The sequence below is a fragment of the Ovis aries genome, chromosome 6 (assembly GCF_016772045.2).
Source record: "Ovis aries strain OAR_USU_Benz2616 breed Rambouillet chromosome 6, ARS-UI_Ramb_v3.0, whole genome shotgun sequence".
Taxonomy (NCBI): Eukaryota; Metazoa; Chordata; class Mammalia; order Artiodactyla; family Bovidae; genus Ovis; species Ovis aries.
In genome coordinates this window covers 85,933,058-86,038,035 of record NC_056059.1, presented here as the reverse complement: position 1 = coordinate 86,038,035, position 104,978 = coordinate 85,933,058, and the positions used below count along the sequence as shown (strand labels likewise).

Sequence of the window (104,978 nt, the reverse complement as noted above, 5' to 3'; positions counted from 1 at the left end):
TTTATAACATTTCCCTGTTGGTTCAGTGATAAAAGATCCACCTGCCAAGTAGGAAAGGGAGGTTGGATCCCTGGGTTGAGAAAATCTCCTGGAGAAGGAAATGGCAACCCACTCCAGTATTCTTGCAGGGGAAATCCCATGGAGAGAGGAGCCTAGTGGGCTGCAATCCATGGGGTGGCAAAAGAACTGGACATGACTTGGTGAATAAACAACAGCAAAATATTACATTGCGGGTTTAGCTAACTACTATATTATAGAGTTCACTGGTTGCTCAATAGTAAAGAATCTGCCTGCCAATATGAGACACTGGTTCAATCCCTGGGTCAGGAAGATCCACTGGTGAAGGAAATGGCAACTCACTCCAGTATTCTTGCCTGGGAAATCCAGTGGACAAAAGAGCCTAGGGTGCTACAGTCTATGGGGTTGCAAAAGAGTTGGACATGACTTACAACAATGGACTTGTAACAACAACAATGGATTTTTTTCAAGCTACCTTTTTAATAAGCATTTTAATTCATGTAATGTTTAAAGTCAAAGTACATAAATGCTAAGGATATGGATTGATGAGTTTTCACAAAGTGAGCATACCCACGAAATTAGGCCCCACAACAAGAAATTGACCAAGAAATTGAATGAGGAATAGAGCCCAATAAAGCTCTGTTCCTGTGCACTTCCAGACAGGAACCCCCATTTGCAGAGATAATCACTATTTGTGAATGTTTTCATCGTAAGGTGATTTGCCTCTTTTTCCTGTAAAGTAATTCTCTTGAATGTTTAGCTTATTTCATTTAATGTAATATCTGTGGGATCAATTCTTACCATGCTTGCTATTTTGCTTTTGTCTGGGTTTCTTAATATAGACCTGTTTACGTCATAAAGTATGGCATTATGAGCAAAAGTAGCCCATTAGAGATGCAAATTCTCAGGCCCAAATCCAGCCTACTGAGTCAGAAATTATGGGCTTGGGGTCCAGCAATCTGAGTTTTAATAAGACCTTCAAGCATATTTGGTTCATATTAACATTTGAGAACCATTGATGTTAGGCATTCCAATACGTGCATGTGAATATTTCACAAATTACTTATTCATGGTATAATTGATGGACAGTTGGGTTAGTGTTTATTGTCAGTAATAAAAGTAGTTCTGCAGTGCACATTCTTATGCAAGTATTAAATAGCACATATATGTTTATATTTCCCTTGGTTACACATCTTGGGATAGAATTGCATCTTAAAGTGTGCATTTGTCCAGCTTTAGAAAAAATTTTCCAATTTCTTTTCAAAGCATATGCACTAGTGTACACTTTGATCAGTAGTATATGAATCAAAGTTCTCCATGTCCTCATAAATCCAAAATATAGCTAAAAATACTGGCACATGGTGGCAAATTGGTGGCATCTCATTGTGGTTTTACTTTATATTTTCCTAATGATTAATTGTTTCAAGCAAGTTTACATAGCTTGCTGCTGCTAAGTCGCTTCAGCTGTGTTCAACTCTGTGCGACCCCATAGACGGCAGCCCACCAGGCTCCCCCATCCCCGGGATTCTCCAGGCAAGAACACTAGAGTGGGTTGCCATTTCCTTCTCCAATGCATGAAAGTGAAAAGTGAAAGTGAAGTCGCTCAGTCGTATCCGACTGTCAGCGACCCCATGGACTACAGCCTACCAGACTCCTCCATCCATGGGATTTTCCAGGCAAGAGTACTGGAGTGGGCTGCCATTGCCTTAGATGGCACCTTTTATGAGGTATGTGTACAAATCCTTTGCCTTTTTCTATAGGGGCTTCTTTCTTTTTAATTATTAAGCTAGACGTTCTCCATATAGTCTTGATACAAGTCTTTTCATAAGATAATTTAATTTCTTTATATCTTACTCTGTTTTATTTTTTTTTTCTTTTTAACTTTCTCAGCAATATCTTTTAAAGAAGTTTTTAATTTTGGCGTTGGGGGATATATCAGTTTTTTTCTTTGTGATTGGAACTTTCTGTAATTGCTTAAAAGGCCATCCCCCAAATCATGAATATATTCTCCCTTCTGTTTGCCTCTAGAGGTTTTATTGCTTCAATTACCACTTTTATATCAAAATATCTGTTTAATACCTATAACCTAAGTAGTAATGTTCTTTTAAAAAAATTGATATAGTAATTTTCTTTCTCTATGACCGCATTATGCAAACGTTTAAAAAGTCGGGGACCTCTGCCCCATAAAGCATATAGTCTTATGCTGCTACTGCTAAGTCGCTTCAGTCGTGTCTGACTCTGTGCGACCCCATAGACAGCAGCCCACAAGGTTTCTCTGTCCCTGAGATTCTCCAGGTGGGTTGCCATTTCCTTCTCCAATGCACACATGCATGCTAAGTCACTTCAGTCATGTCCGACTACATTATACTCAAAAATAGAATAAAACATCCAGTTACTTAATGCATTATGAGCAGGTTTATATCCTTCTTATGGCTTTGCTAAACAGCAGGTAGGATGTACAGACATCAAGCAAAAATATTTACTGACTTCCTATTACTATCTAAATATATTTGCAATTATGTATTAATATATTTGTGGTATGTGCTATATTGTAATATATTTGCAATTATTTCTATTTCAATTTTTAAATAGGTCACAAATAATCTAATATTGCTAAAAGAATAAATACATACCGAAAAAAATGTTCTTCAATAACCAACATATATAGTCTTTTAGAATACATCAAATACTGTGGAGAAGACACATAAAATATTCATATATATATACATATATATGTATATATATGAAAAAATAATTACATCTCAGCAAAGTAAGTGTCAGTACATGAAGTAAAGATTCTCTGGGGCAAAGTAGTCTCTCTCTCTGGCTATGCTGCACAACTTGCAGCAACTTAGTTCCCAAACCAGGGATAGAACCCCATGTCCCCTGCAGTGGAAGCACAGGGTCCTAACCACTGGACTACAAGGGAAGTCCTGAAAGAAGTCTCATAAATGAAGGAAAATTTTGATCAACATCTTAAAGAAAAAGTAAGAGATTTTCAGATTAACAAGATCAGTTTAGAAAAAGAAAACTATATGTCCATAGCCTAACACATGAAACAGCAAGGCATGAGGCAGATTCCACAAATGGTTTAATGGGGTTGGAAAATGAATCTGGAAAGCGAGGCAGTCACCAGACCTGCAGATCTGAGAAAGGTGTTTAGAGCATGTCTTTATCACCGCATCTTTAATAGAATGAGCAAAGCAGCTGTTGTTTTTCAGCTGTAGTTTTTCTTTTGAAAAATTGATTGATTGTACTTTCACTTATATTATCCAAAATGTCTTTGTATGTGTGTTTGTGTCTACCTTTGTTTTTTAGTCAAAATCTAATTAAAACAAATGTGATAAGGAAGTAAGGATATAGTTTATCATCTTAAATCTAGAAGTAAAAACTCACAGAAGCTCCCAGAAATACCTTGGTGTTAGGAGAACTGGGGAATATCTCTGAGTGCCCTTTATCTACATTTCTATCTCACAGACTTCATTAAGGAAATAGACGTGGTGATGATAAGAAAGCAGTTGATTCATCACCGTGGTCTCTCAGTATTGAAACAAAAAGCAATTGAGAATGTTTGCAAAGTTTAGTATTTTCTCAAGAAATTATATCAGCAACAGAGTCCAAACTCTAAACTTTTGAAAAGTCCCTTTCCACTCATGTCACTTCTTTCCTCTTTCTAAGCCTGTCCAGAATATGAGAACTACCAGTGGTATGGGATTATAAAAGTTCTCATTTCCTTTCTCCATCAGTTGGAAAAGAAGAAGAAAGCTCAGATTCTATTTAGATGAAAGGAAATTTCTTCCTGAAATACATTTTTATTTAGAAATATATTTACTTCATAAGTGGCTAGGGCTTCATTGTTTTCAGGTGGGCTTTCAGGGGACAAGTAGTATTTACAAGTAGTATTTTCAGGGGATGAGTAGGCTTAATGGACTTCATAGGATTTGCCAGCAAGGCATAGCAATATCACTTTTAGTGGGAAATGTGTTCAAAATGTTCTGCCTTCAAACATAATTGACATCTTAATACATAAATTTTACTCCCATGTCAATCATTATAAACAGCAATGATCATTATGCACATTGATTAAATGTATCCAAATAATAGTTTCTTTTCAATAAAAGGTAAGGTGTTTTTTCAGCTTTATAAGTTTGCTTTTTCCTTTCATTATTAGTTTTAACAAGTTATACAGAGAAATAGTCTAAATTTAGGAGCAAGTTTAGTTCATTCTTAAAATTCAATATTTACTGTAATTCTTATTATACTTGGTTTTCCATGTGTTAAGAGATGTTCTTCTTTTGAAAGACTAAAGACAAATCAGGGATGTGAGATATGAGAAGTTTTTGTGTTATATATAGTCATGAATATACTATATCAGGATATAAATATAAAGCTTAGGTTATGATTAAAAAAAGGAAAATAAACATTCTGCCAGGGTAAGCAAAAAAAAATACAAACAATTAAAGAATATAATGAAATGATGATTTTCCCTATCTCTCCACAGATGGTCTATGTGGCATTTCTAAATCTTCAATTTCTAGTTCCTTTTTGCCTAATAACTACTTCTTCAGTTTGTTTCCAAAATCAGTTATAGTCCAAAGTACTAGTGATCAGGACTTCAACCTAAGAATTTTAGGGGACACAATTCATCATGTAACAGAAGTATTTCATCCTTTCTAAGATTGTAAGTTGGGTGAGAACAGGAGTTATTTGATACATTTCTCTTATCCTACCACCCCTCATCCCTGAACTAATACGTAATCATCCTGATGTGTGATGATGACTGGGAATAATGTTGAACAATTCTTTACTTCATGTAAATACTTTAATTATGTGATCATTTTATGTCTCAATTTAGTGGCTTTTGGTTCTTGGTATGTCCATGTTAAGGGCTGGTGGGAGAAGAAAAAAGATTATCGCATACTTTATCTGTTCTATGAAGACATGAAAGAGGTATGAGCAAGCTACAACTTCTTCATTTTTAAGGAAACCTAAGATTCATCTTTGTATCATGCTTTCTTTTCTTTTTGATCTATAAATATGAGTAATCTGTGCGTGCTAAGTCACTTCAGTCTTTTTGGACTCTTTGCGATGAACTAGACCACTCAGGTATGGCCTAAATCTAATCCCTTATGAGTATACAGTGGAAGTGACAAGCAGATTCAAAGGAATAGATCTGATAGACAGAGTGCCTGAAGAACTATGGACGGAGGTTCGTGACATTGTACAGGAGGCAGTGATCAAGACCATCCTCCAAAAAAGAAATGAAAAAAGGCAAAAGGGTTGTCTGAGGAGGTCTTACAAATAGCTGTGAAAAGAAGAGAAGTGAAAGGTAAAGGAGAAAAGGAAAGATATACCCATTTGAATACAGAGTTCCAAAGAATAGCAAGGAGAGATATTCTCATATTCACCTTCTTCAGAGATCAGTGCAAAGAAATAGAGGAAAACAATAGAATGGAAAAGACTAGAGATCTCTTCAAGAAAATTAGAGATACCAAGGGAATATTTCATGCAAAAATGGGCAAAATAAAGGACAGAAATGGTATGGACCTAACAGAAGCAGAAGATATTAAGAAGAGGTGGCAAGAATACACAGAAGAACTATACAAAAAAGATCTTCAGAACCAAGATAATCATGATAGTGTGATCACTCACCTAGAGCCAGACATCCTGGAATGTGAAGTCAAGTGGGCCTTAGAAAGCATCATTATGAACAAAGCTAGTGGAGGTGATGGAATTCCAGTTGAGCTATTTCAAATCCTGAAAGATGATGCTGTGAAAGTGCTGCACTCAATATGCCAGCACATTTGGAAAACTCAGCCGTGGCCATAGGACTGGAAAAGGTCAGTCTTCATCCTGATCCCAAAGAAAGGCAATGCAAAAGAATGCTCAAACTACAGCACAATTTCACTCATCTCACATGCCGGTAAAGTAATGCTCAAAATTCTCCAAGCCAGGTTTCAACAGTTCATGAACTGTGAACTTCCAGATGTTCAAGCTGGTTTTAGAAAAGGCAGAGGAACCAGAGATCAAATTGCCAATATCCTCTGGATCATTGAAAAAGCAACAGGGTTCCAGAAAAACATCGATTTCTGGTTTATTGACTATGCCAAACATTTGACTGTGTGGATCACAACAAACTGTGGAAAATTCTGAAAGAGATGGGAATACCAGACCACCAGACTTGCTTCCTGAGAAATCTGTGTGCAGGTTAAGAAGCAACAGTTAGAACTGGACATGGAACAACAGACTGGTTCCAAATAGGAAAAGGAGTACATCAAGGCTGTATATTGTCACCCTGCTTATTTAACTTATATGCAGAGTATGTCATGTGAAATGCCAGGCTGGATGAAGCACAGCTGGAATGAAGATTGCCGGGAGAAATATCAATAACCTCAGATATGCAGATGATACGAAACTTATGGAAGAAAGTGAAGAAGAACTAAAGAGCCTCTTGATGAAAGAGGAGAGTGAAATGTTAGCTTAAAACTCAACATTCAGAAAACTAAGATCATGGCATCTGGTACCATCACTACATGGCAAATAGATAGGGAAACAATGGACACAGTGAGAGACTATTTTCTTGGGCTCCAAAATCACTGCAGATGGTGACTGCAGCCACGAAATTAAAAGATTCTTGCTCCTTGGAAGAAAAGCTATGACCAATATAGACAGCATATAAAAAAGTAGAGACATTAGTTTGCCAACAAAGTTCCATCTAGTCACAGCTATAGTTTTTCCAGTAGTCATGTATGGATGTGAGAGTTGGATTATAAAGAAAGCTGAGCGCCAAAGATTTGATGCTTTTGAACTGTCATGTTGGAGAGACTCTTGAGCATCCCTTGCACAGCAAGGAGATCCAACCAGTCTATCCTAAAGAGAATCAATCTTGAATATTCATTGGAAAGACTGATACTGAAGCTGAAAGTCCAATACTTTGGCCGCCTGATGCAAAGAACTGACTCACTGGAAAAGGCCCAGATGCTGGGAAAGATTGAAGGCAGGAGAAGGGGGCGACAGGGAATGAGATGGTTGGATGGCATCACCAACTCAATGGACAGGAGTTTGAGTAGGCACTGGGAGCTGGTGATGGACAGGGAAGCCTGGCATGGTGCAGTCCATGGGGTTGCAAAGAGTCAGACATGACTGAGCGACTAAAATGAACTGAACTGGACCAGAACCCACCAAGTTCCTCTGTCCATGAGACTCTCCAGGCAAGGATGCTGAAGTGAGTTGCAATTTTCCTTCTCCAGGGGATCTTCACCAACCAGGGGTCCTCCTGCTTTGGGAGGTGATTTGTTTGTTTGTTTTTTTGTTTAATTCTAGCGCCATCCGGCAAGTCCTCATAACTAATCTACTGTTCTCTTAATTTATCCTTGAAACTTGATCTTTTACTTAATCTACTCCTTTCTGCTAATACTGTCTCCTAGTCTAGGTCAGCCAATTGTCTTGATATATTTGAACTAATTTTGCTCCTGTTATTCACTCAGAGAGAATAATCTTCTTAAAATTTAAATCAAAGTATGTCCACTCTCTTCTAATAATCTCTCAGTGACTTCTGTCTCTGCTGCTGTTATTTAGTCATTAAGTTTTATCCGACTCTCTATGACCCCATGGACTTTAGCCCATCAAGCACCTCTGTCCATTGCATATTCCAGGCAAGAATACTGGAGTGGGTTGTCATTTCCTTCTTCAGAGTATCTTCCTGACCCAGGGATGAAACCTATGTCTCCTGCATTGGCAAGTGGATTCTTTATTCTGGATGAGCCACCAGGGAAGCCCCAGAATATAAAACATTAAGAACATTTATAGATTTGCACATTATTTAGTCCCTGTCTGTCTCTCCAATCTCTTCTGATACCATTTTCCATTTCTCAAAAAATTGAGCTTACTTGACACATGTTTCCTACTCTTTCTAGATTAACCTCTTCTCATGCTTCATGTCTTAGGTGTTACCTCTCCACCGAGCTCTTTCATGTTCACAAGATCAGATAACTTGTCTTTTGTCTACTAAAGTCTCTTTTGCTGCTATTGTTATTTTCATAGTATCAACCACTTCTAATTATTTTATGTATATGTTTATTTATGGTTTTTTAGTCTCCTATAATATTATGGCAAGGATATTGAGGAAGCAATGTAATTTTTATTATGTAATCTCTAAAACATATAACTTTTATTTTTTATTCTTCAGTTTAATCATTAGCATTGAAAATCATTCATTCTACAGTTTGATTGAAAACTTATCCTGTCCTGATTATTTAAGCAATTCATTTCAAAAATATTTCTCATCTCTTAAACTGAATATCTCTCAGAGAACTTGTCCACACCTAAATTCCTCTGTATGGCTATGACTCATTCATCTCTTATTTGGGAAATCTATTCCACACACAGCCCCTAAAGAAACTACCTTACCCACCTAAGGAAACCCTCTCTGGCAGATTTTCTAGTCAAATTCTCAGCTTCCCATGCATCCTGTTCAAACCACTTTGCACTTGCCACTCTGGATTATGGGGTGATATATTACGCTAATTATGGGACAAGAAGCAACAAATAGAGATTGAAAAGGATCAGCATTATCTTGAAAGAGAAGTTCCCACATTAGGTCATAGTAAGGTCTTTGAGCTAAGGAAGTTTTGTTTTTGTTGGTTAGTCACTAAGTCATGTTTGACTCTTTGCAACACCATGGACTGAAGCCTGCTATGTTACTCCATCCAGGGGATGTCCCAGGCAAGAATACTGGAATGGGTTGCCATTTCCTATTCCAAGGAATTTGAATCTTCTCAAATATGGGAAGAGAATCTAAATCTTCTGTCAGAAAAAGCTCAAAATTAATCAAGGGTTCCAGTGTCTCGGTCATGAGCTCTACCCCAAATATTACCATTCCAGGTCTTTCCCTCCGTGTACCTTTCACATGGTAGACTAGTCACAACTGGGGATTCAACTTTCATAGTAATTCTTCCACTTGAAGAATTAGGGTGTGTATCTTATTGCTACCATGTTAAGTTCTGCAGTTATAAGAAATAGATTCTGCTAGAGCCACCACAGAAACACTCTGGTTCTGTTTCCATGAATTGAGATGGATGTCTTAGGAAAGCAAAAGCGCAGATTGCCTTTCTGGCTGATCTCCCCAGTTCGCTAAGATTATGGCTCTTTGTTCCAGTCTGGTTTAGAGCGTCAAGAACATTTCCCCAGTGGATAGCGGGGCCCAAGCTATTAGATCTGAATGCAACTCTTTCACTACATCTAACATGCTGGTCTAGGTCCAGTCCTGATGCACAGAGAAGGAAAGTCACAAGGAATACATTAAATGGATCTCTCCTCTTCATTATTGTCTCTTTCTCTTCCCTATCACTCCCTGGGCTGGAAAGTGCACAGGTTTTTATTTTACTGTCCTCATATACTCAGACTATCAAAATATCTATTTAAGTGTGAGAGGTAGAAAGAATATCTTTTTTCTACTATAAGAGATTTCTCTGAGAGGTATATCTATTCATTATTTTATCAAGATATAATTGACATATAATATTAGTTTCAGGTGTACAACAGAATGATTCAATATCTGTCTACAGTATAAAATAACCACCACAATAAGTTTAATTGACATCCATTACCACACAGAGTTATATATATTTTTTCTTGTGATGAGAATTTTTAGATATACTCTCTCTGTAACTTTAAAATTATAACGGAGTATTATTGACTATGGTTTTTTCCTAGCCTCAGAAAACTTTCAGCTTTTCACCACTGAGTATGTTAGCTCTGGACTTATATGTGGCCTTAATTTTACTGATGTATGTTCCTTCTCTATTCCCTTTGTTGAGAGCTCTTAATCAAAAATCGGTGTTAAATTTTGTCGAATGATTTACTCTGCATCTATTGAGATGATCATGTGATTATATTCTTGATGTTGTTAATGTGATGTACCACTTTGATTGATTTGCATATGTTGAAACATTTATGCATCCCCAGAATAAATTTCACTTGATTATAGCATATGATCCTTTTAATGTGCTGTTGAATTTAGTTTGCCAGTATTTTGTTCAGGATCTTTGCACTGATGTTCACCAGAAATATTGACTTGTAATTTTCATTTCTGATACTCTCCTTGTCTAGCTTTGTTGTCAGTATAAGGCAGGCTTCATAAAATGAGTTTGGAAGTATTCTCTTAGATTCTACTTTTTGGAAGAGTTTGAAAAATATTCATATTAATTCTTCTTTAAATGCTTGGTGGAAAATCTATTCTTAATATTAGATATGCTATAAAAAGAAGATAAAGGGGTTTTGAAAATCTCCTTTTATCATAATTATATCTTATCTTAATTATACCTTGCCATGAGATGGCTGGATGGCATCACTGACTCAATGGACATGAGTTGGCGTGAACTCCGGGAACTGGTGATGGACAGGGAGGCCTGGCGTGCTGAGATTCATGGGGTCACAAAGAGTCGGACATGACTGAGTGACTGAACTGATAGTATCATAGGGCTTCCCTGCTGGCTTAGTCTGTAAAAAATCCACCTGCAATGCAGGAGACCCAAGTTTGTTTTATCACCATCCATTATTCTACAAGATAATTCTACTTTTGAAAGTAAAAAATTGAATATTGACCTTTTTTTTTTCCATTTTTTGAAACAAATCTTACCTCTTCCTTTTAGCAGATGGTTGCCTGGTATAATCAAGAATAGGATTATACACTTGGGAAAGAAAAATGAAAAGGCCATATAAAACAATAAAAATATTTCCTCTGCCACATTGATATGTTTGGACCCTTATAAAATGCACTGCCTACTTCATGACTAAATCTACCTGAAATAATCCTGTTTCTTTATAACATTTTTTAGGATCCAAAGTGTGAAATTTGGAAGTTATTAAAATTTCTAGTTAGACCTTCCAGAAGAAACTGTGGGTAAAATCCTCTATCATAGCTCCTTTGATACGATGAAGCAAAATCCTAGTGCAAATTATACCATTATGCCAAAATTTAGTATGGACCATTCTGTGTCTCCCTTCATGAGAAAAGGTAGCTTTATATACATTATATATTAGCTTCTATACAATTGATAGTAATATTATGGACATTGTTTGTGGGCAGATAAGAATAGTATCAAAGTAAATGGGAAGAGATTAGGTATGTTGGGGAGAAAATTTTATGAAAAAAATTGTTAAAGGAAATAATTCATGGCAACAATATTTATTATTACTATAAGTCTAACATATAAGACAAGCTTTCTAATAAAAATATTTACTCAAGAGTCTATGTGTTGATAAGTATGGATTTTGGCACTCAATGATGTATCAGAAGAATAAATGTTATTTGTCTGAATTATCTAGATAGTTTTCATATTCCCTAAAATTTTTGCTGTGGCTAGTAACTAGCTTAAATGATGTTGGGAATACTAAATTAGTGAAAAGTGAAAATGAAGTCTCTCAGTCGTGTCTGACTCTTTGCGACCCCATGGACTGTAGCCTACCAGGCTCATCCATCCGTGAGATTTTCAAGACAAGAGTACTGGAGTGGGTTGCCATGAAAGAAAATCCAATTTCTTGAGATTGTTTCTATGATTATGATAAATCATTGCATACTCAATTATTGAACTCCCAGGGGATGTTTGACAACATTTGAAGTTATTGCTGGGGATCATGACTAGGGGTTCGCTGTTGGCTTCCAATGTGTAGGGGCTAAGGATGGTGCTTAAACCTCCCACAATGCACAGGACAACCCCCACATCCTCCCCAGCAAAGAACTGGCCGACCTGAAATATCAACAGTGGAGATATACATAAATAAAATGTCAAGGTTAAGAAGTCCTAGGCCAGATTGACAGTTGTTTTGGCATATTTTCTTCATTTTTTCTCTAAAACTGGGCTTCCAAATGTGTCTTCTTAATTGCCCTATGAAAATGACATTATTTTTTATCAGATATGCATTATAAATGCTACTTCCTATTTCTTCCTTTAAGGTTTTAGATGTGGTTAGTATCGGGAAGACTGAAAGAACAATACAATAATAATGAAATAGATTTAATTACATTGAATATCAGTTCAGTTCAGTTCAGTCGCTCAGTTGTGTCTGACTCTTTGTGACCCCATGAATTGCAGCACTCCAGGTCTCCCTGTCCATCATCAACTCCCGGAGTTCACTACGACTCACGTCCATTGAGTCAGTGATGCCATCTAGCCATCTCACCCTCTGTCGTCCCTTTCTCCTCCTGCCCCCAATCTCTCCCAGCATCAGAGTCTTTTCCAATGAGTCAATTCTTCACATGAGGTGGCCAAAGTACTGGAGTTTCCGCTTTAGCATCATTCCTTCCAAAGAAATCCCAGGACTGATCTCCTTCAGAATGGACTGGTTGGATCTCCTTGCAGTCCAAGGGACTCTCAAGAGTCTTCTCCAACACCACAGTTCAAAAGCATCAATTCTTCGGCGCTTAGCCTTCTTCACAGTCCAACTCTCACATCCATACATGACCACAGGAAAAACTGGAGCCTTGACTAGACGGACCTTAGTCGGCAAAGTAATGTCTCTGTTTTTGAATATACTATCTATAGTGTTTTATAATAGAATATTCAAAGAATTTCAGAGTTTTCATATGAAAGATCAACATTATTTTATTATTTTAACTGTCTTCTACAATGTTTTTATTATGCTTTATTATTCTTAAAGACTAAATAATAAAATTAAGTCTAAAAATTTATAATTTTATTTTATTTTTTACATTTAAGGCCTGTGTTGTTGGACTGGTAAGGAAGATATTTAACGAAATCTTCAAGATAGATGGATTAGACCCAAAATATCCTCTTAAGAAGGCATTATATTCTCTTTGTTGTATGCTTAGAATGGTATCAGCATAATAAAATATCAGTGACATTTTTGTGTATTTCCTTAGAGTGTCTACTGTAGATTCAATTTTGAATAGTTTATTAATCATGGTCTTCTACTCTTATAGTTTATACATTAATAATCTAAAACAATACCAAGCAACTAACAAACATGTATTACCAAAGTATGTAATAATAATAATTCATTATTTACTATCAGAGATAAATATCAATAGTGAGTCATCATAGTATCAAGCTCATTAATATTTATTAACTATTTCCTATGTATAAATAGGGCTTCCCTGGTGGCTTAGATGGTAAAGAATTCACCTGCAATGTGGGAGAGACCTGGGTTTGATCCCTGGGTTGGGAAGGTCCCTTGGAGGAGGGCATGGCAACCCACTCCAGTATTCTTGACTGGAGAATTCCCAAGGACAGAGAAGGCTGGTGGGCTATAGTTCATCGGGTCACAAAGAGTTGGACTCAACTGAGTGACTAAACATGTATAAATAACATATATATGTATAAATAAAGTAATTTACATGTAACAAAGAATTCAAAAAACTTTAATCCAGGCTTGGAATAAAAAGAAAATACAGATAACTAATTGTAAGAAAAGTTAACAAACATTTGGTCCTACTCAAAATGTTCATAAGACACTTGGTCCTGTTCAAAAGATCCACAGGCACTTTTGATCTATGCCAAATGATTTTGAATATGACCAAATATAAAGTTGGTTCAGTTGGTAAAGAATCCATCTGTAATGCAGGAGACCTGGGTTCTATCTCTGAGTTGGGAAAATCCCCTGGAGAAGGAAACAACAACCTACTCCAGTATTCTTGCCTGGGAAATCTAATGAACAGAGGACCCTGGTGGGCTATAGTCCATGGGGTCACAAGTGTTGGACATTATTTAGTAACTAAACCACCACTACCAAATATAAAGTAATTTTTAGCATGGTTCATGGACGTTTTGGAAAGGACCAAATATGCCCAAATTTAAAGGACCTTTTAGCATGGACCAGATGTCTAATAGATGTTTTTAGACAAGACCAAATGTCTTGCAAGGGTAAGAAAACAAAAACCAGCCACAATACTAATAGCTGATGTTTATTGAGAACTTACTCTGTACCAAGTACTATGCTATACAATTTACATGACTTCACTTCAATTGATCTTTGTTCAGTTCTTTAAAATAGGTATTCTTATTTTTCACAATTTTGCTAGTCAGTGGCAACCCACTCCAGTACTCTCGCCTGGAAAATCCCATGGACGGAGGAGCCTGGTGGGCTGCAGTCCATGGGGTCGCCAAGAGTCGGACACTGCTGAGCGACTAAACTAAACTAAACTTCAGAGAGAGTAATTATGCAGCCAACCATACATGCCAAATATGCCCTAAAAGCACTTAGAGGGGATAGCCTAATTTCTGTTAATCTTTTAAGTCTCAGTTGTTCACTCTTATCCTCATATTCTTTCATGAACTTATCCTATATTCACCTTCCTTCATGCTCTCCAATTTCTGCTGTTGCATGGGATTCATGCCTCATGACTATCAGATAATTTAGATAAGAATACAATTACAAACATAACTGAAAATCTTCTCTGATGTGGAAATAACAGATGCTCTCAAATTTCGTTCTTTCTGAACATCTGATATAAAATTTGGCAGTCTCCAAGTCTTTCTGAACAATCACCATTATGATAACATGCATTAGGCATACTCCAATAATATATACAAATCTATTTCTTTGTAAATCATATATTTTGTATAAATACATTATGTATGCTGTGAAATGAACATATATATTAATTAAAAAGAGATAAATATGGAATAAATAATCCAGAATATATTATTTACCAATTATCCAAAGTACATTTACTGTTACTAAAATAGTTCTAGAATAATTTAGAATGAGGAACAATGTGATTGAAATGGCTTTATGATTTTTAAAAATATTTTTGTATTTCTTTAAAAAATTTTTTTAATTGGTGGAAAATTGCTTTATAAGGTTGTATTGGTTTCCGCTGTACAACAATGTGAGTCAGTCATAATTATATATATGTTTTCTCCCTCTTGAGTCTCCCTTCCTCCCCACTCCCATCCCACCTTTCTAAGTCGTCAAAGAGAGCCAGGCTGGGCTCCCTCTGTTATATAGAAACTTCCCACTATCAGTTTTACACATGATATTGTATATATATCAATGCAACATTTTGATTTGAAAATATGGTTCTAAATTTAGATTATTTAAGTACTTTGCTTCAGTTATTGTAAAGGTGGAAAACATATGTTGAAATGTTAAAAAAAAAAAAGTAAATTTTTTCCTGTGCTTACCAAGTCTGGTACTCAGCTTTCAATCTTATCTAACATTTAGGACAGGGAAGCCTGGTGGGCTGCGGTCCATGGGCTCTCAGAGTCAGACATGACTGAGCGACTGAACAACAGTGATTATTTAGGAAAAGCGTTTGCTGGAATTTGGTAATAAATTTGTATCGTCATGAAATATGAGGTGTCATTTATGTTGTATTTTTATGGGTCTTATCAAAAAAATTCAAAAGCCATCAAAAGTCTTTGGAAAAATTTTAAATTAGTTAACCCAAATCATGTTTCCCATGTTTTTTTTTTTTTAAATCTATTCCTCTAATGATTTTATTTATTTATTATTTTTTTTTTAGTTTTTTATTTTTTAAATTTTAAAATCTTTAATTCTTACATGCGTTCCCAAACATGAACCCCCCTCCCATCTCCCTCCCCATAACATCTCTCTGGGTCATCCCCATGCACCAGCCCCAAGCATGCTGCACCCTGCGTCAGACATAGACTGGTGATTCAATTCTTACATGATAGCATACATGTTAGAATGCCATTCTCCCAAATCATCCCACCCTCTCCCTCTCCCTCTGAGTCCAAAAGTCCGTTATACACATCTGTGTCTCTTTCCCTGTCTTGCATACAGGGTCGTCATTGCCATCTTCCTAAATTCCATATATATGTGTTAGTATACTGTATTGGTGTTTTTCTTTCTGGCTTACTTCACTCTGTATAATCGGCTCCAGTTTCATCCATCTCATCAGAACTGATTCAAATGAATTCTTTTTAACGGCTGAGTAATACTCCATTGTGTATATGTACCACAGCTTTCTTATCCATTCATCTGCTGATGGACATCTAGGTTGTTTCCATGTCCTGGCTATTATAAACAGTGCTGCGATGAACATTGGGGTACATGTGTCTCTTTCAATTCTGGTTTCCTCGGTGTGTATGCCCAGTAGTGGGATTGCTGGGTCATAAGGTAGTTCTATTTGCAATTTTTTAAGGAATCTCCACACTGTTCTCCATAGTGGCTGTACTAGTTTGCATTCCCACCAACAGTGTAGGAGGTTTCCCTTTTCTCCACACCCTCTCCAGCATTTATTGCTTGCAGATTTTTGGATTGCAGACATTCTGACTGGTGTGAAGTGGTACCTCATTGTGGTTTTGATTTGCATTTCTCTAATAATGAGTGATATTGAGCATCTTTTCATGTGTTTGTTAGCCATCCGTATGTCTTCTTTGGAGAAATGTCTATTTAGTTCTTTGGCCCATTTTTTTGATTGGGTCGTTTATTTTTCTGGAATTGAGCTGCATAAGTTGCTTGTATATTTTTGAGATTAGTTGTTTGTCAGTTGCTTCATTTGCTATTATTTTCTCCCATTCCGAAGGCTGTCTTTTCACCTTGCTTATATTTTCCTTTGTTGTGCAGAAGCTTTTAATTTTAATTAGATCCCATTTGTTTATTTTTGCTTTCATTTCCAGCATTCTGGGAGGTGGATCATAGAGGATCCTGCTGTGATTTATGTCTGAGAGTGTTTTGCCTATGTTCTCCTCTAGGAGTTTCCCATGTTTTTAAGAGTGTTGATACGATTCCCCTAAATGATACATTTACATTATTTTCACTATTACAATCTTATAACTATAAAGTATTTTCAAAATGCCCTCTTGTTAGTTCACTTTTGATTTATATTTCAGAAAGCCCTTATTTTCTCACTCATTGTTAACATCAAATGTCTTTGAAATCACAATTGATGGTAACTTTTTGTCATAGAAAGTAAAAATATTGAAAAGATATCTTTAAAGAGAAAGGAAAGTGTAACATTTTTAAAGTTCTACATTCAGTTAAGTAGTTTTCCATGAGATGATGGGAAAAGTTTGGTGTATTTAAAGAATTTTTTTGTCTCCTTAGAAAGTAAAATTTGTTCCTATTTAAAGGCCTTGTCTTTATACAATTAATTATGTACAAGGCACCCTATTGTCTGCAAACTGGAATCCATTGCAGTGCACAGAGTAAAAAACAAAATAATTGTTACCTATAGCTTAAAATGCTATGTTGTATATTTAAAAGTTGATTAGAGAGATCTTAGACTTTCTTATAACAAAGTGTAACCATGTGGTGATGGATGTTGATTTATTAAGGTTATCATTTCACAATATTTACATATAGAATCCTTATATTATGCATCTGAAACTAACGTATTGTTATATGTCAATTATACCTAAATTTTCAAAAAATTGAAAGTGCCACTTAATTCTTTTGTCTTCCTAGAATTTCTCTGTTTCTTCATAATTTGTTCACAATATTAAGTCAGATTTGAATCTCTCTGTCAAGATGCCCAGGTATAATGAATCACCTTTCCATCAGACCTCTTTTCTTCATCTGCCTTCTAATTAATACCTGAGTACTCTGGTGATACAGAGCTAAAATATGCCCTCCTCTTAAAAGAGTAAAATGCTTAGTTGCTCAGTCATGTCCGGCTCTTTGTGACCCTATGAACTGTAGCCCGCCAGGCTCCTCTGTCCATAGGATTCTCCAGGCAAGAATACTGGAGTGGGTTGCCATGTCTTTCTCCAGGGGATCTTCCCAACCCCAGGGATCAAGCCCTTGAGTCCCTCATTGCAGGCAGATTCTTAACCCTTTGAGCTATCTTGTGATACAGACAAGTATGAAAAAAATACAAATTTGCTCAGACTTCTGTTATAACCTTAACTGAAGGAATATTTTTACCTTAATAGTTAGTGAAAGAAAGTGAAGTCTCTCAGTCGTGTCCCACTCTTTGCGATCCCATGGACTGTAGCCTGTCAGGCTCCTCCATCCATGGGATTTTCCAGGCAAGAATACTGGAGTGGGTTGCCATATTCTTCTCCAGGGGATTTTCCCCACCCAGGGATCAAACCTGGCATCTCCCACACTGCAGGCATACTCTTTAACATCTGAGCCACCAGGGAACCCTTTTCAGTTATTGATTATAGAACAACAAATAGAGGAAAATAACATCCTTTAACATTCCGGCAATCCTTTAATAATGGCCCCATATTATTCAATTATATAAGAAGTAATGACTGAATGATCTATCTATTAATCTCTTATCAGGAAGGTTATGTAATGTAAGCTGATTAAAGAGATTGTGTTAAAAAAAAAAAGTAAAATCTATACTCAGATTGTTCCAAAAAGAAAAGGAATATATTCATACCATAGAATTGAGACTGCCTTCTACGCCAGAAGTGGTAAATCTTTTCCTTGTTTCCTGGGCAAAGGAAAGTTATTTGTCTGTTGTTTTCAATTACCTATAACTTTCCACACAATAGACACATATCTCTTAGGTTCCCAAGGTATTCTCCTTTGTGGAATCAAATCCTTACCTGTTTCAAAAGTGCTATTTTGCACCAGATTTTAAAATAACATATTTTATGTATGAAATTTCAAAAATAATTTAGACTGGTTCCCTATTTACCTTAATAATATAACTATGTCCATTGCATTTTTCCTTGTCTTTGATTTGCTTAACTATTTTAAACTACTTAGATTATATATGCAAATAGAAAAAGTATTCTTCCAATATAGAGAAAGCAATATTTTGGGATAAAAAAGCTGTTCTTGTGTTTCAGAGCAATAAAGAAATTTCACAACCTATTAATGAGCAAATTTATATGCTTTATTGTATGTGATTTAATAAAATCTAAAATTTATTTAATTATTAATTGAAAATCTGCATTTAAAGATGTAAAATGTCAGCATACTACTTGGCTGAAAGACTTATATTTGTTATTGGGCCATAACTTGTGCCTTTGTTCTTAAGATATCACTGGTAATAAACCAGCACAAAACCCCATGTTTGTTCCCCCTGAAAGGTAAGGAAGATTATCCTTTATATTGCAGAAGTGTGTTACCAAGAAAATGTATTCTTTGTAGAACACATGTCTTTTTAATTAATGAGGACAAAAAAGTGCCTATGTCTTATGTCTTCAAGTCAGAATAAATAATAACCACTTTTGGATTTTGTTTTTGTTTTTCTTGACTATGGTAAGTGAGCATAGAAGACAGTTAATAATAAAGGAATTCACAGTGGATGCTATAAACTGAGTTTTCAAAAATGTTTAATCCATCTTTATTTCCTGTTTTGATTTACTTTTGTGAAGTATCCCTCACATTTCTTCACATTACAGGTATTCTTGATAATTATAAGCATTTTATAAACAAAGAAAATCCATTACTAATAACTTAAATGATTTCCCTAAAATCTTGAGATGTTATGGGGAGGGAGGTTCATGTTTGGGAACGCATGTAAGAATTAAAGATTTTAAAATTTAAAAAATAAAAAACTAAAAAAAAAAAGAAAGCAATCAGATTTGCTTTATAATACTAATAACTGACATTTGCTTTTCCAATGCATATCATTGAAATAAAGCAGTCATCATTCCAAATATTTAATGTCTTTTACTTTCTTCCTTCCTTTATTTAATAATGAGTTTTTCCCTTCAAATTTTATTGAGATACAATTGACAACTATCACTGTATAATAAAACATACAGCTTACTTATTTGACTTACATACATCATGAAATGACTATCACAATAGATTTAGTAAACATCTATCATTTTATATAGATGCAATTTTTAAAAATAGAAAAAATATTTTCCTTGTGATGCAAACTCTTAGGATTTACTTTTAACAGTTTTCATGTATGACATAGTGTTAATTATATTTAGCATGTTGTAACTTATGTCTCAAGTACTTATTTATCTTCTAAGCAGAAATTTGTAATATTTAAATGCCTTCATCCAAATCCACCTTCACCCCCATCCACTTCTGGTAACCATAGAACCGATCTCTTTTTTCTATGACTTTGTTTTCTAAGTAGAGTTGACCTAAACTTGTGTTAATTCATGCTAGACAACACAGCGTCAGTATTTCTCTAGATGTAAAATTATCACCATGAAGGTCTAGTTATGACAAGCACCATATGAAGATATTAGATAGCTATTGACTATATTCCCCACACTGTACATTTTATACCTGTTACTCATTTATCATGAAACTGGAAGTTCATGCCTCTTCAACCCCCTCGCCAATTTATCTCTCCTCATCTCTCCATCTCTCTACACTCTGGCAGCTGCCTGTTTCTCCTCTATATCTGTAACTCTGTTTCTCTTTTGTTATTTTTGTTCATTTTTTCTGTTTTTCTTTATATCCACAGATGAGAAATAATATAGCATTTGTTTGTCCCTGTCTGACTTATTTCACTTAATACCCTCCAGGTACATCAAATGGCAAAATTTCATTCTTGTTTATGGCTAAATATTATTCCTTTATATATATATATATATATATATATATATATATATATATATATATATAAAAAATTGAATACTATTATATATAGCAGTAATAGATAGTGGGATATATATATATACACACACACACTGACAGAGAAAAACCCACTGCAAAAAGAGAGATTAAATGATTTCCCCAAAATCTTACGTACAGAAAGTAGGGTGATTTGTATTACAATATGTGGCTTTCCCAATGTCCAACAGAACTGGGATTGGAATCTAGGCAATTCTGTTCTGCTTTAAAACCCTACCTCACCCTTGACCAAACTCAGCATTTCATTAATTAGAAAATCAACAGTGGACAAATTAAGAAATATTTCTTAGTCTTTGCTGAGAGAAAAGTGGCTGAGATCAGGTTAGAAAGTATCTTTAGGTCTGACCTTCAACCCTAAATCTCTAACATAATTGGTTATAAATGGTGGAGACTAGAAAGTGAAGGGTATTTAAAAATGAAATCACAACAAAACTAATCAGAATTAATTACATCTTGGGCAAAGAGTGTGGAGTAAGGGTATGAGTTGTAATACATTATTCTATACTTTCTATACCTTTATCTCCTATAGACTCACTATATTCAATCTGTCTGAGAAATTTTCAATTCTTTAGGAAAAGTTAAAAATGTTGCAAAGAATAGCATGAACCACCTATATTTATAGAAGTCTGAATCACCATTTTGTATTTATTTCTTAGTTAAAGTTCTTTTTTATTTTATGAGCACATTGAGATGTTCATAGGGTGTGTGTTCAGCCAACTATGTCAACTGAATTACTGTCTGGTGGGCTACAGTCTATGGGTTCATAAAAAGTCTGACATGGCTAAGTGACTAGCACATATAGTCAGATGACATAAATTTAATCCTAGACTCAGATTTTTATTTCTTTAAAAACATGCAATAACTTTAAAGATGTTACTCAAGTTAATATAAATTTTAGAAATTTCAGGAACTACAGTGTATAATATCAATTTAATTTTATTAAAGAAAAATGAAAATATCATTATTATACCTTGCAAAATAAAAAAATACATTTTATTTCATGCAAATAAAGTAAAAGCAGTAATTTGTTTTGTATTTCAAATAGTCATAAAATAACATTTAGACTAGTCTCTGTTGGGATTTCCCTGGAAATTCAGTGGTTAGGATTCTGGGCTTTCACTGATGGGGGCCCAGTTTCAGTCCCTGATCAGGAAATTAAGATCCTGCAAGTCACATGGCCCAGCCAAAAAAAAAAAAAAAAGACCAGTTACTCTTTGATATATGTTTGCCTCATCCATCTATGAAAGTAAAAATTCCCAAAAGTATTAACCATATAACTTATTTTAAAGAAACAAATAACAGTAATTTATTTAAAAACAATTTCTAGTAAAAAATCTAGATGATAAGAATTTAAAAGAAAGCAAAACTCTTCTAAGAACATAGCTATAAAATTATAATTTCTGAAGATTTTTTAATAAAAATTTATAGTATTTTGATCCATTGATATACACAAAGGTACTATTTAATCTAAGATACAAACAAGTAAATATTCATTTTTAAAAACTTATACCGAACAATATGCTCAATAGGTACTCCTGCCCAACCAACAAACTTTATCAGGCTGAGAATGGGTGATGTTCAGATATGAGGTGTGTATCTCCAGAGCCACAGAGGTTGGGGAGGGAGAAATAATGGGATAAATGTTGGGATATTAAAGTACAAATTATATGTTAATAGAAAATATCATTTTTACTTTTTGCTGAGGCAGCTTATGAGGACTTGGGCTAAAAGACACACTTCCCTAAGAGAGCTTTTGTTGTTTCTTTTTCAAGAAATGTAAATCACAGGAAAAAGTATGGGCAGTAGAGGTAGCTGCTCACTTACCTTTCCCAAGTGTATACTAAAGAAAAGACAGAACCAACGTGTGTCTCCAGTTGCTTCTTTCCCACCTTGTGATAAGAGGAGAAAGGTCTTCCACTCAAGTCCTTCTGATGTTATGGTGAACAAGGTTTACCCTTCATGTGTGTGTATGTGTGGTGTGTGTGTTGGGGATGGAGTGGGTTTGTACAAATGGAAGAAGAAAACTGGACATCAAGTAGTAGGCTTTATTATTTCCTTCTCCAGGGTCAAGATAAAGTCAGGATTATAAACAGAAACCACAGTGTCAAACAGGACTTTTCCCTTTGGCAGCAAAGATAGTTAGCACTCCTGTAGCACTCAAGATTATAACTTAGGTGCTGAGACATTCACTATGTATGAGTGAATGAGTTCTGAAAACTCATTTTTATTAACAATAAGAAGGAAGAAAAAAAATGCATGTCCATGTCTATAAACCCCAAATCCTTGCCTAACCAAATGAAGCTGTCTTTCATGAGGAAGAAGAGAATATATTTGACTGATGTCAGTTGAAAATTTAATGTTCATTTTGGTTTTAATAATTGTACCCAACAAGCATCAAGTGAGAAAATCTGTATTTGAACTCAAATTTATCTTGTAGACATTGAATTTCATTATCTTATCACTCTACTATGTTCTCACTTAAGGGTAATTACCAGATTTTGGGTCAAATTAAGGATTAAAGAAAGCAATTGTGAGATTAATTACATGCTGGCATTTACCAAGCACAATTGATTAAATAAAATTAATCTGGTTCCTATATCTAGGACTAAAAACTTTTAATATATTACATAACTTTATGAGTATTGACAAATCTAAAAGCCTTTAATTCATCAGAACATCTACCAAGTTCATTCTAAGGGTCAAGATCAGTGCTAGTCTATATCACTAACAAGTGAAGTTTTGAGTGTTATGCACTTTACAATTCTAGGTGGTACAATTCATATTGAAGTAAAAAAAAAAACCACACACACACACAAAGACTAATGTCCTTGAGACCTTAACAGACAATTGGTTTCTGAAGAAGAATAAGCTCCAGGTTTTGCCACCAAGACACTTGAAATTATGTCAAATGAGTGGATTTTTTTTTCTTTTGAAGACATCTAAGGAAAGAAGTCTAAATTATTTAAGCTCACTTTTGTATATTTTATTTCCCAATGCCAGTAATTTTTTGTATTTCTTGTTAATATTTCTTTATCCAACAATATTTCTTCACTGTTACCATCTTTTTTCCTCATCAAAGGTGACTGAGGTATATGAGGCTATTAATATTCAGATGAGGGATTTCTCCAGTTCTGAATAGGGAAGTGAGGAAAAACCCATTCTGGCAATGCCTGTCAGTGTAATCTGCCTTCAGAGAGGGAGGAAGAGAGATCTTCCACCTAAGCCCTGCTTTCTTAGGTAGATGAGCTATGATGACACCAAGAATTTCAAGGAAGTGACTCTTACCATTATTTCTATCACAGGAGGAAGAAGACAGCCTCATTCTCAGGAATTAAAGGCAAACAAGCAATTTCAAAAAAAGTTTACCTTTTCCTTTAGACTCATGCATTCTTAAGAAGGGTAAGTAGAAAACTATTATGTATGCAGACATTACTGGTATAAGAAAAATGAAACTTGGAGAAAGTAGATAAATATTAGGACATTAAATTTCATGCTCTTAGATCTGATCCTATCACTTCATAGCAAATAGAAAGGGGGAAGTAGAAACAGTGACAGATCTTAATTTCTTGGGCTCTAAAAAAGATGCAAACTCCTTTGGAAGGAAAATTATGACAAACCAAGACAACATATTAAAAAGCAGATCTTTGCTGACAAAGATCCATGCAGTCAAAGCTATGGTTTTTGCAGTAGCTATGTATGAATATGAGAGTTAGACCATAAAGAAGGAGGAGTGGCAAAGAACTGATGCTTTTTAATTGTGGTACTGGAGAAGATTTTTGAGAGTCCCTTGGACAGCAAGGCGATCCAATCAATCCTAAAGGAAATCAACCCTGAATACTCATTGGAAAAACTGTCCCTGAACCTGGAGCTCCAATATTTTGGCCACCTGATATGAAGAGCCAACTCATTGGAAAAGACCTTGATGCTGCGAAAGATCAAGAGCAAGAGGAGAAGGTGGAAGCAGAGGATGAGATGGTTAGATACATCACCAACTCCGTGGACACGAATTTGAGCAAACTCCAGAAGATAGTGGAGGACAGAGGAACCTGGCATGTTGTAGTCTATGGGGTCACAAAGAGTTGGACACGACTTAGCCACTGAAAAACAACAGCAAATACGGAAAAAAAAAGAAATGTTCTTAAAATATAAATAGAGAGCGAGGGAAAACATCATAATCTGAGAAAAGCGGTCATCACTTTTGCCTGGAGTTAAATATCATAAAGTAAAATGTCCAGTTTCAACGTTTCCTCTCAATATCACTTTTAAACTTGATCTTTAAAAAAAATTAGAACATTTATTCTGTATTACTAGGTTCAAAAATTGAGGATATTATTTTTATTAACATGTAGTGAAAAGTAAAGTTCATTGTGGACATAAGCATGCGTGGCTAAAATTTAGAAGCCCTTTTCCTCACAAATGCGCCTATAAAAATTACATGCATATTTATCATTTCTTTGTATTTACTTTGCATATGCATTTTTTAAAAACATAGTACACATTCCTTGTCTTCAAAGTACTTATCTTCTTATAAGATATATAATAAAAAACTAAAATTTATTGATAAATATCAGGCTATTGTATAAAGGAAAGTTGCATGATGTTGGTCATTAAGATTGATAAAATGTGCATTGATAGTCAAATCATGAAAGTTTAAATTGAATGAAGTACCTAGCTTTGATTTAGCAATTCTGTCTAACATTTTTTTTCAAAGTATGAAATATTTTTCTTAATAGCAAAATTCAGCTTAAAACTGGCATATATAGCATAATACCATTTGGGGGGGCACTTTGTGTAAAAATATTTAGAATATTCTTTAAATACCCAAATATTAATAGCAGTTGTTTCTGTCAGTGAAACTTAAAACAAATTTAAATTCACATTTTCTGTATCTTCTAGAATTATCTTGCAATGTAAATATATTACTTAAAAAATATTTTAAGATTTTGTGTGCCTCTAAAATTTTATCTTTCCCACTTGAAATAAAATAAAACCTTAATTTTTATTTAACTCTTCATAGAGTTTATTTATGTATTTATTTTATTAGACACAGTGACATTGGAAGAATTCAAACTTCTTAAACACTTCTGTTTAGATTGATTAACGTGTACACAGGGTTAATTTTAGGGAAAAAAGAGTACATGCACTGTGAATCTTTCTTAATCTAGCTCTTTTGTTTGTTAAGCCCACATGACTTAGAAATCACAAGTTGTTTTCTGAACCTGATACTTTACCTAATATTTATAAGATTTTAGATAAATCATTCAGAATTTCTGAATCTTAAAGGTAAAATATGAGCTGTCAATAGATTGAGGATGCCTTCAATCAATAATTATTTGCAAATCAGGAAGGCAAACACAATGTCTTTCTTTTTTTTTCCCAGTGTAGTATCTGGGACATTTTAGGTCTGGTGACTGAATGAATAAACAAATAAATGGACAGATAAATGAATGAATGAAATATAGAATATTGATACAATTTTAAAACAAAGGCGAATTTTTATTCATGGTTATCAAAATACGATCCTCAAACTAATAGCCTCAGTAATATCTCTGAGTTTGTTGAAATATTAATAGAACATTTTCAGACTCCATCTTAGACCAAATTTATCAGTAACACTGGGTATTGGGATCCAGTAATTTGTATTTTGTCATGGCCTCCAAAATGATTCTGAAACATGCTAAAACTCAAGAAGCTCTGATTTATGTTGTTTTTCAATTAGTATTAATACTAATCAAAGTCTGATGGTTTTGTTGCAGGAACGCGGACTCTTCCAGGGGCTGAGAGTGGGCTCTTGACTAGCAATCAGAAATAAGTTGTCTGAAGAGATACAAGTGCTGACAAAGCAAGATACTTTATTGGGAAGGGGATCCTGGAGAGCAGGAGGGTAGGGGACCCAGGAAAACTGCTCTGCCCTGTGGTTTATAGTCTTGGCTCTTATGGTAATGGGATTACTTGCCAAGTTGTCAGGGGTCAATCTTCTGACTCAGAGTCCCTTCTGGTGTCACACGCATTACCCAGCCAAGTTGGATTCCAGAAGGATTCTGGGAGGTTGATAGGACATGTGATGTTTTCTTTTGAGCTTTCCCAAATTTTTCCTGTTGATGGTGGCTGGTTAGTTACTTGTTCCTTATCAGGACCTCTTGTCATAAAATAACTCAGGCGAATGGTTGCTATGGTATCTGACCAGGATGGGGCCTTCAGTCAGTGTTTCCCTTAACAGTTTAATTGATAATGTGGTTGCCAGGCAACTTGTGCACAACTGAAGTAGGGTTTGCTTGAAATTAACACCTTGTAGCCAAAGTTTGCCAGTTGCATTCCTTGGCATGTCCTGCCATACAGAAATACTTGTATTGTTTCATGTATGTATTAATAGTTAGTTGCCAATATTTAAAAATTTAATATTTGGACATATCACAAAAAGAATCTAGATCTCTAAAAATGCTGCCCTCTTTTCTGCATGAAAAGGATGTGGCAGACCCTTGCCCTTCCAGCATCAGCATCATCAGCACATTATTCTTTCACTAAACTCCTTCTTTGTGTATATGTGACTTACAAAAAAAAAAAAAAAAAAAAAAAAGAGGTTGTGGAAATGATTAGAGTGACCAAAAACAAGTGTATTCTGAAACCATCAGCTGTACTCTATTTCTTCTGCCAAAGTGTATCTTTAGTGTATGTTTGTGTAGCTTTGTTTTTTTCTGTAATGTTGGAAACTCATGTTTCTTTCAGATGAAAACACACACACAATGACTTTTTATCATGATCAAAATTATTACAAGACACTTTAAAAATTGTAGAGAAACAACAAGATTCCACCTATTGACCCTTCAGCTTCTTTTCCTTTGCTTTTCTCTCTTTGAAGCCATGTAAACTTTTAAATCGAGGTAATCTCTGACTTTGCTTCCTTTTGGCTGCCACCCTGATTCATTTCCTTTCAAGGCTTCCTGCCTCTTCCAGCTGTTGAAGCAACAGGCCCTGCCTCTGTGTATGTAGTTCAAGTTTGTATATCTTAACTGCCCATGAAGTCAATGACCACAGCATTCAAATCATATCTTTAAACTTTTTTTTTTTTTAATCTCAGAGACTGAAAGGAGCCTCCCCCAGCTTGTCTTTCCCTCCCTTCAGGACTCCCACCAGGATCCAGGATTCCTTTCGGCAGCTGCACCACCAACTGAAAATGAAAACTGAAAAGAGGGATTAAATCCTGAGGTAAAGTTTTCTTTTTAAATCTCTTTTCTCTGAGTTTTTAATCATGTATCCACAGCACAAAGAGCTCCTTGAATAATTTCTGTTTTGAACATATGTTTACTGTTAGAATGTTTTTGCCTAATTGCCTCAGGAAATGCGGTGTTGTTTATATTGTGCAGACTCTCCTAGTCTTTCAGTGATCCCTTTCATTTTTCTAGGTTCAATGGGACTCTGCTGAAGCATGCCAGGATTGTGGGTCTTCCCATTAAACTGTAGCTCATAATGGAAAATGGAATCCACTCCAAGCTCTCATGTTTCTGCTCGCATCTGTACTTCACCCCATACACACCGTTTAGGGTACTTTCCAGAATACAGAACATGTTATTTAATTCATATATTTCATTAGCTGGAGTTTTAAGTAGAGCTGCAGTTTGTTAGGGTGAAACAAATGGAGCAAATATTCTTTTCCCATTAAAAGAATCTCAGTGTCAGATGATTCTGTTCATTTCTCCTAAGAGGGGCAATGGTTTCCATTTTCCTCTTCTATTCTATTGTGTGTTTGTGTGTGTCAGTCGTATCCAATTCTTTGTGACTCTATAGACTGTAGCCTGCCAGGCTCCTCTGTTCATGGATTTTCTATTAATGTTTCTTAAGTCAATTATAGACATTTAATTTTTAACTTATCACTCAACTAGGTAGATTTGTAGTATTGTGTAGACTGTACTATATAACACATTAAAAGTTTTTGTCATATTTTGTCATTTTAAGATTTAAGAGACTTCTAGGAACCAATTTTTTAAAATAAATATCCCTTATCAACCATCTGCCAAAATATCTTACTCAATAATGTTGGTGGTAGCTCAGCTGGTAAAGAATCTGCCTGCAATACAGGAGACTCCAGTTCAATTCTGGGTTGGGAAGATTCCCCTGGAGAAGGGATAGGCTACCCACCCTAGAATTCTTTGTCTTCCCTGCTAACTCAGATGGTAAAGTATCCACCTGCAATGTGGGAGACCTGTGTTTGATCCCTGGGTTGGGAAGACCCCCTAGAGGAGGACTTGGAAACTCACTCCAGAATTCTTGCCTGGAGAATCCCATGGACAGAGGAGTCTGGTGCGCTACGATCCATGGGATTGCAAAGAATAGGACATGACTAAGAGACTAAGAACAATCCTATATCTTTGGTCTCTCTCCCCTGAATCTATCTTCTCATATAGTTCTAAACTCATCATCATTCACTGATCATGATGAGGCAATGCTAATCCCAGACTGCTACTCCAAGGTTCTTGAACTGGTTACACCCATTTCCCAGATGTGACTATTATGTAGTCACTATCCTGTTGTTATTCATATCCCTTCTTCTCTGACAACATTTTTGCAGCATGAGGAGTTAAAGTTTTCTTGTCAGAGGGAAGTTTGCTTTGTCAAATAAACAATCAAACAAAAAATTCCCTACAAACTGTGAACACCCTTAACCAAATGAGATAAATCAGGAACACCTTAGACTCTGGTCAGGCCTACCCATGCAGTATGACCAAATGAGCAAAGCTGGGAAAACTGAACTCTATTTCTGAGACACACCTCACTTGCTATTTGTCTGAGCAGAATTCCTGCAACTCTGTTTCCTAATCTCAGTCTATAAAATGAAAGTAAGACTTATCATCAGGGAGATAATATACATGAAGCTCATTCAATATAATGTATTTTCTGGAAAACAATTCATTTTGATAAATCATTTATGTGCATGCTATATTGTTAAAAGAGTGCCTTAACAGTAGTTTAAAACCATGCGTCCCCAATTTTCTTCTAAATGTAACCTACTTGGGGATTTTATTAAAATATAAGTTCTGATTCTGGATTGGAGCCTCAGATTCTACATTTGTAATACAAGCTCTCAAGTGATGACAATAGTGCATGGGGCTTGCATATGTACCATGTTTAAATAGTTAATTATGAATCAATTATATAAATACAAGACAATAGTACAAGTTAAATTAAAATGAGTATGTAAAGAAACTAAAAATTTTAAGACATGAAATGGAACCAGGAATGATGTTATAAATGTATAACATAATGTTAAGCACATACTGTGTGAGAAACAGATTTGTCTGTGTGATTTGTTGCAGACCGTATGGAAAATAGATCTGTGTCCTCAAACCTACTTGCTTTCCCATGACAATCTGTGTGTTTAATAAGAGTTGGTAAGTGGAATTATATATTTATAAATGCTAAATTCCAGAGCCAAAAAATTTAAAAAAAGAGAGCCTCATTTAATTTTCTCAACTGATTCAGAAAATGCCAGTGTTCAAATGAGCCCTGGAATTGATATTTACCTTTACATAATCTGGAAAATTTAATTTGCTAAGGAATTAATAAAATAAAATGTTTCAAGGAAAACTATTTCATTTACTATATGAAGCTCAAATCTAATATCTGAATATACTATGTTTATTTCTGCTCTCACTCATTCCTTATATCCAAACTTCAAAGTAACACTATCCCTAAGATCTTAGAAGATTCTGAATGGGAAGTACATGTTGCATCATTCATTCATTCATTCATTCAGTTCATTTAACACCTACTTTATTCTAGGTACAATGTTTACCTACTCAGTTCCTCTTCCTTTCACTTCTTGCTCTGTTGAGTTTTTGACCAACCACATTATTTGTTCCATTCTTGAAGCTGCTGACATGTTCCAGAATTTTTTCTAGACCTAACAAGGGACTACAGATGCAAACATATAGGATAATTAAGAAATATCATGAAGGTAGCAATTTAATATGGAATATTTAATTTTCTAACTGCCCAGACCACACAGCTCTCACATGCATCCTTGTTTTAGGGTCTTGCTGGCTCCAAACCTATGTGTGTCTACTCTGTGCTGAGACTGCTCTTTCACTTAGATACTCTTTTCTAGGCTTCTCAGGTCCCCAAATCCTTTACTCTGGGAGCAGTAATGAAGACGCAAAATTCAAATTGTTTTTCCCATATTTCTAGTGTAAGATGCCATATATTTTTAGACAAATACATTATATAATAATAACTTTTATTGGGAAAACTAAAAAAATACACTATTGTGGGCATATCCACTAATTGTCAGACATAAAATGTATAATGCATATCTTATAGTGTAAAATGAAAAATATGTCCAGATTTCTCTCTTCTAGACTTTTTTAAACATTATTTATTATTTTGGCTGCACTGGTTGTTGATTGCTGTGTGCAGGCTTTCTCTACTGGCGGAGAGTGGGAGCTGCTTTTCATTGTGGTGTGCGGGCTTCTCATTGCAGTGGCTTTTCTCGTCGTGGAGCAGGGGCTCTAGAAAGTTGGAGCTTCCATAGCTGCTGTACTTGGGCTCAGTAGTTGTGGCACATGGACTTAATTGCTTCACTGCTTGTGGGATATTTCCAGACCAGGGATTGAACCTGTGTCCCCTGCATATTAACCACTAGATCATCAGGGACGCCCCTCTTCTAGACTTTTTTAAGAGCCTGGAGAATGAGGTCTAGCAGGACATGGAGAAGTTATCTCTAAAACACAAGGCTGTTACACTATGTATTTTTCTTAATCTAAAGCATTCCTTTTTCTATACAAAAGCATGTGAGTTTAAATAGCAGCTAACTTTTATGTTAGTGATTTTGTTTGTGGTTCCCATTACACAAATTGTTAGCTTAACAAGTTTCAACAATTTTCAAATCACCAAATTACTTTCAAAATATTTGCCTGGTAAAAATATTTATATCAATTTGACAATCAACGATCAGCAGTCTTTGATGTCTAGTTATAATTATTTGCTAGAGGCAATACAAGTTTATCTGAGATACATAATTTATGTTGTTAATTCAAACTCTATCCATCTGGTTGTAAACATTATCTATCATTATTGATTCACAAGTTCTCAGAAATAAATGGAATAGTAGATTATAATGGATCTTAAAGTTTCTACATTCTACCTTTCCTTCTATTGGAGAAGCTTATATTCTTTGAGGGCAGAGAGAAGGGTTTTAAAATCAGAAACACATTAGCAAGAGACGGGCTACAGTTTCATACGCAAAGTTCAGTGAAGATGAAGTGGAAAAAGTAAATAATGATGAGCTCTATGTGATGGTCAATTTTGTGTGTCAAAATGATTGACACGCAGGAAACCCAGATATTTGGTTAAACATTATTATCAGTGTGCCTGTTAGTGTATTTCCTAGATGAGATTAACATTTGAATTATTATATGAATAAAACAAACTACCCTCCCTAGTGTGGACAAGCCTTATCCAGTCCGTTGAAGGTCTGAATCACATAAAAAGGCAGACGTTCTTGGAGTGAGGCGGAATTCCTCTTGCCTGACTGTTTTTGAGCTGGGATATCATGCTTTCCTATCTTCACACTTAACCATGTATTCTCACTGGGTCTCAAGCCTGCAGGCCTTCAGAAGGGAACTACACCATTGACTGTCCTGGGTCTTCAGCTTGGGATAAGTTGATTCTATTTCTCTGGAGAATCCTGAGTAATATACTCTCAAAATGTTTTCAATAGGTTCAATTCAGTTCAGTTCAGTCGCTCAGTCGTGTCCGACTCTTTGCGACCCCGTGAATCACAGCACGCCAGGCCTCCCGGTTCATCACCATCTCCTGGAGTTCACTCAGACTCACGTCCATCCAGTCCGTGATGCCATCCAGCCATCTCATCCTCTGTCGTCTGCTTCTCCTTCTGTCCCCAATCCCTCCCAGCATCAGAGTCTTTTCCAATGAGTCAACTCTTAACATGAGGAGGCCAAAATACTGGAGTTTCAGCTTTAGCATCATTCCCTCCAAAGAAATCCCAGGGTTGATCTCCTTCAGAATGGACTGGTTGGATCTCCTTGCAGTCCAAGGGACTCTCAAGAGTCTTCTCCAACACCGCAGTTCAAACGCATCAATTCTTCGGTGCTCAGCTTTCTTCACAGTCCAACTCTCACATCCATACATGATCACTGGAAAACCAGAGCCTTGACTAGACCGACCTTAGTCGGCAAAGTAATGTCTCTGCTTTTGAATATGCTATCTAGGTTGGTCATAACTTTTCTTCCAAGGAGTAAGCATCTTTTAATTTCATGGCTGCAGTCAGCAGATCAATAAGATTCTAATTCAGGATTAGTATTATTTAGGATTATTATGATAAGAATAGTTACCACTCAAAAATATGCAAGACAATTTTTATTATATACAAATATTTATGTATATATATACGTAAAGAGATTTATCATATGTAATTGGCTTAGATAATTTTAGAGATGGGCCAGTCCCAAGATGTGCAAGATGATTTGCAAGCTGGAGACCCAGAATAGCTGATGATTTAATTTCAACTGAATCTGAAGTCTAAGAACAATGAGAGTTAATGGTATAGTTTAATTCAAAAACTGCCAGGCTTCAGACTCAGGAAAAGTTGATGTTTAGTTCCAATCTGAAGGCAGGAAAAAAACTGTACTGCAGCTCAAAGGCTAGCAGGTAGGAAGCTCACAGAATGAGGTCATTCCACACTAGGGAGGGCAATCTGCTTTACTTAGTATTACCCATTTAAACATTAATCTCATCCCAAAACATCCTTACAGAAATACTCAGAATAGTGTTTGACCAAATGTCTGGTCATCTGGTGGCCCAGTGAAGTGGACACATAAAATTAATTATCATAGCTTCTAATCACTGTAGATGGTGACTGCAGCCATGAAATTAAAAGATGCTTACTCCTTGGAAGAAAAGTTATGACCAACCTAGATAGCATATTCAAAAGCAGAGACATTACTTTAATAACTAAGGTCCGTCTAGTCAAGGCTATTGTTTTTCCTGTGGTCATGTATGGATGTGAGAGTTGGACTGTGAAGAAGGCTGAGCACCAAAGAATTGATGCTTTTGAACTGTGGTGTTGGAGAAGACTCTTGAGAGTCCCTTGGACTGCAAGGAGATCCAACCAGTCCATTCTGAAGGAGATCAACCCTGGGATTTCTTTGGAGGGAATGATGCTAAAGCTGAAGCTCCAGTACTTTGGCCACCTCATGCGAAGAACTGACTCATTGGAAAATACTCTGATGCTGGGAGAGATTGACGGCAGGAGGAGAAGGAGATGACCCAGGATGAGATGGCTGGATGGCATCACGGACTGGATGGATGTGAGTCTGAGTGAACTCCGGGAGATGGTGATGGACAGGGAGGCCTGGCGTGCTGGGATTCATGGGGTTGCAAAGAGTTGGACATGACTGAGTGACTGAACTGAACTGAATTGACTGAAGCAAAATAGAGTATCATAAATTAAATGTTCCCCCTTGTGTGAAATAACCAACAGGAATGTGGATAGAAAACAACTTGGGCCCTATTATTTCCCACATTTACTGCTTTGAGAGAATTCCTGGGCCACAACTCAGGCAGGAAAACTCAGGTACAGCATCAGACATCCAATAGAAAGTATCAGGCATGCTAATTAGCAGAAGAAGGCAACCATAGTGGAAGGAAAAGTTAGGTAATTGAAAATAATCTAGAACTAACACAGATGTTAGAGTTAGCAAACAAAGGTATTAAAACAGTTATTATAACAATATTCAATATGCTCTAAAAGTTTTCTGCTTTATTGACTATGCCAAAGCCTTTGACTGTGCGGATTACAATAAATTGTGGAAAATTCTGAAAGAGATGGGAATAGTAAACCACTTGACCTGCCTCTTGAGAAACCTGTATGCAGGTCAGGAAGCAACAGTTAGAACTGGACATGGAACAACAGACTGGTTCCAAATCAGGAAAGGAGTATGTCAAGGCTGTATATTGTCACCCTGCTTATTTAACTTATATGCAGAATACTTCATGAGAAACGCTGGGCTGGAGGAAGCACAAGCTGAAATCAAGATTGCCGGGAGAAATATCAATAACCTCAGATATGCAGATAACACTACCCTTATGGCAGAAAGTGAAGAGGAACTAAAGAGCCTCTTGATGAAAGTGAAAGAGGAGAGTAAAAAAGTTGGCTTAAAGCTCAACATTCAGAAAACTAGGATCATGTCATCTGGGCCCATCACTTCATGGCAAATAGATGGAGAAAAAGTGAAAACAGTGACAGACTTTATTCTTTTGGTCTCCCAAATCACTGCAGGTGATGACTGCAGCCATGAAATTAAAAGACGCTTACTCCTTGGAAGAAAAGTTATGACCAACTTAGGTAGCATATTAAAAAGCAGAGACATTACTTTGCCAACAAAGGTCTGTCTAGTCAAGGCTATGGTTTTTCTAGTAGTCATGTATAGATGTGAGAGTTGGGTCATAAAGAAAACTGAGCACTGAAGAATTGATGCTTTTGAACTGTGGTGTTGGAGAAAATTCTTGAGAGTCCCTTCGACCACAAGGAGATCTAACCAGTCTATCCTAAAGGAAATCATTCCTGAATATTCATTGGAAGGACTGATGCTGAAGCTGAAAATCCAATACTTTGGCCACCTGATGTGAAGCACTGACTCATTTGAAAAGACCCTAATGCTGGGAAAGATTGAAGGTGGGAGGAGAAGGGGAGGACAGAGGATGAGATGGTTGGATGGCATCATTGACTCAATGGGCAGGAGTTTGAGTAAAATCCTGGAGTTGGTGATGGACAGAGAGGCCTGGCAAGCTGTGATTCAGGGGGTTGCAAAGAGTCAGACATGACTGAACTGAACTGAACTGAAAAGTTGAGACAGGAAGAGCATAATCAATCCCCAAATGATCTTCTAGAGATGAAAACTATCATTTCTGAAGGGAGAAAATAAAAACAAAAAGCACAAACATTGGAATAGATTAAAATCAGATTTCACATTACAGAAGAAAATGTTAGTAAATATAAATAAATATAGCCATAGACATTATCTGAACTGAAACACAAAGAGAAAAAAAAATTTTTTAAGATTAAAGGACCTTCAATGAGTTGTAAACAAATTCATGTATCTTGGAGTATCAGAAGGAAGAGAAAGAGACCTTCAAAAAAGGTATTTGAATAAATATTGACTGCAAACCCCAAATTCACAGAAGTTCAATAAACAGGAAGCACAGGCACACATACAAACCCATGAAAATAACCACATGAAGGCACATCATAATTTAATTGCTCGAAACCAGTGATATTATGGATTATCTTAGAAGCAGACAGAGAAAACAAATGCATTATACACAGAAGAACCAAGGTGAGAAAGACAGCAGATTTCCTGTAAGAAAAAATAAGGAGAAAAAAAATGGTGGAGGAGAAGATGGATGTGGTGTACTTTTCTCTCCATGGAGGCATCAGCAATACACCTTCAGATGTAGAATATCTTGCAGAACACCAGCTGAGAGTGAGAAGGAGTCTTTGATCACAGGAAAGGAATGTATAAATCCACACAAATCACAGTAGAATGAAGGAAGGAGGGGAAAAAAAGGAGAGTTATCAGGACTGGACATGTACTCGGGGGGTGGGGGACCTGAAGCAGGGATCAGATACCCACATCAGGGCAGTTGTTTGGGACAGGGGAGAAGCATTTGACGCTGTTGGAGAGTGCAGCAGCTCACCTGTGACAGTCTGAATGGAATGAGAACCACGCAATCTTTGCTGCAGCCTTACCTACTCTGGACAGGATTCGAGTCCCCTGGAATGCACAGTGGCTCGGAGCTGGACTGTAGGGATTGGAGAGCAATCCCAGGGTGAGATCTGCTGTTGACTTCAGGGAGACAGTGAGAGGGGACATGAGGGAGGAGATAGAAGGGGGAAATGCCTTGGAAGGAAAGCTGGGCAGCCATGGAGGTAAGGCAATACTGCTGAGTCACATGCAGAGGGTGGAGCCATCACTGTAGCCTCTCTTTCCCCACATGCAAGAGCCAGTAGCTGACCAATAGACCCAAGAGAGGGTGGCCCTTTAAGAGCCTGATGCCTTGAGCAACAGAGAAAGATCAGACAAAGAGGCCCTTTGAAGCCAGATGCCAGAGGCTAGGAAAAAAAACTAATAGCACCATATTTCCTGCACCAATGGCCTCTGACTCCCCTGTGCACATGGCATTGCCAAGGTCCCCATGATCCATGCAGCTGCAACATCTCCACATCCGGTCTTCACTGAGGCAGACCTAAAACCTCCAGGGCAGCCTCAGGAGCAAACTCCTGTGGACGAACCCACACACAGAGGTGGAAATAAAACCACAATTGAACCCCAGGGGCAGTGTGGCTAAGGATGAGGATTGAAAACCTTCCGAATAACTGTGCAAGCTGCAGTTTAAAACCACATGATCAACTAGGCAGACTCTGTGTCTATGGAATATATAAAAGGGCAATGAGAGTTCCCACAAAAGAAAATGCAGTAGCTCTGGCAGCTGTGGACAGTGGAGGCAAGAACATGCAGGAGTAGAGCCAGGAACATGCAGGATTAGGGTCATATTAGTCTGAGCTGTCCCCATAACAGGTCCAGAGACCAACCAACCCATTATTGGAAGACATTTCAAGGAGGCAGAGGTGGACTATCCAAGAAAAAATATCTATTATTATTCTTATATTTTGATTTGTTCTGTAATTGGTTCTAGATTTTTCTTCCCTGTTCCTGTGGTTGATTTTATCATTGATATTACTCTATTTAAGCTTTTGAGAACATTTTAAAATCCCATTTTTCATTTCCTTTATGTTGGCCTTTTGCAGTTCTGTGGAATTATTTTTTTCTTTTAAAATTTTTTTCTAAAATTTATATATATATATATAAAATATGTTTGTGTGTGTACTAAGAAGCTTCGCTCATGTCTGACTCTTTGTGACACTATGGACTGTAGCCCACCAGTCTCCTCTGTCCATGAGCTTCTCCAGGCAAGAATACTGGAGTGGGTTGCCATGCCCTCCTCCAGAGGATCTTCTCGACCCAGGGATCAAATCCCCATCTCATTATGTCTGTTGCTTTGGCAGGCAGGTGTTTTACCACTAGCAATACCTGAGAAGCCCTCCTTTTTTGTATACTTGTATTTAACTTTGCTTTTCTATTTTTTCTTTTTCTTTCTTTTATTCATCATGTTTGATAGTTTTTGTTTGTCTGTTTTCTTTGCTTTATTTCCTAGTTGGCATTCTGCTTTGGTTTTGTTTTTCAGTTTGTGTTTTACTTAGCTTTGATTTTAATTGGTCTATATAATTTTTGGTTTCCTTTGCTCACTGAGTCACTCTCTTTTACTTTCTTTTCTTCGGACTGTTTTGGTTGTGTGTGTGTGTGTGTGTGTGGGTGTATAGTCTATTGTTTAAAAATTATTAGTCTGATTTTGTACTTACCATTGTCTAAGGATCACCTTTTGTTTCTTGTTTTATTTTTTTCTTTTGTTCTTGTTTGTTTAATCATCTTTAATGCCATAACTTACAAATTGTGTAACCTCAGGTCCCTGGCCAGAAATCGAGCCTGAACCTTTGGACTGAAAGTGTTGGGTCCAGGACCCTAGACTGCCAGAGAACTCCTAATCCCAGAGAGTATTAGTGAGAACTCTCATGAAGGCCTCCACCTATATACAAGACCCGGCATCACCTAATTGCCTACAACACTCAGTGAAGGACACCTTGCCCAAATAAGCAAGACAAAATTACAAACCCAATCATCAGTACAGAGGATTCCCAAAGATGCTCCAAAATATACCACCTCACACAGCCCTCTTCATAAGAGGGGAAAATAAGCCAAAACCTCACCACCTCCCACCAGAACACAGGCACAATTCATTCCCAATACAAAGTTTACACAAACCACTGGACCAAACTTACCTACTGAGTTCAGTTCAGTTCAGTTCAGTCACTCAGTCGTGTCCGACTCTTTGCAATCCCATGAATTGCAGCACGCCAGGCCTCCCTGTCCATCCCCAACTCCCGGAGTTCACTCAGATCACGTCCATTGAGTCAGTGATGCCATCCAGCCATCTCATCCTCTGTCGTCCCCTTCTCCTCCTGCCCCCAATCCCTCCCAGCATCACAGTCTTTTCCAATGAGTCAACTCTTCGCATGAGGTGGCCAAAGTACTGGAGTTTCAGCCTCAGCATCCTTCCTTCCAAAGAAATCCCAGGGCCGATCTCCTTCAGAATGGACTGGTTGGATCTCCTTGCAGTCCAAGGGACTCTCAAGAGTCTTCTCCAACACCACAGTTCAAAAGCATCAATTCTTTGGTGCTCAGTCTTCACAGTCCAACTCTCACATCCATACATGACCACAGGAAAAACCATAGCCTTGACTAGATGGACCTTAGTCGGCACAGTAATGTCTCTGCTTTTGAATATACTATCTAGGTTGGTTATAACTTCTTCCAAGGAGTAAGCGTCTTTTAATTTCATGGCTGCAGTCAGCATCTGCAGTGATTTTGGAGCCCCCCAAAATAAAGTGTGACACTGTTTCCACTCTTTCCCCATCTGTTTCCCCTGAAGTGATGGGACCGGATGCCCTGATCTTAGTTTTCTGAATGTTGAGCTTTAAGCCAACTTTTTCACTCTCCTCTTTCACTTTCATCAAGAGGCTTTTGAGGTCCTCTTCACTTTCTGCCATAAGGGTGGTGTCTGCATATCTGAGGTTATTGATATTTCTCCCGGCAATCTTGATTCCAGCTTGTGTTTCTTCCAGTCCATCATTTCTCAGGATGTACTCTGCATATAAGTTAAATAAGCAGGGTGACAATATACAGCCTTGACGGACTCCTTTTCCTATTTGGAACCAGTCTGTTGTTCCATGTCCAGTTCTAACTGTTGCTTCCTGACCTGCATACAGATTTCTCAAGAGGCAGGTCAGGCGGACTGGTATTCCCATCTCTCTCAGAATTTTCCACAGTTTATTGTGATCCACACAGTCAAAGGCTTTGGCATAGTCAATAAAGCAGAAATAGATGTTTTTCTGGAACTCTCTTGCTTTTTCCATGATCCAGCAGAGGACAGAAACCAAATGGAAGAAGGAATATGATCCTAAAACCTGTGAAAATGTGACCTCAAGCACAGTAAGTTAGAAAAAATCTGAAAAAGAATTCAGGGTAATTATAACAAGATGATACACAACCTCAAAAGTAGAATGGAGGAAATGAAAGAATTGATTAACACATTTAGCAAGGACCTAGAAGAAATAAAGAAAAAACAAACAGAGATGAACAACAGAGCTACTGAAATTAAAAATACTCTAGAAGGAATCAATAGCAGAAAAACTGAGACAGAAAAATGGATAAGTCAGCTGGAAGATAGAATGGTGGAAATAACAGCTGAAGAGCGGAATAAAGAGATAAGAAATAAAATTGAGGATGTCTCAGAGATCTCTGGGAAGATATTAAACACATCAACATTTGAATTATAGGGGTCCTAGAAGAAGAAGAGAAAAAGAAAGGGTCTGAAACAATTTTGAAGAGATAATTGAAAACTTTCACATCATGGCGAAGGAAATAGACCATCAAGTCCAAGAAGTGCAGAGAGCCCCATATAGGATAAACCCAAGGAGAAATACACTGAAATATGTAATAATCAAACTAATAAAGATTAAATACAGAGAAAGAACATTAACTGCAGCAAAGGAATAGCAACAAGTAACATACAAGGGAAACCCCATACAATTAACAGCTGATCTTTCAATAGAATCTCTGCAAGCCAGAATGGAAAAACAGGATATATTTAAAATACTGAAAGGAAAAAATCTACAACAAAGATTACTTTACCCAGCAAGGATCTCATTCAAATTTGATGGAGAAATCAAAAGCTTACAGACTGTAAAAGTTGAGAAAATTTAGCAAAACCAAGCCAGCTTTACAACAACTGTTAAAGGGACTTTTATAGATAGGAAACACAAGAATAGGAAAAGACGTACAAAATCAAACTTACAACAATTAAGACAATGCCAGTAGGAACATATATATCAATACTTATTTTTAATGTAAATGGATAATATGCTTCAACCAAAAGAAAAAGACTGGCTGAATGCATACAAAAGCAAGACCCATATAGATACTGTTTACAATAGATCCACTTTACACCTACAGAAACATACAAACTGAAAGTGAGAGGATGGAAAAAGATATTCCATTCAAATAGAAATCAAAAGAAAGCTGGAGTAGCAATTCTCATATCAGACAAAATAAACCTTAAAGAATATTGTAAGAGATGAAGGATACTACATTATGATCAAGGGATTAATCCAAGAAGAAGGCATAAAAATTGTAACTATTTATGCACCCAACATAGGAGAACCTCAATACATAAGGCAAAGACTAACAGACATAAAAGAGAAAATTGACAGCAACACAATAATAGTAAGGGACTTTAACACCCTACTTACACCAATGGACAGATCATCAAGCCATAAAATTAACAAGGAAACACAAGCCTAAAATGACACATTAGGCCAGATGGAGCTAATTGGTATCTTCAGCAGAATATACTTTTTTCTCAAGTTCAAATGGAATATTCTCCAGGACAGACCCCAACATGGGTCACAAATAAAGCTTCAGTAAACTTAAGATAATTGAAATTATATGAAGCATTTTTCTGATCACAACACTATGAGACTAGATATCAATTATAGGGAAAAAACTGTAAAAAAAAAAAACCCACAAAAACATGGAGATTAAACAATACATTTATAAATAATGAATAGGCTACTGAATAAATTAAAGAAGGAAATAAAGTATTTATTTTTTGTCATTTGTCAGAAACAAATGACAATGAAAATATGAAGACCCAAGACCTATGGGATGCACCAAAGGCAGTTCTAAGAGGGAGTTAGCAATACAATCCTGCCTCAAGAAACAAGAAAACCATTGAATAGACAACCTAACTTTACACCTGAAATAACTTGAAAAAAGAACAAAAAAACCCAAAATTAGTAGAAGGAAAGAACTGATAAAGATGGGAGCAGAAATTAATGAAGGAAACAATAGTAAAGATTAGTAAAACTAAGATCTGATACTTTGAGAATATAAGCTAAGTTTACAAACCATTAACCAGAATCATCAAGAAAAAAAAAGAATCAAATCAACATAATTAGAAATGTAAAAGACTAAGTTACAACAGACAATATAGAAATAAGAAGGATCATAAGAGACTATTTTGAGCAACTATACGCCAATAAAATGGACAACCTGGAAGAAATGGAGGCAAAAATATGCAATGGGGAAAAGATGGTCTCTTTAATAAGTATCCTGGAAAAATTGGACAGCTACTTTTGAAAGAATGAAATTAGAACACTTCCTAAGATTATACACAAAGACAAACTAAAAATGGATTGAAGTCATAAATATAAGACCAGAAACTATAAAACTGTTTGAGGAAAACACAGGCAGACACTCTATAACATAAATCGCAGTAATGTCCTCTATGACCCACCACCCAGAGTAATGGAAATAAAAACAAAAATAAACAAAAAGGACTTAATTAAGCTGAAAAGCTTTTCATGGCAAAGGAAACTATAAACAAGGAGAAAACAGTACCTTGGGAGAATGGGAGAAAATAATAGCAAATGAAACAACTGAAAAGGAGTTACTTTCCAAAATATACAAGCAGCTCATGCAATCAAGTGGGCAAAAGACCTAAACAGACATTTCTCCAAAGAAGACATATATATGGCTAATAAACAAATGAAAATAATCTCAACATCACTTTTATTATATAAATGAAAATTAAAGCTACAATGAAACATCACCTCATACTGGTCAGAATGAAGTGAAAGTGAAAGTGAAGTCACTCGGTCATGTCTGACTCTTTGCCACTCCATGGACTGTAGCCTACCAAGCTCCTCTGTCCATGGAATTTTCTGGGCAATAGTACTGGAGTGGATTGCCATTTCCTTCTCCAGCAGATCTTCCTGACCCAGGGATCGAACCCAGGTCTTCTGCAGTGGTCAGAATGGACATCATCAAAAAAAATCTACAAACAGTAAACGCTAGTGAGGTTGTGGAGAAAAGAGAACCTTCTTGAACTATTGGTGGGAATGTGAATTGATACAGCCACTATGGAAGAACAGTATGGGGATTCCTTAAAAACTAGGACTAAAACTACCATATGATCCAACAACCCATCTACTGGGCATGTATCCTGAGAAAACTTTAATTGAAAAAAATATATATATACCCCAGTGTTCACTGCAGCACTATTTACAGTAACTAGGACATGGAAGTAATCTACATATCCACTGATGGATGAATAGGAAAAAAAAAAAAAAAGCTGTGGTACATATATACAGTGGAATATTACTCAGCCACAAAGAGGAACACATTTGAGTCAGTTCTAAAGATGTGGATGGACCTAGAGCCTATTAGATAGCATGAAGTAAGTCAGAAAGAGAAAAACAAATACTGCATATTAATGAATGCATATATGGAATGTAGAAAGATGGTACTGATGAACTTATTTTCAGGGCTGCTATGGAGATGCAGACATAGAGAATAGATTTATGAACACTGGGGCGGGGGAAGAAGGTAAGGAGAGAGTTGAAAGAATGGAAAGAGTAGCACAGAAACATATACATTACCATATGTGAAATAGATAGCCAGTGAGACTCTCCTGTATGACTCAGGGAACTCAGACTGGGTCTCTACGACAACTAGAAGGGTGGGGTGGGGCAGAAGTTGGGAGGGAGGTCCAAGAGGGAAAGGACTTAAGTTTACCTATGGCTAATTCATATTGATATGTGGCAGAAACCAACACAATATTGTAAAGCAATTATCCTACAATTAAAAATAAATTTAAAAAATGAGATTCAGCAGAATTATAATGAAGAATGATAGGTCCAGATTTTTTTAGTGTATTTCTGGAAAATGGGATTTTTAAATGTTCAGTCCTATTTCTTTTGCAGGCTTCCATTCCACTAAAGACCTTTGATCTGCTTGTCACTAAGCCAGCTGCTACTTTTGCAATCTACTGCTGAACACTCATAAAAATGCCCTTTGTATTTAGATCTCTTGTTCTCTCTGTGTTAAAGGCCAGTTTTACTCTGTCAAATTGCTGTGTCTTAATAACTTTAGTTACTCAGCTTCTTAGTTTCATTCTCTCTTTTCTCCATGTGCATTAGGTATTTGTATAATCTGGAACAAAGATGACTTCTCCAAAAGATGTCCTGAGAAAAAATCTGAAGCTAATCCATGGCTGTCCCATCACCTATGCCTTTGCAAACAACTGGGAAAAGATTGAACAGTTCCAAAGCAGACCAGATGACATCGTGATAGTCACTTACCCCAAATCAGGTGAGTTCTGTGACCTGACAATGCAGGCCTAACTTCAACTTTTGTTTCCTGAAAATTAGCTTCTGTACAAAATTGTTAATATACGAAATAAAATTAGTGTTCTTAACAGTCAGTCTAGTCCCCTATTTTGATTATATGAAAATAGACATTTGGGGCATAGAAGGGGAAATTCGACAGAGTTAATTTTCTAAGAGAATATATTAAGATGGCAGGCTTCCAACAGGGAACTTCCCCCACATTCAGGTGAAGGTTAAGAAAATGTTCTTTTGACACAGGTACCACTTGGATCAGTGAAATTGTGGACATGGTTCTACATGATGGGGATGTTGAAAAATGTAAGCGAGATGTTATAACTGCTAAAGTTCCAATGTTGGAACTGGCTTTTCCTGGACTAAGGACTTCAGGTAATTTTAAATGACCCAGGAATTATAATTTTATAGCAACATATTAGTATCATATTAGTTACTGTATCTTGTGATTTCCATTCAAGAAAAATGGAGTGTATTTGGTAACATGAAATAGAAGCAGGCAAGTAGAACAGTAACCAAGGTATACAGAGAAACTGTAGTTTAGTCCATCGCATGCACCTCCAGGTATAATAACCAAAGATAAAAGAATTTTGTTATGGAAAACAACTAGAAATCCCACTGATAAAAAAATTTCTTACCTTTTACTGAGTTCTGTTGTATAAAATTTATTAGACTAATTTTTCAATTTAGAACATTGTTGTAATTAAATAAATGTGTGAGTATGCTCAGTCTCTTCAGGCATGTCTGACTCTTTGTGACCCCATGGACTGTAGCCCACTCGACTCCTCTGTCCAGGGGATTCTCCAGGCAAGAATACTGGAGTGGGTTACCATGACCTCCTCCAGGGGATCTCCCTGACCCAGGGGTCAAACCCACATTTCTTGCATCTCCTGCACTGCAGGTGGATTCTTTTAGTGCTGAACGACTGAGGAAGCTTCAACTAAATAAGTACCAATGCCTTTTAAAATAAAAAATTCATTATTAATACATTTGGCAGTATATGAGTATCCTATATTTTATATTTTATTGTTTAAACACTCTTGGCTCAGATGGTTAAGCACCTGTCTGCAACGCACGAGACCTCGGTTTGATCCCTGGGTTGGGAAGATCACTTGGAGAAGGAAATGGCAGCCCACTCCAGTATTCTTGCCTAGAAAATCCCACGGATGGAAGAGACTGGTAGGTGACAGTCAATGGGGTCGCAAAGAGTCAGACATGACTGAGCAACTCCATTTCCATATTTTATTGGCAGCCCTATAAGGCTGTTTATAATTTCTCCTATTTAGTTTGGCATTGTTTTCCTAAAGCAGCTTAAGTTCTTTTTTCTTAATCACTGAATTTCTTGGTGGCCAACTGTAGTGTAAAACCTAACAATTTGGTTTCGTATTTTTCTTTTTCATAATCCAAGTACCTGACATATGCTTTGATTGCCAATGAAGCATCAGTTTCAAAGAGGCAATTATTTTAAAGAAAGTGATTGCTAATAAATCTTGTTTTTTTTTTTCCTTCCTGTGGTTTAAATTTCTGCTTTTATGTTTTAAATTCACCACTAAAGAGTGAGCACTTAAAACCCTAGGCCTCCCACCCCAGAATAAAATAAAAGCAGAACCCCGGGCCCACTCACTCTCTCTCCACCAATGACCTTGCTGTGTGGCACCAGGTGTGCTATATAATTTCCAGGTCCTGTAAGTAACAAAACTTTATTTTTTAAATAAATAAATTTTATAGATTAATTTCTTAACTTAGATCCTTGCTGTAATTAAATAAAGAAGTACCAATTCTTAAAATACAAAATTTATTTTTAATATGATTCATTTTTCATTGCACAAATTTTATTGAGTATTTCTAAAGAATTAAGCACTGATCTATGGACTAGATATAAAATGATAAGTAAACTGGATTTTCTGTCCCCAATGAGCTTACAATAATATTGTGACATTAAATAAGTAAATAAACTTATGAATACTGTTAGTTTAACATATCCAGAGGTAGGGCTCTATGAAAGGGACCATGATGGAGACCTAAAGCTTTGTACACAGCTAGAGGAAGCATATTTCAAGAAGATGAAGGAGTAGATATGGTGGCCTAGATGCAGAAAAGAGCTGGGTGGTAGTCTGGGGACTAAAAAAAAATCACCACCACCAAAAATTAACAACAATGAAAGATTGGAAAGGTGAGATTTAAAACAATTGAAGACTAGACAGGGACAGATCATGCAAGCCTTATAATTCTTAGGAACGTTCAGTGAACTAAGAGAGAATCAGCAGACTAGGGTGTCCTATAGGCAAGTGAGAAGGGTTTGAAAGAAAGTGTTGGCTCTCGAATGCTGCTAGAAACATGGTATAAGAAGACACTATTATGGTGGTGAATGTGTCTATCAGTGTAAAGAGAAGAATCCATACTCTCTCCTCTACTAGAACTCATTACTTCTACAGTTAGACAAGAATCAACTGAAAAGGTGTTGTTCTTTCTGTGTGGTTGTCTGAAGTCAGCAAGGAAATGATAAGGCTTGCAGCTAAAGGATCATTCTGGGACAAATAACCAAAATGAGTGCAGAATGAGTTGAGATTCCAGAACCATAGAAAAATATTAAATGAAAAAGTGATAGAATCAAAGTAATAAGGAACAAGGGAATCAGATAACTGATGAGAGAGGAGGGTAGGGTGGAGAACCAGTCTGTGAAGCATCACCAGAGAGGGAGTAGGTGAGATACAGCAGGTGAAGGAGAGTAAACTGGCACTCAGATTTATTCTGGAACCTGAATGTGCAGATTCCCAACATTCATATTTATGTGTGTAGGAGGATCCTTTAAAGGACCTTGCATGGCAAAATAATCACAAGACAGAAAAGGCTGAGAAATCTTTTGGTGAAGTTAGGAGACAGAATGAAGCAACAGGTTCATTTTGTATATACATAGTATATATATATATCCACCTATATAACCAAACTAAATTTCCTCAGGTTTAGAACAACTGGAGAAGAATCCATCACCCCGGGTTGTGAAAACACATCTGCCAATTTATCTCATTCCTAAATCTTTCTGGGAAAACAACTGCAAGGTATACTCTAAACAGCAAGTCAGTTTTTAACATGTCTTTTAACTCTTTCTCACTCACATAGTAAAGTGATTGCTCAAATGCTTTGTTCACCTGTTACCATAAGAACTGAGCTATATAAGAAAGTGTTTAAGATTTTAAAAACACAGTATGTTTTAGCCTAAACATACATACTCAAATTTTCCAGAATTATGTAGGAACAGAATCCTTGTCTCAGCACAATATTGCTACTACTCTTTCCCAGCTGTCCTCAATAGTCTGACTTTCTCTGAAAACTCAACATAAAGTTGTCAATTCTTATATGTTTGGTAAAATTTTTCAGTGAGACATCTGAGCCTGGGTATTTGCTTTTGGGAAACTTTTAAATTGGAAACTTTTTTCCCCCCAATATTTTGAAGCTATTCAGATTATCTATCTGGCATTTACTAGTTTGTCACATGTTGAAATCTAAGTTGTTAAATTCTAAGTTGTTGAACTTTGTAATGAAAAGTTGTTGGGAGCAGGAACTGCATGCCTGGCTGTCCAGGTGCCCGTGGGAGCTCACAGTGCACTGGGGCTGGGACTGGCTGGGCAGAGCACACAGGCATGGAGACCTGCACAAAGGCTTGCTCCTGGGCTACTGCATTCTCAGGCTCTGCCTTGGAGGAGGAAAGAGGCTCAGAAAGATCAAGTGGATTCCTCAAGGTGACACAGCAAGTAAAATGCAGTGCTTGGCTCAGAGCTCAAGTATTTCTGACAGTTTGACCCCCCCGGCCATGCATTCTTGATTTCATGGGGATTTTCGACCATGATGTCAAACTTGGGAGAAATGGTTTGACTCCAGGGCCACAGGGCTCAGAATGAGTACCTTGTGAAAGGCTGAAGTGGAGTCTCCTCTATGAAGAAGGACAAGCTTGGTCTCTGATGCCACAGTGGTGAGCAGTTAATTAAAGTAGCTCATTTTCAAATGAAGCTAAGTGGACAGAAAAGACCAAGCTCTGAGCCTTTAGAGTGGGAACACTGACTCCAAGACCAGAGATTACCAGAAAAATAACCCTAGGGAGTATCAAATAGTGAGAACTCACACAAAGGAAACCACTTGAATTCAAGACCCAGCATCATCCATCCACCAGTAGCACCTTGTGCAGGACACCTCATCTAATCAACAAACAAAACAAAATTACAAACCCAGTCATCAGCAGACGGGATTACCACCTCACTCAGCCTTGGCCATCAGGAAAAATAAACAAACAAAAACTCAGCACAAATCTCATCCTATATGAAGTTTACACAAACCACTGGACCAACCTTAGGAGGGCAGAAACCAAAAGGAAGAAAGAAATCAACCTTGACGCCTGGGAAAAGGAGACCTCAAACACAATAAGCGAAAACAAAAAATGAAAAGGCAGAGAAATACTACACAAATGAAGGGACAAACTAGAAACACAGAAGTCAAAAAAAAAAAAAAAGAGGAAATAGGTAAACTATCTGAAAGAGAATTCAGAATAATGATAGTAAAGATGATCAAAAACCTTGAAAACAAAAGAGAGAAAATGCAAGAATCAATTAACAAAGACCTAGAAGAATTAAAGAATAAACATACAAACAACACAATTACTGAAATTAAGAATACTCTAGAAGGATTCAATAGCAGAATATCTGAAGCAAAAGAAGGAATCAGTGAACTGGAGATAAAATGGTGAAAATAACTTCTGAAGAGCAGATACAGTAAAAAGAATAAAAAGAACTGAGGATAGTCTCAGAGACCTCTGGTACAATATCAAACACACCTACATTTGGATTATAGATGTCCCAGAAGAAGAAGAGTAAAAGAAAGGATATAAAAAAATGTTTGAAGAGATTATAGCTGAAAATTTCCCCAACATGGAAAAGGGAATAGTCAATCAAGTTCAAGAGGCACAAAGATTCTCATACAGGATAAACCCAAGGAGAAACATGCCAAGACACATATTAATCAAACTAACAAAGACTAAACACAAAGAAAGAAAAAGATAGTGCTAAGTTGTGTCTGACTCTCATGATCCCATGAACTGTAGCCTGCCAGGCTCCTCTGTCCATGTAATTCTCCAGGCAAGAATACTAGAATGGGTTGCCTTTTACTTCCCCAGGGGAACTTTCTGACCCAGGAATTAAACTCAAGTCTCCCACATTGCAGGCAGATGCTTTACCAATTAAGCTATGAGGGAAGTTTCAAACACACACACACACACACACACACACACACACACACACACACACACACACACACACACAAGAATATTAAAAGCAGCAAGGGAAAAGCAACAGGTAACATACAAAGGAAACCCCAAAGACTTAACAGCTGATCTTTCAGCAGAAACTCTTCAGGCCAGAAGGGAATGGCAGGATATATTTGAAGACCTGAAAGGGAAAAGTCTACAACCAAGATTACTGTACCCAGCAAGGATCTTATTCAAAATTGATGGAGAAATAAAAAGCTTTTCAGACAAGCAAAAGTTAAGAGAATTCAGTACCACCAAACCAGCTTTATAACAAATGTTAAAGGGACTTATGTAGTCAAGAAATACAAGAGAAGAAAAAAGATCCACAAAATCAACCCTAAACAATTAAGAAAATGGCAATAAGAACATATATATCAATAATTACTTTAAGGGTAAATGGATTAAATGCTCCAAACAAAAGACACAGACTGGCTGAATGGATACAAAAAGAAGACCCATATATATGCTATCTATAAGAAACACGCTTCAGACTTTGAGACACAGACTGAAAGTAAGAGGATGGAACAATATATTCCATGTAAATGGGAAGCAAAAGACAGCTGGAGTAGCAATCCTCATATCAGATGAATTAGACCTTAAAATAAAGAAGATTGCAAGAGATAAGGGAGGACACTACATAGTGATCAAGGGATCAATCCAAGAGGAAGACATAATTATCATAAATATCTATGTACCCAACAAAGGAGCACCTCAATACATAAGACCAACACTAGCAGACAAAAAAGGAGAAATTGACAGCAACACAATAATAGTAGGAAAGTTTAACATGCCATTCACATCAATGGACAGATCATCAAAACAGAAAATTAATAAGGAAACACAAGTCTTAATCACATTAGATGAGATGGATCTCCTTGATACCTTCAGGACATTCCATCCAAATGCAGAAGAATACACCTTCTTCTCAAGTGCACATGGAACATTCTCCAGGATAGACCACATCTTGGGTCACAAATCAAACCTCAGTAAAATTAAGAAAATTGAAATTGTATCAAGCATCTTCTCTGACCACAATGCTATCAGACTACATATCAATTACAAGAAAAAAACTACAAGAAGCACAAACACTTGGAGATTAAACAACATGTTTCTAAATAAACAACAGGTTACTAAAGAAATAAAAAAAATCCTAGAAACAAATGACAATGAAAATACAACTCAAAACCTATGGGATGGAGCAAAAGCAATTCTAAGAGGGAAGTTTATAACAATACAATTGTACCTCAAGAACCAAGAAGAACACCGAACAATCTAACTTTACACCTAAAACAACTGGAAAAAGAAGAACAGTAACAACAAAAATTAGTAGAATAAAAGAAATCATAAAGATTAGAGCAAATATAAGTGAAAAAACACATGAAACAATAGTAAAGATTAATAAAATTAAAGCTGGTTCTTTGAGAAGATAAACAAAATTGACAAACCTTTTAGCCAGGCTCATCAAGTCAAAAAGAGAGAAGAATCAAACCAATAAAATTAGAAATTAAAAAGGAGAGGTTTCAACAGACAATGCAGAAATACAAAGGATTATAAGAGACTATTATGAACAACAATATGACAATAAAATAGATAACCTGGAAGAAATGGACAGTTTCTTAGAAAAGTTCAATCTTCCAAGACTGAACCAAGAAGAAACAGAAATTATAAACAACTCAATTATAAGCCCTGAATTTGAAGCTGTGATTAAAAAAAAAATTCCCTAAAAACAAAAGCCCAGGACCAGATGGCATCAAAAGAGAATTTTATCAAACATTTAGAGCAGAGCTAATGCCTATCCTTTTAAAATTCTTTCAGATAATTTCAGAGAAAGGAACACTTCCAAACTCATCCTACAAGGCTACCATCACCCTGATACCAAAACAAGGTAAAGACAACACACAAAAAGAAAATTACAGGCCAATATCACTGATGAACATGGATGTAAAAATCCTCAACAAAATTTTAGCAAACAGAACTCAGCAACATATCAAAAAGCTCATATACCATGATCAAATTGTGTTTATTCCAGGGCTGCAAGGATTAAATCAATCAAAGTGATACACCATATTAACAAATTGAAAGATAAAAATCATAATATAATCTCAATAGATGCAGAAAAAGCCTTTGACAAAATTCAGCACCTATTTATGATTAAAACTATTCAAAAATGGGCATAGAAGGAACCCATCTCAACAAATAAAGGCTATATATGATAAGCTTACAGCAAATATTATTCTCAGTGGTGAAAAACTGAAAGCATTCCCCCTAAGATCAGAAATAAGATGAGGGTGTTCACCTTTGCCACTATTATTCAACATATTTCTGGAAGTCCTAGCTACAGCAATCAGAGAAGAAAAAGAAATAAAAGGAATCCAGATCAGAAAAGAAGAAGTAAAGCTCTCACTGTTTGCAGATGACATGATACTGTACATAGAATAGACAACACTAAAGATAGTATCAGAAAATTACTAGAGCTAATCAGTGAATTGAGCAATGTTGCAGGATACAAAAATCACTTGCATTTCTATATACTAACAATGAAAAACCAGAAAGAGAAATTAAGAAATCAATCCCATTCACCACTGCAACAAAAAGAATTAAATATCTTGGAATAAACTAACCTAAGGAGACAAAAGAACTGTACACAGAAAATTATAAGACACTAATGAAAGAAGTCAAAGATGACATAAACAGATGGAAGGATATTCCCTGATCCTGGGTAGGAAGAATCAATATTGTGAAAATGACTATAGTACCAAATGCAATCTACAATCCCTATCAAGTTACCAATGGAGTTTTTCACAGAACAAGAACAAAAAATTTCACGATTCATATGCAAACACAAAAGACCCTGAATAGCTAAAGCAGTCTTGAGAAAGAAAAATGGAGCTGGAGGAATCAACCTTCCTGACTTCAGATTATATTACAAAGCTACAGTCATCAAGACAGTATGGTACTAGCACAAAAACAGAAGTATAGACCAATGGAATAAAAGCCAGAAATAAACCCATGCACCTACACGTACCTTATTTTTGACAAAGGAGGCAGGAATATACAATGGGGCAATGACAGGCTCTCCAATAAATGGTGCTGGGAAAACTAGACAGCTACATGTAAAAGAATGAAATTAGAAAACTTCTAACACCATACACAAAGAAAAACTCAAAATGGATTAAAGACCTAAATGTAAGACCAGAAACTATAAAACTTTAGGAGGAAATCATAGGCAGAACGCTTGATGATGTAAGTCAAAGCAGATCCTCTGTGACCCACCTCCTAGAGTAATGGAAATAGACATAAAAGTAAACAAATGGGACCTGATTAAACTTAAAAGCTTTTGCACAGCAAAGGAAACTATAAACAAGGTGAAAGATAACCCTCAGAGCTGGAGAAAATAATAGCAAATGAAACAACTGACAAAGGATTAATTTCCAAAATATATAAGCAGCTCATACAACTCAATACCAGAAAAACACACAACCCAATCAAAAAGTGGGAAAAAGACCTAAACAGAAATTACTCCAAAGAAGACATACAGATGGATAACAAACACGTGAAAAGATGCTCAACATCACTCATTATTAGAGAAATACAAATCAAAACTATAATGAGATATCACTTTACACTGGTCAGAAAGACCATCATCAAGAAGTCTACAAACAATAAATGCTGGAGAGAGTGTGGAAAAAACAGAGCATTCTTGCACTGTTGGTGAGAATGTAAATTGATACAACCACTATGGAAGATGGTATGGAGATTCCTTTAAAAACTGAGAATAAAACCACCATATGACCCAGCAGTCCCACTTCTAGGCATATGCCCTGAGAAAACCAAAATTGAAAGAGATCCATGTATCCCAGAACTATTTACAATAGCTAGAACATGGAAGCAACCTAGATGTCCATTGACAGATGAATGGATAAAGAAATTGTAGTACATATACACGATGGAATATTATTATTCAGCTATAAAAAGTCAGTTCTAATGAGCTGGATGAACCTAGGACCTATTATACAGAGTGAAGTAAGTCAGAAAGAGAAAGATAAATAACATATTTTAACACATATATACTGAATCCAAAAAAATGGTACTGAAGAATTTATTTACAGGGCAGAGAAACAGACATAGAGAATAGACTTATGGACATGGGGGGAGGAGAGGAGAGGGTGAGATGTATGGAAAGAGTAACATGGAAACTTACATTATCATATATAAAATGGATAGCCAATGGGAATTTGCTGTATGGCTCAGGAAACTCAAAAAGGGGCTCTGTATCAACCTGGAGGGGTGGGAGGGGTAGAGAGATGGGAGGGAGGTTCAAAAGGGAGGGGATATATGTATACCTATGGGTGTACAAAAAAGATCTTCACCACCAAGATAATCACGATGATGTGATCACTCACCTAGAGCCAGACATCTTGGAATGTGAGGTCAAGTGGGCCTTAGGAAGCATCACTATGAACAAAGCTGGTGGAGGTGATGGAATTCCACTTGAGCTATTTCAAATCCTGAAAGATGATGCTGTGAAAGTGCTGCATTAAATATACCAGCAAATTTGGAAAACTTAGCAGCGGCCACAGGACTGGAAAAGGTCAGTTTTCATTCCAATCCCAAAGAAAAGCAAAGCCAAAGAATGCTCAAACTACTGTACAATTGCATTCATCTCACATGCTAGTAAAGTAATGCTCAAAATTCTCCAAGCCAGGCTTCAGCAATACGTGAACTGCAAACTTCCAGATGTTCAAGCTGGATTTAGAAAAGGCAGAGGAACCAGAGATCAAATTGCCAGCATATGCTGGATCATGGAAAAAGCAAGAGAGTTCCAGGAAAACATCTATTTCTGGTTTACTGACTATGCCAAAGCCTTTGGGTGTGTGGATCACAATAAACTTCTGGAAAATTCTGAAAGAGATGGGAATACCGGACCACCAGACCTGCCTCTTGAGAAACCTATATGCAGGTCAGGAAACAACAGTTAGAACTGGACATGGAATGATAGACTGGTTCCAAATCGGGAAAGGAGTACATCAGGGCTGTATATTGTCACCCTGCTTATTTAACTTCTATGCAGAGTACATCATGAAAAACGCTGGGCTGGAAGAAGCACAAGCTGGAATCAAGATTGCCGGGAGAAATATCAATAACCTCAGATATGCAGATGACACCACCCTTATGGCAGAAAGTGAAGAGGAACTAAAGAGCCTCTTGATGAAAGTGAAAGAGGAGAGTGAAAAAGTTGGCTTAAAGCTCAACATTCAGAAAACGAAGATCATGGCATCTGGTCCCATCACTTCATGGGAAATAGATGGGGAAACAGTGGAAATAGTGTCAGACTTTATTTTGGGGGGCTCCAAAATCACTGAAGATGGTGATTGCAGCTATGAAAATAAAAGACACTTACTCCTTGGAAGGAAGGTCATGACCAACCTAGACAGCATATTGAAAAGCAGAGATAGTACTTTGCCAACAAAGGTCTGTCTAGTCAAGGCTATGGTTTTTCCAGTGGTCATGTATGTATGGATGTGAGAGTGGGACTGTGAAGAAAGCTGAGCGCTGAAGAATTGATGCTTTTGAACTGTGGTGTTGGAGAAGACTCTAGAGAGTCCCTTGGACTGCAAGGAGATCCAACCAGTCCATCCTAAAGGAGATCAGTCCTGGATGTTCATTGGAAGTACTGATGCTGAAGCTGAAACTCCAGTACTTTGGCCACCTGATGTGAAGAGTTGACTCATTGGAAAAGACTCTGGTGCTGGGAGGGATTGGGGGTAGGAGGAGAAGGGGATGACAGAGGATGAGGTGGCTGGATGGCATCACCGACTCGATGCATGTGAGCTTGAGTGAACTCCAGGAGTTGGTGATGGACAGGGAGGCCTGGCGTGCTGTGATTCATGGGGTCACAAAGAGTCGAACATGACTGAGCGACTGAACTGAACTGAACTGATGGCTGATTCTGGAGAAGGAAATGGCAACCCAGTCCAGTATCCTTCTCTGGAAAATCTCATGGATAGAGTAGCCTGGTGAGCTGCAGTCCATGGGGTTGCAAAGAGTTGGGCACGACTGAGCGACTAACACTTACTTACTCATGGCTGACTCATGTTGAGGTTTGACAGAAAACAGCAAAATTCTGTAAAGAAATTATCCTTCAGTAAAAAGTAAATTAAAAAAAAGAAAAGTTGTTAAAAATACTCCCCCCTTATTCTTTAACAGACTTTATTTTCTACAGTGATTTTATTTTTAAAGAATTTTAGATTGACAGCAAAATTGAAAGGAAGTTAGAGATTTCCCACATATCTTTTGCACCTGCACATCCAAAGACTTCTCATTATCAGTAACATGTCCTCTCTATTTTGTCAGACTTGTTAGATATTTAGCAATTTTGTTGATTTTCTAAAAAAAGAACGGAGTTTTTCTTTTCTATTAATTTTGTTAATATTTCACTGTTTTTAATTTCATGGATTTCAGATCTGTTGTTTTACATGCCTACTGTAAGTTACTTTTTTTCTTAAATAAAATATCATGCATTTGATTTTCTTCATCTTCCCCCTACAGATCATTTATTTGGCTCGAAATGCAAAGGATATTGCCGTCTCATTTTACCACTTTGACTTAATGAATAATTTGCAGCCTCTTCCTGGAACCTGGGGAGAATATCTAGAGAAATTCTTGACTGGAAATGGTAGGATGGCCTTAGCTAAAAATTAATGTCACTAAACATTATTTTTAATAATATTAACCATTACAAGTATGAATTTCCCTTTCAAAACACTTCTTTTTTCAAATTAGTAACAAGTACATTCAAAAATCATTTCAAATTAAATCAAATACATTTAATATTTGCTATGACATTCAATATATAAACCTGGTATTAAACATCAGCTTAATGAAAATATTCTCAAATCTCTTTTCAGTCGATAAAAACCCATTCTCAGTTCCTACTCACAACAGAAATTTATTTGTCCAAATCGTTAGTTAAATACATTTACAGTAGTTAGATAAACAAGTGATATAAGTACTTCATAAAAGAATAGTTTTCTTCTGCATGTGGCCAAGTGTAACCTATTGGAGGTCAATGTATTTCCATTTGAAATGTTTCTTTTGCAATTAATATATTTAGAAATCTGAAATTTGTGCATCCATATGTAGTGGATTATATATACTTGTTTATATAGACTTTATAGTTTCAGTTCCTTGATTACTAAATTCCACAAAATATTTGTATAATTTGATTTATTTTTCACAAACAAATCTTCAGTTTGACAAATGTTTATGGAAATAAACTATTTCTCTGGTTTTAGTGGCCTATGGTTCCTGGTTTAATCATGTTAAAAGCTGGTGGAAGAAAAAGGAAGAACACCCGGTACTTTTCTTATTCTATGAAGATATGAAAGAGGTAAAATAGTAGAAATACATTATAGAAAATTCCTCAACTATATCCTGGAGCAAAAGGATTAATAGTTTTTTCAATTAATCTATGGAGTTCAAATGATATAATTGCTTTGCCTATTTTCCATGTCTGTTTACCCAGATCTTGCTAAGATCTTTAATGAATCTAATTGTGAGATCAGTGACATTTTAATCCTCTTATCCTTTTTAATCATTGTGTTTCTCTTGAACACCTTTCTTTTCAAATTTGTCTCCTTCATTTAATGGGTTATCATTCTGTCATGGTTTTCCTGTGAATCTCTATCATTTAGTCATCATTTTTTTGAACTCTTTTTTATAGATTGATGATCATATCTATTCCCACGGTTGCCAAAACTATGTGCTAATTACTCACCAAAAACTCCATTTTAATTTCTAACCTGAATTCAGATCCTTGTTTTTCTTAAAATGACCCTCAAATTTAACATGTTGAAAATTAAACTCCTCTTGCTTCTCTCTCTTTCCAAAAGGTAATCCTTTTCTTTTATTCTGTCTTTTGGTTAATGGTGTTTGGTTGTTCATTCAGTGTTGAAAGTTTGAAAGTAAATTGTCCTCATTGACTTTCACGTAGTGAATACGGTTCCATTTTCTCCTGAACACCCCATTGGTTTACATGCCCTACCTATTATATCTTGTGTGCCCCTCTCTTTTACATTCTTCCTAACTATTAGTTCAGGGATTCATAAAGATTTTTCTAGCCTACCATATGAACTAGTATTAGCCTAAATACGATTGCAAAGTTCCAGGCCTGTCCTCAGGCTATTTTATTTCATTAGCAAATACACACATGCACACACACACACACACACACAACCATGGAAACCAAGCTTATCTAGTAAAAGCCTGAACATGCAAATAAGGATATCTTGTGGAATTTCAGATTCTTGATAGAAGGCATATCTACCTTTCTTGTAACTGCATCCACAGTACTTACAACAACTACCACATATATAGGTGCTCATGGCCACTTATTGTATGCATAAGTGATTGCTTGAATGAATGAATGAGTAGTGGTTGCAAACATTTGTGTGGTGTGTGTTAGTTGCTTAGTTGTGTCCAACTCTCTGCAACCCCATAGCCTGTAGGCCACCAAGCCCCTCTGTCCATGGGATTCTCCAGGCGAGAACACTGGAGTAGGTTGTCATTTCCTTCTCCAAAAAGAACTATAGAAAGAAGGTGAAGTTGCTCAGTCATGTCTGACTCTTTGCGACCCCATGGACTGTAACCGCCCATGCTCCTCCAGCCATAGAATTTTCCAGGCAAGAGTACTCTAGTGGGTTGCCACTGGAGTGGGTTGGACAGGACTAAGTGAGGAACACTTTCACTTTTTTGTATTTGATCCTACTCAGCACAGAAACCTTACCTTATGTAAAATCTCTCTTGTTGCATATATTTCTGAGAAACTCTCAGGGCATTTCTCATATCTTATCAATAAGAGTCCTTTTCTACTCTGTCCAGGCTCCCACTCTCTATCACACTTACTTGTAGCTCATAGAGAATCTGCGATCTAAACATTACCATTGCCCCTTTATGACAGTTTGCTGGCAATACAATACACAGCTGTAAAACTAGAGTGGTTTTATGAAACCACTTTTAAAAAGTGGTGCTCTCCCTTGGGTGCTTGATTAATCAGAATTAAGTTATAAGTTTTTCATAAGACAGAAAATTGTCTTTCTGTGCCAAGTATTTTCTTTTTACTTTCTGGAGACCAAAGTGAAACTTATTCACTTTATGAAGAGAGCAAATTTAACTTCTGGATGTGGTTCTTTTTCTCCATAGGATAAATAAAATAATACATTTCCTAGGCTGAGCTGGTATCCAAATTCTGAGTCAGACGTCATGCTGCTCCCCACATTACACTCTTGTGTCAAATATTTCTCTCCTTATTCACTGAAAATGCCTTTTTCAGGTCAATATATGCATATTGATTTATGGTCTGGCCTAATCAGTTCTATAAGAATATCCTGATATTTTGAATCCCACTCAAACTTACTATACATTAAACTTGTTAGACAGCATTTTTTCCTATCATGGTTATATTTTAGACAATGTTATAGAAATGGTTTTCATATAAAAACAATAATATGACAAAATTATAAGTATAGACCAAGAATAAAATTCAGAGAGAAGTCTAGTAATTTACATCAGGTTTATGAATGTCTGCATCAATTCTCAAACTCTCAATCAATGAGGTGAAAAAGAAGTAGAAGCTAGCACTCTCTGCTTTAACTTCTACTTGTCTATAAATTAGCATCATCATTGATACTTTGGCAGTGTCCAAATTATTCTCAAACACTACAAATATGTAAGAGAAATTGCTCTATATTTGTTGGTCTGTCCATATGTTTCTTTTCTGTTTTCAATACTAACTTTTCTCTTAATCTTTTCTCCACTATTATCATTTCTGACATTTAAGTCATGCTAACCCCTGGCATCCCATTAGTAGCCATCTCAGTGTTCTCTTGTCAAGGTCTGATACATAAAATACTGTCAGAACTTCCATTATAGGAAACTCTTTACCAAAACATAAACGTGCAAACACATTCAATACACATACACACACACACACTCAACAGACACAGAGTTAATAAGACATATTATTAAAGAGTTGTGTCCCTACTACATAACAGATACAATCCAAATCCTTCAGCAGGACATCCAGTGATGTTCTAAATTTTATCCCAATTCATCTTTACTGCCTTGTAGCCTCTCCTCACTCCTATGAACAGCTCAACCCCAACCCCAACCACTTTTCTTTTTTCTCACTTGAACACAGTGAGTTGATGCTTCCAAGAGTTGTATTTTCTTTACTGGAAATTTACTCTCCAGCTGCTCAGGAGACTGCATCTGGGTAAACTGACACATCTTTCTAAATTAAGCTTAAATGTTAATCCCTTCAAAATCTTTCTAGATATATCTATATAGATTTTTGCTTAGCTTCCTAAAAAGTTACAGATATTAAGTTAATGCCATTAGAATTTGAAAAAATTATTTATTTCTCAGATTTTTTTCTTCTTACTCCCAATGACTAATGAATAATTTGGGTCCTGATATCTTTGCAACTTCACTGGAGTTTGTTTTTAATAATGTACATCCAAGCAAGATTTCATCAGTGTTTATAAATTTTAAAAATATCTTCAGTTTTTCCTGAGTTTATTACATTACTTTTTTATTAAATTTTATTATTCTAAACAAGAAACCAATTTGGAGGAGTAACAGAAAAATAAAGACAGAAGAAATAAAGATACTGGGTCCCTAAAACAGTCAGTTTTCAAATTTAACTGCAAATTGGGCTTAAAATTTTTGCTACAATCTGTTTTACTAAATGCTATTAATAATTATGTTTAAGTTTATTATTATTGTACTTTGAGAAAAATAAGACTTAGAATAAGCAAAATATTTCCACACTACCTTTACTAAACATAAATTATTGATCTTCTTTCATTTTCATGATTTTTTCACACTATTTTAATGATTTATCATTTACCATTTTCTTGGGTGTATCTCTACCCTATTGATAGAATCCAAAGCAAGAAATCAAGAAGGTTATTCAATTTCTAGAGAAAAACCTGGATGATGAGATCTTGGATAAGATAATCCATCACACATCATTTGAAATGATGAAGGACAACCCTCTAGTGAATTATACACATCTACCAAGTGAAGTGATGGACCACAGCAAGTCCTCATTTATGCGCAAAGGTTACTATTTTCTGAGTTTATTTTTCCTTTCTGCTTTCTTATGAATTGCTCTGAAATGAAGGTGAGCTTTGTAATCTCTACCCAGTTATTTAGCCAGTTTGGGACTCAATTTTTTCATCTGCAAAATAAGGACACTAAAAATACGTACCATAAAAGTCGCTGAGTTAGATTAAAAATTATTAAATGGAATAATGCATGTAGATCTGTTATTGGAACACCTTGAGTACCTAATAATCTTTCTCCCTTTCTTTACAACCCTGCAAAATGGGAATGGTTTTGTTACTTCTGATGTGAGTCATTCTGTATTTTTTTATTCCTAAAACTTAAAACTTTGTTTAAATTGGCACAGACCTCCTCCTTCCTCCCAGTAATAAATTAATGTCAGTCAGTGCAGTACCATCTTCTCCATAGACTCATTATTATTAGAAAGCAGTGGTCATTTTGTTAAGCAGGATTCACAAAGAGAAAGGGCATGTGGGAAGTTTTTGTTCCCTAAAAATGCTATCTGAATTATGTTAACGGTAAACATGGAATCTAAATGTAACTTAAGATAACAATACAGAAATATGACATTCACTGTCAAAATACAGCTCTATTTCAATTAAGTAAAGTACTATAAATTGTGGGTTATTATATGTGGTTTGGGTAAAAAATGTGTTATTATCTTAAATATGAGAATTTATCCACCTAGTCATGTCACCCTATCTTTTCAATATTCTTTACTGAACATGTGGATTAAGACCCTCGATTCTGAAAGTATTATATGATTACAGAATTTTCTAACACATTTTTCTCTATACCTTAGTGTACACCTAGTGTTTTCAAATTATGTTTTTTTTTAAATTTTCAAAACACTACTTAAAAGGTAAGCTCTAGTATAAGAGGTCAAGGCTAATTTTTCATTGTAAATGGTGCATTACAAGTTTGAACAAATAAGACTGATGTAATACAGCACACAACAACACACACACACATGTTTTCCTGGTGGAAGAAACAGAGACAAAAAAAACAAACAACAACAACAAACCCTTATTAATTAAATAAGGCAAATTTTCGTTATACCAGATCATTGAATGTAACTTCCAAGAGAGCTTTTCCCCTAGTCAAAAAAATTGATGCCATTGAATGATATCTCATTAGGGTATAGAAATAACCTCAGTATCTGGATTCCATGGTTTCTACAACTTCAAAGGAAGAGAGTCCACAAGAAAGATAATCTTTCCACCCGAGTAGTGAAGGACACAACTTTTGTGGTCAGATTGCTCTGGAATTTATCCAGGCTGTGCCATTCCCTGAACCTTTGACATTGCATACACTAATAAATCTGCCAAAGTTCTAGTTACATCACTGATAAAAAGGAGAAAAGAATAACATCTGAAGCACAAGCTTTGGGGAAGGATATTCATGGAAGATATGTAAGGTTACACTGCATTTTTTTCTGACCAAAAGTGATATACACAAAAGTAGCAAGTCATATTATCTTGCAGTTTAGTATGTTCTTATCTAATATAACATTTATTTGTTTATTCATACATTCAATAACACTTAAAAGATATCTTTTATTTGTTAGTTAATATTTGAGAAAAGGTCTTCATGAATAACTATATGCAGATCATATTTTCTAGAATGTAAATAACACATATATGCTCAAGAAGCTCATACTGGAATGGAGAATGGATACTGGAAAATTCTGAAAAGCGAAGTATGAACAAAGGGCTAAGAACAGTTTTGAAGGATTCCACTCTGGATAATCAAGGTCATAGTTTGGTCACACAATATTAATGATGATAGGGAGATGATAAAGGGCAATGCTTATGCTTATGTCCCAAACTGCTACAAAACAGAAAATCCTGGGATTTGGCCAGAATTTATCTTATCAAAAATTTTTTATACTTCCTCACTCTTGTGAAGCAAATGTGTTTGTGTATAGAATATTTGTACTCAAAATAGAAGATTATTAGAATGCTTTATATATCTCTTTATTGTTTAAATCTACACTTCCTCTTTTCAACTATCCCAATCATGAACTATCCTCACAAACATTCCAAAGAACTATCAGCTTCTGGTGAAAATAGAATAAAGTATAATAACCAGGGAAACAATTTTGTCTATGGGGATGTCTCTTGTTAAAATGATTTAAAATCTTCACGAGGCCATCATGGTTTAATAAGACTTGCAGTTCAATATGGTTGTATTTATCTATTTTTAAATTTTACTTATTTTTGGTTGCTCTGAGTCCTCATTGCTGCACACTGGCTTTGTCCAGTTTTGGCAACTGGGGGCTACTCTCTAGTTGCGCAGTACATGCTTCTCTTTGTGGTGGCTTCTCTTGTTGCAGACAGGAGGCTCTAGGGCATGTGGGCTCGGTAGTTGTGGCATCCAGGCTCAGTAGTTGTGCTCAAGGGCTCTAGAGCATGAAGTCAGTAGTTGTGGTGCATGGGCTTAGCTGCCCAATGGCATGTGGGGTCTTCCTGGGTCAGGGACAGAACCCATGTGTCCTTGATTGGCAGGCAGATTCTTAACCACTGGACCACCAGGGAAGTTCAATTTAATGTTAAATAAATTGCAAAATTAATGTTTTCCTCCAAACACATCAGCAGTACATTAAAAATTTATTTTTCAAACAAATATTTTTAAGCATCCAAGAATAAAAGATAAAATGTAAATTTATATCCCAATAGTTTCACTTCTATAAAAATTGTTCAGTGATTTTATATTTTGATTTTAATGCTATTTTTCTCCTCTATAATTAAAATAAGCTGTATCTAGTGAGTTCAGGGAACACAAGAATCATCCAAATATCCTAACATCCTCATTTATTATTTCTGGGAAAAGATATTTATCAACTTTCTGTTTCACGGTTTGACTATACTCATGACCAGTTCTTTGTACAGTTTCCAAAAGCAACTCATCAAAGACAGTAAAATATTCCCTGGTCATTGATTCAGTGACCACTGGTAACCCTATGATCTGGGACAATTAGAAATACTAAAATAATCTCTTTCAGGAAATTATTGTACAGTTGCAAATTTAGACAAGAAAACTAACCCTTCTTATAATGTTTCTTTAAAACCAGAGTCTGTTTAATTATGAACATGTCAAAGAGTTAGTTGTTCAACTGTGTCCAACTCTTTGTGACCCCATGGACTGTAGTCCACCTCTGCCCATGGAATTCTCCAGGCAAGAATACTGGAGTGGGTAACCATTCCCTTCTCCAGGGGGTCTTCCTCACCCAGGAATCAAACCTGGGTCTCCTGCATTGCAAGCAGATTTTTTATCATCTCAGTCAGCATAGAAGCCTGTTGTTTATTTATATATAGATGGCAGTAATTACCAATAAAAAAAGAAATGAATTTTAAAGTATTTAAATAGAAAGGCTTCCTTTAAACTCTTTCAGTCTTTCATTTTGGTACACAATGGCTTTTCCTTCATAAAGAAAATACTTTATTCTTTCATATGTTTTCTTATTTGTAATTTTTAGGGATTGCAGGTGACTGGAAGAATTATTTCACAGTGGCCCAAAATGAGAAATTTGATGCCATTTATAAGAAGGAAATGTCTGAGACTGAACTTCAGTTCCGTACAGAGATTTGAGGAACCTAAATTGAAAATGTGAAGAAAGAAGTCTGATCTGCAGTTTGGTGAAATAAGGACAGTTAGGATTTAATTTGGACAATTGAATGGTTTTATAAAGAAAAAAAAAAGTGCTTCTAAGCCTTGATTTTTCAATCTGGTTAATCATTCTCTCTGAGAGTCCCTAAAAGTAGGACAAACTGTCACCTTTTCATAAACGATTCCTTCCTTTTCCTTGTGGTTTAAAATTAAGTTCTAGTCCGTACTAACATGGCTCAAGAAATGCTGCTTTAATACTGGTACTGTGTTTCCTAGCTCTGCCCCAATTTCCCTTTCCTGAAAATTTGACCCAGAACACTTTGTGCCATTACTCTGTGTCTTCAGGATTTCAAGTTGTTCCCTGAGTCATAGCTCATCTGGCCTTGCCTCCGTTGGAATTACACGGTTCATGTCTCAGATAGTATGGTTCAGGTTTTGGAAACGTTGTTTCTATACCTAATTTCTGTTTATCCAAATTCCTAAATTCCGAGTATGTAATTTTCAAGTCTCCAAAGATGAAAGATCATCATTAGTCTCCCTACGGCTATTCCCTGGGAATAGGAGCTCTGCTCTAAGCACCTAAGCTGAGGACAGGAACTTACTTCCTATGGAGAGTCCTTCCAGATTTCAACAGCTTCCTGTGATTCCTGAGAATTTCCTATTGCCATGATATGGTTACATTTGGGAGCATCTTGGTTTCTTCATCTTGTATCTGAACAGATGTAGATCCCTTAATAATAGTTTCAATATTTCGCATACAATCTGGTGCCTACAAGAGATTCTCTAGGCTGAATCTCCGCTACACGTTCCCAACCCAATGTCTTTTCTACCCATTTTTCTACTCTTAGGTCTATCTGTTGGTCTCTTTGATGGATTTTTCCTTGGAATATGTCTTTTAGTAAGCATGTATAAGTTTTAAGGTAAACTTTTTCCAGAGATGTCTCATTACAAGAGATCTCTTATATCTAAGAGATATATTAGCATTCTTTTATTTTTAATTGAACGTAGTTGATTTACAATATTATGTTGGTTTCAGAAGTATAGCATTGTGAGTCAATTGTTTTTAATAGACTGTACCCTGTTTAAAGCTATTACAAAATAAAGACTATGTCTTTCTGTGCTGTGCAATACAAACTTGTTGTTTATTTATTTTAAACGTCATAGTTTGTATAGCTTAAATACATACCATTATTTTCTCTGTCCATACCTCCCTCTCCTGGTAACCACTAGTTTGTTCTCTATATCTCTGAATCTGTTTCTGTTGTGTTACAGTCATTTGTTTTACTTTATAAATCTCACTCAGGAGGGATAACATAGAGTATGTGTCTTTCTTTGTCTAACTCATTTCACTAAACATAATGCTCTCTAAGTGTATTTACATTATTGCAAATGTCAGAATTTCATTGTTTCTATGACTCAGTACTATTCCACATGCATATTTATCCACTCATCATCTTATTTACACATTCATCAGTGGAAGGACACAAGTTGTATCCGCATCTCATGTATTATAAATGCTGCTATGAACATTGGGGTGCATGTATCTTTCAAATTAGTGTTTTCATGTTCTTTGGATTTATACCCAACAGTGGGATTGCTGGATCACATGGGCCTTCTATCTTTAGTTTTTTAAGGAATCTCTATACTGTTTATTGACTATGCCAAAGCCTTTGACTGTGTGAATCACAATAAACTGTGGAAAATTCTGAAAGAGATGGGAATACAGACCACCTGACCTGCCTCTTGAGAAACCTATATGCAGGTCAGGAAGCAACAGTTAGAACTGGACATGGAACAACAGACTGGTTCCAAATAGGAACAGGAGTACGTCAAGGCTATATATTGTCACCCTGTGTATTTAACTTCTTTGCAGAGTACATCATGAGAAACGCTGGGCTGGAAAAGCGCAAGCTGGAATCAAGATTGCCGGGAGAAATATCAATAAACTCAGATATGCAGATGACACCACCCTTATGGCAGAAAGTGAAGAGGAACTCAAAAGCCTCTTGATGAAAGTGAAAGAGGAGAGTGGAAAAGTTGGCTTAAAGCTCAACATTCAGAAAACGAAGATCATGGCATCCGATCCCATCACTTCATGGGAAATAGATAGGGAAACAGAGTCAGGCTGTTTTTGGGGGGCTCCAAAATCACTGCAGATGGTGATTGCAGCCATGAAATTAAAAGACGCTTACTCCTTGAAGAAAAGTTATGACCCACCTAGAAAGCATATTGAAAAGCAGAGACATTACTTTGCCAACAAAGGTCCATCTAGCTGAGGCTATGGTTTTTCCAGTGGTCATGTATGGATGTGAGAGTTGGACTGTGAAGAAGGCTGAGTGCCAAAGAATTGATACTTTTGAACTGTGGTGTTAGAGAAGACTCTTGAGAGTCCCTTGGACTGCAAGGAGATCCAACCAGTCCATTCTACAGGAGATCAGCCCTGGGTTTTCTTTGGAGGGAATGATGCTGAAGCTGAAACTCCAGTACTTTGGCCACCTCATGCGAAGAGTTGACTCATTGGAAAACACTCTGATGCTGGGAGGGATTGGGGGCAGGAGTCTGTGCCAGTTTATTTTCCTGCCTACAGTGTGTACTAAGGTTCCCTTTTCTCCTCATATTCATCAAAACTCTTTATTTCTAGTCTTTTAAATGTTAGCCTTTCTGACAAGTGTGAGACAATATCTTCTTGTGTTTTTTATTTGTCTCTGTTCTTTGGAAGGAATGATGCTAAAGCTGAAACTCCAGTACTTTGGCCACCTCATGTGAAGAGCTGACTCATTGGAAAAGACTCTGATGCTGGGAGGGATTGGGGGCAGGAGGAAAAGGGGACAACAGAGGGTGAGATGGCTGGATGGCATCACTGACTCCATGGACGTGAATTTGAGTGAACTCCAGGAGTTGGTGATGGATAGGGAGGCCTGGCGTACTGTAATTCATGGGGTTGCAAAGAGTTGGACATGACTGAGTGACTGAAATGAACTGAACTGATCTGATGATTAGCAATGTTGAACTTTAAAAAATCTTTTTATTATTTATTTATTCATCATTATTTTTTTAAATTTTGGCTGCTCTGGGTTTTAAATCTTGATTGCTGTGCTTGGTTGTGCTTTTTGTTACAGCATACAGACAGCATACAGACTTTCTCTAGTTGTGGTACAAGGGCTTTGTTTCCTCCCGGCATGTGGGATATTAGTTCTCTGACCAAGGATCAAACCTGAGTAACCTGTACTAGAAAGCAGATTCTTTGCCCCTGGATTACCAAGGACATACCTGTTGAGCTTTTTTTTTTTTTTTTTTTTCCTGTTGGAAATCAATAATCAATATATCTTTTTTGGAAAAATGTCTATTCAGGTCTTCTGCCATTTTTGATTCAGTTCTTTTTTTTAATTTTTATATTGAGTTGTATCTGTGTGTATATTTTGGATATTAATCCCTTATTGGTCATATAATTTGGAAATGTTTTCTCCCATCCTCCCACTAGGTTGTCTTTTCATTTTATCTATGCTTTCCTTTGCTGTACAAAATTTTTTTAAGTTTAATTAGGTCCCATTTACTTATTTTTGTTTCTTTTGCCCTAGGAGACAGAACCAAAGATATCAGTATATATATAACTTCTATGGGTTCTGTTTTCTTCTAGGAGTTTTATGGTTTCAGATCTTACATTTAAGTCTTTAATCCATTTTTATTTTATTTTTGTATAGGATGTTAGAAAATGTTCTATTTTTTCTCCTTTACATATAATTGTCCAGTTTCCCCAGAATATGTTATTGAAGACACTGCCTTTTCTCTTGTATATTCTTGCTTCCTTTGACACAGATTAATTGACCATAAGGGCCTGGATTTATTTATGAGCTCTTTATTTTGTTCCATTGGACCATGTGTCTGATTCCGTGTCAGTACCATGCTGTTTAAATTACTGTAACTGTGTGAAGTTAAGTGTTAGTCACTCAGTCATGTCAGACTCTTTGCTACCCCATGGACTGCAGCCCACCAGGCTCCTCTGTCCATGGAGTTTTTCAGTTAAGGATGCTGGAGTGGGTTGCTAGTTCCTTCTCCAGGGGATCTTCCTGACCCAGGGATCAAACTGGGGTCTGCGGGAAGATCCCCTGGAGAAAGAATAGGCTACTCACTCCAGTACTCTTAGGCTCCTTGTGGCTAACTGGTAAAGAATCTGCCTGCAATGCAGGAGATCTGGGTTCCATCCCTGGGTTGGGAAGATCCCCTGGAGAAGGGAAAGTCTACCCTTTCCAGTATTCTGGCCTGGAGAGTTCCATGGACTAGTCCATGGGGTTACAAAGAGTGGGACCCAACTGAGCGACTTTCACTGTAACTTTGTAGGGTAGCCTGAAATCAGGGAGCATGAAATTTTCAGTTTGTTCTTGTTTTCTCTCAAGGTTACTTTGGCAATTCAGAGTCTTTTGGGGTTCCATACATATTTTAGGATTATTCCTTCTATTTCTATGAAAAATGTTTTGAGTATTTTGTTAGGGATTGCATTAAAACTCTAGATTGCTTTGGGTAGTATGGACTTTTTAATATTAATTCTTCCAATCCAAGAATACAAGCTATATCTCCCTTCTTTTTTTCAAATATAACATTTGTGCTTTTTTTTAACCTTTCATTTAAAACACTTTTAGATTTGAATTTTTGTAAAAATAGTACAGAAGGCCTCACACCTGGACACCTCACATTGTTTCCTCTATAATTAATATCATATTAATATAACATACTTATCACAATAAATGAACACATATTAATATTATTAACTAAAAGCCAAATATTGTTTAGATTTAGTTGATTATTATCTAATATTAGTTTTCTTTATCAGGCTACTATTCAGGGCATCACATTGCATTTAATTCTTGTGTCTTCTTAGGTTCCTCTTAGATATGAAAAGCTTCTTAGAGTTTCTCTGTATTTGATGACCTTAATAGTTTTGAGAAGTACTGATTAGCTATTTTGTAGAATGTCCCTCTATTGGGATTTATATAATATTTTCCCCATGATTATACTGAGATAATATTTTGGGGAAAAAACCCATGGATTTATTAATGTTACCATTCATACCACATCACATCAAGAATGTATAGTAACTATATGACTTATCAGTGTTGGTCACCTGACTGAAGTAGTATTTATCAGTACTTTCCACTGCAAAGTTACTCTTTTTTTTTCTCCCTTTCTATATTATACACTTTGGAAGAAAATCACAGTCTGTAGCTCACACTTAATAAGCAGGAAGTAACACTTTATCTACTAAAACATGAAGTATCTACAGAAATTAAAATCAATCTATGTGAGGGGTTTTTAAATTCTCAACCACTTATTTACTTAATGATTTATTCAAATCATTATGGACTCCTATTATACTTTTGGTTATGTTGCTAATACTATATTTCCTTGCTCAAATTGTTCCAGTTTGTCTGTTGGGAGCTCTTTTAGTTGGCTTCTGAATACTTTTGATATATTCCCCTTATTGTAGAGTTGTTTTTATTAACTTACTTGTTTTGAGCATTTTATTAATGTCTGGCACTGAGAAATGTTCCAGGCTCATCTTGTATATTCTGTGTCTAAGTTGTAGAATCAGCCATTTCTCTAAGAAGCTCTAGTTCCTTTTATTTGGAGAATTAATAAAAATCAAGATTTTGGTTCCAGATGTGTTTATTATTTTTCTGTTGTCATTGAGCCTTAGCCCTCTCAGCTAACAGAACAAAGAGTTTAATGTGTGTATACTGTATGTGCATATATTTATAAATATTTCTATAGGTAGCTATCTGTATCATTATTAAATAAAACAGAGTTCACACTGATGTCTCCAACAGTAATCTTTTAGTAATCCTTTAGAGATCATAAATTATATTTTATTCTAATTTTTATTGATCATGTTTTTTAAAAATTTATATTGAAGTATAGTTGATTATGGAGAAGGAAATGGCAACCCACTCCAGTATTCTTGCCTGGGAAATCTCATTAACAGAGGAGTCTGGCAGGCTACAGTCCATGGGAATCACAGAAGAGTTTTGGACATGACTGAGTGACTAAACAGCAGCAATAACATAGTTGATTCACAAAGTTGTATTAGTTTCAGGTGTACAGCAAATTGAATCAGTTATACATGCATATGTATCCTTTTAAATATTCTTTTTCTATTTAGGTTATTATAGAACATTGAGTAGAATTCCTTATACTACACAGGAGATCCTTGTTGGTTATCTATTTTAAGTTTAGCAGTGTGTACATTTATTAAGTGTCAGACAATCTTGCAGAAGTATTAATATACTCATTTTGAGGTGAAGAAACTGAAACTTTGCACTAAAATTCAAAGCTATGTTTGCTTGACTCTTAAATGTCATTCTTAATCATTATATGATACCATAGAATAGCATAAAAATAATCTTCAGATATTACATACTTTCAGTTCAGTTCAGTTCAGTCGCTCAGTCACATCCGACTCTTTGAGACCCCATGAATCGCAGCACGCCAAGTCCATCACCAAGTCCTGGAGTTCACTCAGACTCACATCCATCGAGTCAGTGATACCATCCAGCCATCTCATCTTCTGTCGTCCCCTTCTCCTCCTGCCTCCAATCCCTCCCAGCATCAGAGTCTTTTCCAACTACCTCTCAAAATATTCTCATAAATGTAATTAGATAATGATGCCTAAGCTGACAATATAAAGGCTCCGTGCTTCATCCAGTTTCAGAATCCAGCTGTTGAAGGGACACTGACTACAAACCTATAAGGTTAGATTCGTGAATGTTTTACCTCTATTATCTGTCATAATTGGTACTTGTCTGTTGTTTAAATAAAGATGAAATAGCTTTTTTCAAGCTCATCTAGCTTAATGTACATTTCAAATAATAAAATTAAAAGCAATGTTGTGTGTAAAACCCATACAGTCTGAATAAATGACTAATGGTTTTTGTAATGCTGCCTATTCATAAGGCGAGATCTGATTGTGCTCTGTTCTGTTCTTTCCTATACAGGAAGGAGGAGAACAAGCTGTCATAAATCTTATGGAGAAACTTCCCATGCAACTTGAATGAACATGAGAGGAAAAGAAGCAGAAAGAAGAAAATATTTCCTCACAGCTTGTATCTTCTGTATCTCCTCCCTTCCGCTGCTGCTAGTTGTATAAGTACCAAAATTCTTGAACTTATTTGAATTATTTGTAAAGGAAGGAAAGTTCTCAGGGTTCTCGCTGGAGATTTTGATAAGATAGACTGGACAAGGCCCCAGATTATGCAGTCTTCATAAATATCAAAGGAGATTTAATGGTTGTATTATCTATTACATTTTCATATGATAAAGATTAGTTAGCTTTCTTTTTCAAGTAAGATAAATTAGATAGCTAGGTAGAGAGATAATGACATTCTTTTTGTACTGATTAAATTCATACTTGAAAATGCAAAAAATAAATAAATAAAACTTAAACTCAGTGGTATAACGTAATTTGAAAAGAAGGAAGTTAATTGAATTATACAACTCAGCACTGGGCCTTTAGCCAAATGTGTTTAAAAATAAAAGAAATGGGTAACTTTTCAAGTACAGTTTGCTCAATGTGTGAACTATTCACTAACTTAAACAACTGAGGTAGATTCAGTTTCACTGAGAACATTTTTGCTTATTTCCTGGATAATTATTCCTTCCATTATGTAAGATCTAAATTTCTAAAAGATTAGTATGTGTGAAAACTGTACTGTCTCATTGTTTGGACTGAATTGTTCTTATTGGCATGCTTGGGGTTCTTAGGCTTAAAGCACATTGGGTCTCATTAGGAAAATAAACCAGAAAAAAACAAAAAAATGCATAGCAACTAGATAAAAAGTAAAAGCTTTTCATAGCAGCCTCTTGGTCAAGGCATAGTATTTGAGTGGTCCAAAAAATCTATCCTTATATCTGAATTTTCCAACATCATTGCAGTTTAACTTTTCTGTATAACAGACACACAGATACATTAAGTATTGAGATAAGTCTTCAAAGTAAACATATCTGGGTAACCATATTCATATCCAAGACACAGAATAATATCAATGTAAAAGCTCTCCTCTCGCATGCACTCTCTTCCATCAATATTCCCCATAATGAAAAGCACAATTCTGATGTATAAAATTAAAGATTTGATTTCTCTTTTTTGATATTTCAATTAATGGAATGATGCAGATGGAGTCTTTAACTTTCTTTTTTACTCAACGTTATAATTGGGAGATTTACCCATGTTGTATCAGTCATGTTTTTATCTCTATATAGTGTTCCCTAGTGGAAATATACCAACATTTATTTGCTGCTGATGGGCATTTGAAGAGTTTCCTATTTGGCTTTTAACAAATATTTCTGCTATGAACTCTCTTGGTCATATTTTTGGTATGTATAAATAAACATTTCCAATGCATTTTCCTTGAGTTCAACCTAAGGATGAAATTGCTCGAAAATGTAATTTCCACAGGTTTAAGACATACCACCAAAATTTTTTTCTAAATTAGTTGTGCTGTTAATAACTACAATAGCAGTGCATGAGAGATTTTGTTCCATATTCTCCATATCATTTAGTATTTCATGTAATTTGATTGCAGTCATCTTGCTAAGTGTATATTATTCTGTGATTCTAATATACTTTTCCTTGTAGACTAATGATGTTCAATCACTTTTCATGAAATTTTATCATTTTAATATTCTTTTTGTGTGAAGTGTCTTTTCAAATTTTTGCTTATTTTTCTATGTCCTTTTTATTGATTTGAAAGATATTTGTATCTTTGTGTGTGTACATATGTATATCTATCTATCTATCTATCTATATATATATATATACACACATATGTATGTTTTATATTTATATTATTGGTTTTATTTCTCAAGATAACCCTGAAGGTTCATATGATATCTCAATATGTGAATCATTATAAACTAACTGGCACTTCAGAAAAGTTAAAACTATGAATATTTTTTTCTTTCCTCAAATGCCATGAAGTTCATGCTATAATCTTGATCTTGCTGTTTTGGATCTGTCAGGAATCCTCTGTTCCTTATTAATTCCTGAATATTCAGGAATTGAGAGGCAAGCCTCTCCTGGGGCTGAGGAATCCAGGCATTTCCTTCCTTAGTTTTTCAATACGGTGATAAGTACCCTCTTCCTTCTTATGAATCATACCATAAAAGTGATTGTTTACAACTCCTCTCTTTAATATGGATCTCCTATGTTTTGTAATTTTGAAATTTTAATCTTTATCTTTGCTGAGAATAACTAACTTGTAGGACAGTATATATGCCCACACCATGTTGATTAAAACACCTTTGTTCCATCAGAGCTTTGGTCCCTGCGTCTTGCTTTCTTTCTCTCAAGCTAATTCTTCAGAGTGCAGAGACCTGTCGTGATCATTCTCCTGCCCAGGCTTCTAAGACCCTCTGGTGAAGGTTCACTGTGCCTTCACCCCCTAAAGAGGGCGCCAGGTGCCTTCGTGAGCGACGCAAGCCCTGTGTCAAAGGGCTTTACTGGTTTTCTGCATAAACCAAGGAATATCAGCCTCTTTCTCTCTCTCTTTTACTTTCTTATCGTCGACTCCGGACCACCAGGTTCTGGTCCATTAAAGGACCTCAACACCACTAGAAGTTGAATTTTCCAGCATCTAGGACCTAGTTAGTTCTAACAAATTTTCGTCATATTCTATGGCTATGCCATTCTTTTAAAGGCTGTGCCATGTCCACTTCTCTCCTGAAATTCTTTTTTTTTTTTTTTTTCTGAAATTCTTAATGTAATGTACATTACAGGTTTTCCTAGTGGCTTAGATGTTAAAGAATCTGCTTCCAACGCGAGAGACCTGGGTTTGATCCCTGGGTTGGGAAGATCTGCTGGAGAAGGAAACGGCCACCAACTCCAGAATTCTGTCCTGGCGAATCCCTATGGACAGAGGAGCCTGGTGGGCTACCGTCCATAGGGTTGCAAAGAGTTAGACACAACTGAGCAACTAAGCATGCACAATGTACATTACAGGGTCTTAGATTTTCTGAGATCCTGAAGAACCAGGCCTGTTTAAATGATGATGATTTTAGGTTGTAATTGCTTAAAGCATTCCTGTCTTTAGTAAATTACTAAGAACCCATCTGGCTATGACTGAGGAGATTTAGAAATTGAGAGAAATACTTTGGAGTGTGAACCTCTATTTCTAAAGGACAAGAAAGTTTTATTTTGCTATGTAGTTTTTTTGAATTTGAAGTTGCAATGAGATTTAACTTTTAACTTATTTAGAAATTTAATAAAGGAAGTGAGACTTTAGTCAAATTTGCAATATTTTTATGCTATTGCTGTTGTGCAGTTGCTTCAGTCGTGTTTAACTTTTTGTGACCCCAAGGACTGTAGCACCCAGGCTCCTCTGTCCTCCACTATCTCCTGGAGTTTGCGCAAATTCATGTCCCTTGAGTTGGTAATGCTATCTAACCATCTCATTCAAGGCTGATTTCCTTTAGGACTGACTTGTTTGATCTCCTTGAAGTCCAAAGGACTCTCAAGTATCTTCTCCAGCACCACAATTTGAAAGCATCAATTCTTTGGCACCCAGTCTTCTTTACAGCCCAACTCTCACATACATACATGACTAGAAAAACCGTAGCTTTGACTAGGCAGAGCTTTGTCAGCAAAGTGATGTCTCTGCTTCTTAATATGCTATCTAGGTTTGTCATAGTTTTCCTTCTTTAGCATTTACTTATTAGAATTTTTTGCATTTTATCCTAATTATGTTATATAATTTCATTGCAGAATCTGTGATTAGTCTATTTTATTCCATATGGCTGGACATAATTTGACTGATAAACGGAATAGGAGATAAACTGTATAATGACCTCTCAGTTGACTTAATTGATATGTTGTTTTAAGCTATTTCCCTGTTTGTTTGTTTTAATGGGCAAAATCTAACTACTCACAGTCCTGGAAGAATAAACTGATCTTGGAAAAATGACCTTGCAAATTGATATCAAGACAGTCTTGGATTAAACTACTGAGCTCATCCCTCAAGGGAAATGACCTTATCCTTCATCCATCACATTTACATGGTAAAACCCAGTGAATAAAGAGAACAAATACTAGAAGAGTATTAGAGAGAGGAAATCAGAGATTATCATGGTAGCCTTGGACTAGACCTGAAACATCCTGATAATTTCCAGAAAAAATGCTGGAGAAATTTAAGGGCAACTAAAATTTCTGTAGAGTTGTTGCTGTTCAGTAGCTCAGCCATGTCCAACTCTTGGTGACTCCATAGACTGCAGTACACCAGGCTTCCCTGTCCTTCACCATCTCCTGGAGCTTGCTCAAACTCATGTCCATTGAGTCAATGATGCCATCCAACCATCTCATTCTCTGTCATCCCCTTCTCATCCTGCCTTCAATCTTTCCCAGTATCAGGGTCTTTTCTAATGAATCAATTCTTTACATCAGGTGGCCAAAGTATTGGAGCTTCAGCTTCAGCATTAGTCCTTCCAATGAATATTCAGGATTGATTTCCTTTAGGATTAACTGGTTTGTTCTCCTTGCAGTCCAAGGGACTCTCAAGAGTTTTCTCCAACACCACAGCTCAAAAGCAGTTCTTGTAGGGTAAGTGAAGAGAAAATAAAAATAGTTTTTCCATAATAAGTCAGACATGACTTCATGACCAAACAACAGCAGTGTATGTATGACTCTATCTTTATCCTTATATTTTTTTGACCTAAATGAGCTTAATCTATAATTAAGGTTTTCGTTGTATTATTTTTAAATTAAATAAAAATAACTACTAGTTTTGAATGACATGCAAAGTGGTAGGCCCCACCTACTTCACAAGAAATAATGAAGTTATTTTAAATGAACTGACTTTCCTCCCCCTACTTTGGAGACTGTATGTGTAAAATGTATGAAGTCAAGTGTCTGCTTGTTTTTGAATGATTAATGCAATCATTTACTTTTGAAAATAAGATGCTGATTATTGTGTGCAATTAAGTGGTAAAGTAGAATTTTGTGACTGGAATTTGGCTTTTGAAGTGTTTTGTTTGGATAGCAGAATTTTCAGTGCTTTTACTGGTGGGTTTTGTCTGTGTGATCTTCACTTTTTAAAGAATTAATATCTTTAGCTGGGACATATAGTCCCTAATTCCACATAAGCCCACCTACAGTCTCTTGTTGATTTATGTATTTATGTGATGTGGCAAAGGCCCTAAAAGCATTTCAGTTTTCACTTGTCCAGAAAAGTGTCATCTAGATTCTTCTCTAAGATACATGGTTTCCCTCAAAGTAATATTTTCTGTTTGCACAGTTTGGTGTCAGAATTAATCTGGTATTTGAAGCTAAAATCTATGATTTTGTTAAACTATCCAGTCTTCTCTGTTATCATTAAACACACACTCATACACACAAATATAAAACAAATAACAAATTTCAAAACAACAAGATGCAAAAATAAAATGAATTTAGTCTTTAGATTAAAAAAAAACAACCCCCAGGTTAGCATCTGGATGTTCTCAGTTAATAACTACATGACCTTGGTCATCATGACTTATTGAGTGGAGCAGATTTTAAACTTAGTGAATTTAAATTAAATCTTCCTTACTTTACCTTTTCATAGCCCTGAGAGATCTGATGTCCTACAGTGAAACTGGAAGATATCTGAAGACCCTACTCAGTGATATATGCTTATCTTCTGGGTGTTTTAAATAACATGGTCTTTAACTAATGGTTACCAGTGGGAAGAAAGGGAGGAGGGGCAGTATACAAGTGGGAGGAAGTTTTGTTAAGATATTATATGAAATCTTATTTTAATGCTTTCAAACTGTTGTTCTAGAGAAGACTCTTGAGAGTCTTTTGGACTGCGAGATCAAACCAGCCAATCCTAAAGGAAACCAACACTGATTACTCACTGGAAGGACCAATGCTGAAGTTGAAGCTCTAATACTTTAGCCACATGATGCGAACAGCCAACTCATTGGAAAAGACACTGATGCCAGGAAAGATTGAAGGCAGATGAGAAGAGGGTGACATGGGATGAGATGATTGGATGGCAGCACCAATTCAATGGACATGAACTAGGGTAAGTCAGGGTATACATAAGGATACATATACATATTTTTTTTCCTTATTTTTTTCAAAATCCTTAACAGAAAATTATGTCCAAATTATTTTTGAAAAAAATTGAATCAATGGGTGAAATATACTGAGAATATTACCTGATAATTGTTCTATAAAATTTATCTGTCATATGTATACCAAGGAGTACAAAATTAAATATGATTAATCTGACATAAATACGTAAAACACACAAAAAAAAGAAAGGAAAAAAAAAAAAGCAGAGCAAACACAGGCATGCCTAGAACTGGGAGGCAATTATGATCTACCTTAGATAGCACCTCACTTTGTAACTGTGTTAATTCTACCCCATTCAGCTATTACAGATGTGTTTAATTCAAAGCATTTACCCAGTGAAGTTTCCCAGATAGTGAGAACATTCTGACGTGAGATGATAATGACATACTAGGTGACGTGGCTGCCAGGAAAACAACACCGTTCAAGCCAACATTGACACTCACATGGATCCTGCAAAGGGTAATGGAAGTCAAAGAAATAAACAAGAGTCTTGTTTTAAGCCAAAACAATGGCTTGTTTATTATAGATGAAGTAATTCTTTGATCCTGAAAGCCAGTAAGACAAGTTGGCTATTCTTTCTCCTGAAGTGAGCACAATCATATGTTCATAGGAACACAAGCATATGAAGTGAACATAATACAATGTCACTCAAGAGACATGAATGAATTTCAAACTAAATCCACACATACTTTTCATTTTTTCCTGATTTTTAAAGACCATGCAAATTTATTTACAAAGTCATCATACAGTTCAATAAAGGTTTTTTTGTAAAAATTCTATAATGAAAAAAATTTCTTTTTTCTTCTTTCCCCTCTCAAATTTCCTTCCTCCCACATAACAGTGTATTCTTTTTCCTTTTATCTTATTATATCTATGTTGGAAAAAATTCCAATAACTTTACTATATGTCCAGATAATTTTGAATTTAGAATCAGTGCATGAAAATCCTACAGACGTGTTCTTTCCTGTGGTTTGGGCTTCCTCATGGCACGGTGACTTATTCCCAGAATGAAGTTTGACTTATTCCCAGAAACTCAGGGCTCCAAGAAACAAGTGTCCTAGAGAACAAGATGACTGTTATATCATATTATGATCTAGCATGAGAAGTTAAAAAGTATCATTTCTCACATATTCTTTTAATTAAGGCAGGCACAAGTTTATCCATACTCAAGGAGAGGTGACAAAGACCACGTTTATTGAGAGGGGCACTAAATATTTTACAACCATGTTTTTTTCAAACCACCACAATAGTGCTAATGATGAGTATTTAAACAAAATTGCCTATTACAGCTGAAATCTTAATTGCCCTTAGTTTTATTCATTGGAATAAAATATATCATTTTATTTTAATTTTTACTATTTTTTTTCCCTATTGGTTTGGTGATTTAGTCGCTAAGTCATGTTCAACTTTGCAACCCCATGGACTGTAGCCTGCCAGACTCCTCTGTCCATGGGATTCTCCAGACAAGAATACTGGAGTGGCTTGCCATTTTCTTTTCCGTTGTCCCTGTAAAAGAAGGACTGTGGGACCTCTACAAAGGGTATAGATTTCTCCTATGTTTCCTATCTAGTATGCTATGATGTATGTGGTAAACTGTCCTAAGAAAGAGGTATTTGCAAGTATCTGTAAGACAGTTGATATTTGTGGTCAATAAAGGAAACACCAAGTCCTGGTTAAAGTATTAGGTGTCTGGTGCAAACATAGGGACAAGAGAGCCAGCCTGTTATAACTGAAATGAAAAAACAAACAAACAAACAAACAAACAAAAACAAAAAGAAGTAAACAGCTAGAGAACGCCACAAAGTGAAAACTATCTTGCTGCTCAGCTCCACCCTTTTCATTGTCTGCTAGCTTGGGTTTTCATGGTGCTACCATTCTTAATTTTTCATTCCTTATCCCTGTCCCCCAAGATCTGCATCCTTCCTCTTAGTCTTACTTTAGCTGGAAGAAATATATTCCTGGCTATTACCTGCTTATAAGCTTTAGAAAGCCATACTCTGGTCCTTGTCTATCTGTACCTCTCTATGGAGTAAGGAGTCCAGGGAGCCAGGAAATCTGTCCTTCCTTCTTGACTATGTGTTCACAATCCCCAGTCCTGGAGTGGGTTAGTGGGAGCCCTAACCTACTCCCATATCTATGAAGTTTTCTTTCCAGGTCCTTCCTCCTCAGGGCAGACCTCTGTCTATTGCAGGCATGTGTAATCCTAGGCTTGAAAGATGGTCAAGTGGTGACTTTTTGTTTGGATGAAGGGTGTGGACAGAACTTAAGATTGTGGTTTAGTTTGTCTAAATACATTTGTAAGAGATCCTTTTGGGTGGTAAATGGAGCTAGGTTGGACTCTGGGCCAAGAATTTCATTTGTGCTCTTGTCCTGAACTTGAAAATGTTAGAAGTGGGCCAGTTCCAGCTTGTTTTTTATTTGTTAAAAATAAAAAATAGTAAAATAAAATGGCTCTCCTTCCTATTCTCTCTTAGGACACACTGACATTTTGACTTATTTTTCTGAGACATGAGTCAGTAGATGTAAATGTCAATATATTTCAGCCTATATGTGTTATTATTTGTTTGAATAAAAGTTACAGGATGTACACTCATCAGTAGAGGCCCTTACCTGTTTTGAGACTACAAGTGGGAACACTGATTACACATTCCAGAGGGTTATTGTTTACAGGGATTAAGACATATAGGATATTTTGTCATGTACAATATTTTGTGAACCTAATTGTTTCTAGGAAAAGCGTTTTGTCTAGACTGACTGAGAACAGATCAAAGTATAGAACAGGTAACACTGGAAAATATCTTCCAAAATATATAATCTACAAATGAATTTTTTTAACTGCAATTAGTTTCAGTTCAGTTCAGTCGCTCAGTCATGTCTGACTGTTTGCGACCCCATGAATTGCAGCACACCAGGCCTCCCTGTCCATCACCAACTCCCAGAGTTCACTCAGACTCGCTTCTATCGAGTCAGTGATGCCATCCAGCCATCTCATCCTCTGTCGTCCCCTTCTCCTCCTGCCCCCAATCCCTCCCAGCATCAAAGTCTTTTCCAATGAATCAACTCTTCACACAAGGTGGCCAAAGTACTAGAGTTTCAGCTTTAGCATCATTCCTTCCAATGAAATCCCAGGGTTGATCTCCTTCAGAATGGACTGGTTGGATCTCCTTGCAGTCCAAGGGACTCTCAAGAGTCTTCTCCAACACCACAGTTCAAAAGCATCAATTCTTCAGTGCTCAGGCTTCTTCACAGTCCAACTCTCACATCCATACATGACTACTGGAAAAACCATAGCCCTGACTAGACGGACCTTAGTCGGCAAAGTAATGTCTCTGCTTTTGAATATGCTATCTAGGTTGGAAATGGTCAATTACACTGAAATAACAAGACAAGTTGACCTCTTAAAATTCTCCTGATTAAAACAGTACCCTTCATTAAAAATATATATATATATATTTTTTTTTTTGTTTGTGCTGAGTTTTCATTGCTGTGTGGGCTTTTCTCTAGCTGCAGGCAACAGGGACCACTCTAGTTATGGTATATGGGCTTCTCATTGTGGTGGCTGCTCCTGTTATGGAATATGGGCTCTAGTCTAGGGTGCACAGGCTTTAGTAGTTGTGGTGCATGGGATTAGTTGCCTCATTGAATGTGGGATCTTCCCAGATCAGGGATTGAACCCATATCTCCTGCACTGGCAGGCAGATTCTTTAACACTGAGGCATCAGGGGAGCCCAGTACTATTCATCTTGAATTCATCTTTGTAGAAAAACTCTTCAGAAGACTAGAGTATACAAATGGAGAAAGAAATAATGATATTCAGGTTAAGCCAGCTCATTTAGGTTTGGTTTCTGAGATCTGTGGGAGTCCTTTATGAGAGTCAAAATACTAAGAACTGAATACTTAAAGCTTGTATAACTGTTATTGTCATTGCTTATGATAATAATCAGTTTTTATTAAATTGTTGGCTTATCTTTGTGTCATCCTAAATCTTATACTTCTTGCAAAATGCTAGAGCTGAGTTTGAGTGATAAAACTTGATACAAGATGATGAAAGAAAGATAATGGGTTTATGTTTAGGAAGTTTAAGGGCAATGTTAAGTTGTAAAAGAAAGTGCTTTCTCCTTATCCACACTGAAAGATATGATGACAAATATCTACTTCCACTATTGTCCCAGGGCATATGCTGTAACTTTTCACTTTTACAAGTGATTTTAACTGAATCTCTTTAGTACTCCAGAACCTATTCCAAAGCATTTGGACTTGATATCTATGCTCAATAGTCCCTTGAGAATCCTGAATAAACTTGGACACCTTTACCTGTTACCAGGATGTTGAGTAAGAACCTTAACCATAATGTATATGTCTGGTTTGGTCCCTTGATGGATAAGAAGTCTTACTCAAAGTGCTGACAAATAGCACTAATATGTATAGTCATTTTAGATTATCACAAAGCTCTCACAAAATTGAACCTGGGTAGACTATACATAAAGGCCATATAAATATACTGGACACATGTTTGTGTTAGCTAAATGTACCATTTAGCATAGCTGAATAATCTGAATTGCAAGAATACATGCTTAGTTGTGGTCAACTCTGCAACTCTATGGACTCTAGCTTGCCAGGCTCCTTTGTCCATGAAATTTTCCAGGCAAGAATACTGGAGCAGGTTGCCTTTTCCTCCTCCAATGAGTCTTCCTGATCCAGGGATCAAACCCTCAGTCTCTTGTGGCTCCTGAATTGGCAGGTGAATTCTTTATCAATGCACCACCTGGGAATAATCTGAATAGTGTGGATTAAAACATTTTAACAAAAGGAAGACCAGAGAGGGAGATTAAACAGTAAGAAAGAAAGAGCAATATGAAATGATTTTATAGAAGATAATAGTGACGGATAGGAAAATACAAAAAATATCTGGGCTCATAGACATGAGCTTCAATTAAAAGTGAGACCAGGTAGGTACCATGGTAGTGTTGTATTCTCTAGCTTTGTGTAGGCACAAAATAGATGAAATGTTGAACTTAACTATCGTTAGGATTTTACAAAATGAGTAAGATGGGGGGTAGGAGAGGCAACAAAATTCAGAGTTAAAAAGGGGGTGATTAGAATGAAGTGTTTACTATGTAGGATATGGCTATTAAAATCTTAAATTAAACAATAACTAAACAGTGTCAAACTTTATTTTGGGGGGCTCCAAAATCACTGCAGATGGTGACTGCAGCCTTAAAATTAAAAGACGCTTACGCCTTGGAAGAAAAGTTATGACCAACCTAGACAGCATATTCAAAAGCAGAGACATCGCTTTGCTGACTAAGGTCTGTCTAGTCAAGGCTATGGTTTTTCCTGTGGTCACGTATGGATGTGAGAGTTGGACTGTGAAGAAGGCTGAGCACCAAAGACTTGATGCTTTTGAACTGTGGTGTTGGAGAAGACTCTTAAGAGTCCCTTGGACTGAAAGGAGATCCAACCAGTCCATTATGAAGGAGATCAGCCCAGGGATTTCTTTGGAAGGAATGATGCTAAAGCTGAAACTCCAGTACTTTGGCCACCTCATGCAAAGAGTTGACTCATTGGAAAAGACTTTGATGCTGGGAGGGATTGGGGGCAGGAGGAGAAGGGGACGACTGAGGATGAGATGGCTGGATCGCATCACTGACTCGATGGACATGAATCTGAGTCGGTGATGGACAGGGAGGCCTGGTGTGCTGTGATTCATGGGGTTGCAAAGAGTCAGACATGACTGAGCAACTGAACTGAACATAGATTATTTTCTTTGTGCCAAGCAATGGGCTGATTTTGTATAATTTCATTTAATGTTAAACATTTTCTTTTAAATAGTTAGCACTGTTAGCTCCATTTTATAAGTAGACAGACTAAGCAATTAAATACTGTAAATCAGATAATTCATTCATTTAGCTATTAAATAAAACAGTCATAAAACCTACAGGAAATAGAATTAAGATAAAATCAAGACTAGATAAAGTTTTAAAATAAATAAATAAGCACAGTATATGGGGGTTGCTCACTCACCTAGAGCCAGACATCCTGGAATGTGAAGTCAAGTGGACCTTAGGAAGCATCTCTATGAACAAAGCTAGTGGAGGTGATGGAATTCCAGTTGAGCTATTTCAAATTCTGAAAGATGATGCTATGAAAGTGCTGCACTCAATATGCCAGCAAATTTGGAAAACTCAGCAGTGGCCACAGGACTGGAAAAGGTCAGTTTTCATTCCAATCCCAAAGAAAGGCAATGCCAAAGAATGCTCAAGCTACCGCACAATTGCACTCATCTCGCATGCTAGTAAAGTACTGCTCAAAATTCTCCAAGCCAGGCTTCAGCAATACGTGAACCGTGAACTTACAGACATTCAAGCTGGTTTTAGAAAAGACAGAGGAACCAGAGATCAAATTGCCAACATCTGCTGGATCATCGAAAAAGCAAGAGAGTTCCAGAAAGACATCTATTTCTGCTTTATTGACTATGCCAAAGCCTTTGCCTGTGTGGATCACAATAAACTGTGGAAAATTCTGAAAGAGACGGGAATACCAGACCACCTGACCTGCCTCTTGAGTAACCTGTATGCAGATCAGGAAGCAACTGGACATGGAACAACAGACTGGTTCCAAACAGGAAAAAGAATATGTCAAGGCTGTATATTGTCACCCTGCTTATTTAACTTATACGCAGAGAATAGAGCTATAATATGCCACTACTTTCTGTATATATACCAGAACTTTTACAATCTGTCCTTGTTTAATACAGAGAATGAATGTGGGAGAAATGGCTTAATATTTAACAGGAAATGTGGATTTGTCCTTTTTAGGTGAAAGGGGAACAACTTTGACATAATAAAGAGACTTACCAGATTTGGGATAGGTGACAATGACAAGGTCATCTGGTCTTGCCTCAAATTTCTCCACATCATGCCATCTGGTCTTACCTGGGTTTCTCTTACCTTGGACGGCAACCGAGAGGAGCTCTCCTGCGTCCGAGGTCAGGGGCGGCAGCAGAGAGTACCAGGGTGCCACAGCACAGGACATGGAAAATCAGACTGGTTCCAAATAGGAAAAGGAGTACATCAAGGCTGTATATTGTCACCCTGCTTATTTAACTTCTATGCAGAGTACATTGTTAGAAATGCTGGGCTGGAAGAAGGACAAGCTGGAATCAAGATTGCTTGGAGAAATATCAATAACCTCAGATATGCAGATGACACCTCCTTTATGGCAGAAAGTGAAGAGGAACTAAAAGCCTCTTGATGAAAGTGAAAGAGGAGAATGAAAAAGTTGGCTTAAAGCTCAATGTTCAGAAAACGAAGATCATGGCATCTGGTCCCATCACTTCATGGCAGATAGATGGGGAAACAGTGGAAACAGCGTCAGGCTTTACTTTGGGGGGCTCCAAAATCACTGCAGATGGTGACTGCAGCCATGAAATTAAAAGACACTTACTCCTTGGAAGGAAATTTACGACCAACCTAGATAGCATATTCAAAAGCAGAGACATTACTTTGCCAACAAAAGTCCATCTAGTCAAGTCTATGGTTTTTCCAGTGGTTGTGTATGGACGTGAGAGCTGGACTGTGAAGAAAGCTGAGCACTGAAGAATTGATGCTTTTGAACTGTGGTGTTGGAGAAGACTCTTGAGAGTCCCTTGGACTGCAAGGAGATCCAACCAGTCCATCCTAAAGGAGACCAGTCCTGGGTGTTCATTGGAAAGACTGATGCTGAAGCTGAAACTTCAATACTTTGGCCACCTCATGCGAAGAGTTGACTCACTGAAAAGACTGATGCTGGGAGGAACTGGGGACAGAAGGAGAAGGGGACAACAGAGGATGAGATGGCTGGATGGCATCACCAACTCTATGGACGTGAGTTTGAGTGAGCTCCAGGAGTTGGTGATGGACAGAGTGGCCTGGTGTGTTGCAATTCATGGGGTTGTAAAGAGTTGGACATGACTGAGCGACTGCACTGAACTGATGGGAGTTGGAAAGACAGATTATAATAAATGTAGAAAATAGGAATTACAGCAATATTTAGAATACAAACTATTTTTGAAACTAATCAAAGTTTATTTAGAGAATTTGAAGAAAACAGGCAGCCTGATCATCTTGAGTAAGTTAATCCAAAATAACACTTTTGGATATTTACTCTATTCATAAAGGAAGGTGTAGGGAAAGAGCAAATTAGCCAAGTTGGTGTGGTCAGGCTCTCTCACCCCATGCCCTCTCACTGTTTCCCCACATTTTGTAAATAATGATTTTGTAACAGCTGAGATCACTTATAGCCACTGCACATGCATGTCACGAGGTACTCACTGGGTCACAGGTTGTAAGCAGTACGCATATGTGAGCTCCACCTAGAAAGCGGCGGCATTTTACTGCTGTGTCATGGCTGTGTCCATTGGGTCAACCACGAGAGGAGAGAATACAGCATGTCTGCTGCTAGGGATGGTATGTCAGCCAAGAGAGGATACTGCTATGGCTGCTGTGACGCTCAGGAGAGAATAAATGTGCCTGCAGTTCAAATGGCTCCTCCAGTATCTTCCAGCCTCATAGCTCACACTTTGTGATCCCTGGGTTCAGCAAACAGGGAGGACAGTGAGAACAGCAAGACAATTGGCATCACGAACAGCATGATCAGTGATACAGAAGGTCACATTCACTTCAGTTCAGTTCAGTCACTCAGTCGTGTCCGGCTCTTTGTGATCCCATGTACTGCAGCATGCCAGGCTTCCCTGTCCATCACCAACTCCCAGAGACTACTGAAACCCAAGTTCACCATGTAGGTGATGCCTCCAACCATGTCATCCTCTGTCGTCCCCTTCTCCTGCCTTCAATCTTTCCCAGTATCAGGGTCTTTTCCAAAAAGTCAGTTCTTCGCATCAGATGGCCAAAATATTGGAGCTTCAGCTTTAGCACCAGTCCTTCCAATGAAGATTCAGGACTGATTTCCATTAGAATTGACAGGTTGGATCTCCTTGCAGTCCAAGGGACTCTCAAGAATCTTCTCCAACACCACAGCTTAAAAGCATCATTCTTCAGTGCTCAGCTTTCTTCATAGTCCAACTCTCACATCCATACATGACTACTGGAAAAACCATAGCTTTGACAAGACAGGCATTTAGTGGTAAAGTAATGTATCTGCTTTTTAATATGCTGTCTAGGTTGGTCATATCTTTTCTTCCAAGGAGCAAGCGTCTTTTACTTTCATGGCTGCAGTCACCATCTCCAGTGATTTGGAGCCCCCCCAAAATAAAGTTTCTCACTGTTTCCATTGTTTCCCCAACTATTTGCCATGAAGTGATGGGACCAGATGCCATGATCTTAGTTTTCTGAATGTTGAGCTTTAAGCCAATGCTATCACTCTCCTCTTTTACTTTCATCAAGAGGCTCTTCAGTTCTTCTTCACTTTCTGCCATAATGGTGGTGTCATCTAGCTATTTGAAGTTATTGATATTTCTCCCAATTTTGATTCCAACTTGTGCTTCATCCAGCCTGGCTTTACAAATGATGTACTCTGCATATAAGTTAAATAAGCAGGGGCAGCAATATGCGAACCGTGAACTTTCAGATGTTCAAGCTGGTTTTAGAAAAGGCAGAGGAACCAGAGATCAAACTGCCAACATCTGCTGGATCATTGAAAAAGCAAGAGAGTTCCAGGAAAACATCTATCTGCTTTATTGACTATGCCAAAGCCTTTGACTGTGTGGATCACAATAAACTGTGGAAAATTCTTAAAGAGACGGGAATACCAGACCACCTGACCTGCCTCTTGAGAAACCTGTATGCAAGTCAGGAAGCAACAGTTAAAACGACATGGAACAATAGACTGGTTCCAAATCGGAAAAGGAGTATGTCAAGGCTGTATATTGTCATCCTGCTTATTTAACTTATATGCAGAGTACATCATGAGAAATGCTGGGCTGGAAGAAGCACAAGCCAGAGTCAAGATTGCTGGGAGAAATATCAATAAATTCAGATATGCATATGACACCACCCTTAAAGTAGAAAGTGAAGAAGAACTAAAGAACCTCTTGATGAAAGTGAAAGAGGAGAGTGAAAAAGTTGGCTTAAAGCTCAACATTCAGAAACTAAGATCATGGCATCTGGCTCCATCACTTCATGGCAAATAGATGGGGAAAACAGTGTCTGACTTTATTATTTTGGGCTCCAAAATCACTGCGGATGGTGATTGCAGCCCTGAAATTAAAAGATGTTTACTCCTTGGAAGAAAAGTTATGACCAACCTAGATAGCATATTCAAAAGCAGAGACATTACTTTGCCGACTAAGGTCCGTCTAGTCAAGGCTATGATTTTTCCTGTGGTCATGTATGGACATGAGAGTTGGACTGTGAAGAAGGCTGAACACCGAAGAATTGATGCTTTTGAATTGTGGTGTTGGAGAAGACTCTTGAGAGTCCCTTGGACTGCAAGGAGATCCAACCTGTCAATTCTAATGGAAATCAGTCCTGAATATTCATTGGCAGGACAGAGGCTGAAGCTGAAACTCCAATATTTTGGCCACTGATGCAAACAACCACCTCATTGGAAAAGACCCTGATGCTGGGAAAGATTGAAGGCAGGAGGAGAAGGGGACCATAGAGGATGAGATGGTTGGATAGCATCATCGACTCAATGGACGTGAGTTTGAGCAAGCTCTGGGAATTGGTGATGGACAGGGAAACCTGGCATACTGCAGTCCATGGGGTTGCAAAGAGCTGGACACAACTGAACAGCTAAACTGGCCTCCAAAATATATCCAAAATCAACCTCTTCTCACCACATCTTCCACTATTACCTTTTCCCAAATTTGGGGTACCTATTACTTAGATAATCGCAATAGTTTCCTCAATGATTTTTCAACTTCTCTGACCACCCTACAGTATCTAATAATCCCCAAGCCATTCCCTCTTAACTACCTTTTATTTTTCTCCACATTATTTATCACCATCTATCATATCATATATTAATTTTATCATTTTCTTGAGACTGTTTTCACCCAAACAATGTAAACTCCATGAGAGAAGGGACTTGATCTGCTTTTACAACACTATGCTTTCAGCATCTAGAATAGTAAGTAGCAATACTAAATAATATGCATAAAATGAATGAATGGACACAAAAGATGCTCAGCTACACTAATTGGAGACTGCCTTCTAAGACAGTAAATATCACCTATTAAAATGATGAGAAAAATTATTAAAGCATATGCTGCTGGTGGTGGAAATATAATAACAAACTTTTCAGAAACTGTTATTATAATTGAATTACCATATTTTTAACCCACTAATCTTATTTTTTTGAAATCTCTGCTAATGAAATAGAAGCAGAAGTTTTTATTTGTAGTGGTAACAAAGGATGCATTTGTATTGTACAGCTGTATGAATTTGGTGGTAAATCTATACTACAGAATAGGTTGATTGTATCAACCTTGACGATGCTTATGATATGTAGTAAATTTAATAACAAACTGTATGAGGTCACCTATATGTGGAAAATAGAAAATAGAGGATAAAAATGGATTTTTTTACAACACAAATATTATACTCACAGACATATAAAATGAACTTATGGTCACCAAAATGGAAAGGAGGAGAGGGATAAATTGGGAGTTTGGGATTAAAATATACAAGCTGCTGCTGCTGCTGCTAAGTCACTTCAGTTGTGTCCGACTCTGTGCGACCCCATAGACAGCAGCCCACTAGGGTCCTCTGTCCCTGGGATTCTCCAGGCAAGAATACTGGAGTGGGTTGCCATTTCCTTCTCCAGTGCATGAAAGGGAAAAGTGAAAGTGAAGTCGCTCAGTCTTGCCCGACTCTTAGCAACCCCATGGACTGCAGCCTACCAGGCTCCTCCGTCCATGGATTTTCCAGGCGAGAGTACTGGAGTGGGGTGCCATTGCCTTCTCCAATATACAAGCTACTACATATTAAGTGGATAACCAGGGCTTCCATGGTGGCTCATGGAAGTAATCTGCCCTTGGTAGGTAATCTGCCCTGGTAAGTAATCTGCCTTTCAATGCAGGGGACATGGGTTTAATCTCTGGTCCAGGAGGATCCCACATGCTTTGGAGCAGTAACCAAGTCTGTTTGTCAAGACTATTAAACCTGTGTTCTAGAGCCTGGAAGCCCATGTGCTGCAACTGCTGAGGCCCACACATCTTAGAGCCCATGCTCTACACAAGAGAAGCTACCAGAATGAGAATTCTATGCACCGCAAAGAAGAATACTCCCCAATCTCTGAAACTAGAGAAAAGGCTGTGCCACAACAAAGACCCAGCACAGTCATAAATAAACAAACAATTTAAAAAAATAGGTAACCAACAAGGAACTACTATATAGCAAAGGGAACTATACTCAGTATCTTGAAGTAACCTATAAAGGAAGACAATGTAAAAATAGATATACATATACATGTATGTATATATTTATGTATATATATGTGTGTGTATAACTGAATCAATATGTCGTATACCTGAAACTAACACACTGTAAACCAACTACACCCCAATAATTTTTTTTTGAAAAAAGCAAACTATAGTGCGTTAAATGCCACCTGTCAGAAAAGTTAGAATTATCATTTACTGAATCAAGAGAGTATTTGAGCTTGTTTTATTGATTTGGGGAAGGGTTCAAGGAAGCTGGAATTTGTCCAATATCGGACCAATCAGAAAATGGGAACAATTTGATGATAAATATCTTAATATGTTAACTAGAACATGGAGGGGATAGAATGAGGCTAAAACTGTCATTAGGAAAGAAATATCAGTCACTCATATTAGCAGAGAGAAGGATGTTTAATTACTTTTGTTGTTCCACAGTGTTCTTGTTTTTGTCTGAGCTTAGACATAATTACAGAGTGACCTTGCTTTTGTCTCACTTATCTGGTTATGGAGTGATTTCACCGGATACTGGTGTTCTGTGAAATCTTTTGTATTAAGCAAAAAACATGGTCAAGGTGATAATGCTAAGCTAGCTGGTAGCTGTTAGGACTACTTTTTCCTTTCTCAAGATTAAAATGCATAATGTAATATATTTTTATTTAAAACTTTATAGACAAAATCAATAAATGATAGCTATACTGTACATATTTCTGTATATATATATATATATATATATATATATATATACACACACATATACATATACATACCTGTACACATATACATGAGCTTCCCTGGTGGCTTAGCAGTAAAGAATCCATCTGTCAACGCAGGAGATGTGGGTTCAATCCCTGGGTCAGGAAGATCCTCTGGAGAAGGAAATGGCAACCCACTCCAGTATTCTTGCTTGGCAAATATCGTGGACAGAGGAGCCTGGCAAGCTGCAGTCCATGGAGTCACAAAGAGTTGGGCATAAGTTAGAGACTAAACAAGAACACATATTAAACTCTATGTTGGTATATACGTATAGGAGTGTAGAAATAGGAAGGGTATACAACAAGTGATTAATGTTAGCTGGGGGAAGGGAGAATAATATTTAAGAAGAGAAAAAGAAAAATTACCAAATTTTTCCATAAATAATTTTCATGTCCTTAATGGTTGCCATGCTGCTAAGTCATTTCAGCCATGTACAACTCTGTGCGATGCCATAGACGGCAGCCCATCAGGCTCCTCTGTCCCTGGGATTCTCCATGATCAGGTATGTGTAATATTGTATATCTGAATGAGAAAGCCAATCCAATTTAAAGGAAAAAGAAAAAGAACAGTTTTTAGGCCTAAAGAACAATTTACCGATAACCTAGGACCAGGAGTCCCCATGTTTTCCAATGAAACCCAGGAGGTTGAAACCCAGGGGTTGAAAACGGGAAGGAAAAATTCTCAGGAGCAGAAATGACTCAAGTTTCATATGTCTGGTGTAGCATGCTCTGTAAAGCCACTGGTGTGCCCAGGCAATGAATTTAGGTGAGAAATCAAGCCACAACACCTGTTTGTGTATCTTTTAACTGGGACAAGAAACCGCTTATTAATGGCGATAAGGAATGGTGAAGGGCAAGCCATAGATTCCTCCCTTTAGCTGAGATAGTAGCTGCTGATTAAAAGAGAAATCAGAGTTGAAGCAGTAGAAGGGCAATGTGGTATAAAGCAAAGATCACTGAGCTTTCAGTCAGGAGGCTTGAAGTCTTGGCCAGTTTTACCACCTTCCCTTGCTGTTTTGCAGCAAGGTTTTAAGTATATCAATTACCATGCCATAGTTTTAAACTTCCCATTGTTATTGAGAAAACTAGAAAAAGGGTGTTGGTTTTTCCAACAACATGCAATTCTCTAGCATCAGCTGAATGCCCTACAATTCAACTCACTTCTTCAACTATTTACCTTCATAGATGTAACCCAGGAGTTAGTTGACCTCACAAGTTAGGGACTCAGTCCCACAAGCCTACCCTCATTTCAAAGGCCAGCCACAAATGGGGCCCCCAGGCTACTTGCACTTCAGCCCATACAGCTGTAAATTCAGGGGGTTTCTGCAATCTCATAATGCATCCCTCAGGTTTAAAAATTTGCTACAATCACTTGTAAGACTCAGGAAAGCACTCTACTGACAATTACAGTTTCATTATAAAGTCTACAGCCCAGGGACAACCAAATGGAATTGTCACATGGAACAAGGAAATGGGGATGAGAGTGAGGGTGTGCAGAGCTTCCATGTTCCTACTGAGTACACCACCCTCCCAGTATATCAGTGTGATTACCAACCCGGAAGTTCCCCTAGCCTTGTAGCTTCAAAGTTTTTATCAAAGTTCTACCACAAAAACATGACTAATTAAATCACTAGTCATCGGTGATTAAACCCAGTCTCCAGCTTTTTTTCTCCTCCAGAGAGGGTGAGGTGGGAGCAAAAATTCTAATCCTCTAATCAGGTGGTTGTTATTTCTTCTGGAAACCAGCCCCATAATGAAGCTAAGTGTGCTACCCCCCCCATCCAACCCCGACACACACCCACCCACCAATAATCACCTCGTAAATAACAAACTCAGGTGTGGTCCAAAGAAGCTCATTAAGAATAAGAAGATACTCTTAACACTCTGAGAATCCCAAGTGTTATTTGGAGCTCTGTGTCAGCAACCAGGGACAAAGTCCAAATGTATACTTTTTATGACATCAAAAAGGGCAATGAACTAGATTATTTTGAAGTCTCCTTCTGGTTCTAAATGTTCTCCTGCTGCTGCTGCTGCTGCTGCTGCTGCTAAGTTGCTTCAGTCGTGTCCGACTCTGTGTGACCCCATAGACAGCAGCCCGCCAGGCTCCACCGTCCCTGGGATTCTCCAGGCAAGAACACTGGAGTGGGTTGCCATTTCCTTCTCCAATGCATGAAAGTGAAAAGTGAAAGTGAAGTTGCTCAGTCATGTCTGACTCTTAGAGACCCCATGGACTGCAGCCCACCAGGCTCCTCCGTCCATGGGATTTTCCAGGCAAGAATACTGGAGTGGGGTGCCATTGCCTTCTCCGACTATAATTCAGTTTCTAAAGTCAGGTTAGGTTCCGTTGAACACAAAACCACACAGCTATAGATGTGTGAGGACTATATGAATCCTTACCACCATCATAAAAGGCAAGATTCTCAATGCTAACAAAATGTTTCAAGATTAACTAGCCAAGTACAAATAGAAACAAAAATAACAATTTGGGGGGTGGGGTGGAGAAAGAAAACAAGTTCATGCAAGTTAATTCTGACTTCTCCATGGATTTTACTGTATCTTAGACTCCAAATAGGGCTTCCCTGGTGGCTCAGCAGTCAAGAAGCCACCTGCCAAGCAGGAGATGCAGGTTGAATCCCTGGGTCAGGAAGATCCCCTGGAGAAGGAAATGATTTCTTGCACACTCCAGATTTCTTGCCTGGGAGAACCCCATAGACAGAGGAACATGGGGACAGAGGAACCCCATGGCTACAGTCCATGGGGTCGTAAAGTGTAGTACATAACTTAGAGACTAAACAGCAAGACTCTAAATAATAGAAAATGTTTTTTCTCACAGATAATTCAAATAAATAGAACAAATGTATTTTCTGAGAGGGCTGTGCTGTGCTTTCACTTCAGTATTGTCTGACTCTTTGTGATCCCATGGACTGTAGCTTGCCAGGCTCCTCTGTCCATAGGATTTTTCAGGCAAGAATCCTGGAGTGGGCGGCCATGCCCTCCTTCAGGGATCTTCCTGGCCCAGGGATTGAATTCTCATCTCCTACCTCTGCCACATTGCAGGTGAACTCTTACTGCTGAGCTATGGGGAAGCACTCTGAGAGTGCTACTCAAAATGTATTCAAGATAATTAAACAATAAGATTTATGTGCATAATCATGAACAAAAATATAGATAATGATATACTATGCATAGCATAGACATTAAAATCCAGATTTTTAGAGCTCTACATTAATCTGTATTTTTACAAATTTAACACCTATTGGGATTCTCTGATGATTCAGATGGTAAAGAATAGTTTCTATAGCTTTAATCATTTCTTTCAAATTATAAAATTTCAAACTGTAAAAAGAAAACAAAAAGTAGAAGAGGAAAAAATAAACGGGCCTTAGTCCTGATGAATCAAGCACAATGATTCAACATGTTCTCATGTTTTTGCTACACTATCATGTTTATGGGAATTGTTACTAGAGTGTTGTTGCTTCAATATGTACAGGAAACTAAGAAGGATTTTGTTCCTGGCTTTGAGAGAAAAATAGATGTATTTTTCTCTAGATCACTTCCTGTACACTTGTTCTGACAAATAACAAGTGATCAGAAAGCCACTGACAAAGGCGCTAGTGTGAACTGGCAAGTTACCGCAAAACAGGGTTTGGCTAAACTTCAAGTTATTTCAAAATGCACCAAAGACATCTTATCTTTCAACTGATAAATGCAGATCAATTTATAGCACCATCTTGTGAAAAAATAAGGGACTGGCATGAAAGTAAGAAGCAAAAACAAGTCCTTCCAAACTCTTTAAAGGAAATGATTTAAAAATTAATTTCCTTTTAGTTTTCTATTTGTTCTGTCACTATATATACAATTTTATATATTTATATATTATTTAGGACTTTCCTGGTGTCTCAGACAGTAAAGAATCTGCCTGCAATGCGGGAGACATGAGTTTGATCCCTGGGTTGGGGACAACCCTTGGAGGAGGGCATGGCAACCCACTCCAGTATTCTTGCCTGGAGAATCCCCATGGACAGAGGAGCCTGGCAGGCTACAGTCCATGGGGTCACAAAGAGTCAGACAGAACTGAGAGACTAAGCACAGCACCACACACATATATTATTCATACACATAAATTTTCTACTTATTTTCATGTTTTCTCTAAGTATAGTTAAATCATTTCCATATTAATCACTAGAACTGCATGAAATAAAACTCTTTATTACACTTAAAATATGATTTTATATTCAGCAAAATATTTATTCCCTTCCTGTCTCTCAGTATTCTTTTTTAACCTCTTCTCTTACCCCTCCATAGACACAAGTATACAAGTTTTGAAAGTGAATGAAAAAAACAAAAATAGAAGTCATGGAATTCATTTCAAAAGTTGCTCATAGCAGCGTATAATTAGATCAACATAAACCATGAGCTTCATTTCCAATATTCCAATAAATACTTGTTCTCCAAATTAAAAGTGAAAATTTATGGTTATGTTTCTTATTATGAAGTTTGTTTTCTGAATTTTAGAAATAAGAATCAATTCTCTCCTCATCAAATTCTATAAAATACTATTTCTTTTTCTAATTATTTGCTATGTGTATCTAGTCCAGTGATTTTTCAGACTTTAGTATGCATAAGAAACATCTAGAGAAAAAAGGGCAATGACACCTTGGAATTTCTTTGGATTTTTTTTTTTTAAGTAATTGTTTCTAAATCTAAATTTCCCTTACAAACTGCTTTCTGTATAGGTTGCACCTCTAACTAATGACAAGGGACTAGAGAAAAAGCTACAGAAGTTTTGGACATGATTTTCTCAGTATTATTTTGTAGCCAAAATGTAGTGGAATAAAAAATATGTAGCTGTTGGAAATGAGATGTAATTCCAGCTTTTAGTTGTCAGGAAATTCTCAACTACTCTTGAAAGTAGATAGTCATCAGTTAGATCTCTTAAACTATAACTTGCTTAGAAAATAATATGCTGTGACTTTCTTTCTCTTGTTTTAATTGTTTTTAAAAATTTCATAACCTGTAGGCTTCACATAGCTTAGGCAATATATTATAAGATTCATTTAATGCCTCTTATAGTAATAAATAACACCTCTGATGCATGGGTCACTATAGCGACTGTCTTTCATGTTGTTTTTCTGGAACATGGAATCAGTCTTGCCCAATCCGACTTAGTTGAGACCACTGACAATTCATCTGGGCCCATGTGAATGTCTGATGATCTTTTGATGTTAAAGGGCCAAAAACTCCACCCAAGAACATGCTAATCCCGTCGATTTCTGATCAAGCCTCCAGTGAAGAAGCATGTAACTCAGATAAGTCTGTGCAGAGCAGCTATTACCTTAACATTTTCCTGCCTCCAATCACCATCCCCTGCACCTCCAAACACCATGCCTCTCTGTCCCATAAAAATCCTGAGAGTCTAGCCTTGGAGGAGGCTCATTTGAGATTTGCTCTACCATCTTCTTGAATAACAGCCTCAAGAATAAAGTCATTTTTCTGCTGCGTACTTCGTGTCTGAGCATTTGGCTTACTGGATGTTGCACAAACCAACCTGGTTCAGTAACAATCTGATGTTTTCTTCACTTACAAAATAAAGGTCTCAGAACTTTTGTATGGATTTAACAACAAACTCATGTGATGTGAATATGGATGTGAGAGTTGGACATTAAAGAAAGCTGAGCGCCGAAGAACTGATGCTTTTGAACTGTGTTGTGGAAAAGACTCTTGAGAGTCCCTTGGACTGCAAGGAGACCCAACCAGTCCATCCTAAAGGAAATCAGTCCTGAATATTCATTGGAAGCACTGATGCTGAAGCTGAAATTCCAATACTTTGGCTACCTGATACAAAGAACTGACTCATTGGAAAAGACCCTGATGCTAGGAAAGAGTGAAGGCAGGAAGAGAACGGTATGACAGAGAATGAGATGGTTGGATGGCATCACTGACTCTATAGATGAGTTTGAGTAAGCTCCGATAATTGGTGATGGACAGGAAAGCCTGGCATGCTGCAGTCCATGGGACCGCAAAGAGTCAGACACAACTAAGAAACTGAACTGAACTGAACAACTAACTTTTTACAAAAGTGCGATCAAAACTATAGTATACAAATATACATTATTAGAAAGATATGAATGTTAAGACAAGTTAAAGCCAATTCTCATGTATGGCTTCTTTTTTAAGTAGTTGACAATGGCAAGCCACTCCAATACTCTTGCCTAGAAAATCCCATGGACGGAGGAGCCTGGTAGGCTGCAGCCCATGGGGTCGCTACCAGTTGGACACAACTGAGCAACTTCACTTTCACTTTTCACTTTCACACATTAGAGAAGGAAATGGCAACCCATTCCAGTGTTCTTGCCTGGAGAATCTCAGAGATGGGGAAGCCTGGTAGGCTGCCGTCTATGGGGTCGCACAGAATCGGACATGACTGAAGTGGCTTAGCAGCAGTACCAGTATCTGACTTTAGGATATGCTGCCCCCAAGTGGATGGTAGCTTATAACACATGATAAGTACAGATTACGAGGTTTTTCATCATTTTGTTGATGGAGTAAAAATTCAGTTCAGTTCAGTTCAGTCGCTCAGTGGTGTCCGACTCTTTGCGACCCCATGAATTGCAGCACACCTCCCTGTCCATCACCAACTCACAGAGTTCACTCAAACTCACGTCCATCGAGTCAGTGATGCCATCCAGCCATCTCATCCTCTGTCGTCCCCTTCTCCTCCTGCCCCCAATCCCTCCCAGCATCAGAGTCTTTTCCAATGAGTCAGCTCTTCGCATGAGGTGGCCAAAATACTACAGTTTCAGCTTTAGCATCGTTCCTTCCAAAGAACACCCAGGACCGATCTCCTTCAGAATGGACTGGTTGGATCTCCTTGCAGTCCAAGGGACTCTCAAGACTCTTGTCCAACACCACAGTTCAAAAGCATTGATTCTTCATCACTCAGCTTTCTTCACAGTCCAACTCTCACATCCATACATGACCACCGGAAAAACCATAGCCTTGACTAGAGAGACCTTTGTTGGCAAAGTAATGTCTCTGCTTTTAATATGCTATCTAGGTTGATCGTAATTTTCCTTCCAAGGAGTAAGCGTCTTTTAATTTCATGGCTGCAATCACCATCTGCAGTGACTTTGGAGCCCCCCCAAAATAAAGTCTGACACTGTTTCCACTGTTTCCCCATCTTTTTGCCATGAAGGGATGGGACCAGATGCCATGATCTTAGTTTTCTGTATGTTGAGCTTTAAGCCAACTTTTTCACTCTCTTCTTTTTAGTTCGACAGTCTTTTTAGTTCCTCGTCACTTTCTGCCATAAGCGTGGTGTCATCAGCATTTCTGAGGTTATTGATATTTCTCCTGGTAATCTTCATTCCAGCTTGTGCTTCTTCCAGCCCAGCGTTTCTCATGATGTACTCTGCATATAAGTTAAATAAACAGGGTGACAGTATACATCCTTGACGTACTCCTTTTCCTATTTGGAACCAGTCTGTTGTTCCATGTCCAGTTCTAACTGTTGCTTCCTGACCTGCATATATGTTTCTCAAGAGGCAGGTTAGGTGGTCTGGTATTCCCATCTCTTTCAGAATTTTCCACAGTTGATTGTGATCCACACAGTCAAAGGCTTTGGCATAGTCAATAAAGCAAAAATAGATGTTTTTCTGGAAATCTCTTGCTTTTCCATGATCCAGCAGATGTTGGCAATTTAATCTCTGGTTCCTCTGCCTTTTCTAAAACCAGCTGGAACATCTGGAATTTCACGGTTCACATAGTGTTGAAGCCTGGCGTGGAGAATTTTGAGCATTACCTTACTAGCATGTGAGATGAGCGAAAAAATTAAGTTTACCTAGATGTAATTGTGGCTTTCCTGGTGCCTGAAATGGTAAACAAGCCGCCTGCAATGCAGGAGAGTCAGGTTCGATCCCTGGGTTGGAAAGATCTCCTGAAGAAGGGAATGGCAACCCACTCCGGTATTCTGGCCTAGAAAACTCCATGGATGGAGGAGCCTGGTGGGCTACAGTCCATGGGGCCACAAAGAGTCAGACACGACTGAGCGACTTCACTTCACTTCATGTTATATTCACAATTCTATAAGAAAAAATATTATTTCACATGTAAGAAAACTAACATAAAACAACAGACTGGTTCAAAAAACTGGGAAAGGCGTATGTTGAGGCTGTATATTGTCAATACTTATTTAACTTATATATAGGGTACATTTCGTGAAATGCCAAGCTGGTATGAAACACAAGCTGGAATCAAAATTTCCTGAGAAATATTAAGTCTAGATATGCAGATGATTCCACTCTAATGGTAGACAGGGAAGAGGAACTAAAGAGCCTCTTAATGAAAGTTAAAGAGGAGAGTGAAAAAGCTGGCTTAAGAGTAACTATTCAGAAAACTAAGATCATGGCATATGGTCCCATCACTTCATGGCAAATAGAAAGGGAAAAAGTAGAAACAGTGACAGATTTTATTTTGGGGGCTCCAAAATCACTGTGGACAGTAACTGCAGCCATCAAATTAAAACATTCTTGCTCCTTGGAAGGAAAGCTATGACAAACCTAGATAGCATATTAAAAAGCAGAGATATCACTGCTGAAAAAGGACCATCTAGTCAAAGCTGTAGTTTTTCCAGTAGTCACATATGGATGTGAATGTTGGACCACTAAGGCTGAGTGCCAAAGAATTGATGCTTTTGAATTCTGAGGTCAGAGAAGACTCTCAAGAGTCCCTTGGACTACAAGGAGATCAAATCAATTTTAAAGGAAATCAACCCTGAATGTTCACTGGAAGGACTGTTGTTGAAGCTGAAACTCCCATACTCTGGCCACCTGATGCAAAGAGCTGACTTACTGGAAAAGACCCTGTTCCTGGAAAGTTTAAGGCCAGGAGGAGGAGAGGGCAACAGAAGATGAAATGGTTGGACTCAATGGGAGTGAGTTTGAGCAAATTCTGGAAGACAGTGAAGGACAGAGAAGCCTACTGAGTTGCAGTCCATGCGATCACAGAGTCAGACATGACTTGGAGAGTAAACAATGAAGAACAACAAGAATACTAAAGTTCACATGTTAAGACCTCATCCAAGGATATGTGTGTGTGTGTGTGTGTGTGTGTGTGTGTGTGTGTGTGTGTGTGTTGCAAGGGAGGGGTAGTAAAGGTAAAAATTACAGCATTTATAAGCCAACTACAACACATTTTTAAATTACAGGCAATATTCTCTCTTCATACTGAACAGCTACATAGATAGAGAAATGGGCCTAGAAAGAAATGTGTGTGTATGCATCTGCATGTCCTACCAGGGGTGTGCATTGAATTTAAATTTGATGAGAGTGTTACAGTTCCTTTTAAAAGATATTTGAGTCATAAAAATCAATAGAGCTAGGAACTCTAATTAATCAATTTTATGGGAGATTCCACTATAAAAGCAGTAAAGTAATGCTCAAAATTCTCCAAGCTAGGCTTCAGCAATACGTGAACTGTGAACTTCCAGATGTTCAAGCTGGTTTTAGAAAAGGCAGAGGACCCAGAGATCAAATTGCCAACATCCACTGGATCATTGAAAAAGCAAGAGAGTTCCATAGAAACATCTATTTCTGCTTTATTGACTATGCCAAAGCCTTTGACTATGTGGATCACAATAAACTGCGGAAAATTCTGAAAGAGATGGGAACACCAGACCACCTGACCTACCTCTTGAGAAACCTGTAAGATCAGGAAGCAACAGTTAGAAGTAGACATGGAACAACAGACTTGTTCCAAATAAGAAAAGGAGTACTTCAAGGCTGTATATTGTCACCCTGCTTATTTAATTTATATGCAGAGTACATCATGAGAAACGCTGGGCTGGAAGAAGCACAAGCTGGAATCAAGATTGCCGGGAGAAATATCAATAACCTCAGATATGGAGATGACACCAACCTTATGGCAGAAACTGAAGAAGAACTAAAGAGCCTGTTGATGAAAGTGAAAGAGGAGATTGAAAATGTTGGCTTAAAGCTCAACACTCAGAAAACTAAGATCATGGTTCTGGTCCTATCATTTCATGGCAAATAAATGGGGAAACAATGTCAGACCTCATATTTTTTTGGCTCCAAAATCACTGCAGATGGTTACTGCAGCCATGAAATTAAAAGATGCTTACTCCTTGGAAGGAAAGTTATGACCAACCTAGGTAGCATATTAAAAAGCAGAGACATTACTTGACCAACAAAGGTTCACCTAGTCAAGGCGACGGTTTTTCCAGTAGTCATGTATGGATGTGAGAGTTGGACTATAAAGAAAGCTGATCGCTGAAGAATTGATGTTTTTGAGCTGTGGTTTTGGAGAAGACTCTTGAGAGTCCCTTGGACTGCAAGGAGATCCAACCAGTCTATCCTAAATGAAATCAGTCCTGAATATTCATTGGAAGGACTGATGCTGAAGTTGAAACTCCAATACTTTGGCCACCTGATGAGAAGAACTGACTCATTTGAAAAGACCCTGGGAAGATGCTGGGAAAAATTGAAGGCAGGAGGAGCAGGGGATGACAGAGGACTTACTGGTTGGATGGCATCACTGACTCTATGGACATGAGTTTGAGCAAGCTTCAGGAGTTGGTGATGGACAGGGAAGCCTGGCGCGCTGTAGTCCATGGGGTTGCAAAGAGTCGGACACAGCTGAAAGACTGAACTGAACCAAACCCCCTTAGGAGACTATTTTAAATCACTTGTTCTTTGAATATTTGAAATACCCAGAAATCCATCTGGTCTGGACCTGGATTGTTTTTTTGAAATTTACTTAGAAACTGATTCAATTTTTTATATGGATACAGGGACAAATAGAATTGCTATTCAGTTTTGGTAACATTTTCCATTTCATTTAACTTATAAATGTTAAATAATAATAATTTCTTATTATTTAACTTATAAATGTTTAAAATTAATCAGTATTTTAACATTTCTCATACAGAGAAAGTTATCCTGTGGTACTTTAATTCCATTTACCCCCTCATGACTTAATATGCTCTTATTATCAAAATTTTTATTTCCTTCTCTTTTATGCTTTGTTAAATTTCAGGAGTTTTTGCTGTTGTATTTAATTAATGGAGAGATTTAAAACACATTAACCCTTCTTTGCTCTCTCTATAAAATAAATGATCTACACAAGATTAATTCTCTTTGCTCTTTAGCCTTTGGTTTTAAAATTACTTGCATGGGTTATATAATTTTCTGGGTTTATATATAATTAGAAGAATTTTCTTTTAATCCTTTATAGATGTCACTCCACTGTTTTCTAACTTGTATGGCTTATAATGAGAAGTCTGTTTTTATTTTTTAATTTGTTTCCTTGTTATTAATGTGCTTTTAAAATTTTCCATCTCTTTTTAAGATTTTCTCTTTTTCACTGATATTCAACATATTGATTATAACATGCTAGAGGAAATTTTGTTTATTGTTTCTTCATCTTTTATTTTTTAACTTGGTTAATTCAGCTTCTTGGATCTATATGTATGTGGAATTCATTACATTTGGAAATAGTTTAGCTATTATGTCTCTCAGTACTTGATTCTACCTATAGTCCTTCCATCAGGGACTCTAATTACACATTTGGTAGACTGCTTGTTCATTTTCTTTTTCTTATTAAGGGGAAGGTTGGTTACTTTTCTCTGTTTCATTTTGTGTCGCTTCTATCACTGTATCCTCAAGTTCATCAGTTTCTTTTCCTATGCTATTCCTTGTTTTCTGTTAATCTTATCAATATATAGTTACTATTAAATGATAGTCTTCATATCTGGAAGTTTGATATGGATCACTTTCTTATTTCTCTCATGTACTTATGCTTTCTTCTATCGTTTGATGATAAGCTATTTGTAATAGCTTTCTAAGTCCTTGTCAACTAATTTTATTCTCTGTGTCATTACTGTGACTCTATAAATGAGATATGTATCTTGTTAAAAGTCAGATATTTGTAGTTTTTTTAATGTCTCTTAACTTTTTATTGCGAGTTTACCTTGGTGAGTGCTGAGATTTTTGTACTCTTAAATATTTGGGGGTTTTGTTCTTTTAGTTATAAATTTTGAATTTGATACATTAGACACTTGCTATTAAGTTGATTCCCTGGAGAAGGAAATGGCAACCCACTCCGGTATTGTCCTGGGAAACCTCGTGGACAGAGGAGCCTAGTGGGCTACAATCCACGGGGTCACAAAAGTGTCAGACACTACTTATCGACTAAACAACAGTAAGACATCTATTGCTTATTTAATATCATGTTTTCCAATGCACTGCTTCACTCTTTCTTCAGGGCTGTCATTTCTTAGAGTTATATAATATAGGACAAAACAGGGGTGTTTTTTTTAAAATAGGATATATAGCTGAGGAAACATGTTTTTAATGTCACAAAAGGGAGAAAATTAAATATACTATGCTGGCAGATATATATGCTTACATTTACAGGTGCTATCTGAAGGCAATAGAAAAGCAAAACAGGTGGTTCATTATCTGAAAACAGTGAATTAAAGAAAGAATTTTGTCTGCTGAGTTTTAATCTTTTCTATACTTTGCATTTTAAATCCATGATTTCAATTTTCCATCGACTATTTTTTATTATTCCACTCTCCAAATCGCAGGCAATATTAATTAATTCTATTAAATGGGCAACAATCTCTTTTTATTCAATATTTAGTACTTATGTACTTAGAGTCAGAGTCTGAAAATGGAAAGGAAAGGAGACTTAGAATTTGAAGAAGATGTAAAATGCAAGTCAAAACTAAAATGAGGTATCACCTCACACCTGTTACAATGGCTACAATAAAAAAAAATTACAAGCTAACAACAACAAATGATAATGAGTGTTGACAAGGCTGTGGAGAAAAGGGATCTCTTGTACACCCATTGATGTTAGTGCCAAATGTTTACAGCAGCTATGGAAAATAGTATGGAGAGTCCTCAAAAATTAAAAACAGCAATCTTGTGATTCAGCAACATCACTCCTAGGTATTCATCCCAAAGAATTAAAATTAGAATATCAAAGAGACATTTGTACTCCCATGTTTATTGCAAGAGTATTCAGAACAGTCAAAATATGGAAGCAACCCAAGTGTTTATCAGCAGATGAATGGATAAAGATAATATAGTATATACATACAAAATGTCCTCATAAATTAAGCTGCTAGCTTCTGAGTCATGTTAAAAAATATTAATTAATTTCTCTTTTACTAAACATATTGTTTGTAAGTCAGAATTGAGTTTCACATTTCATCAAGTGCTTTTTTTTGTAGAGACAATTGTATAAATTTCTCCTTAGCTCTAGTACTAGATACATAATATTAATGCATTTCCTTTCAGTGAATCTTTTCAGCTACAAACCTGACTTAACTGTACTGTATTTTTCCAGTGTTTTTAGAATATATTGCTAATATATTAATTAAGATATTTTTATTAACAATTCACATTTCCATTATTTATCAACAACAGGTAGATGTCATCTCATTCTCGCAAAAAAACCCCCAATATTTATTGTTGCACTCAAAATTCACAGGGCATAAAAAAGACAAATATTTTTGTTTCTTTTTTTTGAAAATTACCCTTTAATCACATTACGATTAAGCACTTAGTCAGTTTCTGTAGTCAGATGACCTACATCCAAATCCCGGCTTTGTTATTACATCTCTGAATGATAGTGAGCAAATAACACACTTTCCTATGCCTTGGAATTTTTATTTGAAAACAGATAATAACATTACCTTCATCAAAAGATTGTAAGAATTAAATGAGTTAAGGTATGTAAAGTACTTAGAATGACACATGGCATATTGGAAATGCTCAATAAATGTTAAATTATTTGCATCAAATCTAATAAAAGTATATTTTATAAAAAAGACTGGTTGTAACTTGATTAAAAAATGGGAAGAAGAACTGAGTAGACATATTTCCAAAGTGGAAATGCAGATGGCCAACAGGCGCATGAAAATATACTCGTCATTAATTTTAAAGAAATGCAAATCCAAATCACAATGAGATATTAATTACCTTACACCTGAAAGAAGGCTATCACCAAAAAGAACACAAATAACAAATGTTGGCAAGGAAGGAGGTGAAAGGAAACCCTTGTACACTGCTGGTGGGAGTGTAAATTGATACAGCAACTAGAGAAAGTAATATGGAGGTTTCTCAAAATACTAAAAATAAAATTACCATATAAACCAGCAATTCTACTCCTAGGCATATATCCCCAAAACACCAAAAACACTGATTTCAAAAGATATGCACACTCCAAAGTTCATAGCAGCGTTATTTAAAATTGCCAAGATATGAAATCCACCTAAGTGTCTGACTCAGATAAATGAATAAAGAAGATGTGACCTATACAGACAATGGAATAGTGTTTGGGCATACAAAATGGAGAAGAAAATAGCAACTCACTCCAGGATTCATGCTTGGAGAATCCTATTGACAGAGGAGCCTGGCAGGATACACATCATGGGGTCATAAAGCGTCAGACAGGACTGAAATGACTTAGCACGCATGCACAAAAAATGAAGTTTTGCGATTTGCAGCAACATACATGAAGTTGGAGGGCATTATGTCAAGTGACATAAGTCAGACACAGAAAGACAAATACTGTATGATATCCTTTATATGTGGAATCTAAAAAATACAACAAACTTGTGAATGAAACCAAAAAGAAGCAGACTCACAGATATAGAAAACAAGCTAGTGGTTACCAGCAGCAAGAGAAAAGGCGGAGAGGGGCAATGTAGGGGTCGAAGAGTACAAAAAAATGAAAAAACAAAACAAATAGTTCCCAGGGAACCAAGGAAAGAATACACATTTAACAAAAGGCTAATCTGCTTT

The 104,978-nt window shown here is 36.8% G+C and overlaps 1 protein-coding gene across 14 annotated transcripts; it reads left to right on the top strand.

The window, feature by feature from the left end:
- Nucleotides 1–27,621: 27,621 nt before the first annotated feature.
- On the top strand, nt 27,622–73,216 carry LOC101120084 (sulfotransferase 1B1). Of its 14 annotated transcripts, none has more exons than XM_060417165.1 (9): nt 27,622–27,717; nt 29,823–29,897; nt 43,682–43,853; nt 44,129–44,257; nt 46,844–46,941; nt 55,728–55,854; nt 56,474–56,568; nt 60,122–60,302; nt 70,901–73,216. In XM_060417165.1, the coding sequence occupies exons 3-9, from the start codon at nt 43,706–43,708 to the stop codon at nt 70,954–70,956; spliced, it is 834 nt and encodes a 277-aa protein (XP_060273148.1). In that variant the 5' UTR covers nt 27,622–27,717; nt 29,823–29,897; nt 43,682–43,705; the 3' UTR covers nt 70,957–73,216. The 14 variants fall into 14 exon arrangements, with proteins under 14 accessions (XP_060273148.1, XP_012035488.2, XP_060273150.1 ...); XM_012180098.4 differs by lacking the exon at nt 70,901–73,216 and adding an exon at nt 63,784–65,048; XM_060417167.1 differs by lacking the exon at nt 70,901–73,216 and adding an exon at nt 61,928–65,048.
- The last annotated feature ends 31,762 nt before the right edge of the window (nt 73,217–104,978 follow it).

What these genes read in the sequence shown, in the direction of transcription:
- LOC101120084 (XM_027971051.2), top strand. Translation starts at nt 43,706, where the DNA reads ATGACTTCTCCAAAAGATGTCCTGAGAAAAAATCTGAAGCTAATCCAT. An exon ending in TCCTGGACTAAGGACTTCAG is followed by an intron (nt 44,258 to 46,843) that starts GTAATTTTAAAT and finishes AAATTTCCTCAG; the next exon opens with GTTTAGAACAACTGGAGAAG. An exon ending in GAAATTCTTGACTGGAAATG is followed by an intron (nt 55,855 to 56,473) that starts GTAGGATGGCCT and finishes CTCTGGTTTTAG; the next exon opens with TGGCCTATGGTTCCTGGTTT.